This window comes from Aphelocoma coerulescens, chromosome 19 (assembly GCF_041296385.1).
Source record: "Aphelocoma coerulescens isolate FSJ_1873_10779 chromosome 19, UR_Acoe_1.0, whole genome shotgun sequence".
Classification (NCBI taxonomy): Eukaryota; Metazoa; Chordata; class Aves; order Passeriformes; family Corvidae; genus Aphelocoma; species Aphelocoma coerulescens.
In genome coordinates, this window is record NC_091032.1 from 517476 (window position 1) to 656218 (window position 138743).

General features: G+C 56.4%; 6 protein-coding genes and 1 long non-coding RNA gene across 10 annotated transcripts; 3 read left to right on the forward strand and 4 right to left on the reverse strand.

Annotated features, from left to right (window-relative positions):
* Nucleotides 1-3236: 3236 nt before the first annotated feature.
* Nucleotides 3237-60299, reverse strand: MTMR4 (myotubularin related protein 4). Of its 3 annotated transcripts, none has more exons than XM_069033680.1 (19): nt 60234-60299; nt 39338-39411; nt 28939-29028; nt 26228-26344; nt 25496-25578; nt 25140-25306; nt 23249-23345; nt 17632-17745; nt 12180-12376; nt 11812-11940; nt 10688-10799; nt 10070-10265; nt 9435-9620; nt 8467-8637; nt 8204-8358; nt 6650-7856; nt 6202-6312; nt 5864-5952; nt 3237-5481 (listed from the first exon to the last, which is right to left on the reverse strand). In XM_069033680.1, the coding sequence occupies exons 2-19, from the start codon at nt 39338-39340 to the stop codon at nt 5304-5306; spliced, it is 3402 nt and encodes a 1133-aa protein (XP_068889781.1). In that variant the 5' UTR covers nt 39341-39411; nt 60234-60299; the 3' UTR covers nt 3237-5303. The 3 variants fall into 3 exon arrangements, with proteins under 3 accessions (XP_068889781.1, XP_068889780.1, XP_068889779.1); XM_069033679.1 differs by lacking the exon at nt 60234-60299 and adding an exon at nt 55359-55561; XM_069033678.1 differs by lacking the exons at nt 39338-39411; nt 60234-60299 and adding an exon at nt 31315-31737.
* Nucleotides 60300-62192: 1893 nt separating this feature from the next.
* On the forward strand, nt 62193-63851 carry LOC138120530 (uncharacterized). The gene is made up of 3 exons (XR_011155882.1): nt 62193-62287; nt 62969-63072; nt 63409-63851. It is a non-coding gene; the product is annotated as an uncharacterized lncRNA (long non-coding RNA).
* A 1203-nt stretch (nt 63852-65054) lies between these two features.
* ABHD11 (abhydrolase domain containing 11) lies at nt 65055-68092 on the reverse strand. 2 transcript variants are annotated; one of them, XM_069033585.1, is made up of 6 exons: nt 67998-68092; nt 67003-67138; nt 66731-66904; nt 66133-66303; nt 65846-66027; nt 65055-65557 (listed from the first exon to the last, which is right to left on the reverse strand). In XM_069033585.1, exons 1-6 carry the CDS (start codon nt 68090-68092, stop codon nt 65419-65421), a joined length of 897 nt encoding a protein of 298 aa, XP_068889686.1. In that variant the 3' UTR covers nt 65055-65418. The 2 variants fall into 2 exon arrangements, with proteins under 2 accessions (XP_068889686.1, XP_068889687.1); XM_069033586.1 differs by having other exon boundaries at nt 66731-66908; nt 67998-68052.
* A 782-nt stretch (nt 68093-68874) lies between these two features.
* CLDN3 (claudin 3) lies at nt 68875-70015 on the reverse strand. The gene has a single exon (XM_069033598.1). The coding sequence runs from the start codon at nt 69907-69909 to the stop codon at nt 69265-69267; it is 645 nt and encodes a 214-aa protein (XP_068889699.1). The 5' UTR covers nt 69910-70015; the 3' UTR covers nt 68875-69264.
* Nucleotides 70016-77759: 7744 nt separating this feature from the next.
* LOC138120562 (claudin-4-like) lies at nt 77760-78389 on the forward strand. Its single transcript, XM_069033341.1, has one exon. It carries the CDS (start codon nt 77760-77762, stop codon nt 78387-78389), a length of 630 nt encoding a protein of 209 aa, XP_068889442.1.
* Nucleotides 78390-81237: 2848 nt separating this feature from the next.
* LOC138120583 (claudin-3-like) lies at nt 81238-81882 on the forward strand. The gene has a single exon (XM_069033369.1). The coding sequence runs from the start codon at nt 81238-81240 to the stop codon at nt 81880-81882; it is 645 nt and encodes a 214-aa protein (XP_068889470.1).
* A 513-nt stretch (nt 81883-82395) lies between these two features.
* Nucleotides 82396-85048, reverse strand: METTL27 (methyltransferase like 27). The gene is made up of 5 exons (XM_069033361.1): nt 84885-85048; nt 84683-84811; nt 84467-84602; nt 84250-84342; nt 82396-83773 (listed from the first exon to the last, which is right to left on the reverse strand). Exons 1-5 carry the CDS (start codon nt 84990-84992, stop codon nt 83535-83537), a joined length of 705 nt encoding a protein of 234 aa, XP_068889462.1. The 5' UTR covers nt 84993-85048; the 3' UTR covers nt 82396-83534.
* Nucleotides 85049-138743: the final 53695 nt, after the last annotated feature.

The window sequence follows — 138743 nt, forward strand, 5'->3', positions numbered from 1 at the left end:
CCCTTTCCCTACACCGGGTGACCTGAGCAGCCACCAGGGCAGGTCACTCTCCTCCCTCAGCTCCCCCAGCCCTCACAGCCCCGCCATCCCCCTCAGGCCCCCAGTCCCCTCAGCCTCCCAGTGGCTCCCAATCCCCCCCAGCCCCACCATCCCCCTCACGCCATCGCTCCCATAGGATGTGTCCAGCTGAGGCCCGGGGGTGACGCCCTGAGGGAGGATCTGGGTAAAAAGGCGGGAAATGGGAGCTCAAGTCCGGTGAGGAGTGGCTGAGGGAGCTGGGAAAGGGGCTCAGGCTGGAGCAAAGGAGGCTCAGGGGGGACCTTGTGGCTCTGCACAAGTCCCTGACAGGAGGGGGCAGCCGGGGGGGTCGGGCTCTGCTGCCAGGGAACAGGGACAGGAGGAGAGGGAACGGCCTCAGGCTGGGCCAGGGGAGGCTCAGGGTGGGCAGCAGCAGCAGGAATTTCTTCACTGAAAGGGCTGCCCAGCCCTGGCACAGCTGCCCAGGGCAGGGCTGAGTCCCCATCCCTGGAGGGGTTTAACAGCCCTGTGGATGTGGCACGTGGGGACGTGGGGCAGTGGTGGCCTTGGCAGTGCTGGGGAATGGTTGAACTCGGTGATCTCAGAGGGTTTTTCCAGCCTTAATTATTCTGTGATTCTAAAGCTGCATTAGCAGCCTAAGCTCGGTGAGACTGAAGCAGTACACTGCTTTGGGCAACTTTTTTTTGTTTCAAATTATGTTAATTTTAAACATACCGGAGGCTGTGTGCAGCATCTTTCATCTATGGATAATTGTTTTCGTTTAGGAGACACAGAGATACCCAAGGTCCCATAAACAAATGGCAGCACCCCAAGTTCACTTTCACAGAAGCCCAAGAGCTTGGGAGAGAAACGTGTGAACTATAACTGAAAACGGACTGGGCAGACACTCACACACCTCAGAAAGCTCAGAAATCCTTCCTGCCTGTGTCTCTCACTTTGAACTGTCTCCTGCGCAGCACTCACAGGGTTCACAAGGCCACTCATCACCTTCCTCTTCCTCTTCTTCCTCCACATCCCCAGCCGTTTTAGCGTTATCCATTAACACACCTGAATAACCCAACCATTGCCAGCCTGACCTGGCTTCTCCCTTCTCCCGAAATGTGTGTTTATTTTGTTCAGTGGCTGCTGAGATAGCGTAGCACATCACACGAAGCCCCAGTTGTTAATTCACCAAGAATTCCTGGCAGTTGGTGCATGGATGGGGAAGGCTTTGATGTCCCTGTTTGTGCTGGGTTCAGACCCATTTCGGCAGATACCGATTACCTCAGGCTGAACACGTTGGCAACGGTGGCTTTATGTTCCTTTAGTGATAACATTTCCCTCCATGCTTAATAACCAGGAGTGTTCAGTGCCCCTCACTGGGGTGGCCAGGCTGATGTGACACTGGCCACAAGTGTCCCAGCAGCTTGTAATTCAATAAATTTTTTTTCTAAGTAATTATTTATCTTTTAACTGTGCATGGGGGAATTCTGCTGTGGTGTTTTCCCTGCTGGGGATAAGAAGCCAGCAGGTCACACCTGTGTCCCAGCAGTCAGCCTTCCTCTGCCTCTCTGACATTGGAACTGCTAAAGATGGAAGTTAATAATAAATGGTCTTTTCTTGTAAAAATGTTGTTCATGACTAACATTGAGCAGTGTTGCTGTGGCAGGGCACCCACCACAGCTGGGACCAGCCCCTCCAGCCAGGATCCTGCCACAGGCAGTCCCAATGTGACCAGCCTGTCACACTTGTGGTGGCTGTGGTGGGCAGCAGGTCAGACCCCGGCCAGCCACAGTTAATGTGACCGTTTGACCATGGATCAGACTGGACTGGGCTGGAGCCCTGCCAAGGGTCAGTGGAGTCTCATCCTCGGGTCAGCAGTCAGGGATTCTCTCTGAGGGTCAGCAGCTGAGGGTCAGGCCTGAGGGAATTCCTCAAAGCTGAGCTCTCACCTCACTGGGGCAGTGACTGCACATTCCACAGGGAGGGTACCCCTCTCCACTCTTCATAATTCTCATGTCAGTCATGTAGTACCAATTCCATTTTGCATCACAACTCTGTATTCAAGTGTTGGCAGGGCTATAATTTCACTGATTTATCTGGTTTCTAAAAAGAATCTCATTTAAATACCTTCTTTGTCTCAGTTTTACAATCTCCTGCAAATACAGCCTCCCAAGCGGACCTTGTGTGACTGTGAGGAACAATGGTTCATGTTCCAGTGTGACACTGTCCTGTTCCTAACATTTCTAATACGAGGCCTTTAGATATCACCTGTCTGACAGGAACACCTGAGCTGAACTGTGGGAGTAGTTACCAGGGATCTGCTCAATTTCAAGATCCCTGGATGTCTGAATCGAGGACAGGCTTTACAGGAGATTCTCTCTGGCTCCATCACAAACTGTAACTGACCTGCAGCACCATCCAGCTGACAAAGCACAACAGTCCCACCCACCATCCTGCACAGAGGAACCACCCACACACCTACCTGGAGCAGGTGCTAGGAAAACATCAGTGAGGAGTGAGGGGATCACAGCATCATGGAATGGTTTGGTTGGAAGGACCTTGAAGCCCACCCAGTGCCACCCCTGCCATGGGCAGGGACACCTCCCACTGTCCCAGGCTGCTCCCAGCCCCAATGTCCAGCCTGGCCTGGAACACTTCCAGGGATCCAGGGGCAGCTACAGCTGCTCTGGGCACCCTGTGCCAGGGCCTGCCCACCCTCCCAGGGAACAATTCCTGCCCAATATCCCATCCATCCCTGCCCTCTGGCAGTGGGAAGCCATTCCCTGTGTCCTGTCCCTCCAGCCCTTGTCCCAAGTCCCTCTCCAGCTCTCCTGTAGCTCCCTTAGGCACTGGGAGGGGCTCTAAGGTCTCCCTGGAGCCTTCTCTTCTCCAGGTGAACAATCCCAACTCTCTCAGCCTTTCCTCATAGCAGGGAATCCTGCCTAACAATTCTTCCTTAGAAAGAAAACAACTTCTCCTTAAGTCATTACAGGAGAGGCTGAAGGCCCTGGTTATCCTGGGAAGGACATCCTGCAGGTTTGTTTGGAAGAGGGCAGAGGTGTTCTGTGCCCTACCTGTGATTCTGATTGTGAGAAGGGATATTTTAAATCCCTAACACACCTTAATCAAGGGAAAAGGTAGTGAGTCAGCAGCCTGAAACCCTCTGGGCAAGCAGAAGAACTCCCCACAGAGGAAAGAAGGGGCCAAACCCAGCAGCACTAATATAGAGATTTTATTTCGACTGTATTGAGTTGTACAGCACATTTTGTTTGTCACAATGCCATCAAACTGATTGGAGAGTTTTTGGCCAGCACATTGTGACGCTGAAACTCACAAGAACTAAAAGCAGTTTGGACTAATGGCCTGAATGGAAGGGCCAGCAGTACCTGGTTTCTGGCTTCCTCATCACTTGCAGTCATTCCAACACGTGCAAAACAGGAGCAAATCCAGTCTCTTCTGCCAGGTCAATGGTCACTCTTCCATGTCCGGCAATGACTGCAAGGTACAAGGCAGGGGAGAATCTGAAGCAAGGTGCCTTCTCTTCCCAGAGCCGTGTTGGTTGTTCCCAGTATGGAAAAGAATCAGAGTCTAATTAAAGTACAGGGTCTTCAGAGGATGAGCTTCACTCACACATCAGGATTTACAAAACCAGAGGCTGGCAGTCAAAGTGCAGGAAAGGGTCCTTATTTCATTCCTTCCGACGGAGATGACAAACCATTACTACAAGATCTGGGATATCCCAACTGTGTCAAGTCCTTTGCCTTGTTAGCAGACCAATGTCCTCACAGGCCCTCCCTGCCACATACTGAGTCGCAGCACCTCATATTCTGAGGTGCAGAATATATTGGAAAGAAAACCTACATTTCTGCAAAGAAATGCCCCACTTTCAAACTCTTCTTCCTCACTAGTATCCGCACACGCCTTACAGAGGAGGCAGGATGGATGCTCCCGGAGGGATCTAGGGATTACAAGCCCACTGAAGCCCACTTTATAAACCTTTCTTTCTCTCTAAACCCAGTTCCTTGTCCTTAGGATGAGTTGGGATTCCTGCTCTCTAGTTTAAAGGAGAAGCAGAGAGGCAATTACAAGTTGGCAACTCTGAACTTTGACCGCTGTACAGGAGACAAAAAAAGTCAAATTCAAGAGGCAATTCAGGTAGCACTGGGGCAAGTCAGAGAGATTGTTTCCACCACTGAACAGATGCCACACGTCAGGGTTATCACTGCAGTGTGGCTGCACATCCTAAAGTGAAAAGCACAGACCGTAGTGTCTACGTCAGCCAGTGTCCTTCCCCACCCCCGTTTTGGTATCGATGCTTCATTCTCCCTTCTTCGGGTTACATTAAGTGCACAGAAATATATAGCAGCATTTGGACTGAAACCCTCACATACACCAGACAGCACATTCCAGGAGGTAAAACAACACATTATGGCCTATACCCTCAAGGTATCAAGTTTTCAGGATAAAGAGCAGTAGGAAGTGGAGAGCTGAGGGCAGAAAAGGGGAGGAGGAGCAACACAGGAACACGAGTTCTGTTTCCATGCCAGGAGAGGATCAGGGTGCCATTCCTGTGTTAGCACCAGGCTGTGACACGACCGCAGACAACGCAGACGGGCAGAGCAGAAGTGAAAAGCCAGTCTCCCATCTCCCCATGGTGCTGGGGGCAGGGACAAAGTCCAGTGCGACACCGATCCCAGCAGAGCCTGAAAATGGGCACGATCTGCTTGGCCCTTTTCAGCTGGAATGAATTTCTCTTCAGAGCCCGAGAGAAAATCAGTTAGTGATGGCTGAGTCTTGTTCACCAAGCTGATCACAAATCACACTCATGGAAAGAGAATCTACAGATCTGCTCCAGGCTGAGGCCCTTCCAACGCCTGCGGGACCATCGGGAGCTTGCCCTCTTCCTTCTCATACAGCAGCCTGCCTTTGGAGGGGGAGGTGGTTCTAAACATGCCTTTCTATTGCTTTGGGGGGACTTTGCACAGGCAAGAGTTGTGAAAACGTTGCTTTCCAGCCCACAAAAGGAAGAGGCTGTGATCCTCTCAGCCCTAGGTCGTCCGGGCTACAACACACAGGCCCACCGGCTCTGGGGTGGGGACACAGCGAACTCTCTGATCTGAGCTCCTCTGCTCCAGCCCAGCAGTGAGACTGCTGCAGACAGTGCATTCGAGCTTGGTGTTCAAGTGTTGCACCAAAGGCCTTCACAGTTACCCTGGAGACAGAGTCACCCTTCAAACCCACGAGAGAAAAGGCTGGGCTTAGACAGGTCCCTTGTCTGGCATTCAGCTGGAAGCTGTGGCAATGGGTTTCTTCATATGTTGGCTCATGAGCTCCCTGGCACGAGACACTTGGATATGGTCATAACAGGAGTTACAAACGAGGACAGGGTCATACAACTGTTGATCAGGGATGGGCAGCTTCAGATGGCAGCAGCTAGCACAGAACACATTCCCACAGTTCCTGTCAAGGAGCAAGAAAAACAGTGAGAAGAGAGCTGGGACCACCACAGCAGAACTTCAGAAAGCCCAAAGGGTCCAGGTCAGGGCAAAGCACCAGCCTGACTGAGGATTCTAGACGTGTTTCTTATACTGTGGTCTGCAGTGCAAGCGAACTGCTAGCGCTGACAGGGACTCATTGCTGTCCAGGAGAGGGATCAAAGGCCTTGGAAAAATAGAAACAAGAACAATGTAGAATGGAACTCTGCAGGGAACTGATGAGGCCTGGCATGTAGTGGAAAGACCTAAAACTTTCTCCTGGGAGCTGGAGAGAACAGACCTGGCAAAGGGGCATTTTGTGACACCAGGCTGAGGAGAAGAAGGGCCCAGAGTGCTGACATTTTTACCTGCAATGGTGCCTCCGTTTGGCCAGCCAGAACTCACAGTCGCAGCTGAAGCAGTGTGAGGCCATGTGGTCTGGGACCCACCGCGTGACCTAGGGCAGACACCAGTCAGCTCCCATCTGTAACCCCCAGTGACAGCTCTGGGCAGGCTGGGGTGGCTTTGGGCCACGCCTCACAGTGAGCCTACCCCACCCGAGCCAGCAGCAGCAGAGGATGTGTCAAGGACATGGGAGGCTGCTCACTGCCTCACTTCCAGACCACTTCTGCTGCTGTGCCCACCCAGGTCAGATGCAAAAAACATTCCCTCCCACTGCATCCCAGCTCCATGATGGGACACGCACCTCAGTCTCCTTCTTATCCACAGGCTCCCAGCTTGCTTCCGACAAACAGTCCTCACTGCGGTCAGAACAGAAATCCTCCGTGTCGCTGCCATCCGATTCCTTCAGACACGTCTGCAAAGCGAGACCAGGTCACCAATCCCCTCTGCTGCTGGGCACACACTCCAGGGCACTCCCTGCTCTGCACACTCCATGCTGGTGAGGGGCACCCGGGTGGTTCCCGAGCACCCAGAGAGGGGGCAAAGCATCCATGGGTGTCTAGGAGTTTGGCCCTCGAGCAGCAGAGATACCTCTGGGTGGATGAGGACATGGCCAGGATGGGGACACAGCTGAGGAAACAGAGGAACAATCTTGCTCACCCCCTCCCAAAGGGATGGAGAGCTGTGGGTTGGAGAAGGTGTGTGAGGGGGTGCAGGGACCTGGTGTGGGGTGTGGAGCGGCCTGTACTCACAAAGTCATCCTCGTAGTCCATGGGGGGCTCGGCCGGAGGGGCGCAGAAGTGGCGAATGTCCAGGCGCAGCTGCAGCTCCCGCACCTGCCGGCGTAGCTGCTCCACCTCCTGCTTGTAGCTGGCCTCGATCTGCCGCAGCCGGTGCTGGATCACGTCCGTGGGGAAGGGGAGTCCGTCGTCATCCAGGTAGAGAGGAGGCACAGGAGAAGGACATTTTGGTGGCATGTGCTTGGGACCAGAGGCTTGTTTCAGGTGGCAGGGCAGCCACAAACGGCTGGGCTTCCCAAAATGCGTGCCTGCATGGCCAGCACAGGCCAGGGGCTTCCCACCTTCCCTGCCGGACCATGGGCCACTGAGGCACAGGCCTGGGGCCCGGAGGGGTTTGCTGCTCAGCCTCTTGCTGCAGCAGCCATAGGAGAGGAGGTGTCTGGGTGTGGGCTCCCCATTGGGGAGCGATGTCACCATGCCTTGAAAACTGTCCCAGTTGGACCCCAGGAAGGAGAACTCGCTGCTCTGGCTCTGGGAAATGGGTTTGCGCCATTGCTCCAGCAGGACCCTCCCCGGCCGGCCAGGCTCCTCGAAGGGCATGCTACAGCCAGCATCACCTCTGCCCTTGTCTGCATCCGGGCATGGGATACCCAGGGCAGGGCCTGGGATGTCCTGAGAAGGGGTGCCTGGTGCCAGGGACTCCTGGCTGGGAATGTCTTGGTGGGTGGTGATTCTCTTGGGGCAGCCTCCTCCATTGGACACTGTGCCAGCAGCCTTCAAAGGTTCCTGGGGACAGGTTTCCAAATGCTTTCCAGAACTGGTGGAAACCTTGTCACCATTGTCCTGTCCGGAAGGATTTGGAGCTGGACCTGTGCCATCCACTTCCTCCGTGTGTGTTCCATTTCCCTTTTCTGCCTCCACAGGGACACTGCTGGCTGGCACAGCAGCCTGGCTGCCCAGCTGCCTGCTCAGCCCTTCGTGCTCAGCACGGCTGCTGCCTTGCAGGGGAGGGTTCTCCTCCTTCTCCTCTGTGGGCCATGCCTCTCCTGTGGCCACTGCAGCACCTTCAGCCCCCTCAGTGCTGGCATGCCGGGCTTCCAAGCCCACCCGCACCTCCTGACAGTGGTTGTTCAGGTTGGGGTCACTGGATGTGCGGGTCAGAGGGCTGCTGGAGTCACAGGCTGAGAGCAGGTCATCCATAGATCTTGTCTTTGGTAATCTAGAACCCAAAAGCAAAGCAAATCTCACAATAAACCCCCAAAACTTCCCTGGTTTCAGTCAAAACTGAGATGAGGGCAGGGAAATACTCCCCATTACAGCTCTGGGGGTGGGTGGAGAGGGGCAGTGCAGCTGCAGGAGCTGAAATGCACAACACCACAGTGTGGCCTCCTGCCTTTGAGGCGCAGCAGGGACCTCAACTCCTTCTCCAAGTGGCTGTGACACTACTATGGAGCTCTTGCTCCCACAAGGAAGATGAGAACAGCAGGGAAACTACAAGAAACTACAGGAAGGGCAGGAAGATCTGTGGGTAGGCAACACCCTAAGCCTGAAGCTCTAAGCTCCTACCTGTCCAAACACCTGCCACTGAAGTCCTGGCTCTGAGATCCGGGGGGCATATAGATGTCCATGTCCTCCTGTCCCAGAGGATGTGGCGAGGAGGCTGGGAGGTACACGGCTGTCCAGAGGTGCAGGGCGCGCACGTGGCACACAGGATGCAGCACCTGTGACACCGCCCGCGTCAGAGCCGAACGCCAAGGGAACCCCTCCAGCCCCTCCCCAGTGCTTGCCAGGGGCAAAGCCTGGAAAGCTGGGCCAGGAGCTCTACTGACCTGCTCGGATCCGGGCATATAGAGCAGGTTGTGGAAGTTCTTGTTGCCAGCCCGCAGCAGGGACCACACAGAGCACGTGCGCTTGTAGATGTTGTGCATCTCCCGCTCGCAGGGGCTGTTCCCCAGGAAGGTCCCATAGAGGCAGGAATACGTGTGCTGCACCAGCTTCACCTGTGGCAGGAGGGGGAGCAATGCTCAGAGCCACGGGCAAAAGGGGGCTCCTGCCTACGGGGGACATGTCTCCCTCTCCTCTGGGAGGGCTCATGCACTGCCTGCCCTGGGTGACCTCACTGCTTCCACACTGGGCAGGACAGGGATCACTTAAATTGAAGGGAAAGCAACACTCAGCTGATACCAAACCCATCCCTCTAGAACCAAATGACCCTCTAGAACCCTCTCCTGCATTTTGTGGTAAGACAGAGATTAACTTTTTTTTTCCTATTTTATTTTTTTTTCAAATGTTTCAGACCCATACACCTCTGAGATTTGATGCAAATCAAACCAGTGCTGCTGCTGGCATCTGAATTCCCTGGGCTGGACAGGGACTGGAGAAGGGATGCAGAAAAACCACAGTATATAACCCCTTCACCACCCCCTCATGGGACAAGAGTTTTAAACTAAAAGAAAACAGATTTAGATGAGATGTTAGGGAGAAATTGTTCCCTGTGAGGGTGCTGAGGCCCTGGCACAGGTTGCCCAGAGAAGCTGTGGCTGTCCCATCCCTGGAAGTGTCCAAGGCCAGGTTGGATGGAGCAATCTGGGGTAATGGAAGGTGTCCCTGCCCATGGCAGGGGATGGATGGAACAAGATGGTTTTAAGTTCCCTTCCAACCCAAACCATTCTGGGATTCTGTGATCACATCACAATCTCCCAGGTTCTTTCAACTCCAGTACTGTAAAACATCACACCCTTCCCTCTGTCTCTGCTCACATCTGGCATAAAGGCATGTTTGCACATGTATTTCTTACCAGAAAAGCTTCATTAAATTCAAAGAGGCAGGGAAATTGCTTCAGAAGCTGATGAACAGCATCCAGCCACTGAAGAAAAACTGGGCACTGCTCGTTCTGATCTTCCACCTTTTCCTGGTGTCCACAGCGATCCCCAAACTTGTGACCAAAATCCAGCCAGTCTGATTCAACGAGCACCTGGAAGCCCTGGGAATAAAAGAAAAAACAATTGCAGAGACTTTGCTGAGGACATGTGGCAGGACAAAGCAAGCCCCATCCACCAGGAAGGGCTGGGAAGGAGGCTGCTGCGGTGCCTGGTTTGGGAGCAAAGCTCACCAGGGTTGGAGGTTTCCAGACACAAACTAACAGTTGTTGTGTCTATGCAGTAACCAGCTCGGAGAATTCAGAGTAGGGAAGCAGCTGAACTTTAAGCACAAGCTGGTATTTCCCAAGGCACTTCCCCAGGCTGGGTAGAGGAGTGAGGAACAGTTCACCCAAAGCAGGCAGGAAGAGAACAAGGAAAACTCAACACCCACCACAGCAGCTCAGAAACACCACTAAGCTTATTTCCGAATGCAATCCTGCCCTTTCCACAGGGATTCCGAGACAAAAGCTGCCTTTGAACAGATGTGAATCACAGCAGAGCGCACTCCTACCTCCATGGTCCTGTAGTAAGGATCCAGGAGAATCTTTGCCAGTGCCACAATCTGTGGAGTCCTGTCCCAGCCGTCGGAGCAGTGAACCAGCACTGGACGTCCTTCTCTGTCGACCGCACTGGAGACCAGCACCGCTGCCTTCAGCATGACTGACAGGTGCTGCAGCCACTTGGTGCTCTCCAGGGCTGAAAGCCAGCTGGAACAAAAAAGCAAGAAAATGGTTGCTTAGCTCTCCACTAAAGCAAAAAAGGTACATTTTAACTTCTGTTTTCTTGGAGTCCTCAGTGAAAATCAGTCTTTTCTAAAACATGTCCCCCCAGAGGAGCCAGGCAGCCTGGAAAGAAGGGCAAAGAATCCAACCCCGAGTTTAGTTTTTCTCAAATACAGCCACATTTTAGAAACCCCCAGAGGACACACACAACCAAGTGACACTGAGACAGTGCCACAATCCCTTCTGGATTAAGAGATCAAAACTAGCAGCATTCAAGCACTGTGAGCACTTTCCTATCCCTCCGTTTTCTCAGGTAGAAACCTGGGATAAAAAAAGGAAAACAGAGGGAAACCCCCCCAGGTAACTGACAGATACGGCATCAAACTCAGCTAGAGAAGGCCACTTACTTGCTGGGGTCTGGCACCTGACTGCAGACAGCACGCAGATACTGGAAGCTGTTCCGGATGGAATGGATGTTGGCCATGCCCATGAACACGACTTCACAGTTGGGGTAATACTCTGACACGAGAGACAGAACACTCAGAGAGAGCTACAGGAGCTACAGAACATTCTGACCTGGAAGGGACCCACAAGCGTCATCGAATGCAACTCTGCTGCTACTGCAGCAACCTCCTCCATCCCCCAGGGCAGCCGCCCCGCACACACCACTCCTGGTGTCCGTGGAGTCACTACGGTTGGGAAAAACCTCCAGGGTCACTGAGTCCAACCATTTCCCAGCACTGCCAAGGCCACATCCACACGTCTGTTAAAGCCCTCCAGGGATGGGGACTCTAGCACTGTCCTGGGCAGCTGTGCCAGGCCTGACCACCCTTTCATGAAGAAATTTTCACAATATCTAACCTGACCCTCCCTTGGCACAGCTTGAGGCCATTTCCACTCATCCTGTGCCTTGTTCCCTGTGAGCAAACCCCAACCCCCACCTGGCTCCACCCTCCTGTCAGGGAGTTGTGCAGAGCCACAAGGTCCCCCCTGAGCCTCCTTTTCTCCAGGCTGAGCTCCCCCAGCTCCCTCAGCCACTTCTGGTGCTCCAGACCCTTCCCCAGCTCCATTCTCTTCTCATGCTGAGGGCCACAAAACTGACCCCAGGACTGGAGGTGCCTCAGCAGTGGCCAGATAAGGGGGACGGTCACTGCCCTGTGACCACACTATTGCTGGTACAGCTCAGGTGTCATTGACCTCTTGCTCACCTGGGCACACCCAGGCCCATGTTCAGCTGCTGCCAACCAGCACCTCCAGGTCCTTTTCCACTGGGCAGCTTTCCAGCCACTCTGCCCCAGCCTGGAGCATTCCAATGGGGCTGTTGTGACCCAAAAGCAGGACCCAGCACTTGGCCTTACTGAACCTCAGCCAACTGACCTTGGCCTGCTGATCCAGCCCATCCAGATCCCTGTGTAGGGACATGCTCCCACAGACCAAGTACCAAAATGCTGACCTGACCCCCAGCTGTGCCCTAGGACCCACTGCCAGGCCCAAGAGGAAGATGCTCTGGGATGTTCTTGGCCCTTGGTACCTTCGCATTCGCAGCCGCCTCCCTTGGCCCTGTTGGCCACAGCTGCCGTATAGGACCTGGCATCGAGGATCAGCAGCTTCTGAGGGGTTCCCGCGTTCTCCACGCCTGAACACGCCGTCAGGGACGAGTCTGCAGGGACACACGGGGACTGAGCTCCTGGCACCTCCCTCCCTGCCACCACCACAGTGCCACCGTGAGCGAGCCCAGAGAGCCACCCACCCACCACAGTCATGGCACAATGGGGCCCAGGTTCTCCAGCTGGACACTGGGGTAGAATCCTGCCCTGGGACAGCCCTGGCAGCCACTCTGTGGCGTTGGGAGCACCGAGGAGCTCGCTCATATTGGAGGGCTGGCGGGAGCCGTCTCACCGAAGTCGGCGTCGCAGGGCTCGCTGCCGTCGCTGCTCCCGGCGTGCGGCGCGGCGCCCGACGGCCTCGCTCCGGGGTTCAAGGCACAGGCTTTGGCAATGGACGTCACCAGGTACTCGTCGTCGGCGTTCCGCCAGCCCCACCAGCTGATCTCGGGCTGGCTGCAGCGCGCGATCACCGCCCCGTTGCGCACGTGTCTGCGGGGACAGAGCCTCGTGGAGCCCCTGCAGAGCGCGGGCTGGCCCAGGAGCCGCTCCCTGCGCACAGCCAGCACCTGAGCTACTCCCGGCTGCACTGCTCTGTCTGCTGGAGCATTGCTTTATCTACAGCACTGACTCTCTCATCAAAAAGGGAAAGAGAGCAGGGAATCTCAAATAACCATTTTTCACCACTACAGCAGTGACACAGAGGCTAAACCAGCCTCATATTCTTATTTACAATAATATAGAATCACTTGGGTTGGAAAAGAGCTTCAAGATCCCCAAGTCCAACCTCTGACTTCTATTTATATATATAAATATATCCTGTAACCCATAGATATATAATAAATAAAATAGATGATATTGTATATAGATAGGTCAATATTTATATTTATATAAACCAGAGAGAAGAACTTTAAATCATTATGGTCGTATTTTGGGAAAGTAACAGTTATTTCATAGAATCATGGCACGGTTTGGGTTGGAAGGGATGTTGAAGATCATCTTGTTCCACCCCCCTGCCATGGGCAGGGACACCTCCCACTTGATTTTAATGCTGTTCTGTTTTCTCCTTCTCTTTCTTTTTTTCCTCCCTTAAATTACAGATCCGTTGTTAAACCATTTCACTTATCACCTGTAAGTTGGGAAGATGAGCTCACTCGGCATCAGACCAGGGAGTTTCTGGGTGGAGGCCTGAGCTGGTGTTTATCAACAACCCCTAAATGTGAACCCTACCCTGGCTGTGCTCACTGACACCTGGCAGGAGGCCTGAAGCAGGAATCAGTGCATTTCTCACACGAACACACAGTCATTCCCAATTGGCCTGGAGAGGGAAGGGACTGTGAGGTGACAAAGCTGCTGGTGATAGAGAATGACCCAGAGAGTGTGACATTTAGTACTAATAAGTGAAGAGTATTTACAGATGATCAGAACATAACCCCAGCTGTGATATGGAGCCGTTTTGGTGCAGATCAGCAGCCACATCCCAAAGGCTCTGAAGTCACTGGGGAGCTTTCAAAAGCCTCAGCTCTGTGCTCAAGAGAAGCACGAAGGTTAAGGACGTGCTAACAGTTATTGGGAAAGGAGTAAGACAGAAAATATTACGGCTTCACATCTTAGCCACCCTAAAATGACACAAACTCCCCAACAATCCATCTCAAAAATTATCATGTTGTAGTCAAACCAGGCTTCAGAGATGGGTGACACAGATACAAGCAAGCACTGGAATGGTCATGCCATATGTTTCAGAAGCACAAGTGTTTCTTCAACAACAAGCAAAACAAAGAGTGGACTCACTGCCACGGTGCAATGTGGAACCACTAACTGGTTCCAAAGCTCTCAGTGGCAGGTTCACCAAGTGACTATGAGACACAGTCACCCATTCCCCCAGATGGGGGTGGGGGATGGGTGTAGGAAACGTAAGATAGCAGATGTTCCAAAGATGCACCAGGAAAGAGCATCTGCATCCCCATCCCATTTGTTACATTTCCCTGAGGTGCTGCTCCTGGTGCCTGGTCCTTCTTGGAGATGGGAAAAGGAACTGGATAGCCCTGAACCAGACTCACACACCAACCATGCTGAACCAGCCCACCACTCCTCTTGCAGCATTTCTCTGCAGATCACAGAGTCGAGGAATGGTTTGGGTCAGAAGGGACCTTAAAGCCCCTCTCCTTCCAGCCCCTGCCATGGGCAGGGACACCTCCCACTGTCCCAGGCTGCTCCCAGCCCCAATGTCCAACTTGGCCAGGGATCCAGGGGCAGCCACAGCTTCTCTGGGCACACTGTGCCAGGGTCTCCCACCCTCACAAAGAACAATTCCTTCCCAATATCCCATCTAACCCTGCCTTCTGGCTGTTTATGTAGTGTCCTTAATGACATCTCACAGATAGTAACAACGAAGACTTTAAACTGAAGCCTTCCAAAGAAATAATGTTCATGTTTGGCCAAGTCAAAACACCGTAGGGACCCTTTACTTTCAGTGCTGCTCTGTTTTGCAAGGTGACTTGCAAAGCAGTCACTCCCAGGAGATCCGTTCCTACCTTCAGGATCACTCAAGGATGGATAACAGAGAGCAGCAAAGGCTTTGTTTATAGTAGTAAATGAAACAGAGCCAAGGTGTGGACTTAAGCACCAGCCTGTGATCATCCAAGCCTGTTTGTGAGCCACCCACAGCTCCTGGCCTGTGCCAAGCAGCACTTTCCCAGACAGCGCCTGAGCACGTTTTTGGGAAAGGCAGGTGCTGTGCCAGGGACTGCTCCCAGCAGGCAGCTTGGGGGGCACGGCAGCCACTCCGTGTCGCCAGGGTCGTGCTGAACTCACAAAACTCTTGATAACACAAAACTCTGAGCACTGAACAACTGCTGGGAACCTTCAAGGGACACGCTGACCTGCCAGTGAACGAGGAAACGTGGCAGCACCAATGAGTGTGAAGCCACCAGCAAGCAGAACGTACAGCAGGTGCCAGCAGAGGAACCAAAACCACAGCTGAGCTTGCCAGGAGCTTCCCAGGGCAGGGGAGCACCAGAGACTCACTTTGCCTTCCCTGCCCATCCCCAGCACGAGCACAGGAACTATTTAAGACCTTTTCTTACCTGGAAGTTTTGGGGAGGTTTTCCTCAAAGGAAAAAGTTGCATTCTTGAGACTGGAATGGCAGAAAGTGCCAGAGTGTTTTAACTTACGTGGAGCAAATTATTCTTTAGGGATCCTCAGTTTAGTTTCAATGACTCAAGACCCTTTCATGATCCAAAGCTGCAATATGAGGTGCCTCTGTAGTTCATCAGTTGAGTTTTTCCTCACAGATTCCTTCTGAGCACAAGGCTAGAGCACATCTGATACTGTCAGCACATGCCATTTAACCCCCAACAATCCTCCACAATGGATTAATTAATATCTGGTTTAGTGGAAGGTAGCAGGGGGGTTGGAAGTAGATGATTCTCAAGGTCCCTTTCAACCCAAACCATTCCGTGACTCTGTGATCTCCCAGGTCTCCTCTCTTGTTATTTCCTGGACATGGATGAGCACTCGGAAGTCAAGGAGCTTGGCTTAAAGCACAAGAAAGAGCTTGGAGAGGGTTTACTGAGCAGAGCCCAAAGGTTCCCAACTGAGATGTGTGAGTGTGTAAGTGCCTCCATTTCCCAAATGTTTGGGATAAACTCCAGTCTCACTGCGGCACGACGTGAGAGCCCCAGAGCGAGCGCTCAGCTGTGGGGCTGGAGCAGTGCCCACTGTCCCCCGCTGCTCCCCTGGCAGGTGATGGAGGAGCATTCCTGCTGCCACAGCCCCAAGGTCTCCTCAAGGTGGCTGAGCAGACAGAGCCAGAACTGCCAGGCCGTGCCCATCTGCCTCTGTACTCAGCTAAATAATTGATTGCATCCTTTGCCTTGTTTTAGAAGTGCCTGGATTGTGCCTGGAGGCTCCTGCATCTCTCCCGTGCATCTCCACCAAGAACTGAGATGGAGACCTGAATTTCTGCTTTGCTTAACAGCTAAATTATACTTTTTTAAAGAAATCTGATAATGTGGTACTTATGGTGTCATGTTTTACAGCTCTGACTGTGACCCAGTGAGATCAGCCTTATCCAAAAGCTCTGAGGTCTATCAAACAGAGTCCCTGGGATGCAGGCACGCATCCACTCTCTCCTGAACTCCGAGTGAGGAGGAGGAGCTGAGTGTGAGGCTTTTCAGTTCCACACAGCACGAGGCACTGCACAAGCAGCCATGACCCTCAAGGACCCTCTTGCCCCAAAGACTTCAATCTTGAGGACAAAGGCTAAAAAAAGTGCATAAAAATCAGAGACACACGGGCAAACACTTACCCCACCCTGTAACATCACTTGTCAGCGTCTTCTAATCTGATCCCAGGCTGCAAAGGGTTGCACTCAGCTCATAAATTACTGGGTACCATTACAGAGATATAAAGCAAGGAACAAAATAATTGCTGGAGTAGGAAAGACATGGCTTTGCCCTCAGGTGGGGAGGCACAGTAGGACAGGCTCCAGCACCAGGCCATTTTTAGCAAAAGGAATCACAAATACAATTAACTTCTTAGCTGAGCTGGCTACAGGGAGAGAAAGGCTCCATCCGATAAGCTGTGCTCATTCCCACTCTGCTGCAGAACTGAGTTCTAGCAGGAACAGTGTTTTGCCACACCCAACAGCAAGCTGTGAAATGTGAAGATGCAGAATAAGGTACCTGTAAATTCACTGGTGTTGCTTCCTGACTTTTGTATTTTCCAATACAGCTCTGATATTTTAAGGTTTTTTATATTTGGATTTGGTAACTGCTAACACAGAGTCTAAGGCTACAAACCATGATGTACATTTTACAACAGCACAGCTGCCTGGGTGCCCCTTTCCATCAGCCTCCTGTTGGTTTCAAACATGTCAGTCTCCCAGGAGACACATTTAATGAGGAACCAGCCCCTACCCTGCAGAGCCCTGCTCCACTGGCTGCCTGGCCTCCTGCATCCCCCTCTAGATTATTCCTGGAAGGCTGGTCAGGGAATATTTCATAGAATTATAGATTATCCTAAATTGGAAGGGACCCCCAGGGATCACCCAGCCCAGCCTCTGGCCCTGCACAGACACCCCAACAACCCCACCCTGGGCATCCCTGGCAGCGCTGTCCCAACGCTCCTGCAGCTCTGGCAGCCTCGGGGCTGTGCCCATTCCCTGGGGAGCCTGGGCAGTGCCCAGCACCCTCTGGGGGAAGAACCTTTTCCTAAAATCCAACCTAAACCTCCCTGACACAGCTCCAGCTGTTCCCTCAGGTCCTGTTCCTGGTCACAGAGAGCAGAGATCAGAGCTGCCCCTCCACTGCCCCTTGTGAGAAGCTGCAGGTTTGGGCATTCCCAGGTCTGTCCAGGCCTGCACACCCTGCTGAGCACAGGGCACCCAGCAGGCTCCTCTTGGCTCAGATTTCTTTTCGAAGTAGCAGCCAGACAAGGACCAATGTGTGGAAAGATTTGGAAACTATGAGAGAACTTTAATTTGACCTTATTTTGCAACATCTCCCATAGGAAGAAAGTCACCCACACCTTCCAATCCAACTGGAAGCAGGAAAGGACAGCTCTGGAGCACTGCTCTCTCTTCTGGAAAACACCCTGCTGCAGACAGTGCTGGGAGAAGGAGCCCTGGGAGCACCATGTTTGCAGGCAGGAGGCAAAAGGATGAACAGCTCTCCTGCCATCCCTGTCCCACAGCCCCTGCAGGACTGTCACGGGTTTGGGGGAGGGAATTTGGGTTTACATTTACCTGTACACCACCACAGGGATCCTCTTCCATGACCTGAACGAAGCCACATTCTCCAGCTCCTTGTCAGTGATCCAGACAGGGACCAGCAGCTTCTGGGGATAACTGGAACAAAGCCTGGCAAAGAGAAAGCATGAAAGGCAAGATGAGGACTGAGCAATCAAAAATCTGCCTCAGAGCAGCTCACATTTCCCCAAACTCAATATGCAGGACTTTGGCTCTTCCTCCTCATATCTGTCTCAGTGCAGCCTCAACAAGTGACCCAAAAAGTGCTGTCAGGAACGAGCTGAGAGAAGACAACCTCCTTTCACCTCAGGCCTCACCTCTGGGCTCATACTAAGTATCCTAGTACTTCCCAGGATGCCTTTGGAACAGCCTCTGGATTTAAGAATTCATGAGGGTTTAGGGGAACATAATTTACGTGGAGTTTTTGTTTTCTTGTAGCAGGACACAGAGTTTCTGGTAAAGAATGGCCTGCTCCTGTCTGCCCTGCAGAACATGGGTACCACTGCTCAACTCCACACATAGTTCAGTGAGGAAGACACAAATCTGCCCAGAAATTTAGCAGTGGGGACTGGGGGTATGCAAATAAAGTGACAGGAGTGAGATCTAAATCGTATCTTGTTTGGTGGGGTGTTGGAAATCAAATTCTTATAGATATCTGAACATGTACCAGCAGTGAGAGGAGAACACTGAGAGCAGAGAGCACTGCCAGAGGGCAGGGTTAGATAGGATATGGGGAAGGAATCCTCCCCTGTGATGGTGGGGAGGCCCTGGCCCAGAGCAGCTGAGGGTGCCCCATCCCTGGCAGTGCCCAAGGCCAGGCTGGACATTGGGGCTTGGAGCAGCCTGGGACAGTGGAAGGTGTCCCTGCCCATGGCAGGGGCTGGAATGGGATGGGCTTTAAGGTCCCTTCAACCCAAACCATATTGGGATGGCATGAAGCACACACAAAATTCCAGGAGTGCAGGGGGGGTTTCTGGCTCCTGCAGCTCCTCCCCTGCCCCTGCTGCTCCCAGCACAGGCCGAGGGCAGGCTCAGGCACAGCAGTGCTGGGAGCTGGACCAGCTGAGCCCCCACAGCCCAGGTAGGCACAGGTGGGTACGTGGCAGGGAACATCAAAGAGCAGCTCTGGCCCAAGGCTATCCCACATCATTTAGCAGGAATGTTTCAGGGCAGATAGGGAGCTAAGTGAGGGGGGTGAAAGGATGCAGACAGTAAGCTCCAGAGGGTGGTCTGGTGTTCCTGAGCCCAAGCTATTCCAGCTGATGGCAACAGGCACAATCCAGTATTAGTTTATGGTGCTAGTGAAGAACTGCCAGCCACGTTGGAAAATGGCACTTCAGTGTCTAGACAGCTCCACCGAAAGCCCCAGGCAGAAAGCAAGGGTGGCTAAGGGATAAAAACAACTGGGTGAGGATGAGGAATTCAGGAAGCAAAATTAAAGCTGTCAGTTAAGAAGGTGAAGACCAGGTTGTCTGTGGTAGGATGTCTGGGCTTGGACACCTCTGAAATGCCTCAGATTCCATGAGTAAAGGTGGTCAGGAAATTAGAGAAGCAGTGAAGTGTGACTGAGGATGCAGGAATGTGGGAGAGGGTTAGCACCTGTTCAGGTCTGGAGGAACTTCTGGAATAGCTGAGTCTATACATGAACAGGCTTCCCTGAAGTGCAAAGAGTTCCCTGGCACCTCAGATGAAACATGGGTGATGTCTTAAAGTACAAAATGGGGAGAGGTAGTCCAGGAGAGGCTCAGGATTGTATCTTCCAAGAGTTAAATCACTAAAACTCTGTAGCCTTAGGAAAACAGTAAGATAGAAATCAATGAAATTCAGGTAGGAAATGGGACATCTTTAAGAAGTTAAGCCAAATTCAAGCAGGGTGCATAGACACAGGCAATGAGGTCAAGACAAAGAGACATGTCTTTCTATGCTAGAATTCCAGAGGAATACGGTAGAGGAAATGAAAACCCAGGATGAGGAACTCTGTTGGCCTAACAGTATCTTATAAACTGATACAAGGAAAAATATCTGTGGCACCCTAAATTTCAGGGCACAAGCTTTGTAAGAAGGCTGAAATAGGCCAAGCTTGTGAACAAAGTGTGGGCAACTTCCAGGGGAAGGTGGAGGTAAAAGTGTGATGCTCAGAGTGACCAGCATCCACCAGAATGAGCAGGGATCAAATCCCAGGCCTAAAGAGAAACAGGACAGCGTTGAGGCTACACTACCAAGCCCTGGAGTGACAGGAATGACATCCACAGCCACTGGAAGAGATGCAGAAAGGCTGCGAGGGCAGAAATTCCCATGGGAGACTTGTGTTGCTTCCACACAGAACGCACCAGTGTCTGAACCAAAGGTGACATTTTCAGACACATCCAGGTGTTTCTTGGTGCTACCAGCAAAACTATACAGAAGACCCTGACTCTTCCTTTGGGCATAAGCTGCTCCAAAGTAGAGTAACTGAAAAATCCCTTTGTTACAGCATTCATCACTCAGCAGATTCAACAATGTTTCCAGAGGGGATAAGGCTCCCACAAGAGTAACAACAAAAAAAGGCTACGTTCAGTTCACTTGGGAAGAGTGAACATGGCTTTTGGGAGGGAGGTCACCCTCATGTGTGAGAGCTACCTGAAACATCAGTGAACGAGCAGATAGGGCAGACTCGAATTTTCAGAAGGGGGTTACATTTTTGAAATTTTTTTTGTGTGCCTGTGTTTTTTTAGCAGGTGTCTCCCCACAGAGTTGAAGGATGCTTCTCTTAGGAAACAGCTGTTCTTGAGAAGACAAGAAATAGTTCAGAACCTCAACGATCATTTTTCACCACAACGAGAGCTCTAAAGGGAACCACCTGCAGTGGGGTGGCCTGGAAAGCCCTGGGACTAGGCTGAGCCAGACCACCAAGGGAACAGCCTTGAACTGTGAGGTCTGATGGCAGGAAAGGGTGGCTGGAACAACACAGACACAGGAATGAGCACCTGTGAACAAGGATCGATGGACAAGCTTCTTCCCACAAAGCTAACAGTGAGAGAGATTGTGGAATCAGGGAATATCCTGACTTGGAAGGGACCCAAGAGGATTGAGTCCACCTCCTGGCCCCGCACAGGACACCCCAACAATCCCATCCTGTCCCCAGGAGCCTTGTCCAAGCTCCTCCTGCACAGAAGGCAAACACATGTACCACTAACAGTCCTCACAGACTTATTGTCCACATGTTCCTGTGGCAAATCCAAGCAAGGAGACTAATTATCACTTCCCAATGGTATGGATAGTATTAAAATTTATAGAGAAGTGTAAAAAAGACAAAATGTGAATTAAGAGCAGTCCCAGAAACCAGTAGGAAACACCATCTGGCTAAAGCAGTAACAGAACTCCAACCAACTTTTTCCTCATAAACTCAAAGTTAAATAAAACCACAACTATAAAAAGATGAAACCTGAAAATGAGCATCAACACTGGAGGAAAAGTGGTTTTTTTTTCCTTTATTTGAAGGAACTACACGTGTACCAAACCCACCAGCACCAAGGCTGATATGAAACAACTCCCACCTCGGATGGCCTGTGTGCACCAGATGGGAAATGCTGGCGTGATCCCATTTCCCTGGGTATAAGATCCCTGAAGATGTGAGAGCCAGGGAGAGACCATGTAATAATTTTATTATCACTGTATACTTTTATCAAGACTCAAGGAGTGGTTATTATAAGCTTGTATTGCTCTCATTTTATGATGGCTGTCGCCAGAAAGAAGATAATAGTTCCCAGATAAGGACATCTCGGAACAGACTTGAAAGACAAGCAACAAAGCCATTACCTTGGAGTATCCTGTCTTTAACAACACTGTTTTGCAAATGCAGGGAAATAAAAGATAAAAGGACTATAAACAGTTAAAAAGTAACCTGATCCCTGTGAATAGAGGCAGGTGGTTATGATCAAAAGCCAAGGCAGGATTTAAAGCCACACTCCCCCAGCAGCAAGAGAGAACTGGTTTGAGTTGCACAAGGCAATTACACCACCCCTGAGATCCCAGGATGTCTGCAGGAAGCTGGGACCTGCAAGGAACCCCAGGGAGGAACTCGGCAGGTGGAGGGAAGCAAAGCCAGGCCCACACCCAGCTGGCTGAGGTTTGTTTTAAGTCCTTTCTTCCCTGGTTTGGTTGGAAATCAAACACCTGTCTTCAGAGAAGGTGGCTAATGGCTGTGGATTACTGGCCAGGAAGCAAAGCACAGATGGTCAATGGAAGCTGAACTTCCTGAAATAGTCAGAGGGAACCACACCCCAAGATCCAGCAGGGAAGAAAGCCCGACATGCTGAGGGCAGGGACCCACAGGCTGTGCACTCCAAAACTGAGCAGTTCAGAACAACTTCTATTTGGGATCCTTGGAGAAACTGTGCAAATGCCAGAAAAGTCACGTGAACAGTTCCAAAGCAACAACATGGTCAGTAGGGCAGAGGGAAAATGGAAACCACCCCCCAAATTTAGTGCTTGTGGCCTGGATTCTTCAGGAAGAGAGAACAGGCAGCAAGCTCCCAAACTGGGATTTCCCCAGTCCAGTGTGTCCAAGGTTTCTTGTAGTCTCCACAGGAAACCAGTGACCTGGAACTGTCCAATCCATAGGTGATGGGGATGCCTGGACTGGCTGGGACAGAGAGGAAAGGCTAAGGGATACTAGTAGTTTCCAGAACAGGATTATAGGGAATGCACAAATGAGTATGTCCACCAAACCCCAGTGACTTAATGCCACCTGCTGCAGCACAGTGCAGCTGCCCTTCTCCGAGAATCCTGTGCTCCTGCAGGAATAGAGAACAGGCTGGAAACACTGACTGGTGCAAAAAGGTCTCTTCCACTGTGATAGTGGCAAAACCTTGTGGAGATCTCCACTCCAATGCCCTGCTCACAGGGACCACCTCCAACACTGGCTCACCTGAAATGTGACACCACAAAGATGGAGAATCCCCCCCCGCTGGGGATGTGCCCAGCACACCACCACGTTCCCAGGGAACGCTCTTTTCCCTTCCATACTGTGAACCTCCCAAGCTGCACTTTGGGGCCTTGTTCTGTCACATGCCACTGCCAGGAGTTTTACTCCATCCCTTTGTGAATGCCCTGCCAGCAGCTGGAGGCAGATCACCCTTTAGCTTCTCCTGCTCTAACTGAATGAGCCTCACGAATTCCCAGGCTCCTGAACATCCTCACAGCTCTCCACTGGCTCACCCCCAGCTCCTCACAGAGCTGAACAGCTGCCTGAGTGTATGAAAACTGTGGTTGTTATGTCAAACGGAGCATTTTATGGAGAAGGACTGACCAGAAAGACAAACCCACAACGGATGGACCTCCAGACTTCCAAATGTCTTCCATGAGGAATTAGAGCCACCACATTATAAACTACCTGAGTCAGCATTTACAATTCCTGCTAGCTCTGATGTTTGGGCTGTATTCCCTCTCCAATTCCACGATGTGAAAAGCGGGAAGAAAAGGGATCTGGCTCATCTTCTGATCTGCCTGGGGGCTGTCAAGGCCAGGAAGGAGGATTAGCTGGAGTCTGACTCACCCACTGCTCTGCATGCGGATTACCAAGGGAAAGGCAAGGCAAGAGGAGAGTGGGGAGAGCCCGGCGATGAACACTCACTTGTAGTTGTTGTTGATGTCAGAGACGCGCCAGACGTTCTGCAGGTCGAAGCCCATCCTCACCAGCTCCATCTCAAACCGGAACCTCACGTGGTCCCCTGAGGAGCAGAGCACAGGGAGTTACTGACAGCACTGAGGAAACCTGAACATGTTTGTGGAGCTCCACAGCAACTGACACAGGCTGGAGAGAGTCACAAAACCACAGAAACCTTTGGGTCAGAAGGGGCCTTAGAGGTCATCCCGTTCCACCCTCTGCCACGGGCAGGGAAACCTCCCACTGTCCCAGGCTGCTCCAAGCCCCAGTGTCCAACCTGGCCTTGGGCACTGCCAGGGATCCAGGGGCAGCCACAGCTGCTCTGGGCACCCTGTGCCAGGGCCTCTCCATCCTCATTAAAGAAACATCCCATCAAACCCTGCCCTCTGTCACTTTAACACTGTTCCCCCTTGTCCTGTCACTATCCACCCCCACAAAAAATCTCTCCCTCTTTTTTATAAGCTCCTTTAGACACTGGAAGGGGCTCTAAGGTCTCTCCCTGGAGCCTTCTCTTCTCCAGGTGAACACCCCCAGCTCTCTCAGCCTGGCTCCAGAGCAGAGGGGCTCCAGCCCTCGGAGCATCTTTTTGGCAAAGGAGAAACTCCTGGGCAGCTGGGTGGCACCAGGGATTGTGCTTCAGGAGCTAGAAAGACTTGTCCCTCACAGGGGTTCCTCTGCTTGTTTTGTCAAGTCAGAACTCATCTCAGGGCACAGAAACAGCCTCTCCATGTCAAGGGGGGTGTGGGGGTTAATTTAATCCACTTCTGCCCTTCTGGCAGAGACAGCTTCCAAAGTGGATGTCAGGAACCCCATGGCAAGGAGCACTGAGCACCCACCCCAGGCAGTTCCTTCCTCCAGACTGCTCTCAGACGCTGACTCAGGGTTTCCTCTCTCATGGTTTAGCCTTGCCTCACAAATTCTGGAGGCTTTTGTTGCTCCAGTGTCAAATCTTGTTAATAAATAAATACTGCAAAGCTCTTCGCCTCAGTCCCATCCTGCGGCAACAACTTGCACAGGTGAGTTTATTTATACTAGAGAATAATACTTTCCCTAAAGGAAACACAGCAAATATCTCTGACTGCTGGGGTTTGGGGCATGGTAAGGACACAGAGCTTACCTTTCCCCTATCAGCTTCTCCTGGGATAGCTGTACTGTTGAACCCCATCCCTCCACTCAGCCTGTCTTTGGACATTCCATTCAGGCTACTGCTGCTCTCCTCTAGGCTCAGCATATTTTTCATTCCAAAGCCAGGTTTCTCACTCATTTTAATTCCTTTTTTAAACAGCTTCATCATGGATAAGACAAAGCAACTGCAAGCAAACTTTGTGTTCCCAGGGAAGGGAAACTCCCAGTCCACACGAGGGCACCAGCACAGCTCTGGTTTTCTCTTCATGGACCCAAAGGTTTGATTTGTGCCTGTGTAAGGATGAGCCAGAGCTCTCCACAGACCTGATCCTGGGAGTGTCACAGCATTTTTGGGTGTTGGAGAAGAGATGCAGATGGGCTCATATTAATTAGGCTGCCTCAAAACTGATGCTGTTTGCCACTCCAGGACAGGACTGCCTGGGGTCTCCATCACCTTGATAAGGGAACTTAAGTATGGGATGTTTTCTCATGAGGAGAAAGGGAAAAGCTGCTTCTGTGCTGCTGGCTCTGAAAGTTTCTTGTTGTGTTTATAACTAATTCCTTTCACTGTGCTTCTTATCCAGCACCATCTGGCCATCAGCTGGATCTCTAGGCCAGGCTCAGGATGACCCAGCAAGGCGAATTTGAAACCAGACAGGGTTTACGAACAAGAGCTCAATTGCACTGCAGTGCTGCTGGCCAGAGGAGCAGAAGGGCCAGGCCAGGAGCTCACCGGGACGGCAGAGATGTGCATGTTGATCCTCCTCATCCACACACACCCCCAGGCACCAGGCGTGGTAGGCGAACGCAAAGAGGTCCTCGGGCTTGGCGGGGCGGGCGATGGCTCGAGTCAGCCTCTTCAGCCACTCCTGGCACTGCTTGAAGGTGGAGAAATGGCACCTGCAAACCCAAAGGCAAGCCACCCTCAGTGGGGACACTCATCCAGCCAGGACTGAGCCAGGAAAAGGAACACGGCCCCAGGCCTTAGAACCCTGACCACGGACAGCTCAGTTCCAACGGCAGCACAGAGGGAGCCACCAGAGCTGGTCACAGCCTGCAGCAGCTGCAGCACAGCAATAAACCAGATACCTGATCACTTTGGAGTCCTTGCAGACAATGTGAAGCTGGAACATATCCCGACACTCCACACTTTCCATCATCCTCAAAGGCACCTGCGAGGGAGGGACAGATGTAGGGCATGACAAGGCACACCACAGGCCAGAGCAGCCCCAGCAGCCGTGCCCGCAGGCTCCTCATGCTCCAGCACAGCTCCACCAGTCACGAGCTGCTTCTGTGAACTACAAACCCACTCCCAGGGTTAGGGAGCTCCGTGAGTCAGCACAGAGCTCCTTCCATGATTACTATTCTGATTTCTGTCCTCTCCCTTGGTAATCTCCCACTTGGGGCCAGTTCCTGTCTCAGTCACATCCAGCCAAGCACAGGTAACTGAGCCAAGCAACAGCTGCAGGAAGAGATGGCAAGTCAAGGCAGTGAGGGAAAGCCTCAGGCTCCCACTGCCTGACTCTGTGTTGGTGAGAAATCTCATTAAAACTGGTCTGCAAGAGACCTCAACAGCCTTAAAACCACCCAAGGGTAATGGCTGAATTTAAAGAAAACAGCAAAGGAAAAACCTAATTACTGTCCAAAGGAAAACGCCATCCTCACACCTAAATACAGCAGCAAAACAGCAACTGCACGCCCAGGCCTGGCATCCTCCAAGAGGCACCTTCCTGTGCCACAGCCCCCAGGAACGGGGTATTCCCACTCCTCCCTGCTCCGAGACCCTGCGAGAGCTGATGGTGCAGGCAGGGCCAGACTCACATTGATCACAGAGTCCTTGAATTTGATATGCAGGCGGTAGTTAGAGATGGCGATCACGGCGTCGTTGGCATGGCCCAGGTACTCCACTCCCTCGCCCTGCAACACAGTGAATGGCACCTGGAAGGGAGACAGCACCAGGTCAGGTCACACAGCCACTTTGTGCACTGGAACTCCCAGAGCCACTCTCCCATTGCCTCCGCAGTGCATCTTCCAAGGAACCGTTCCTAGCAACGCGCTCCTTGTGCCCCGAGAGCAGCACAGACAGCACCCACTGCCCAGCCCCACACACTGAGCTCTTCCCAAGGATGCCTCCGGAGCCAGCGAGCACCTCCTGCAGGATCACGTGTGTGCCATGCACACCTGGCAGCGAGGGCTGGCCTGGGGACAGAGGGGCTGACAGGCCCTGCTCTTTGGACAGGGGAAACCAGCCCTGGCACAAGAGGCATGGAGAGGGACGTGACTGCAGGACAGCTCAGAGAGAGGATGGGGAGTGCTCGGCACAGCTCCTGAAAGAGCCCAACACCATGGGGAAGCACTGGAAGGGGCTGCTCAGGGAGGTGGTGGTGTCACCATCCCTGCAGGTGTCCAAGGAACAACTGGATGGAGCACTCAGTGCTCTGGGCTGGGTGACAAGGTGGGGATCAGGCACAGGTTGGGGTCAATGGTCTCGGGGGTCTTTTCCAACCTCAGTGATTCTGGGATTCTGGGACTGATCAGAAGCCTCTGCCCCAGGGCAGTGTCACCTACGTGATCCTGCTGTGCTATTTAAACACGGGGAGCCCTCAGCAGCACTGTGAGACTCAGCAGTACCATCCAGGTAAGCAAATGAACTGAAGATGTGCCCAGTTTCTGCTAACAAAGCTCTCAGGGATTCTCTGTGTACAGTGATTTATATGACTGAGGAAGCTTGTCCTGATTAAACTGCAAGAAAGCTTCATTAAAGTTACCTGTATTCCATTTTTTTAAATATCTAGATAATCAAGTGTCTGTTTTTCCCCATCAGTCTGGACACACCATAGTTATTTTTAAAACAGGGAATCCTGGCAGACAGTCAAGTTTGACTTTTCTTATATTAAAAAAAAGAAGGCAGAACAGCCTAAAATTCACCAGGCCCCTTTGTCCTTAGCTAATCAGGCTCCTCCTGTTCTCTGAATGCCACCTACACCAGGTGATGTCGGTAACCCATTATGCAAAAAGTGTCACGACACAGCTGAAACCTGCCAGACAGGGCAGCTGATGACACAATTCATTACACTGTAATTAGTACAAGTCAGACCACCTTCTCTTTATTTCGAAGTTGTTTCTATGGGTTGGGTATAAAAACCTGAATTTCCTGGATTTCAAGTGACAACTGTACTAACAACTTCTCCTTTCTTTGTACAAAAATAACCAGCTTAGACTGGCATATGTCTGAACACTCTTGAAAAATATTAATTATTTGCCTAAGAGAATATCCTCTTTTTATTTCTGCAGTTGATTTCTGCACGCTTGCCAGAGCTGTTTTTATCTGGCATGTGTTTCTCCTGCTTACGTGGCTCTTTCACACAGCAACAGAAGGGAGACAGAACAGGAAGGGGCTGGTAAGGCTGCAAGAATGGACAGAGGGAAATCCTGGAATAAACCAGCAGGTGCCTGAATACAGCTTGTTAGCAACTGATGGCAGCCTTCTAGAGTCACAGGATCCTGGAATGGTTTGGGCTAGGAGTGATATCCCAACCCAAGCTCATCCAGTTCCACCCCTGCCATCAGCAGACACCTTCCACTAGGCCAGGTTGCTCCAAGCCCCATCCAACCTGGCCTTGAACACTCCGCTTTACAATGAATTAACGATTTACTGAAGGCAAATTACCCTTGGGAGGGTTGAACTTTACTTCTCCACGCAGCAAACTAAGGCAGAGTCTGCTCTTCTCCAGGAGCCTCGGCTCAGAGTCACCTCAGCAGCTGCACCCCCCAAAGCCACAGCCCTGCAGCCCTGACCCTGCACAAGTCCCCAGCCTGTGGCTGTTCCTTCAAGCCAACAGCTCCCAGCCCTTGCTTTCCCCAGCACCATTTGCCAAGGCAGTGACAGCCTGAGAACAAACTCAGACACTGCAGCAGCAGCAAGAACAAGGTGAGCCTGGCTCCAGCCCCAGAGGAGGATGATGAGCACTGGATGATGTTAAAGGAAGCACCAATCCCCAGGAAGGAATGCTGCCCTTGCTGCACAGCAGCAACAGCACGCGGGGCTCTTCCCAGGGCTTTCTGCAGCAGGAGGCTGGCACCATATGGAGGCTCCTTCTTCCAGCCACCGTGCAGCAGGAAACGGCAGGAGCAACGTGTCCAGGGGGAGAGCGGGCAGAGCAGCCGCACGCTGTGGCTGCGGAGCACGGCCCCGCGCTCCCGGCCCGGGGAGGCTCCCTGCTGCAGGCTGCCGGGCTGGGCAGGCAGCGGCACATTCCGACAGGGAATGCTCGGGCTGGCCGTGCACTGCATCAACTCCGACTGCGCTGGCAGCAGCTGGCGATGCCGGACACATGCTGCCAGGGCTGGGCAGGCGGGGACAGGGCTGTGGGAACAGCCGGCCTGGCCCCCAGGCACAAGGACCTGCTGCTCCGACTGTGCCCCTGGCACCGGCCAGCCCATGGCCTCCAGGACATGCTGGGCTGGAGAGCTGCTCTGCAGAGCCCAGCCTGACACATCCCAGAGCTGTTTGGGTGTTTTTACTTCCTTACCTGCAGTGACTCCTCCTCCTTTATGAGCTCCTTCGGGGGGAACAAGTCCTTGGCCTGGATGTACTCCAAACTGGGAGGGCCTTCCTCACCCTGCATTGCAAACAGAGCACACAGTCAGACAGCCTCAGCCAGCACGTGCTGTGAAAGCCAAAAATTGAAGCTGATGGATACTCTTGGCACCCCAGGAGCTTGGGGATACCTGTGCATGGAAATGCCTGTTCTGCCTGCATACCCCAGCAGTTCCTCTGGCTGTTGCAGAATGCCCACAGCACAGTGAAATGCTGAAGCCTCCAAGTCCCGCCTCTTCCAGCTGAGTGGTGTTTGGAAAGCCCAGCAGACACACCTTGGCCATAGGGGACTGATGTGACAGTAACTTGTCACGTCAGCTGTTCCCGTTACCTGCTCCATGGCACCAGGGCAGACACACTGTGACACAGAGGGTTTCCATCTACAGTCCAATGTCAGCCTACTCTTCCTCCTCTTAAGGACCGCTTTCTTTTGGGAGTTTTTGTTTTCACTCTCAGACCAAAGAAATCTGGGAAGATCCTGAATCTTTTGGAGGAGAAGATACAACTGTGAAACATAACCCTACAACAACTGCACCCCAGTGCACCCAATTCACAATAGGCACTACTGACTGGTGTCAGCACCGAGCCCAGGGCAGCTGGACATGTCCAGCCTGCTCAGGTGGACATCCCAGAAAACCCAGAGGCCTAAGGATGGTCTGAGAGGTCACATGGAACCTGCACATGCCATCCTTGACAAGTGGAGTGTATGCCTCAGTTTGGAACACGGGAATCTTCATTCACGCATACAATCAGAGTATCCTGAGCTGGAAGGGATAAGGATCATAAAGTCCCACTCCTGGCCCTGCACAGAACACCCCAAATCCCACCATGTGTCTCAGTGTATTGTCCCAATGCCCCTTGAGCTCTGGCATGAACTCTTGGTGCCAATTTTCACCAGCCCTCACCCAGGCCCTGTCACATCACTGAGCTGCTGACCGAAGGAGTGGCACCTGGACACTAAGCTGCAGATGCTCACTGCTGGGAGTCCAGGATGGTGCTAATTCCACATATATTTGGTGTGGGAATGTTTTCTTCAGAATGCTGCTTGCTCTCTAGCACTAGGCTCTAGCATTTACCAGGAAACACTGTGTTCTGTAAGCACTGAATAATATTTTAAAATGACATATCTTTCTGGATACGTCACCCAAGCCAGAATCCCAATTTCAACCTGAAGAAAGGAGATTCCAATCCTTCTGGCTCAGGAATATTTAAAATGCTGCTGAATCCTCTTGTGTTACTGACGGGAGCTGAAGCCTCAGCACCCACGGGAACAGGCTGGCCTGAGGTGATCCCTGGACCTCAGACAGGGGCAGCCAGACCCCTCCCACCCCATATCCAAGGAACCTGCACGCATATAACATGCTGTTAGAGCCTTCATAAAACTCAGCATCAGCCCCAGCTGGAGGCAAAGGCACTGGCCCTGTCACCATGCTGTGAGGGACACAAGGCACAGCACCTGCTCCAGCAGCAGCCAATGCTGACTGCAGACCACGGGGGGCCTGGGGCCCCTCCTGCCAGTGGCTCACTCTGAGTGAGGCACCAGCCCAGGGGAGCACAATGGGAAGGTGTGTGCCCGCCAGCCGGTGTAGCAGCTAGGGAGCAGAGATCCTCTCCCATCGTCACTTTGCAGTTCACAGAGAAATCCCAGGGAGCAGCACGAACTGGAACGAGGCAGCCTAAGCTCTCCATCAGCCTGGGTGTCCTTGAGTCCCGCCTCGCCTGCAGCACAGGGCGGGCAGAGGCTGAGCATCCCCTCCTGCCACAGCCCCATCATGTGTACCGGCAGGGCGGGGGTCAGCACCCTGCTCTCTTCACAAGTCTCCTGAAGCCCTCGGAGCCCATTCGGCCAGGAGTGCCCTGGGGGGGCCGAGGGTGTGTCTGCAGGAAACCCCCTCTCCCTGAAGGTATAGAAGGCGAGGAGCGCTGGACCCCCTCTCAGCGCAGCAGCAGAGGGTCCTGCCCACCCGCAGCCAGGGAGGGGTGTGCAGCTCCCCGGGGGTCGGCTGCTCTCGCACGGTAATTTTCCAGCTCCGAGCAAGGCGCGGAGCCTGCGGGGCCCAGCACAGTGACCCGGGCCTGCCGGGCTCGGCCCGCGGCGCCGGGCATTGCTGTGCCCTTGGGCCCGGCCCGGGGAGCAGGGACGGGCCGCGGTGTCCTCCGGCGGCATGTGGGAGCGAGGAGAAAGGGATCCCCCTTCTCCCTGGGCAGATCCAGAGGATGCCTCCACCGGCATGTGAGCTAGAGAGCGCAGCTGGCGTACGGCCCCGCTTCCATGGAGGAGAGAAGGGGAATAAAAAGCAGCACTTACAAAGCAGTTGAGCATGGAGCAGGAGACGCGGCCTGGCAGACTCATGTTCATTTCCCGAGGCGGCAGCAGGGCCGGGCAGGCACAAGCAGCATTTCTTCCCTCCGGCTGCGAGCTGCGGCAGCGGCCCCGGCACTGCGGCAGCGTCCCCGCTCCGCCGGGAAGGGCAGGAGCATCCCGGCCGCCGGCGGCCCGAGCAGGTGCCGCCGCCGCCGCTGCCGCTGACAATGGAGGGAGGGCGGGCGGAGGACGGGCAGACTCCACCTCCCTCCCAGGGCCGCCGAGCGCGGCTCTGCCATCTGAGCGTCTCCGTGACGGGCGAGACAGAAAATGGAGCGGGCGGCGGGATCGCGGGGCCGCGGCCACGGCCCCTTCCTCGGCCGGGAGCGGCATTCCCGGCCCATGGCGCTGCTGGCACCGGCCTCGTGCCGCACGGATGGCGGCAGTGGGAGCGCCGGGAACAATAGCGGGAAGGTGGCTTCGTGCCCCGGCACCGAGCCCTCTGCCCCGAGCCCTGCGCCCCGGCACCGAGCCCTCTGCTCCGAGCCCCTCACCGACCCCTCCACCCCGGCACGGAGCCTTCTGCCACGAGCCCATTGACCCTACACCAACGCCTCCGCACCAGCAGCGAGCCCTCTGCTCCAAGACCCCTGCCCCAGCTCCATGCCCTCTGCTCCAAGCCCTCCACCCTGGCATTGTGCCCTGTCCCTGAGCTCTTCCACCCTGTGCCGACCCCTCCACCCCAGCATCAAGCCCTTTGCCCCGAGGCCTCTGCACCAGCACTGGCCCCTCTGTCCCCAGCCCTCCACTCCAATGCCGAGCCCCCAGCCCTGCTCCCAGCAGCTCAGCCTGGCAGCTCAGATCTGCCACTGCACCCCTGAGGCCGCTATCCTCCCGCAGTCCTCTGTGCCTGGCCAGGGAGATGAGGATAAAGGGACTGCCCTGCTGCATCTCTCCACTCGACACTCCCGAGACTTCAAGCCCTCCTTCCCAGGAGCTTCATGTGTGCAGGGAGTAGCTGGATGTCCCTGGCTCCCACCAGCACCTGTGTGCTGAAGCCTGGGCCCTGGAGAGGACAAGGCTCCTCTCGCTGACTGCTTGGACACTTAGCTCCTGTGGGAAGTTTCCCCAGCTCCTGTTGGCAATGCTCACAGACACAGGGTAAGGCCATGGGTGCAGGAAATGCTGTGGTTGAGCACCCACCTCCCCACCCCAGCCCCCTATGAGCTCACCTTTACAACCTGCTGTTCATCAAGCCCAGGAGCAAACAGCTCCCAGGTCACAGCCTATCCCGGGAACCACAGGAGCAGCTTCCTGGGCAAAGCCATCTCCATTTCCACCATCAGCAGCTGCTCTGCCCCACCACTGAGCCAGAGGGAGAATCTCTTTGTTAAAATGCAAAATTAAAACCTGACCCTTCATCAATCCTCAAAGGCCCCCCTATTTTGCTCAAACCACACCAGCTTTTTGCTCCCGAAACACAAACCCAAACAGAGCACAGCCTGTAGCCATTGAGCTCCTCTTAGATGTGGCTGCCCCGAAGACACCACAGACAGCTCTCCCCAGCAATACCAACGGGATCTCAAAGGGTTTTTCTCGAGTCAGATAAAATACTTTGGCATTTCTCTGCAAAATTGTTCAGGGTTAGATTATTCAGAGCTGCCTCAGCTAAAGGGACAGCTTTGTGACACCCAGACATGCTGCCCCCACTGTCACTGCAGGGCAAAATTCAGTTCCATGAGCTCCCCTGCTGACAAAACAATCCCACAGACTCCCATAGTTACACCAGCTTCACCACTTAGGAAAGAAGACTTAGAAGAACACACAGCCACACCTGGTGATAAGCCATGAAATCCCATTTCACCCCTGCTCTGTCCCACTCCACCATTTACATGGTGAACAGTGGGTGAATGTCAGGCATTGCCCTTCCTTGGGGCAACTGACTCCAGCTGGCACCCACAAACCAAAACACAAGGAGAACAGAGGGTTATGGACACAAACAGAGAATTACAGATAAGGACAGGGTTATGGATGAGGTGACTGATTTGTCTTGGCCAAAAGTGAGCGGCAGGAGAGGTGCTCTGCTTGCTGCAGGTTCCCCTCTGGAGGGAATGCTGAGAAACCAGAGCAGCTAAAGCTGAAGGAACCTTTTATACTGGAGAGAGAGTGTGGCTATAAACACTGTAAAGCCAATATTTATTCTTTTTCCTGACATGTGTCAGGGGAAAAGCAACACAGCACGTCCGGGGAACAGCTGAAGGCCGGGAGTCTCTTGGGCAGGGTGTGAGCACACACTGCTGTTAAGTGCACACAGCGCAAGACCGGAGTTTATAACACACAAAACCACAGACAAGGTAGGTAAGAGGTTTGCTCCAACCCACAGTGAGGTTTTTAGGGCCAAGGCTCAGTTCAGGGCCTGGCACAGGGATTGTTTGCAGAAGGACCTTTGTAACCCCCCTAAGCTGCAGCTGTGCAGAGTTAAAGGGCTGCTCGTCAGATCAGTACTTTGAATTTCCAACCTAAGCTGACCTGAACATCCACAAATAGAACTTCTTCTGCTTTCACTGAAATATTTTTGCACTTTTGGTATCGTAAAAAGACTCATACATGACTTAGAAACTTCTGCCCAAACACTGAGCCTGGTGCAGAGCAGAAACCTTCCTCTGAAGTTCAGTGGCTTCACAGACTTTCAAGAGGAACTTGATTCAGACTCTGCTTTCACTTCCTTCAAGAGTTCCCAAAATACCTGCCCTCCTTTCCCTCCAGTGACCCAGGCAAGGGCAGGAGTGGTGTGGGCAGTCCAGCATAGGACTGCAGAGTGCTCCACACTCCTTAGCTGGCTTAGCCAGAGGGATCTCCCCACTGCCACCTCAGATGCCTCCCCAGCTGGGGTCTGCTCCACTGTGACAAACCACTGAGGAAGAGAAGGTTATTTCACAGAACTGGGCTTCTGAGCATTCTCAGTGTGCATGTTCATGTGGGCAGAGAGAGAAATCTTCCTCATCATCTCCCAACCAAAATCCAAAGTGTCCCAATTCTGAGGAAGAGGAGCTGAATATAACATGGGCAGCATGTTCTTAAGGGCAGCCGGCAGTGATCAGCCCCTTTTCCCTCCCACTAGCACTGCCCACTGTTCTGTGCTGCTCCTCCCACCCCTCCAGACATCCCTGGGTCCACACTGCAGGCAAACACCTTGCAGCCTTCTCCTGAAGGTCCCAAAAAGGATTTGGAGGCTTGGAGATAACACAGTGCTTGGCAAAGATAGGACTGGCACTCAAGGGGCCATCCTGCAGCCTCCAAAGGAGATGATGCTCCCTGTGGAGACACACCTGCATGCACCAGGAGCCCAGCCTGCAGCACAGGCTTCCCAGGGAACATCTGGTCCCACTTGCCCAAGGAATCTGCATTGGGAGCACAGGACAGGCATCAGGATGCTGAAAGCTCTCTCACAGTCTGGAGCCAGTCAGTCTCTTGAAATGAACCATTTTGCCAGTGGCTGGTCCAGCATTCTGCAAGTTTGGGAAAGTGTGGGCCAGGGAGCAGCTAATTCCCACCTGGCCAGGTCCCTTCCAACCCAAACCATTCCATGATTCCAAGAGAAAAACTGGTCCCATTCACTGCAGGGAACTGCCAGCACACCTGACTCAGACGCGTTCACCCTTCCCAACCCTGACATAGCTTTATCCTCTATTTCTCTTTGGCACCACAAATAAAATTATGCTCTCCTGAGGCAGAAGGCACCACACCCATCCCTTCTATAGATTAAGGGTGAGCTTTTCATCACCCCCACAGGGCATCACCCCACAGATGGAGGGGAGGGAAGGCAAGGGCTGGCAGAAATCCGAATGTGCAGCCCTGTCCCTGGTAGCACATCCACTGCACAGACTGCCCTGATCCGCCTCCAGCTGGAGAAAACCAACAGAAAAATTGGCAGGAGGAGGTGATTGCCCTGGGAAGGGAATTCCAGGACATGAGAAGCAAGTCAGCAGGAGCCAGGGCAGCTCTGTCTGACAGCCAGGGGCTCCAGCAGCAGAGGGGCCATCAGGATACTCTACTTTAGATCCTTCCAGGTCTGAATATTACTTCTCAGTGAATATCAAGCTAGGAACTGGTTATCTAGATTTTTTTTTCCAGGTAAGGAGGGGAAGGGAGAAACTTGTATCATTTATCTCATTCTAAAAGTTAAAATTTATTCTCCTTCTGCCTGGCAGATGCCTACATTGGGTGAGATGAGCTGCACTCAGACATATATTTCTCTCTCTCTCTCTCCATAAGCTGATGCTGGGATTGACGAGCTGTGGCCAAAGGCACTTCTTGTTCTGCCTCCCCTACTTCTGTTGCACAAAGGGAGTCTTTGTTTCAGGTCCCCCTACATAAATAGTTCATTTCCTCAAAGCCTAGGGATGTTTGTGGGTGAACTGGCAGGCTGCTGAGCCTGAGGTGGAAATAAAACCCTAAACCTGTGCGAAGAGAAGTTACTGCTTATATACCCTGTAAGTCAGGACTGGGATGGTGAGTGTCATCTTTTAATCGGGATAGGATGATAGAAGAGCTTACAGATCTGTAATAGTGCATTTGGTGTTTGTTCAGAAAGGTGCCCAGAGGTGAGCATGGAACTGAATATGCAGCAAGAAACCTTTGAGGACAGGGACAAAAGGGCCCAAGTCACGGGCTGTCAACTCCATGCCCCAACAGGAGGGGACGAGGGCTGGCTGCAAATCCCCACCTGGGAGAAATCATGGCCCACTGGGATAAGAACCAGATGCCTACAGAGCCAGCATCCCAGCAGTCAGGAGAGGGAAGGCTGCTGTGGGAGCTGAGCACTGAGCTGCCAGCACAGCACCTGCACCACCCCACCTGCCAGTTTTAAGTAATGTATTAAGGTACCAAGGTGCTCGTTAGGGCTCCATTAGTTAAGGATTAAACCAGCACTAGTGCTGTTTTCAAGGTCATTCCCATCAGCAGCTGTTTTGGGGAAAAATGGGAAGAGCAGTGCAATCCAAGCTGTTGACACTTGACCAAGCACCTGGAGCAGCAGGAAGGGGAGAGCAGCTGGTGAGGCACATCTGGGGTGCTGCTGAGTAGAGGCAAAGCTTTTGGGGGAGCCCTTGCTAACCAGAGGGCACGGGGGCTGTGGCCTCAGCCTGCAGGGAGCGCAGGGTGTTAAGAAAGCACTCAGCATACCTGCAGGGAACAGGGATTCCAGCCAGCCCTGAGGCAGCCCTTAACCCACAGCCCACCTCCAGCCCTCCCTGTGTCTAACTCGGGAGCCACAGCCCTCCAGAGAGGTCACAGAAGGACTCCAAGGAGGCTACAGGAGCTTCCAGAAGCCCTCTGCCTTCAGCTGCTGACAGAAGCTCAAGTAAGGAGGTAGAAGTAAGTGTTTATTTCTACAGCTTGCAATTACAAGTCACTTTCTCTCCCTTGTCATGGGAGACAAAAAGCCCACAGTCTCTTCCCAAAATAGTGGGTGAAATTGGGGGGGAGGGCACTTTTGTTGGTTGCTTTATTTTTTCCAAAATGAAAAAATAATTTTCAAAAAATCACAGGAGCATTTTAATAAAATATAAAACAACCTTTTCAGAAGGTCCTTTGAAACAGTAAAAGTAATCTTTGGGTACTCATAAGGAGCAGGAAACCCTCTCATGTAGAAGAAACCAAACAATGATTACACCTAAGGGTGGGCAGGGCCATGGCAGGGTAAGGTCTGTCCAGACACAGGAAAGGAGTACAGGGAAAAGCTTCTATGTTTTAGTAAATCAAAAATTCCAGTCTGTGCACTCAAAAAAACCCCAAAACAGGTCCAGGGAGGGGCGATGAGAACTAAAGGTGGCTTCGCTGCAGAGAATTTAAAAGACTAGAGCTCTTCAGATGTCCAAGGGGAATGTGTGGAGATCTACAAAGTCCTGAAGGACAGGAGATGCTCACAGGCAGCACCACACCTTATTGTTATTCCCAATACAAGAACCACCCAAAACAACACTGGGCTGGTTCCAAAACAAAGCAAGAGGTGCTCAGCAGCACAGCTCTGACACAACTGCCAATCTTCACCTGGTTTTTGAAAGCCTGAGGAATTCATGGAAGGAAAACCTAACAAGGGCGCATAAAACATCAGTAAATAGTTTCTGCAATACCAAGTCCCTGAGCTGCAGGTCCTGCCAGGTGAGGGCACACACTTGAGCCACGCTCCCCTGCAGCATTCACTGGGCCCTGTCATTTCAATGTCTGACCAGCCTTGTCCTCAGGGGGCCCAGCCTGGCCTTCTCCGTGTTTCCTGCAGGGATTTTTGATGCATTTTCCATGCGTTTGTTCCCTTTTTTTTCATTCATATCTGGGTACATCTGCATCCCTCTCAACTCAGTCCCACCCAGAGAAGCTGTTGGGTTTTACACCTCCAATGCGGCACCAGGGCAGCTCCAAGCTGAAGTGTGAGATCCTTTATCAGGTTATGACAGGTGAGGACGTTCACGTCTCCACCCCAGAGCAAGTTCTTCACCCTTCACGTGGGGATCAGCTCTTCCAGCGGGAAGCACAGGAGATCTTGAGGCAGCGCCAGGAGCACAAGGACAGGGACTACAGCAAAAATGCTGTGTGTGTAACTACTTGAGCTGAGAGTTCAGCTAATGCAGAGAGCACGTTTCCTTTCCTATTCCAGTTGTTAACAAAACACATCGGGGACAATCCCTCAGGAGACGTCACCATTTCCTCGAGCACTCTGCCAGATTTTTATCTTTTTTTTTTTTTAACATGTTTAACCTAAATTTTCATGTCCTCGATCTGAATTTCCAGCCCTTTGTGTGTCTCTGCTGTTCTCCTCAGCACTCTGTCCCCCACAACAACACGGAGCTGGTGCTGATCCATGTCACTGCAGCAAGTTCAGGCTCTGCCCACCCACAGCCCACATGCAGATCACCCCTCTTCAAACTACCCCCCTCAGGACACTCTCAGCATATCTTTCAACATTCCCAGTCTCCAGCTTTTTTCCTCCCAGCAGATCCCTTGTATTTTGGGTTATTTCTTGCCGGAGGCATTAGAGGCCCTTTATCCGAGTTTATCAGCAATCTGGCTGCTTTGGCTGTGGTTCAGATTCTTTTCTACCACATTTTTCTGTGACTAATTCTTGTGAAATTTCTGCTCCTTTGGTGGCACCAGAGCTGTTATTAACATGGTGTGAAATCCTTCACTGAGAGGCGACAGAGGAACACAATGAGAAACCCCAGCAGTAAGATTTAAAGAAAAAGTAAATCAGTAAGCCACAAAAACTGGATGACTATGTCAGTAGTCCAGAGAGACAGAAGGAGGTTCCAGTCTTATTTACTTTTTCCCCCAATATATTCCAATAAGAGGTTTAGGGGTAAACGTATCCTATTAACAGCATCTTGATGACAGTGATAAATCCTCTCTGTTACATTATTGCATATAATACACAATACTGTTCCACCCTTCTTGCTCATTCTTGTATTTCTTCTACGTTTAGCTGCAGTACAAAATTTGGACACACAAAGAACAAGACCACCCACAGAGGACAGAGGCAGACCAGAATCATGGAATCATTTGGGTTGGAAAAGCTCTCTGAGATCGCTGAGTCCAACCATGCCCAAAGCACTGCCAAGGCCACCACTGCCCCACGTCCCCAAGTGCCACATCCACAGGGCTGTTAAACCCCTCCAGGGATGGGGACTTCACCCCTGCCCTGGGCAGCCCTTGCCAAGTCCTGAGCACCCTTTCCATGGGGAAATTCCTGCTGCTGCCCACCCTGAGCCTCCCCTGGCCCAGCCTGAGGCCGTTCCCTCTCCTCCTGTCCCTATTCCCTGGCAGCAGAGCCCGACCCCCCCGGCTGCCCCCTCCTGTCAGGGACTTGTGCAGAGCCACAAGGTCCCCCCTGAGCCTCCTTTGCTCCAGGCTGAGCCCCTTTCCCAGCTCCCTCAGCTGCTCCTGGGGCTCCAGGCCCTTCCCAGCTCCGTTCCCTTCCCTGGACACGCTCCAGCCCCTCAGGGTCCATCCTGTAGAGAGGACATGGACTCACCATCCTCAGACACCGTCCAAAGCCTTCTGGTTCAATCACAGCTCAGTCTCTTCTTGTTCCTCCACAAGTCTCACCTGCAGCGAAGAGGAGACAACCCAGAGCAGAAGTTTAGCCTACAGGAACTTAGTTTAGAAGTTTAATTTACAGGAATGGTACTCCAGTGTGAACATAGAGGGGAAAAAAATCAAGAGCCCTGAGGCCAATGCCCTGTCTGTACCTATCCCTGCCAACCTCTGCTTCGTGCCCTTTCCAGGAGCTGCTGGAAATCAGATTCAGCATCATGGGGAGACACCAAATCCTTTCAGTCACTCACTAACACAGCACCCAGGACTTGTCACATAAGCACACAGCAGCCGGTGCCCCACAGGTACAAAGCCCACAGGAGGGAGCTGAAGGAAGACAGACTTGGTCATTGTGGTTCAAGGACCTGTGGAAGATGCTTCACAGGGAACTTGAGTGTTTGGAGAAAATTGCTGTGGTCGTGGGAGGAAAACACCTCTAAAATCCAATCTGGTCATGCCTGGGAGGTGGGGCAGGATGCAAACACTCCAAGTACCAGGAAAAACCAGCAGTTCCCCACTCGAGGGAGGTCACAGGAGGTATTTGTAGGAAGGGAAAAGCCAAGCAGCAAGACTTGAACAAGGTCCTGCTCCAAGAAGATCTTTCCCAATAGGACCAGATGGTCCCACAGGTGATCCTGGGAGCTCCATGGAGGAAGAGACCCTTCCTCAAGGTTTTCCGGTGTCTCCAATACAAAATCAGTGGATCACCAACATCTTTCTCATCTGCCCACATTTTGCCTCTGCTTTGCTCTTCCAGCCCCACACAGGGGATGGAATTATCCACAATTAAACACTGGGACCAGGGATGGGCTGAGCCCTGGGCACTCCTGTCCTGGTACCACTGACCTGCCTGAGCAGCCTCTCACTGGCCTGGCAGTGCCCAAGGCCAGGCTGGACAGGGCTTGGAGCAGCCTGGGACAGTGGAAGGTGTCCCTGCCCATGGCAGGGTGGCACTGGATGGCCTTTAAGGGCCCTTCTGACCCAAACCATTCTGGGATTCTGTGAAGCAGCACAGAAATCTGCACATGTGTGTCCCAATGTTTTTTAAATACAGTGATATTTTAAGCAGGGATCTTCAGTATTTTGGTGTAGCTCAAGGATGGCTCAGAGCTCACCAACCAAGCCTGATTTCTGCCAGTCCCCTGTAGCACATCAGAGCTCTGGGAATGCTCAAGGTCTTCCATAAATTTTGCCACCATTAATTTTAACCTTTTTCCTCCTCAGTTGAAATACAAATGCCAACAAACGTGCAACTGAAGATTATCTAAACATCTCACACAACACACCCCAGCTGGGAATCCCCCTCCTTCCGCCACTCGGGAATTTTGTTGGCTACAGAAGAGCTTTGAATACCTGCCCAAGGCTTTCCTTCGCTCAGGGATTTCCTTCCCAGCCCAGAATTAAGTCAGGTTTGACACCCACATGTCAGAAGGCCAAGCTGAATGCCAGCACTGAGGAGTCATTGTTGAGATGTGATTCCCACCATGACACATCTGCTCCCACCCTGCTGCTGCCGTGCCCAGGTTGGAATCCTTATCCGTGGCCTTTCAGTTCATCTCTCACATCCCACCATGCACTCAATAGGAAAGGACAGGAGAAAGGAATGGGAGGTCAGAAAGGACTCCAGACTTGTGCAATATATCTCTGTATTTAATTCTTATCTTTATGGGGCCATGGAGCTGCTCCCAGGGCTGGAGCGCCTCTTCTCTGGAGCCAGGCTGGGAGAGCTGGGGAGGCTCACCTGGAGAGGAGAAGGCTCCAGGGAGAGCTCAGAGCCCCTTGCAGGGCCTAAAGGGGCTCCAGGAGAGCTGGAGGGGGACTGGGGCAAGGAATGGAGGGACAGGACACAGGGAATGGCTTCCCAGTGCCAGAGGGCAGGGCTGGATGGGATATTGGGAAGGAATTGTTCCCTGCGAGGGTGGGCAGGCCCTGGCACAGGGTGCCCAGAGCAGCTGGGGCTGCCCCTGGATCCCTGGCAGTGCCCAAGGCCAGGGTGGACATTGGGGCTTGGAGTAGCCTGGGACAGTGGAAGGTGTCCCTGCCCTGGCAGAGGGGCTGGAATGAGACAGGCTGGAAGGTCCCTTCCAACCCAAACCGTTCTGTCATATTTAAAAGCAGACCACCAAGTTCCAGGAAACTATGAAAAAAACCCCCACACTGGGAATCAAATTTTCTATGAAAACAGAAGAAGCCAAATACTGCACTATCACCCTTCAAACCCAGATCAGTCTGGCCCTTTTGAACTGTAAAAGCCTTTTTCCCACTGCTTAGCAAAAGATCTCACATATCAGCCTTCACAGAGGAGAGCCTCCAGCAGGAGCCACCAGGAGAGTCACTGCTAACCAGTGACTTGCAAGTGACACGAGAAGCACAATTAGTTTGTGGGGAAGAAGAATGTTAAATATGCTTTTTTCACTGAATCTGAAGATACTTGAGTTATTGACAACACTGAACAACAGGAGTACAGTTCCTGCAGTGTGCTTTGTGCCAATGCATCCAATCACTGCTACTGGCCAGTGCAGCTCCTCAGTTCCTTCCTTGTACAAGTCAGTAATGACCAGAAACTGAAACTCTGTGGCTTTGTCATGGGTGAGGAGGTTCTTCCTCGCTCCCATCCCCCAGCTCCTCTGGACAGCCAGTTGCCCGAGAGGAAGGCAAGGGGCTCTGGCCCCATGAGCTCAGCCTGCTGGAATGCTGCTGCTCCTGTGTCCCCAGGGCCTTCCTCCTCCTGTGGGAGCAGGGGCAAAGCTGAAGGGGTTCCTGAGGATTTATGGGGTGAGAAAAAGCCAGGAGATACCACAAAACCCCAAGTGTTGCTTGTACCTCTGAGGACCTGCAGCCTTACCCCAAGGAGGCAGCCTCGCTCGAGCACTAGTGCAGTTCCACGTGCTCCTGTGCTGGCACCTCAAATGCATCCCCCTGTTTCAGGGCTGGCCATGGCCCTCCTCTTTGCAAAGGCTGCCAAGTCCTGCTGGCTGCTGGCTCTGCCCCTGTGGCTTCCAGCCCAGGGTCTCTAGCCCTTGGGAAAGAGGTGGCAGCTGCCCACAGCAATGCTGTCCAGCACCTCTCTGGGCTGGACCCAACAACTTCTCCTGTGGAAGTCAGGTTTGGCAGCTGCTCAAGGAGCTGCTTCCCATGCAGGAGGCTGGATTACCCCAAAATCCAGGTCAGAAGCTCCCCTTAAAATCTTGGTCACAGGGGATGGGCTGGGGTTGGCCACCTGCTATGCCAAGGTGGAGGCTGATGCTACAGAATTAAATGAAGAGGGGACCAGGGACAGAGAATGCGAAGACAAAAAGGATGGCACTGGAAAGAAGATAAAAGAGAACAATTGCCTTTCACACACAGATGGAATCACTGAATCACAAAATGCTTTGGGTTACAAGGGACTTTAAAGCTCATCTTGTTCCAGCCCCTACCATGGGCAAGACCAGGTTGCTCCAAGTCCAGCCTGGCCCTGGACACTTGCAGGGATCCAGGGGCAGGCACAGCTTCTCTGGGCACCCTGTGCCAGGGCCTCCTCACCCTCACAGAGAAGAATTCCTTCCCAATATATCCAACCTAATTTTCCTCTCTCAGTTTGACCCCATTCCCCCTTGTCCCGTCACTGGTTTCTGGGTGCCAGTGCACACTGACAGCTCATGTTGAGTTTTCTCAGCCCCAAGTCACCCCAAAGCCCAGAGCTTCAGGCTGTTCTGCTGCTGTGCAGTCATGGCCAGAGCATGGGGCCAGCAGCTTCCTGCCCTCCCCATCGCTCGCTGGAGGGACACAGGACAGCATTGGTGCTGCTGGTGGGGCTGGTGAGGTGATGCCACCTGACACACCTGGGCTGGGGGAAGTACAGAAAATAACTCACTCCTCTTGAGCATTTTTATAGCTTGTAACCTCCTCTGGAACTCTCGATCTGGGAGCCAAGCCTGCAGATAATAAAGCTGTGTCAGAGTTGAGAACACTCATAAAACACTTCATTTGCTCTCCCATAGCCTCCTGCTCATGTGACTCACACCACACTTCCTTATGCAACCACGATACTGCCTGCAGGGATCTTTGCCCCTCCTGGTGTGGAACAGTGGCAGGGACTGGAGCAGTGTCTGCAAACCCCTGTCCCCGTTTCCTGCAGATGGCAGAAGAGGCTGCTGGAACAACCTGGCCAGGACCAAGCTCTGCCTGCATCCTCCAGGATGCTCAGCCTTGGCCCCAGCCAGACTGTCACAAACACCACGAAAGGACTGTTCCTTTTCCAAACTGCAGCTCTGGACTGCAACACCCAGGTCCCCTCTCAGCTGCAATTGCAGCCAGGATGCGACAGGAACTGGGAATCCCAGCAATCCACACAAACAACCGGGCTCTCAAAACCCAGGAGAATCACTTCCTCTCCCTCCGCCTCCCCAGCTCTCATGGAGGTGCCATGAAAGCACAGGGCTGCGGATTTACGGGAACCTCTGAAAAAAGCTGGGAGTCCTGCCTCCAGCACAGTGGGATTAACAACAGTGAGCTGGGCACAGGGAACACAGAATAACGAGGAATGGTGAGCCGAGCGCAGGGAACACGGAATAATGAGGAACAGCACCCGCTCCTCCCAGCACAACACAGAGCAGAGATCCTGTGGGAAGGAGGGAGGATGCCCATCGGGGCACATACACACATGGAGCTTTGGAAAGCTGGGAAAGGGAGCAAGAGCTGGCTAAGGCTTCCCGGCTGCAGGGATGTTGTGGGTGCCCCAGGCGAGGTGGGTGGCCCCTGGCACCTCCTCGCTCCCTGCTAGGAGACTCGATTTTAATTGCTCATAAAACTCCAGCAATTGTTTGCAGTTGGAGCGGAGTTCTCTGCGCTCAGCATCTGCCCCAGGCAGAGATTTTTGCTTTAACTTCAGCTAAAATTGTGGAGTTGGTCCTGGTGCACTTAAAGGGGAAGAACAAGTCCAATATTATACAGGAGATGTTAGAAGGAAAAAAACAGGAAACCTATTAGCCTTACTGTGATCCCAAACGAAACAGAAACAGCCATCTCAAGCCTCCCGACTAATTAGAGGCTAAAAATATAATTGTCAGACCCCACAGTTACATGCAAAGCAAATTGTATGGGCCGGCCTTTGTTATTTTAAACAAAATTACAGCTCAGAGGGCTGTTTCTAATGAAGGCCACGACCAGCTGCTCTTCAACAACAAAACTCCTTTGCTGCTGAATAACTATTAAAAAGAAAAGATCAGGCTACCAGAGCCCAGGAATGTCACAGCAATACCAGATGATGGTGATGAGTTGCCAAAGTATTCAGATTGCTCTGCAGCATGAAGGGATCATAATTTATGGTCTAACCAGGGGGAAGGGCTGAATTCCAAGATGCAGAATTACCCACGGATGAAGGGCTGCTGAAAGTGCAGCTTAGAGGATCTCACAGGCACCTCCACATGAGCTGTTCAACAGAGACTGGCAAAAGTCTACTGCAAAAATATCTAACAGCAGTGATGGCAGAGGTGACAGATTGGTGGCACTTCTGTCCCCAGCACTGCTGGGACCATGGCTACAACTGCCAGAGCTCAGCCAGCACACCTGGAGCAGGAAGACCAATCCCACGTACTGATCCAAATCAAAACCAGCTCACCTATGCAGCTTAAAAATCCGAAGATAATAAAAGAATTCTTCAACATACTGCACTATTTATGCAAAGTATCAGTCCCTGACAAGGACAGATCTCAAACCAATTACTGGTAGATGAAGTTTCAGAATGGAATAAATTCCATCAAGCTTATGGGAAAAGTTGTCCTTTTTGTTGCTTGGAGCATTTTAAACTTCATTAAATGGTTGTTTTCAGTCCAGGTCTGAATACATGAATCTCCGCAGGCTCTGGGTAAGCAGAGCTGCCCTCGGTGCCCTCGGCACACCCCAACCTCCAGTTGCTCTTCTCAGGATCAGGGACTCAGGGTCACAGACTGAGTCTCATGTTCAAAGTTATCCTACCTGGGAGATGTGGGGAGGGCAAGAGGAATTACCCCAGGGGAGGGGGCCACCTGCCATCGCACCGCACGGCCCATCCTGAGTCCCAGGGGACGGTCCCAGGCCAACACAGAGCAAGGCACGGCCATGGCCTCACTCAGCCCATGACAGAGAACCACATCCCACCCCGCCTCACCCACAGCCACCAGGAGAAGGTCACAGCTTGCAAACCCTTCCTGGTTGTCCAACTGACGAGTCAGGTCATGATTAAAGTATCTTGAAAGCATTTCATATTTAAAAGCAATCGTGACCTCTTTGAAGGCTGATGAGGCTCCAGTTGCATTCCAGGTGGGAACAGCTAGGTTTCAAATGTGGGATTGTTCCCAAGAGCTCAGGCCAGGACACATCAATCAGCTCTTTGCAGGACTGCAGGGTTTAGGGAAAGCTGCCATAGCCAGGAATGCTCCTGACTGCACCATTCTACAGGAGAAAAGCCCTCAAAAACACACCCACATGTGGCCAGTGCTGGGCTGGTCCTCGTGCCCATTCCCAGGGCAAGCCCATACAGCTGTACCGGGGGGATGCTGGAGGCCGGGATCAGCCACGGAGGGACACAGGGAACACAGGGACAGATTATCCAGGCCTGTGACTGACAGCCAGGCACAGGGGGAGAGGGACAGAATATGCCTGTGCCAGCTGCAAAGGAGAGCAGGGGATGCATGTGAGGATAAGGTTACACAGAGCAACAGGACAGAAACCAGAGCCCTGCTGGGACAGCAAATCCCCAAGGAAATGCAGGAGGAGCAGCAGAGCAAAGGAGAGAATGGGCAGAGCGAGTTCAGGGTTTCAGGAGCACAACTGCCACGGAGTCAAACCTTCCAAATGGTGAAGGAGGGGAGAATAACGTGGAGATTTTGCCAAGCTCAGGGTTTTTGCAGCAGCAGTTCCAGGCTGAGGAGATGAGGGACTTCACTTTGACTGGGCTGTGTCCAAGGGACTTACCCTGGAAGTGGGGAAAAAAAATTAGGCACAGGAGGTGAGTAGGAGCAGAGGTGAGCTTTGCTTTTAACGGGGCAGAAAGTACATGGCATGGGGAAAGACTGAGAGGCAGGTGAGAAACTGAGCAAGGGGGAAGAGGAATAGTGCAATAGGGAGGAACAGACAGCACAGAGGCAGAGAGGAGAGGACAAACTGGAGGAGAACTTGTGCCTGGTACAGGGAAAGGAGCAGAGTGCCAGAAGGAATGCAGAGAGGCAGGTGGGGATGCTGACACCGTATTTTGTCCTTTCCCCTCTAAAGAAACAAGGTCCTCTGCAGTAAAAAAGAAGAGGAAAGAAGGCTGGAGAAATCAGAGGTGTGCCTGGAGCAGCCACAGGCTTAATACCCAATACAAGCAAAGCCCTGGTTTGGCAAAGTCCAGAGTAGCGCTGCCACAAGCCCTGAGCCCGCACGGCTGTGGGCAGGCCCAGATCCCAGAGCTGCCCTGGATGCACCACTGCCAAAAGGGAGAGCAAACAGGAGAAATTTTGGAAAAGGAAGTATGTGAGAGGAGAGATGGGCTGGGGATCACAGAGCTTGGGAAGAGCAGTGCAGACCTGGGGCAGAGCTGCTGGTGGGAACAGGGGCCACTGAGCTGAGCAGGGGTCACCGGGGCAGGAGCAGCACTGGGGTACAGGCAGTTTGGGGGTTCGTGCTGCTGAACAGTGTAGAAATGAGGCCTGCTGTGGGTGGAAGGAACAGTGGAAGCCATGGACGGAAGGATGCAGGAATGTAGAATAGGGTGTGGAGAGAGCTGGGGGGGGAAACAGGCAAACAAGACCAGAGCTTGGGGGAGGAAAACACCACCAGAATTCAAAAAATGCTGAACTTGATAGGCTGGGCCAGGGATGCACCTGGAGCCAAGACCTGCCAGCCACCTCTATGTCGGGCTCAGGGGACAGCTTAGCCTGGGGACTAAAAAAGCAGTCTAATGACAACTTGTTTTGCAGAAGAGTGAAGAAACAGGGAAGGGGGAGATCCTTATGGTGCATCCAAGCTGCAGGACCATGTCCCCAGCAGCATTTTGTCTGTCCCATCCTTTCCTCTGCCACATCTTGCTCAGCCAGGAGTCAGGAGATAGATCCAGAGGAGCCAGAAAACAGCTTATATCACTTGCAAGATGGAACAAAATGATCTTTAAGGTCTCTTTCAACCCAGGCATTCTGTGATTCTGTGAGATAGGGGTACACAGGCAGATTCTGACAGACCCCAGCTGGAGGGTCCAGCAGTGTCACCCAGATGCCATCAAGGTGTACGGGATAATGAGGGAAGAGAGCAGAGCTCTGCGCTTTGCCAGACCCCTAACGAGCACTACTATCCATCTCTGCAATGATTTTAAGCATAATTAATTTCAGCAGCCTGCCTGCCTGCCAGCTGACTCTGCTCTTTACATTAATGACAGTGAAATCGGAGTTTCAAGGGGAACACAGTGACGGTGAAGGAAGCAGAACTAGGACCAGGCAGGAGTTTCCCAGCTCATCCCCCCTCTCCTCCCAGGGCTGTGGCTTTGCCGGTGCTGCAGCCCCGGGGCTGGGGCAGCCGGTGGCACCAGGTGGCAGCAGCACCCCGGGGATAGTCCCCTGCCAGGTCAGCGTCTGCCTCTTCTCCTCCTCCATGTTCCGAAGCCGCCGGCAGGAGCGGGGACAGGAGTGGGGACAGGAGCGGGGCCTGGCGGAGGCGCTGCCATCATTCCCCATCCCTGCCAGCCCGAGGCAGCCGCAGAGAGGGACATGGAGGATCCACGGACCGAGAGAGCCCTGCTACCCCCGTGCTATGCCCACCCTCCAGGCCTTTCATCCCAAGCTGGCAGAGAAGGAATTCAAAGCGAGGCTCCAAGCTGAACTCCATAACCATCGGACTGACACAGACAGGAAGCACAGCTTTGGCAAACATTTCCAAAGTTCCCAGTAACTCCAGCCTGTTGTTCTCCAGCTTTGTTTGCTTTTCTTTAAAAAGGCAGTTGGGACATTTCAAGTCACAATTAAGCCTTTATTCAAGTACACACAATTGCCTGGTCCCTACCCAAAGCAGTGCAGATGGACCCATCCCAGCTGCAGTCCAGGCTCCTGCCGGCTCCTGGGGGCCCTGCAGCTCCGGAGGGAGGGATGTGTGGGCACTGGGCTCCCTCTCATGCTGCCCTGGCAGCCCTGGTGCCTCCCTCCACACCGTGCACTGACTTCAACTCAGTCTCAGGAAGGCGGCAGCTTCAAGGAAACAGTGCTTGCACTGCTGAGGTCACATCCCAAGTCTCCAGGCCGGAGAAGTGCTGTCTAAACTGGTCTCTGTGCAAACACTCCATTCTCATTATGCACCAGGAGAACTCACCTTTAACTCCCATCAAGTCGGGGAGTCTCTGACGCCAGTTTTTTCTGAAAGACAATCTTTGTGACTGCAGAAAAAACCTGAGAGATGTGACCCAAATGCACCAGAAGGCCCTGAAATCCAAAGATAAAGTCCTGCCACTTCCCCTCTCCACCCCACTACAGCTTTTCCCAGCCAAGCTCAGGGCTTTCCCAAGCACCCATGTCCTGGCACTCAACATGTGGGTATTTTAAAATAATTTCAACCAAACAGCAGCAACACAACTTCAGCCCTGTTGTTATTATAAATATAACTATTATTCTTTTACACAGGTGCATAAACATACCGATTTGGTATTACTTTAGGAGTCCTAAGGTTTCTGAGGCATGTTCCTGTAGCCAGAGGACAGGGTGGATGGGGAGAACTATAGTCCTTGGTAAAGGGCAGCCAGGACACCTTGGGCATCTAAAGTGGTGCCTGCCTGCAAGGATCTGGAATCTCTCCTGGGGCAGACAGTCAATAGAAACAGTGTCTGAAAGCAAAAAATACAGCTGTTATTCCAGGTGATCACATGCCCTGTAACTGTCCTGTAACACTACTGGGGTTCACAGCCCTGCGACAGCCACACTTCCAGCTCTGGCTGAGGCTCCTCACCTCTGGAACCATGTGCTGCTGGCTGGAGGCAGACCCCAGGCCAGAGCTCAAGTGCCACTGTTCACCACTGGCAAAATTTCTAGGAGAGCCTGTTTTCTCCAAGGGTAGTTTTCTTCCATGGGAATAAAATGAAGCCTCTTTTAGTAACCCACATAAACGCATGTATGTGAGAAAGCTACGACTGAAACCACCAGCAGGTTTGAGAGGACAAGGAAGCACCAGGATTTATTCTCTTGACTCACCCAAACCAAGCCCAGTTTCCCCAGCAGCCTCCTCACAAGCAACGAGGAGGATCTCGTGCCAGGCCCTGCAGCACTGACCCTTGAAACGTGGCTGGGAACACACGGCTCTGCTGAACGCTCCTCCCCGCTCCTGGGGGAAAGCCAGGTCCTCTCCAAAACTTGCAATAATTGTGCCATCATCACATTAAGTTCCCAGCTCCCCCCTTCACAGGAAGAACCCCTAAAACAGAGCAATGAACATTTGCTCAGGGCTTTTACCATCAAGCTACAGAAGACCACAAGAGCAGATGAAAACCCTTGAGAGCTGTAATTAATAAGTTAAGAGTTCCCTTTCGATTGCATGTCCAACCTGAGCGTGGTCAGAGCTCTTGGCTCCCATGGAAACCCTGAGTTTGCAGGCACTGTCCTGGAGGTTTGTTATGTTGACTGCCTTGACATCCTCCTTCCCAAGGAACCCTCTCAGGGATTTGTGTTGCCACTCTGTTCTTCACAACCAGGGAGCGAACGCAGAAACTTGCCCTTCATGAAACTTTTCTGAAGGTGGTATCCCTCCTAAAACCAAGCAATACCTCACCTAGTGTTTAACAAACCCCCTTTCCCACCCCAAGCCCCCAAAGCTTAAGGAGGTTAAACCAGAGCCTTTGGTCTTTAATTTCCAGATATCTGGAGCCTTCAAAACTGGTTTGCACTTCAGCAATGGAAAATCCCATGAAGGTACTGCCTCGCACACTGACCTGCTTTCATTAATAACCTCACCTCAAAGGATGTGGGCAGGTCAGCAAGTTCAGCTGAGCTTAAGTGCTCCCATCTCGTGCTCTCTCTAAGCACGAGCTTAACTGCTTCTAAAAACAGCGCTGGCCATGCCGGCTGCTCCAAAGGCACTCTTAGAAAGGGAAATCCCCAGCCAATCGATACAAGGGAAGAGAAGGCAACTTGATATATATAGCAAGTCCCCAGCTTATCTAGCAGAAAGAGCTGCTCAAATTCACACACACTGTCCCTTCCCTGCTGGCAGCTTCCAACAGGATGAGGGATGAAGGTGGCCACATGCTGAGCTCAGTACCAAGAGGAGCCGGAGGATTTATTCTCATCTGCTGCAATTCGCACAGGGAACACAGCCTGGGATTTCTTCCGCTTAATAACTGACCATAATAAAACTCATTAAGGATCGAATTCCTACCTCTACAAGTTTTAGGACAAGACTGCAAGACATCAGACTTACTCTATCTAACACAAAGACAAATCTCAGGAAGCACTGGGATTTTTATCATCTTTGCCCAAACACGAGGCAGTTCCCTTCCTCCCGACAGTGCATCACTGACATGCACAGATAGAACCCCACAGTCACTGAAACCAGTGGCAGCTCTATCAGCAATTCCAGCTGACTCCAGGTTTTCCCCAGCACTGTGTTTTCACTCCAGCCCACGCTGCCACGTAGGCCAGCATCCTGGGCTCCAGCCCCACAGCTCTGGAGAACAGGCAGAATGGAAAGCTGGAGTCGCAGCACTCAGTGAGACATCCCACTTCCCAGCTTCTATCGCTCCAGTATCAGCCCTTTGCTGTGGGATTTTGGGGAGTGGGAGGAAGCAGGAGCGGCAGCACAAGGGCAGTGGGATCCCACCTGCTGGGCTGCTGCTCCCCAGGGAATTCCAACAGAGGAACCGGCCGCTCATTCCAGCTTCACTTTTGAGTACTTCATCATTAGTAAAACATGCTGAAAATGTGACTTCCTGTGCCATGAGACCTATTGAACCTTTTCACAGAACTCTAAGGAACTTCCTCTTGTGTCTCAATAAAAGACAAGCTTACAGGAAGAACAGTTCCTCTCATACTTCTGGGAATTCCTCTAGTAAAAACACCTATTGAGGGAAGAACGATGCAGTGGAACAAAGAGAGGGAGGTGGGGGATTCGCTTGTCACTAAGTCTGTGGTTTATTATAAAACAAAACTATGAATCCACTTTACAGAACAGAACCACTTTTACTTCCTCTTTTGCCTCATTTAGCAATGGCAACAAAAGCTCTGCAGAGTTTCCTAATGAGCCAGATCTGCACAGAACCTCTGCACTCAAGAGTTTCACATTAAAAAATAATCTCAATTTGCTCTCCTTGCTGAACAAGACAGGCTCTGTCTAGGATCATCTTATCCAGCATCCAAAGGTGCTTAGCTACCCACTTTCATTTGGAAATGCAGACGTGAGGCAGCAGAGAGGGATCCATTTGCTCACTGGCATACTGGGAAGAGTGGCACTCCCTGGAGAGTCCCCATAGATTAACTTTCCAATTCCAGAAAGGGGAAAGAGCAAAGAACAGGGTAAGGAAGACAAGACCTCGTGCCAGCCCAAGGAAGTGCAAAGGACAGCAGGGAGGGGTATGAGTTGCTCGCTGGCACATCCCAGCCCTGGCATGCACTCCCCATGGATCTGCATCCAGCCTGTGCTGGCTGCCTGCCGGTAACGTGGCATTCCCTCGGGCAGCTGCCTGCAATATGTCTCCAGGCTGCCCTATAACGAGCACAGTACCTTGGATGCTGGGAGCTACCGGCTCCCTGAGGAACGCTCAGTGGTATGAGTCAGCTACAGGCACCAGAAAGGACGTGACCAATTCTTCAAGCCAAAGCAGGCCCGTTCATTCAGTTCTTCTGATCACGTATTGTCTCAAAGTCCTGCAGAGGTTTTTCTGCAGGCCCTGCTCCTCCTTACATCCATCAAATCTCAGCCTGAGGCAGCTCCACTAATTACCCCTTCCTGCACCTTCAGCAAGCAGCAAAGCTCCTCTCCAGCACGGTTCTTCGTGCTCCCAGCCAGCTGTGGGACACAAACAAAGCATCTGCTCTCCAGGGCGATAATCCCCAGTATCACCACATCACACAGAAACAGCCAGCATCCCTGTGAGTGTTTATGGCAAAGAACTGTGCCCAGGTCACCCCTCCGAAAGATGCTGCCCCCAAACTCCCCCCCGCTGTTCTCACCAGGCACAGCAAACACCCACTCCAAGGATCCCAAGCGCCAGGAGAAGCAGAAGTGGAGCTGTCACAAAGCAAAGCTGCTGTAGCAACAGCTTTGCTCAAGGGACCATTTCCCCTGCGGGCAGGAGCCGTTGACACGGCCCTGAGGGATGGTGCAATCCAGCAAAGCTGCAGGGAACGTCTGGGACTTGCTCTTGCGTCTGCTTGGGGATTTCTGCACTCACCTCCAGTGCAGGGGAATCTCCCACCACGGCCCCTTCCCTCACCACAGCACTTCTAAAGAAAAGATCCTCTATTCTTGCCATTATGTGCCCTTTAGGATGCACCACAGGTTCAACGCCCCCCAGAAAACAGGGACTTCACAGCACAAACAAGCAGTTCTCCTTGGAAATCAAGGGACTTTCTCTTCCCGTAGGCAGCTATATCCAAACATGAAAGCTCAGGGCACAGCGATAACAAACATTCAGAGGCCAGTGCAATTTCACCCGAGATTCGCCTGAGTTAACAGGCAGCAAGGCCCCGAGCAGGGCAGCAGTGTGGGAGCTGGAGTGGGAGCAGGAAGGATGTGGTTATCCTGGGTATGATAAAACTCCCCCAATGTAGTAACAAAATTACTTTATAAAGGCACTGCACCCTTTGAGCTGTAGCATCAACCAAGGCTGGCAGTGTCAGAGCTGGCATCAGTATTACCAAAATTCCCAATCAGCTGGTTACCAACCAGCTCAGCTAGGCTACAACTTCTTTGGGAAGAGCCACTGCTGACCTCAGTTCTTGTCCCTCTCCCTGGACAGGGTGTTATCCCTCTTTCTGCAGAAGGGAAAGGGGCAGCAGGCAGAGCCCCTGGCACTTCATGGAAACCAGGTCTAGAAGAGACGTTTCCTTGCTGCAAGCAAGATGAGAATTCTCGTTGCCCAGACTCCCTCTCCCTCGACTTCCCCTGGCTAGGTTTGCACACACATCCATGGTCTCGAGATATCACCTGGCTGTCAGAGGAGGTGTGTAGACACAGGGAACTTTCTTTTCCTAGAAAAATTACCTCTTGTGAGGGGTGAATGTGAAAAGCACAAGCCAGGATTTCCTGACAGCGAAATATTAAGCATTGGCACTTTCCAAGAGCAGCAGATCTCCCCTCCACAGCAAGCAGACAATGAAGAGCCCTGTGCAGGTGAGACAGACATTTGCAGAGGGCTGGAAACGAGAGAACCAGGCACATTGTTTAGGAGCACAAAGGATCCAAATACACAGAAGGAAAAGCTGATACCCCACAAAGAGGTGCCAGAGTGAATCCATCTGCAGGGCTCCCAGCCATCCCACTGTCCACTGGGACTGGAGGGAAGTGGCTGCCCCAGAGCACAGCAGACACACACTCCTCACACCAGAAGTTAGCAGCAGTTCCCCAAGTCACAAGGGCCACATCTTTTAAAAACTAAAGCAGCACTGAACTACAGCATCAAAGGAAATAAATCCCACATACAGAGGACATAAAAGTCTCAGGCTGTGACAAACCCTGGAGTCATCCTGGAGGAGCACTGGAGAGGGAATGTGTGGCTGACAAGGGTCCAGACCTACCCAAGGGCACAGGAAAGCTGACAAGAGGACACAAACCATGAACTGTACTTCAGCACAGCCAGAGGAAAGTTTAACACCCAGGTCACTGGGAATGTACTGCAGACACAGCCTCCTCAGTGGTACGTAAAGCAGCTTGAAAAAAATCTCTGGTGTTTCCAGAGGAGCTCACCGACTCCCACTTTGCTGTGTTTCTTCCCACCAACCCCCCAAATACCTCACAGCTGTTCTTTCCTCATCCAAACACAGGCTCTGTCCTGGCACACACAGGCTGCTCTGTCCCACATCCAACTTCAGCCTCCCCAGGCCTCGTGCCTGAAGAGACTCATTTCCACTGCCCCAAGCTTGACCTCCAGGGCAGCACAGGCTTTTTGGCCTGTGCCCAGATGCCATGGGCTTGCTCTGAAGTTTTCAGCAAGAACAGAACATTTTAGTCTTTGGGAAGTTCAGTCTGCCATTTGGGAAGGAAGGCAGAAGTGCCTCTGGCACGGGGGCAGCTGCAGCCTTGACCTGGGGGAGGCAGGAAGGGGGTGCTGTCTGGAAAGCAGAAGTGAGTATAAGCCCAAACGATGCTGACTGGGATGAGAAGCAACAACTCCAGGGCTCCTCACATCCTCCTAAAGCTCCTTCTGAGCACCTTGGGTCACAAGGAGCCCGCAGGGTGATGAAGCTGCCAGGTGGTGCTGGCAGCCAAGCTGAGCTGTAGGAAGCATGGGCATGACCCGGGCTCTGGGCTGGCAGCCAGCCAGGCTCTCCCAGGGTACCCTCGATGAGACATTCTCCAAACTGGGTGCAGGTGCCTCATAAACGAGTTACGAAACAGGACAACGGCTGCTCTCATTCCCATTAGAACAGTGAAACAGATCCCACCTGGCTCTGTCACACTGGTGGCCCTGAGTGCTACATGCCAGTCATGCTCCTGCAATAAGGAGACTTCCGCCGAGTCCTTTGAAAGATTAAAAAAAAAATTTATTATGAATCCAGGCAGCACAGTTGAAACAACAGAGACAACTGAATAGATTCATGCTGGATTGCCACAAGGCACTCATCCACTCAGGGGAAGTTGTCTACTTCAACAAGTTTCTACAATAAAACAAACCAACAAAACCCTCTGAAGCTTCCAGAAGGAACAATGCAAACTGCAGCCCTCGCTCGCTCAGAGCAGTCCTCGGCTTCAGCAGGGACCATCAGAGAAAGGCTGGCAGAGCCTAAGCAATTGAACTGACCGTAGAGCAGAAATGCTTTGAGAGTCCTTACCATAAAGCTGTCACTCACAGGCAGTGCCATGTCCAAGCACGTTCTGAGAACAATTCCACAATTTCATTTTTCAGCGAAGAACTGGTCAGGTTGGAAAAAGAACAAGGACTCTGCTTCCCAGCCAATGCTGTTCAGACAGCATGAAACGGCAGAAAGCTGAGCTCCAGAGAATACCCCACTGCAATTCTGGGCTTAAGTTCAGCTACAAGACTTTGCCCCCGAGCAGATAAATTGTGAGCCGTGTCTACCTCTGTCCCTGCTGCCAGCACAGGCTCCTCCAAAGTGGGGAGGAGCTGACAGTGGTCAGCAACCTCAGCAAGAGTCACCATACAGACTGAGGAACCTAATATGTCACCTGTACTTGGCTATCAGAACATTCCTACCTATCTTATTTCTAGCAAACCCTGTTCCAAAGGCTTAGGAAAACTTCAGTCCTAACTACCATCCTTCCTGTGAGCACTGTGCGCATCTCTGCAGTGGGATCACACCCACACCCTTGCAAGAGACACCGCAGTGTTTCTGTCCCCCCAGAAAATAATTGTTGGCAAAAGCAAAACTCCATCGTGCGTGGCTGGGCCAGCCGACCTTCCTGGGTGTGCAGGGCCTGAGATCAGCTGTAGCACACATGCTGCTGAGCAAACACTCCACCTAGAAGTTAAGCAATAGGATCCACGAGAGAAGGCAGATCAGGAATGCTCTCCATCAGAGACTAAAGGGAATAAAGCGCCTACAAATGCTCACAACATAAAAGGAAACCTCTGAGGCCAGAAACCTGATACATGTTGAAACAGAATATACTGACATATAACTCTCCTCTCTTGGGATAGGCCCTGGGCAGGCTTCTCCCTCTTGAAGAAGAAATTTGAGGGTATCTCTCAAATGAGAAAGAGCAACACAGACAAAATAGTAAGTAACAACAAAGGCCTTACCACTGTTATGAGTGGGAACTGTCAGTTTAGTTCTGCTGATGCTCTGTCCCACTAAAGTTACCTCTGTCTGGAAAGGCCAACGCTGCTCCCAGACCCACCACACAGAGATCACTGCACAACGATGCTGCAAAACAAATCCCATGAAAACTATCCCCACAATTCGATTCCCACCGTGCTGGGAAGGGGCTCCTCCAGCTCCGAGGCAAACCCAGGTATGTCAGAGCGACCTGAGGCTGCACATCAAACCTCAGCACGAGGAAGGCCAAGTATGAACTAAGCTCTCTTGAGAGAGCTGTGGGGAAGCTGTGTTGGAAGGAGTCCTGACAAACCCTAAACCTTGATGTGTGTCAGACTCTCTCAGCAGCCCAGGACCGACCAAAATAGAGAGAAAGGAAGGAAGGCTGGAAGGAAATAGGTAAGGGGGAATGTGTGCAACTCAAAGAGGACTCCAAGAGCTCAGGCTTTGAGACAAGGGTGCCCCACTACCAGCACAGGCTTCCTGGCAGGAACACAGGCTCATTTCAAACACGATTCAGCCACTGAACATGTTTCAGTTCCATTTCAGCTCACATTCCCAGAGAAAAGAGCCGGTTTCCCTGTGCCGTGCCAGCACATCTAGCAGCACAGTGCACTGCTGCTGCCGGAGCCTCCCAGCCAATCCCCCCCTCTGAGGCTCTGGCTGCAAATCCAAAGCACCTCGCACCAGGGCAGTTTCCTTCCACGCAGAAATTCGCCATCTCAAGGGAAAGCATCCCCCTTTCCTTGGATTCAGCTCTGGGCCACAAGGTGCAGATGCAGTTGTACGCATTGCTTCGAACAGGACAGGGACCAAACCACCCTGGAAAGTAGGCCTGAGCAGGCATTTGCTATTTATAAGCTAATCATCTGATCCCTCTGGAGGGAAATCCTATCCTTTGGGGCTGTTGGGAGTGCATGGAACTGCGGGAGCACCGGGGAGGAACAGACGGGAAGCGATTACATCGGCCAGGAGCATGCTCTAAGTGACCAGACAAAATTCCTCCCTGCTCCATCACAGCCCCAGCATCCTCCTGGAGAACAGGCCAGGGATTACGAGCAGGGATTAATCTGTTATGCTAATTTGCTAAGAGCAAAGTAATTTTTTAAATAGCTCTCATCTCCATTCATCATTATCTAAAAAGGGCCCTGATCTAGTTCTGCACAGAGCGACAAGTCTCATGGTAAGAGCCCACTTGATATCCAAAAACACATGGGAAATTGGTTGGCTGGAGCTGCCTTGGAAGGGGGAAGAGAAAGGTATGAGCTTTCATAACTGTTTGATAATTATTAATTCCTTGGGGGAGCATACCTGTCCTGGGAAGCTGAGTGTGATGTGCAAGTATGCAACACTGACTTTTTTCCTTCTGTTCACATTTCTCTCTGATAAAAATAACCTGGGTTAGATGACACTGCTGGATTTTCCTGTGAAACAATGCTCAGTCATTTCCAACGCCACTGCACACACTCATTGCAACCTCACATCCCCCAAAACAATCTCAGTTCTCTCTACCCTCCTTTTTCTTCACTTACCAAAGTATTACTGAGAACAACCCTCTCCCTCCACTGACAGCAGCCTCTAAAACAAACTTGAGGACAGAGAAGAGGAATGGAAGTAGCTCTGACTCAAGCAGCACAGACTAAAACCACATCTCTTGGAGGAGAAGGCCCAATTCCCAGAGCAATCCTCACAAACAGGGCAGACTAGAGTCATCCAGGCCTGGCACCTGCCTCCAGGTGAGCAAAGCCCAGCCAGACACAGGCACCAGGCCGAGGAAAGGCTGCTCACATCATCCCTGCACTCCCCCAGCGCTGGGACAAGGGAGACTTTGAGAAGCCCCACATAAACAAAAAACAAAAGCAGGCCAGTGCATATTTGGCAGATTGAGATCACAATAAAAGCTGGCACAGCAGCATTCTCCAAAGCCTCTGTGGCAAGATCTGCCCCTAAAGCTTCCCTTGATTTGGGTTTTGGGTTTGGATTTTTTTTCTTTCAGCTTGTTACAACTAAATCTGACAGGTAAGTGACACTGTTGTTGAGACACATGGGCTGGAAGGATCCTGCCACAAAACCCACAGCAATGACACCTCTGAGGAAATGTCCCACTAAAGGCTCTCTCAGAAAAATTAAATAACCATCACAGCCAGATAAAAAGATTCCTGAGAACACAGCAAAGGAAAGGGGAACCCAGATGTTCCTAGAAATTTATAAGTGAAACTTTTACATTTATTTCCCAGTTTACTTAGATGTCCATCTTCCAGCAAACTCCCTGAAAGTCATCACAGCCACCTCACAGACCCCCAAGCAGAGCAGACCCCCAAACTCCTGGGGCTGTGAGCCCAGCTGCTTTTATTAAAAAAAAGAAAAATATGGAGCCTCCATGTAAAAGCTGGCAACCAATACAAAGTCATCACTGACTGAGGGAAGTTTCTTCTCATGCTCGCATCTCTATCACCTAAAGATACAGGTTTTGGTTTCCATGTACGCATACCCTCACCAGCTAGACTGAATTCCCAGTGTCCAACCTCTGTTCTCCACAAGCAGACGCAGACTGGCCAGATCTTCTCTCAAGTTCTTGCTGGAGGAAGCAGATGGAGTTCTCTCGGCACCACATGGCAGCTTTTTTTACCTTTAATCCCACCTCATACATCTCCAAACTCTGCCCAGCTTTCCACCAGCCTTGAACCACACACAGGCACCAAACCTGGGCACAGCAGCTTTTGCACCAGTGTGGGAGCTGAGTTAACACTCCCTCTCCTCCTCCTCCTCCTCCTCCTCAGTGAGGCACCAAAGACCACCTCCAGCCTGGCTGTGCTCAACATATTCATGAACCCAGGCAAAAATTCCTGCTTCCCAGGACAGAACCCACTTCTCCCTCCCCTGTTTCTCTGTTCCCATTATGGACTCTTCCTGCAGTTTGTCTTCTCTGGTAAAACATGTGTGGTTTCCCCAAAGTCCAACGCCAAACTAGCCAGGCCACAGTGTCAGATTCTCGTTTCCCATTTTCTAATCAGCACTCTTGAGTTGCCCACGCAGTTCCTCACCTTTTAGCTGTCACCTTCCTTCAAGTCATTGCCAAAATCACCATCAGGATCCTTACGAGACAGTTAACATAACGTGGCCAATAATGTTCTAGGGACCCACAATTTAACACGGATTATTTGGAGTTCATCCCGCTTCAGTTAATTCAGCAGGAAAACCAAAGGCATCAGAGCAACTGCTTTAGGGAAGCCAGTGTTTACAACAGTTAGCTGAGGGGGTTCTAAATAAATGTCAAACCTCCAACAACACCATCTCCACACCAAACTTCAGCCACCCGCCGTTCCAAACCAGCACAGAACCAGCTCCTACCCAACACGGAGGGGAGGCACCTGCTCCAAACACAGCCGTGTGTGGCCTTCGCGGGGCACCGGGCAAACCCCATCGAGTGCGAAGAAGAACCAGCTCCGTGCCGCTACCCCGGCTCTCTGCGGCACAAGAATCTCCCACCCGCCAGGCGCTTCTAGACGAGATCTGCACGGCCCCAGCGCGGGGGGACGGCAGAGGGAGGGAGGCGAGCCGCGCCCGCAGCCTCGGCCGGGGGAAGGGCTCAGGCCCCGCGGCAGGGCCGGAGCGGGCAGGGCCGGCCCCAGCGGGAGCCCCGCGCCCCCCTCCTCGGTCTGACTGCGACCCCGCCTCCGCCCGCCGGTGACACCGCGGAACCTCCGGTGCAGCCCGGCCCGAGCCCGGCCCGCAGGGCCACCGCCGCCTCAGCACTGCCGCCACCGGGCGGTGCCGCCCCTCACGGACAGGCCCCGGGGAGGCCGCGCTCTTCGGGTGGCGGAGAGAAGGAGCGGGGCTGCGGCGGGCGGCGGCCCGAGGAGCGGCGCTGGGTGCCAGGGTGGCGGGAGGGCAGCGGGGGCGGGGGGTCCCGGGCAGCCCCGGTCTCACCTGTCCCGGCGGGTCCCGCCCGGCTCCGGCCGCGCCACTCCCGCCTCTGCCGCGTGCGGCTCCCGCCCGGCCTCCCCCGCCGGCCCGCGCGCCCCGGCCAATCAGCGCCCGGCACCGCCGGAGCCACCGACCAATCAGCGGAAGGAACGCGTCCCCGCCCAGCGCCACCGGCCGCCGGGCCACGCCCACCCGCGCTCCCGCCAGGCCTATCCCGTGACGCGTGAGGGGGCGGCGCCCGGCGCCCGACGGCCAATGAGAAATCACAGCGCGTCCCGCCGCAGCCAATCGGCGCCCGCGCAGCGCCTCCCCTCCGGAAAGGGCGGGGGGGGGCACGGTGGGCTGTCCCGTCACGTGACCGCCCGGTGACAGGGACCCCTCAGCGCCGCGGGGCCGGGAGCGCCCGGCGGGTCCCGGAGCTGAGGGACGGCTGTCCCAGGCAGCGCCCAGGGATGAGCCCGCGGCCATCGGGGGGCTGGGGTCGCTTCCGGTGCCCCAGCCGGGGCAGGGTGGCGCGGGGTCGCCGCCTCCGCGGCCTGCGGGGCCACCGGAATGGTAGAGAGATCGTGAGGCCTCCCCGTTCCACCACCCCTCTCAGCCTCGGGCAGCTGCTGCTTCTCTCTGCCTGGATGTGCCTCCCCCGGGGCTGGATGGCCTCTGCCCCCCGCCTCGTCCCTGCGTTTCCCGGTCCGTGGCGTTACTTCTGCTCCTGCCATCCTCCGCCTGCCCTGCGGCACAGCCCCGCTAGTGTAGCGAGTTAGGGGGTAATCCCAGGCTTTCTCACAGCTCAGGTTTTTACATTCTGCATCACAGAATAGTTGAAGCTGGAAGGTACCTGTGGGGATCACCCAGTCCAACTCCCCTGCCAAGACAGGGTGACCCAGAGCAGGTGACAGGAACGCGTCCAGGTGGGTTCGGAATGTGCCCGGAGCGGGAGACTCCACTCCTCCCTGGGCAGCTGTTCCAGTGCTCCCAGCTGCCAGGATGAGATGCTGCTGCCCGAGGCGGTGTCTCCCTGCATCCCCTGGAAAGGATGAGCTGAGCCCAGCCCCAGACAGGTCTGGAGGGTTTGGGGGTGTGGACAAAGGGATGTTGGTCCTCGACAGAGGACAACCATCCCAGCCTGGTGCCAGCTGCCAGTGGAGCTGTCCCGGGCCTGGCTCTGAGAGGTGCAGGAAGGAGCTTCCTCCTCGTCCCGCGGATGCTGAATCTTTGCAATTGCATTGCTTCGGCCGATTTCTCTGGGAAAAATGTGTGGGAAATGGGGAGGTGGGTGATGGAAAGCCACTGGGCTGGAAAATGAAGGAGGGGGCAACACCCTGGGTTGGCAGTAGGGCAGGGGGAGCAGGTAGAGAGGTGGTGGGGAGGAGGGAGCACCTGGAGGGAGTGGTGGGGCTGCTGGAGCTATGGCATGGGGCAGATGGTGCCATCCTGAAGAGGAGCTGCTCCAGAATGTGCAGAAAGAGTTTGTGGAGCATGTGAACAACCCTCTGATCTCTGGGATGCTGGACAGCCTGCTGACCCACTGGGTTCTCAGCCTCAGTGAGGTGGAAGAGGTGCAGGATCAATGCAGAATGCACGTGGATAAGCCTTGACTCCTCATAAACATTGTGCTCCAGAAGGGCACCAAGGCCAGCCAGATCTCCACTGACAGCCTCAGGATGGTGGAGCAGCTGGGTCTGAGCTGACTCAGTTGAGAGATGAAGGGCCGTGGTCTGCTCCTGGCCAGAGCCTCCACTGGGATGCTGGAGCAGGGTCCAGCCCTGGGGAGCGTCCAGGACTCAAAGGCAAGGAGCAGTTGAGTATCACTGCTCTGAGACCCCCTTGCCACCCTGTGATGACAGAGCTTTTGGGGGTGGCTGTCCCCTGTGGGGCTGAACAGGGGCCCCCAAGGGCCCTGCAACAGCCCCTCTTGCTGCAAGTGCTTCCCAGTGTAACTGAGGGGCTTTCTGCTTGCAGGGTCGTCTGCTGTGCCACTGGCCTTTCCTGACGCTGAGGTACCCCCATGGCCCTCGTTGGTATCCAGGGCCAGCAGTGGATCCGGCAGTGCTCCCTGAGTGAGTACTTCGGCAGCAGGGACAGAGAGGGAGCCCACGTGCTGTGGCAGAGTAGACGAGAGGAGGGCAGGAGCACAGCCCAGCCACCCTGATGGAGCAGGCAGGGGCGTGCTGAGGGGAGCCAGGGGCTTGCCGACCAAGGAGCAGGGCAGGAGGTCACAGAATCACAGAACCAATTAGATTGGAACAGACCTTTGAAATCATTGAGTCCAACCGTAACTGCAGGGAACCCCACCGCCAGGGTACACGGCTGTTCAGGACACCTGCAGATCCTTCTAAGCAGCACCAGGGCCAGAGCTTTGTCACCGCCTTCCCTGGAGCCTCTCTGGAGGCGGGGCTCCCGCCCTCCCTAGCTCTGCCTGCACTCCTTCTCCTGCCAATTTTACCTTCCCCGCTAACCACCGCGGTGGAAATTGCCTTCTCCTGCTGGGTCTCAGATGGCTCCAGGCCATGCCAGCGTGGCAGCTGGGAGAACAGGAGAGCAGAGACTTGAAGAAAATATTCGTATCACTTGTGTCTTCCCTGGGATGCCCTGTCCTTTTTCCACGCTGTTGGTCAGATGGGCCAAATAGAATGATCTTGGAGAAGGTGCCCCAGTCTCCAGGCCTGGCACCCAGCATTAATCACTGCTGCAGTGAGGGACACCAGTGAAGTCACACTTGACATCTTCTGTCTCCTCAGATACCACGTCCTGCAGGTCATCAACAGGCTCCATTTCTACCCAATGCCTGACAGAGCAGTTTTGAAACCACGCCTGCAACAGCCACATAGAGGTCTTCCTAAAGGTGGGGTTTGTGGTTAACTGCAGCTGTGCCAAGGGTCAGAAATCCTGCTTGGAGCAGAGCTCAGGTGGGGGAGGTCATTTTTTGACAGGCCCCTTGGGAGGGAGCAGGTTTTCAGAAAGGAGTCTGGTTTTGCCTGGGGCATCAGCTGGATCTCTGGAGGCATCAGCACCCTGACACGACGGGCACAGAGCCCAGCGTGTTGGTGCAGCTCATGGCATCCCTCGTGCCACCAGACACATGCCTGGATGTGCCCCTGGGATGTCTCTTGATTCCCTGCACCCTTCCCATGCAGGAAACAGAGCTGCACTCATTTCTCCCTGCTATCTCTCACCCTAGGTCCGACAGTGCTTACCTATGTTCCCTCAGCAGATGCCATCACAAGAATGGACTACAACGTTCTGGAAGCTCTACCTCTTCTCAGGCCACTGATGTCCTGCCATGGTGACACTCTTCACCTCGCATCTCATAGCAGCCTTTTGTCTGTGCCCCAAACCTGGTACCCGGCCAGCAGGAAGGAGTGGGGAGAAATCCCCCGCTGATCCTGGGCTCCAGAGCTTGTGGCTTGGTCCAAAGGTCTTGTGTGCTGATAGCTGGGGCCAGACCCCACCCCCAGCTGGCTAGTGGCACCTAAGGAACTCATTTCAGTAGCCAGTGACTCTGGAGCTTATTGGTCTGATGTTTTCCATATGAAACAAATAATACACAGAGAGCAAAAGTGTGTGAATTTGAGGGTGATATAGCAGAAAGCTCAAGGCCAATGCAGCCCAGCTCCTGAGAGATGCACTGTGAAAGGAGGGGAGGGGAAGGGAAGGGGAAGGGGAAGGGAAGGGAAGGGAAGGGAAGGGAAGGGAAGGGAAGGGAAGGGAAGGGAAGGGAAGGGAAGGGAAGGGAAGGGAAGGGAAGGGAAGGGAAGGGAAGGGAAGGGAAGGGAAGGGAAGGGAAGGGAAGGGAAGGGAAGGGAAGGGGAGGGAAGGGGAGGGAAGGGGAGGGAAGGGGAGGGAGGGGGAGGGGGAGGGAGGGGGAGGGAAGGGAAGGGAAGGGAAGGGAAGGTGGGGAAAGGGGAAAGGGGAAAGGGGAAAGGGGAAAGGGGAAAGGGGAAAGGGGAAAGGGGAAAGGGGAAAGGGGAAAGGGGAAAGGGGAAAGGGGAAAGGAAAGGAAAGGAAAGGAAAGGAAAGGAAAGGAAAGGAAAGGAAAGGAAAGGAAAGGAAAGGAAAGGAAAGGAAAGGAAAGGAAAGGAAAGGAAAGGAAAGGAAAGGAAAGGAAAGGAAAGGAAAGGAAAGGAAAGGTCTGCAGAAACACAACAAATCTCCAAAGCAGTCCCTGGTGCCCACTCTGCCAGGCAACTACAGCCAGACCTAGAATAAAATATCCTGAGTCTCCTGCCCTCCCTCCCTTTTGGGGCCTCTAAACAATCCCAAATTAAGCAAACTCATCCCAGGGAGCAGCAGAAGCAGAGATGGTTAGTGTCTCTATTGTCCCCACACAAAGCGTGTCCCCAGCTGTGACAGAGATGATCTGTCACCCCCCTAGTTGCTTCTGCCCTGTCCCCGGATTTCCCAGTTGTCCAATAAAGGGATTTTTGCAGCAGACACCCTGCTCCTCTGCCTCCAACCCATGGTGTGTGGGTGTTATGCTGCCTTGGGAGGATGCAAAGCAGGTGGGAGGGGAGAAATTGTCAGGAGCTCAGGGACAAAGGGACACCTGTCTTTGGGACAGGCTGGGCAGACACACGCCTTGCTCAGGAGGCAGATTCCCCCACACCTCAATCCTTACACTGCCTGAGGCATAGAGTAAGGATGCAATTCCCCTTGGGAGCCAAGAAAGATCCTCAAACCTGTGTCTCACGTGCACTGCTTCCACAGCTTGTCACCTTAGGGCCCAGTCCAGCTGTCACCTCCCACCAGCAGCCCTGCTGGCAGGTGAGAACCCCTTCCTGTGCCCCCCGCACATGCCCTGCCCTCCATGGCCATGTCCAGTTCCTGTTCTGCCTTTGCATGGATTCAGCTTTATTGCACATTCTGCAGATCCATGGAAGGGTCTGGCAGCAGGAAAACAAGAGGGCTCTCCTGCCCCCTCCGTGTGCCTGACTCTTCTGTGCAGGTAGGACAGTGCCCTGAGCCAGTGCCACCCCGTGTCCCTGCGAGGTGGCAGGTCTCAGCAGGATGCAGGTGCGTCTCTGCTCTGGCTGCAGGAGAACCAGGATGGGAGAAGGTCTTGCAGGCAGAATCAGACTGCAGTGAGGGCAACCAGTCCCAGCTGAGCCCATCCTCAGAGCCTGAGCCCCGCGTCACTGCCCAGAGCTCCTCAGGACCCATACGGTCCTTGCAGAAACCCTGGTCCTCAGTGCTACAGCTGTGGCAGGAAATTGAGGACAGCAGTGATGAATTCTTCAAATTTATCCTGATGGACTATGTGGCCTGCACCTTTAATGTACTGGATCTCTGCCTTGGGGAAGAGGCGTTGGATCTCTGGGTAGTCTCCGGAGCTGCAGGACAAGGGAACGTGCCATGATCAGAGGTCCCTCCTGGTGTCTTCCCTCACTTCCCCAAGCAGAGGGTGATCCCAGGTATGGCTCCTTCCCTGCTAGGAAAGCCCAGGGGGGTCCCCAGGTTCCCCCTCGCTCCAGTGTGTTGGTGTCACCGGCGGCTGGAGGCACAGCCCTCGCTCAGGACCCTCCCCATCCCAGGGGGGGAATTCCCCTCCCACCCTTGGCAGCTGCAAAGAGTACAAGAGGTCAAACCACAGACCTGGAACCACTTCTCTCCAGTCTCACCTGATATAGGGTGAGTCGGACCCTCCCAAGAAGAGTGCAGGACCAGGATATGGCTTGTGGAAAACAGGGAAGTTCATGATGTCTGCCAGGTGCCGGGAAATAGCCTCCAGGTTCACCCGCCACACGTAGCGGCCCTCCACCTCCACCAGGTTGGTGAGGAGGAACTGTCTCAGCTGTGGGAGCTGTCACGGAAGGGGATCGTGCGCTCTTCAGTAAGAGCAACAAAGCAGGATGCCCTGGCACCCTCCATCTTCCCCTGTACCCCCATCTCCCACAGGATTTCCTACCTTGACCACGGGCTGCAGCTGGTCGTCAGCCAGCTGGCGTGCTGCCGAGCGGGACAGCCCCACTGGGACTTTCACCTCCTTCATGGCCGAGATGTAGGCGGAGAATTCGGACACAGGGGCGGTTGAGCCAGGACTGATGTCTACGGAGATGAGGCGCTCCACCAGGTCTGGCTGGAGACACAAGCAGGGCAGATCAGATGCCAGGACCTCCCAAGATCTCCCCAGTGGGAGTGGGCACAGGGCTCCGCTCCCAGTCTGATTCCCTGGAGGCTCTTAGCTCCATCCTGCCTCAGCAGAGACCTCCACATGCCCTTCCCAGAGTCCTTGTGCTTGGCAGAGATCTCCAAGCTCCCCTGCAATTGGTGCTGGAGGGACAGGGCAAGAGCATGGGCTGGTGGACACAGATTTACTCCTGCTCCCACAGCCTGGCTTACAGCTCTGTGTGGGACAGCACCCACCCTGATACAAACAAGTCCCTGTGGAGCTGGGGGCAAGGTTGGCACCGGTGAACAGCCTCTGAAGGTGCCACCCCCTCCCTAAAGCCCCCCCTGGAACTTCCTGAGCCTGTGACCACACTCCCATCCCCGTGCCTGCCGACCCGCTGCAAGGCCAGCGTCATGGCCGTCTTGCCCCCCATGCTGTGTCCCACGAGGATGCACTTGTTGATGCCCAGGCGGCTCAGGAGGTGCTGCACGTCCAGGCTCATTGCTTCATACGTCATCACAGGGCTGTGGGGGCTGCTGCCATGGTTCCGGGCATCCACTGTCAGCACCTGCCTGGGCAGGGGCACCGTGTCACCCCAGGCACTGCCCACCATGACCCTGCACTGCTCCCTGGGTGCTGCTCCTCCCCACACCCCCTGGGTCTCACCTTGCCGCTACCACGGCGTACCAGTGTCTTGGCCACCGTCTGGAAGTTGCCATGGCTGCCAAAGAGCCCGTGGAGCAGGACAAGGGGTGGCCGGTCCCTGCGACCCTCCACCTCCACATGGGCCAGGGGCACTGCACTGCAGGGAGAGAGGGGCACGGGGTATGGCCAGAGGGGTGGGGGGGAAGTGAGCCCTGCCCCTCTGTCCAGCCCTGGTGAGGCACATTTGGAGTGTTGTGTGCAGTCCTGGGCTCCTCAGGAAAAGGGAGATATGGAGCTCCTGGAGCGGGGCCAGTGGAGGCTGTGAGGATGAGGAGAGCCTGGAGCATCTCCGTGCCCAGGACAGGCTGAGGGAGCTGGGGCTGCTCAGGCTCGAGAGGAGCCCCAGCTGAGAGGGGCCCTCAGCCCTGGGTGTCCCTGGCTGCAGGGAGGGCTCAGGGCAGGGCCCAGGCTCTGCTCCGGGGCCCGGCAGTGGCACCAGAGCACCGGGCAGGGCCTGAGCCCAGCAATTGCCCTGCACAGGAGGCAGAACTGCTGCCCTGGGCAGGGCCCAGCCCTGAACAGGCTGCCCAGGGAGGGGCTGGAGTCTCCCTCAGCGGGGATATTGCAGAGCCCTCTGGGCACAATCCTGTGCCCTGTGCTCTGGGATGGCCCTGCCTGAGCAGGGAGGTGGCACCAGGGACCCTCTGGGGTCCCCTCCAGCCTGGCCCAGCCTGGGATTCCGAGGGAGCGCGGCCACGGCCGAGCCAAGGGCACGGCGGGGAACGGGGGGGGGGCGTGGTCACAGCCGGAGAAGGGCGTGGTCACAGGGGGCGTGGTCACAACCGCCCCGCCGCCCGCACGAGGCTGCGCGATCGGGAGGCGCGGCTTTCGGGAGGCGTGGCCAGCCTCGTGGGACGGCCACTCCCCTTCTCGCAGTATCCCCCCCGGGACCCTTCCCGGTACCGGTACCGCTCCCGCCGCGCCCGCCCCCGCCCCGCGCAAGGCCGGGCCCTTACGTGCCCACGGAGCGGGCGGCGGCGGCGGCGGGCGGCGGGCGGGAGCGCGGGCGGGGCGGCGGGGCGGGGGCGCGGGGCAGCCGGCGGAGCATCATGGCGGCAGTGGCGGCGGCGCGCGGGCCGTGACGCGACGTGCGCAGGGGCCCCGCCCCTGCCCCGCCCCGCCCCGCCGGGCGCCCCCCCGCGGCAGCAGGGCGGCAGCGCGCGCACCGGGAAGGTCACGGCGGGGCCGGTGCCGGCGCTTCCCCCGCGGGCAGTGGAGCGGGCGGCGGGACACGGGGGTGGGGGCCCGGGGAACGTGAGCCGGGCGGGGCGGCTCCCTGCCGGCGGGGGTTCCGCAGGGCCCTGCCGCCCGCTGCCGCCCGCAGGCACAGCGGGACCGGGCAGCGCAGTGCCGCACTCGCCGCCCCCGGCCGCGCTTCCCCCAGGACCGGCCCCGCGCTCCTGCGGCCGCTCCTGCCCCTTTGTCCCTGCCCGCTGGAGCGTGGCGGCGGGCGGCAGGGAGCGGCCGAGCAGGGCGGCCTCGCCCCAGCGCGGCTCCCGGGCGGGGGAAGCGCCCCGCGGACCCCCCGGGGGCCCCAGACTTTGGACTGCGGGCAGGGAGTGTCCCTGCGGCATCCAGCGGCTCCTCCGCTGCTTCCCGCCCCGACCGATCCCGGAGAGCTGCCCCTGGAATGCAAGGGGACAACGGGTCCGCACCCCGAGCAGGGCCCCCCGGGGCGGGAGGGAGAGGGGCTGCGTCTGAGCCCTCTGTCCTCAGCCCGGTGCCACTCGGGAGCTGCCGTATCAGGGTGACTTGGGTGACTTGGGGGGCTGTACCCCACTGTCCCCTCCCGTGCCCACCTGGATCGTGCCCCACATCCCAACGACACTCGGGTACCAAAACAGGACACGTTTATTGACAAATGTAACCGGTACAGACCACGCGTAACAGGAACAGACGGTGCCGGGCCAGCAGCGATGGGGGCTACAGCAGGGAGGCACCATCCCCATCCCGTCCCCATCCCGTCCTCATCCTGCCCCGTCGGCGTGGCAGGACCTCGCCAGGTGCCGCTTCTCCCGCCGACCCGAAACTGCCTCGTGTTTAACCGAAACTGTCTCTATTTACACAGCCCGGCCCTGACCCCGCGGCCGTCCCCATCCCTTCCTTCGCGCCCCCCCCCGCCCCGGCGCTGCCGTCCCCGGGCCCCACGGAGGGCAATGAGAGTCCCAGGGTGGGTCGGTGGGGTGGGGGATGTCGGGGGGTGCCCGGGGGACCCTGGGGGGCTCAGACATAGTTCCTCTTGTCGTAGCTGGTGATGGCGGAGCGTGGGGCGGAGTAGGCCACCTTTCCCGTGGGGTACCTGTCGTCTTTGGGGGGGCAGGAACAGCAAAGCAGGGCCCCCCCGAGCATCAGGAGTGCGGAAGCCGCCCAGCCCACGTAGAGCGAGGTGCCCAGCTCCCGCTTCTGCGCTTCAATCACCAGCGGGTTGTAGAAATCCCGGATGATGGTGTTGGCTGACCAGCAGACAGGGATGAGGGTCATGACACCAGACAGGAGGAAGATGACGCCAGAGACGATGGTGATCTTGGCTTTGGTGCTCTCGTCCTCCATGCAGCGGGTGCACTGGGCTCCCACGATGGCCACCATTAAGCCTATGACGGCCAAGATGATGGCCACCACCAGCAGGGCACGGGCGGCTTGCAGGTCCTGCGGCAATGCCAACATGGAGTCGTAGACCTTGCACTGCATCTGCCCCGTGCTCTGCACCACACAGTTCATCCACAGCCCTTCCCAGATGATCTGGGCCGTCACAATGTTGTTCCCGATGAAGGCCGACACCCTCCACGTGGGTAACGCGCAGCAGATGACGCTGCACAACCAACCCATCACAGACAAGGCCACACCGCCGAGCTCCAGCCCCATCGACATGGTGGTGGACGGTTCAGTGACGTGCTCCAGGTGATGGCGGAGAAGAACCCACGGACCGAGACCGTCGCCGTCACCCGCCGCCGCTCGCAGCCGGGGGATCGGCTTACACCTGTGCGCAGCGCTATTTATGCAGGCTGGCCCTGGGGTGGGGTTTCAGTGCTGGCTGCTGGACGCTCCTCTCTGCTCCTTCGTCACCATCACCTGCGTCTCACACCCTCCCCTTTGTTTGCAGAGATGGAGCCAGGTAACCAGAGAAGGGCGGGAGGAGGAGAAACGCCACCTGCCACAGCCGGTCCCTGGTTTCGGCCGATGGGTATCGGGAAGCACTACCACCGTGCTCATTCCCACCAAACCCCTTCTGTGGACCTGGAAATGGCAAGGGTTCACTTTTCCCCCACAGAGGTGCTAGCAGGTCAGAGTTTGGTTGATTTCTGGAGCATGGTATCGGTGCTCACGTTTAACTGGGGTTCGGTGAGCGTTGGGCACCTTTGCATCACCGTGCAAAGTGCAACCCCTTCGCTGTGCCATGAGGTTTGTGTCACCATTCCAGGGGACCTGCGGGTGCTCCTGGCCCAGCAGGAACCCCTCTAGCCTGGCCCCTCCTGTTCCCACCCTGCTGGGCCAGGAGCATTATCAGAGATCCTCTGACTGGCTGATAAATATCTTTACTCATCCTGCACAAGTCTTGTGGCCTTGAAGGAAGCAGATAATGCACCTAACCACCCCGGCAGTGTCACCCTGACAACCTGAGCTGGCACCTGACAAAGGGAAAAATATCCCAAGGCATGAGCAATCCCTTCAGGCTGGGCAGCAAGAGTCCCATGGCTGTGGGGTGCATGTTTCCCCCCCCCTTGCATGCTGGGGGTAGTGCCAGTGCTTCCAGTCCCCCTCCCCCAGGAATGTGGTTGCTGGACACAGGCTTGCTCCTACCTGTTCCCTGCCTGCTCCAAAAATCTCCTCTACAACTCATTAACTACTCAAGAGCGCGGTGGGATGCTGGCAGCTGGTGCCGTGCAGCTGGGATGGGGGGGAGCCGTGCAACTGCCTGGCTGTGCCCCATGGTACCCTGACACCCCACAGCCAGAGGGGTCAGAGTTGGGTGCTCCCATATTATCCCGACAGCCAACAGCCAGCGGGGTTGGATTTGGGTGCCCCAGAGTATCCCAACACCCCATAGCCAGGGGGGTTGTATTTGGGTGCCCCACAGTGCCCTGATACCTGGTGTCTGGTGAGCCACCTTCTATTGCCCAGCAGCAGTCTGAACCCCCATAACCAGTGGGGTCACCCCACAGCACCCTGATACCCCATGTATGGCTGGGTCAGCTGTTGTCACCCCATGTCACCGCAGCACCCCATATCCACCCAGCCTGACCTCCAGCTCCTGCAGCACCCCATGTCTGACCTCCACCATGCGGTGATGCCCTGATAACCCTGTATCCATCCTCTGCCAACCCACAGCATCCCCAAAATACCCTGTACTTGGCTGGGTGAGCTTCTGCCACCCCACTGTAACATGATCACCCCCCGAGGACACCCAAAATCCCCACAGCCAGCCGGGGGGGGTGCGAGGCTGACCCTGTCTGTGCTGCTGGAGGGAGCCCGTGCAAGCAGCCCCCAGGGTCCTGTGCCCTTGTTGCTGGGGGTCCTGGGGGTCCCGGCCCTCGGGGGCACCTGGGGGTGGGTGTCCATGGTCCAGTGCTGTCACAGTGATGGTGGGCACAGAGCCAGGCTCGCTGGGCTGCCAGCAGCAAACAGGGGGGTCGGGCTGCCGAGGGCCCCCACGTGTGCAGGGAGAGGAGTGCCCGCAGCCCCAGAGTGCAGAGTGCACAGGCACACAGGTGAACACACACACCATACAGACACACACCACACACACACCCCCCATACAGACACACACCACAAACACACACACACCATGAACACACACACACAGACACAGACACACAGACACACAGACACACAGACACACAGACAGACACACACACACACAGACACACACACACACAGACACACACACACAGACACACACACACAGACACAGACACACACACACACAGACACACAGACACACACACACAGACACACACAGACACACAGACAGACACAGACAGACACAGACACACACACAGACACACAGACACACACACACAGACACACAGACACACACAGACACACACACACACACACAGACACACACACACAGACACACAGACACACACAGACACACACACACACACACAGACACACACACACAGACACACACACACAGACACACACACACCATACAGACACACACACAGACACAGACACACACACACACAGACACAGACACACACACAGACAGACACAGACACACACAGACACACACACAGACACACAGACACACACACACAGACACACAGACACACAGACACACACACACAGACACAGACACACACACACAGACACACACACACACACACACACACACACACACAGACACACACACACAGACAGACACACACACACAGACAGACACAGACACACACAGACACACACAGACACACAGACACACACAGACACACAGACACAGACACACACACACACTCCCTCTGCCGGCAATGACGCCCTGGCATGCAGCCTCACACACAGACACACAGACTCATAGTCACATGGACAGACACACAGACACCAACAGACTCACGGACACACCGACACATGGACAGACACACAGACACACAGATAGTAATGCAGCCAGACGCACAGACACACAAAGACACAGGGACAGACAGTGACACATGGACACACAGCTGCACACACAGACACACGGATGGACAGACATGCAGCCAGACACACAGACACACACACAGACGTGGACTGACGGACACACAGACACACACAGCCATACGGACAGTCAGACACACAGCCAGACACACAGACTCACAGACACACAGAGACTCACAGACAGATTCCCAGACACACGGACACATACAGACTCATGGACACAGACAGACAGAGTGACAGACAGACTTATGGATGCACACACAGACTCAGACACACACACAGAAGCTGGCACAGCGGCAGAGGGGAGCAGGCACGCTCTGCTGGTGCAGGTGCGCACCCGCACCCGGTGCACACGTGGCTGTGGGGCTGCGGGCAGGGGTTACCCTGGCGGGGCTCTGGGGCAGGGGGGACCCCAGGCAGGGCTGTGGGGTGTGAGGGTGCCCCAAGCAGAGCTTTGGGGTAGGTTTATACCTCAAACAGGGCTCTGGGGAAGAGGGGGTGGCACAGACACCCCACAGACAGGGCTGTGGGGCACAGGGGTAGGGGCAGGGTTATACCCCAGGTCTGTGGGACAATGGGAATACTCAATACCAGGGCATGGGGCAGGAGAGATAACCCACGTAGGAGTGGGGGGTAGAAGGGAGGGATACCTCTGTGTAGGAATATGGGACAGGGGGGATACCCCAAGTAGGGCTGTGGGGCAGGGGAAGAGTGAGATACTCGAGGCAGGTGTATGGGGTAGGAGCTACTGGGGCAGAGCTGGGGTGGGACAGGGCAGCGAAACACCGCAGCCCCCGACCCTGCAATCAGAGCTCCACACGCGGCGTCCCCACTTCATCATCCCAAATTGCCCAAAGTACAGGCTGTGTCCAGTGTCGTGCCGGCCTGGGGCAGCTGCTGCCGCCTGACTCACGATGGAGGAAGGGGCAAATCACCAGGGTTTCGGGGTGCTGGCCACCCCCGGCAGGACACATTCTTGTGGTGAGCAAACCAGTCACTGGTGTTTACTGAGGAGCTGAGCAGGGCCGGCGTCCCTGGGGGATTCCTGGGAGCACCCCCATCCCAGCTGCTGCATCTCCCTCCCTGGTGCGGTCCCTCTGCACTCCCGCACAGCTGGGGAGGGATGAAGAGTATCCGAGTCCCTCGGGATGGGGACAAAGTGTGGTGGCTGCAGGAACTCAGTGGTGACACGGGGACAGGTTTGCTCCACTGTGATGCAGAGACCCCAAATGTCCGACCCAAAGGTCACAGGAGCATCCCCGCTTTGGAGGCCCCAAAGGAAGGACACCTGCGCTGACACGGGGGACACCCAGTGCAGCATCCCCCATCCTTGCATCCAGCACCCGGCAGCACCCCGGGGGTGAGCAGGAGGTGACGGCAGAAACCGCCCCGGGCGCCGCGGGGCCGCGTCCCACTCGCGTGCGCGGCGGGGCTGGGGTGTTCCCCGCCGGGGCTGGGGTGTTCCCCGCCGCTGCGGTCGGGAGTTCCGGCGCGTTCCCCCCCGGGGGAGCGGGGCCGGGCCGGTAAATGCCGCCTCGGCTGCTTATATTTCAGGCGCGGGGCTGCTGGCTCTGCCCCGGCCAGGGCACACAGGCAGCCCATTGTTGGAGCCCCTTCGGCGCGGCGGGAGCAGGTGAGGCGGCTCCGAGCATCAATGGCAGCTCTGTCTGCCGGCGGGGCGGGGAGGGAGCTGCGGCACACGGGGGCTGGGGGCGGCGGGGGACATGGACCAGCGGGATGTGGCAGGGGGCTGGTGGCTCGCTGGGGGATGCTGGGCCATGCCTGGGGCATCCCCACCCCGACAGCTCTGATCGGCTTCCCCACGGCTTTGCCGTGGCATCCTGCTTCCTCCGAGCATCGCCCCTGGGAGACCCCCATTGCACCGCCCGTGACCCCCTCCCTGATTCATCATCTCCCCCGTCCCTTCGCCAACCACCTTGGCAGCACTTGGGGCTGTTGTCCCTGTTGGGAGCCACTTGTTGCTCAGAAATTGGACAGAGTTTTGACTTTCAGAGCGACTTCAGGCCGAAGGTCCCGTCTCTCCCCGCAGGGACCCCGCAGGTCCCGGCGCTCGGCCCCCCTCCCGATAAGACTTTGCTTTCCCATAGTGAGAAACAACCTGACTGTGCATCTTTGAGTCGGTCGGAGGGGTTTATGTTGGGCAAGGATGTTTTTTGGGAACATTCAGTCTCTGGGCTGCCGGTAACTAATCCTCGGCCCTGGTGGGGAGAGGCTGCCCCGCTCCTCACAGGCTGAGTGGGAGGGCTGTTGGCCGTGCCTCGCCTGGCAGATGTGAAGCCAGAGATCCCGGTGGAACATCGTTTGCTGGCAAGTCTCACCTGCCTTTTTGGGACCTTGAGGTAGCCGGGTTGGTGGGTCCATGTGTGGGTCCTGGGGGATGAGGGGCTCTCGGCTCAGTGACATGGGGTGTGTGAGGTGGGACTGTCACACGTGTCCTGGGCGGGGATGTCCCCAAACCCTTTTTCGCAGGAGGTTCATGCCCCAAGCCCTCTCTCTCTGCAGGGTGTCCTCTACCCTGAGCAAGGTCAGGGTGACATAGCCTCTGCTGTGCACCCAGCAGTGCCTGGCATTGTGGTGACACTGGGTTTAGTGTCACCTCCCTGCCTGGGAATGGCCTCACTGCCCAGCTGAGGGGCTGCAGTGTGTCCCCATGCTGGTGAACATGGGGACACACAAGTGTCTGAAGGTGTTTCCTGATGGATATGCCAGGATGGGAGCTCTGCCCTCATCAATCCTTGTAGTGCAGTGGAACAGGGATGGGAACCCAGGCTCTCACATGTCCTTCAAATCCCACTGGATTTGGGGCCGGGAATCCACGCCTGTCTGGGTGCTGGGGCAGGTGCTGGGGGGTGAAGGCTTGGGATGGGTTGAGTGTGTTGAGTACCCCGTTTTGGGGTGGAGGAGCTCCCTGCTGAGCAAGTGGGCTGTGGTCCCACCAGGACATGTGCCTGTGCCATGGCTCCTTGCAGGTCACACTGGGGCAAAGCTGGGACTGGGGTCCTGCAGGATGGACTGGGAATGAGCACTGGGACGGGGCTGTGGGGCTGGTGTCCATGTGGGGCTGGTGTCCATGAGTGGTTGCCCTGGATGGCATGTCCTGAGGTGCTCGGTGGCCCCACCTGTGCTGCAGCACCATCCTCGGGCTCCAAGGGCACTGGGGTTGGCTGATGCTCCTCCACTCCGTGCCGAGCCAGTGCCTGTTGGTCTTGCTGGCTGGCAGTGCTGGGCACATGGGGCTGGTGTGCTGTCCAGGCAGGTGTGTCACTGGGGAAGGGCACAGGGGCTGCCCCTGTGTGGCAGCTGCCAGTTGGAATATCTGTCACGTTCCAGCATTAATTACAGTAATTGGCTGTCAGAGGCCGTGCTGGCGCCTGCTCTGCCTCCGAGGGGGAGTATGATCAGCTCAAGCTTTGATGCTCTGTGCGCGGGGGAGTCCCTGTCCCCACCTTGCCATTTGTCCCCAGCCCAGAGACATGTCCCCACGTGTCTGCAGGGACACGGCCTATGCGAGCCACACACACGTGGGCGTGTGCTTCTCTCCAACCCCAAATAATGTGGTGGTTACAGCAGCTGGCTGGGAGGTGAAAGCCTCAGGCAGAGTCTGGCCCCGGCAGGGATGCTCTGGAGCCTTGTAGATTAAAGGGAGCCCTTGACCACAAGGCTCTGGCCGCAGGGTGGACACTCTGGTATGTGAGCAATGCGGGCGTTCCAGCAGGACAGAGCACAAGTCAGACAGGCAGGACCCTGACCATCCCCTTAGGCTGGGGTCTGCTGTGAGACAGGGGTGTCCCCAGGCATCCTCCTGGCACTGCAGTGCACGGGCCACCAGGCTTGTCCCAGCACACTGGGACGTGATGCCCAGGGACATCCTGGCACCAGCAGCAGCAGCTCCAGAGTCCCTCATACCAAGCAGACCACAAGTGGTTGGATCATGGTGGTAATGCCAGTGTTTGGGAAAACTAAGATTATCTCAGTGCCTCTTATCTTTTCAGAGGCCCAGGATTAAGCTGGGGTGATGAAACAGTGCAATGTCCGTCTGTGCAGTCTGTCTGGTGTTGTGCTGTGCCTGTGCAGGTGCTGCAGGGGCTCGGAGGGAGCAGGGAGGGGACCTGTGTGGGAGTCATGGATTAAAGGTGAACAGGTCAGCTTCAGTATGGCATCAGTGCTGGCACTGGACTGGCCTCGGCACTGGGATCAGTGGGTACGGCACTGGGACACCGCGAGGCCAGATCTGCCCCTCACAGCCCCAACCCACCCAACCCCACCAGGCAGGCAGTGGGACATGGGCAGAGCTGTGGCTGAGGGTGGCTGTGTGAACCCTGGCTCAGCACTGGAGCACCGGTGGGCTGGGTTTGGGGTCTGCCCCCCCCATTGCCCCAGGCAGTGCTGTCGCTCCTTCGTGGGGAACCGGCAGCTGCTCCAACCGGTTTGTGGATCTGGGCGGTGACACCTCCTGCCCCAGGCCTAATGGAGGGCAGGGAAGTGCTGGTACGGACGCCAAGGAGCAAACAAGGGCTGCTTGTGTCCTGCCGGGCACAGAGCCCAGCAGCCAGGGAGGACAACGTGCTGCTCCCCCGGCACAGGGCCATGGCGGGCTGGGCTGATGTTGGAGCAGTCATCATGAGCTGGAGGGAAACTGAGGCATGAAGGCGTGAAGGCACCCCATGCAAGTGATGGAGCAGAAGGTGCTGGCAGTGATGGCAGAGATATCCTGGTGCCTGGACACCGGCTCTTCCCCTTTAGCATCACGGGCTGAGCCCCAGCGCTGCCCTGGGCATGTCCTGCCTGCCCACAGCAATGGGATGCACTCCTGCACCTGGGTGGCCTGATCCCGGTCCCCTGCATCCTCCTCTGTGGGAGCAACCGGGATATTAAGTGTCATCGCTGCAGGGAGAAATACAAGTGGAAGAATCCCGGGAAACTGGTTCTACCCCTCCGTCCGGTGCTGGCGGCAGGCCGGCGGCTGCGGCGGCGCTCCTCCCTCGGCAAAGGCATATAATGCCTGCCATGGTCCCGGCAGCCGGCACTGCACGGCGGGAGGCGGGCAGGGGAGCGGGCAGCGAGCGATGGCCTCCATGGGGATGCAGGTGCTGGGCATCGCCCTCTCCGTCATCGGCTGGTTGGCCTCCATTCTCTGCTGCGCGCTGCCCATGTGGCGGGAGACGGCCTTTGTCGGGAACAACATCGTGGTGGCCCAGATAATCTGGGAAGGGCTGTGGATGAGCTGCGTGGTGCAGAGCACGGGGCAGATGCAGTGCAAGGTGTACGACTCGCTGCTGGCCCTGCCGCAGGACCTGCAAGCCGCCCGTGCCATGGTGGTGGTGGCCATCGTCCTGGCCATCCTGGGCACCCTGCTGGCCGTTGCCGGCGGCAAGTGCACCAACTGCGTGGAGGACGACACCGCCAAAGCCAAGGTCATGATCCTCTCTGGCATCATCTTCATCATCGCCGGTATCCTCATCCTCATCCCCATCTCTTGGTCAGCCAACAGCATCATCCAGGACTTCTACAACCCGCTGGTCTCCGACTCGCAGAAGCGGGACCTGGGCTCGTCCCTCTACGTGGGCTGGGCGGCCTCGGCGCTGCTGCTGCTGGGGGGGGGGATCCTGTGCTGCACCTGCCCCCCCCGCGGAGAGAAGCCCTACTCCGCCAAGTTCACGGCTGCTCGCTCGCTGCCAGCCAGCAACTACGTGTAGGAGCCGCCGCGCCTGCCTGGACGCCCCGGCCGCTCCGGGGAGCGGGAACCTCCCGAGACACTCAACCTCCCCGGCTGGGACTGGCCGGGCGCCGGCGCAGTGCGAGGGAGGGCAGACAGAGCCGCCTTTGTTCCACCGGGATTCAAGCCGGTTCTTTAGTCTCGGCTGAGACAGGGAACAAGGAGATCCTGTCCTGGCTGCCCGCGGAGGGAGTCCTGCTCCCCCCGGAGCATCCAGCTGAGGCATCTTCTCCGAGACACCACCTGATCCCCTCCTCGAGCATTTCCTGGGTCCCGGTATCGGGGTTCGCCATGCGATGACACAGCTCGCGGGAGCCCGTCCCGCGGGTGGCACAGGGCTCTGTCGCCCCGCGTGGAACTCCCCGGGACGTGTCTGTCCCTCGGGGTGGGTGGCGGTGTCGGTGCTGGCAGGGACAGCGAACCTGTCCCACGTGGTCACGGGGACGTGGTGGCTCTGCAGACCCCGGCAGGGTCTTGAGGGGTGACAGGGGCTCTCACCTGCCTGTTCCCTAAATTTTGACTTTGACCTACTTTCGGGGCTCGGAGCGGCCGTACCGAGTGTGATTTCTCGCGGCAGCTCCCCAGGGCGGGGGCATCATTATCCTGGGAGTGGGAAGGCAGCGGCCGGGCTGGGAGAACCGGTCGGGGAGGCGGGACCGGAGCGGGGCTGTGCCCCCGCATGGAGGGGGCGACTCCCGGACCCGACTCCATCGCCGCAGAGTGGGGTGCCCGGGGCCGGGAGTGGGGTCTCACAGTACCCCTGTCTGTGCTGCCGTCCGTCCGCGTGTCCAGCCTTCCCGCATTAAACGGCAGCTGCTCAGACCCTGCTGTGCCTCGTGTTCTTTGCCCTCTCCAACACCCGCCTGGATGGTGGGACAGCCCGGTGCTCTATGCCCTGGGCTCCCGCCCCCCTGAGAGATCACCCAAATCCGCTCCTCGGAGCCTCGTGAGATCCCCGCCGCCTGTTCCAACCCTGGCATCACTCTCTGTTCCTCGGAGCCTCGTGAGATCCCCGCCGCCTGTTCCAACCCTGGCATCACTCGCCGCTCCCCTCCCGAGCGGCCCCGGAGGTGACAGCGGCTGCTTGCACGGCACAAAGCCTGTTCCACGCCTGTCCCACGCCTGACCCGCCGCGATCTTCCCACCCGAGCAGGAAGAACGTGGCGGGCGCCGACCGGGGCGGGTCGGGGCGCGCTGGCCCCGGGGCCACCCCACAACCCCAGCTGGGAGCGCCCCGGGGCCGGCGTGGGCAGCGCCGGGTGTTTTGCCTAACTCGCTTCGGGCACGGCAAGTGCTCCTCTGGCTTGGGAACATCCTTCCTTCCCACCTCGGGGCTCGTGGGGACGAGGGGCGACTCTGCCTGGCTCTGGGTGTCCCATCTGGATCTGAGGGCTTGAGGGCTCCCAGCTCCCCAGTCCCTTCGTGGGGCACGGGAATGGTGGAAAATGTGCCTGTAGCCCTGTGGTGCCAGCGGCCAGGTGGGAATGTGAGCACAATGCTCTCTCGAGGACCCCTGGGGAACCATGGAGCCACCACCTGTCCCCCTGCAGGCGGTCACACACCCTGGTTTGGGTGTCTCCTGTGGCCCAGGTCCCGCTGGCTGGGGAAGGGTGCCCGGGATGGGTCCCATCATCCCGACCCCTGCCTGCCTGGAGCGCGGGGAGAGGGACTGTGATTTTAGCCCAAAGGGTCTTTCACAGCCCAGGGGATGCAAAGTGCCAGTGCTGGGTGTCCATCAGGCTGCTGAGGGATGAAAGGTGCTGGGGAAGGAGTTGGGATACAGCGGGAGAGGAGAGGCTGAAGTAACTGAAACCAGGACAGGGGAAATGATGGTGAAACCTCTGGCAAGAGCTGCAGAGTGTGCCAGGCACAACCGATACCCACTGAGCTCAGGGCCATAAAAACCTGGCTGGTCCCAGCCACCAAGCGCAGCACAGGCACCCATGGGTGAACTCTGCTCCGCGAGGGGCTGAGCTGGGTTTGGGCTGAGCCAGGGCCACAGCGGTCACATGTGACCATGATGGAGCTGCTGGTGTGTCCAACATGTGTCCCTGTACCAGGGACACCACTTGTGGTGACCCCATAGCCCCTCACCAGGGTTTGCCCTCTCGGGGCTGCTCCGGGGTGGTATCGCAGAAGGTGCTGAGACCCAGAGCCGGGATCAGAGCAGACATGAGCTCTGACCTGTTTCCATTTCCTCCTGGAGAGGAGATCCCGGGTCCAAAGGTCGCTGCAGCATGGCTGTGAAGGCAAAGCCAAACGGGGAGCAGGCACTGCTGAGGGGGATGGGGGGCTGCCTTCTCTGCCTGTGTCCCTGTCATGAGGCTTGGGGCCAGGGAGGCTGAGCACCAGTGGTGGAGTGGGACACGGGGTGGGCACTGGGGGTTGGCCAGTGACATGGGGTGAGTGTGGGGTGGGGGTTTTGCCCTCTGGAGCACTGGGGGATGGGCACAGCAAGCCCCCTATCCTACTCCCCAAAACCCATCCCTTCCCTGACACTTGCCATGCCCTGGGAAGGGGCAATGGCAGAGGCTGCGCTGTGCTATGGGGACAGTGTGGGGGCCAGTGTGACACACAGGGGCTCCTGCACCTTGGCCTGCTCGGGGCCTGGGTCCTCAGAGCCACACGTGTCCCCATCCCGTCCCGCAGCACCGCCCCATGGCATTCATGCCCCCATGTCCCTTGAGTCCCCATGTCACTCATGTCCCCATGCTGTCCTGCAGCCATTCCCACCCCGGTGGGGAGCAGGACATACAAACAAAGCCCATGCTGTCGCTGGCTGGGGGCTGTGCCTGTGACACCTGTGCCCTGTCCCACAGGAGCTGCCGATGGCGATGATGACCATGCAGATGGGAGGGCTGATGATGGCCGCACTGGGCTGGCTGGGATCCATCCTCACCTGTGCCCTGCCCATGTGGAAGGTGACTGCCTTCATCGGCTCCAACATCGTGGTGGCCCAGGTGTTCTGGGAGGGGCTGTGGATGAACTGCGTCTACGAGAGCACGGGGCAGATGCAGTGCAAGGCCTACGACTCCCTGCTGGAGCTCACCTCCGACCTGCAGGCTGCTCGTGCCCTGGTGGTCACCTCCATCTTCGTGGCCTTCCTTGCCTTCCTCATGGCCCTCTCAGGAGCTGACTGCACCCGCTGCGTGGATGACAACGGCACCAAGACCAGGATCTCTGCAGTGTCAGGTGTCATCTTCATCATGGCCAGCATCATGCTGCTCATCCCCGTCTCCTGGTCTGCCAACAGCATCGTCAGCAACTTCTACAACCCCATGGTGCCTGAGGCCCTCAAGAGAGAGCTGGGGGCTGCCCTCTACATTGGCTGGGCCTCCAGTGCCCTGCAGCTCTTCGGTGGTGGTGTCCTGTGCTGCTCGGGATCCCAGTCCCAGCAGGACCACTACCCCAAGAAGTACCGGGCAGTGAAAACCTGTGGCCCGATGGGCTATGCCATGAAGGACTATGTGTGAGCCACTGTGCCCAAGTGCCAGCCCAAGGCAGAGCACCACTGTCCCTGTCCCGCGTCCCCGTGCCACCCCTGCCCATGCACTGCCTCCTCCTGCCCATCCCCACGCTGGCTGACCCCCAGCACGGTCCCCATGTGTGCCCTTCCCCAGGGCAGGGACTATAAACATCCTGGTGCCACCAAGGCTGCCTGGGCTCATTTTGAACAGCGCGGTGTGGGGAGGATGGTGACGCGTCCTGGGGGTGCTGTGCCCTGCCAGCTGCTGTGTTTCAGCACCTGGAACATCCCATGTTCCCGTGGGGATCAGCTCCTGGTGTTCCCTGCAGCAGGAAACTGAGGCAGGGAGAAGATGCTGAGAGCTGAGAGAGGCACAGAGGGACACCAGGGGCTCTCAGCCCCCGTGGACTGGGAGGGGACCCCAGAGAAAGGCTTGAACCCCCCCTCCCGGGCTCCTGGCCACCCACCCTGGAGGGTCCACATTCCCCCTGCTCTGGGAACAGCACACAGGAGGCAGACAGCAGGGACAGGGTTTATTGAACAGGCAAGTGCAGGGCTGGGGACAGCCACAACTCCTGGCTGCCCAGGGGACGAATGGGGAGGGAGAAGTAGGGCAGCTACGGATGGGCACAGGGACCCCAAAACATGGGGGACAAAGCACAAGGGTGACAAGAGCCATGGGGAGGGTGAGTGTGGAAGATGTGGGATGCCCTGGGTGAGGGACAGAGACAGACACAGCCACTACCTCACATTGGGGAAGAGCTCCTGAGGGGAAGGAGGCAACCTGTTGCCAGGAACATGGGAACAGGATGAGCAGGAACAGGTCTGAGGGAAGGGAAAAATGAAAAAAGCCCAAGTATTCTAGCAAGAAATTTGGGTAAAAAGCTTCCCAAGGGAGCAGTGGAGGAGGAATTGTGGAGGCAGCCCAGCAAGGGGTTGGGGGAACAGGCTGGGCAGGCAGCGCTGGGTGGGGAGCAGCCACCAGTTCCCCAAATCCCTTCCAAACTCATTTTCCACCCAGACCATTAACTACAAAGCTGTGGGAAAATGAGAGATTCCAGCAGCTGTTGTGAGATGAAAGGTGGATGTGGCACTTGAAAAGCCTTTCCAGCTGGGAGCCACCTTGGCATTGCTGCTCCAGCTCTGGATGTGGAGGCTCCTGCATCTCAGGGCTGGGTTCAGCCCTGGGAAGGATGAGGATGGGAGGCCACAGCACACAGTGATGGGGACACACCCCTAACAGTCCCCAGGTAAAGACTCTGGGGGTGGGAGATGAAGGAGGATCCAGATTTTGACCATGAGTGCTGAGGTGGGTGAGGTGGGGACAAGACATCCTGGACTGGACATGCCTTGGAAAGCAGCCATGTGGGTCTGTGAGATGTCATGGTGAGTGCTGAGGTGCTGGGAACAATGCCTGAATGTCAGAGCTAAAGGTGGTGCCCAGGTGACCCTGGCGAATCCAGGAGACCCTCCCCATGCCGAGGAGAAGACAATGGCCCCAAGCCCAGACTTGGGGGAGAAGGAACCAAGAAAGGGAATGGGGAAACTCCCCCAAAATGTTGTCACCCCTCAGCAGCTGCCCTGCTCCAGGAGGGGGTCACTGGGCTCAGTTTTATAAGGGGCCCAGTGCTCACCCCCCCTCCAGAGCCATGCTGGCTCTCAGCCTTCCTCCAGGTGCGGCACAGGGCACTTCTGGTAGATGTAGACCACCCCGGAGATGTAGCCGGTGCCCTGGGTGCTCTCCTCCTTGGTGGTGGCTCTCTCCCAGTATTCCACCTCCTGGGCCAGCAGCTTCTGCCAGGCTCCGCTCCGCTCCAGCTGCCCCATCGCCGCCTCCAGCTCCTCCTTGTACCGCAGGTTCGAGGGGTTGCTCCTTGTCGTCAGGCACAGGAAACCGCCTGCAGGACAGGAGACAGGTAACACTGACACAGCGTGTCCCTCTCTGGGGATGGCACCCCCTGGCAAGGGTGGCGACATGGAGAGGCACTGAGAGCCTGCCAGGAGTCAGCGCGCAGGGGACAGGCAGGGCAGGGGCACAGACAGGGCATGGACAAGGCAGTGGGCAGGGCACAGACAGGACAGCAGGCAGAGATGGGCAGGACAGGGGGCCAGTGGGCAGCGGATGGGCGGGATGTCACGCCTGAGCACGGGCTGTCACACACCAGCACTGCTACTGCCACCTCCTACCTTGTCCCGCTGCCCGGACCTGGCAGTGGGCAAGGTCAGGGACCCGTGACATCGCCTGTCCTTTGGCAGCAGGGACAAGGCCACGGGTCCAGCGTCCAGCGGGATGGGGACCCACATCCACCGGAGCCCGGTGTCCTCATCCCACCACCCCGGGGGTCGCGGCGGGGAGGGTACACGGGCCCCTTACCCGGCTTGGTGACCCGCAGCAGCTCCGGCAGCACCGTGCTCGACACCTGCCCCTCGCCCAGGGCCCCCACCACCGTCACGGCGTCGTAGTGCTCTGCGAGGACACGGGGCGTCACCGGGGGCCCTCCGGGGCTCCCCCCGCCCGGTGCCGGCCCGTCACCTGCGGGACACGCGGGTGTCACCGAGGGGTCCCTCCGGGGTCCGGCCCCTCCCGTTACCTGCGGGCGCGGGCAGCGGCTCCGTGCCCAGGACGCAGAGCCGCAGCTCCTGGTAGAGCCCGGTGCTCCGCGCCAGCTCCAGCATCCCTGCGCTGCCGTCCACGCCGTGCAGGCAGCGGAACCCACGCCGGTGGAGCTGCGGGGACAGACGCACCGTCACCCCCGCCCCGTCCCGTTATCTCCAGCCCGCCCCGTCCCGTCCCGTCCCGCCGGTACCTCCCGCGCTACGAGCCCGGTGCCGCAGGCCACGTCCAGCAGCCGCGCCTCGGCGCGCGGCGCGGGGAAAGCGAAGGAGAGCGAGGCGGCGGCGAGATGCGGTGCCCGGTACTCCAGAGTCGCCACATCCTGAGGGGACACGGCGGTCAGCGGGAACAGCCGCGGCCCCCCGGCGCTCCCGTCCCCGCGGGGTCCCCGGTACCTGCTCGTAGCGGGCGGCCCAGCCGTCGTAGAGCCGCAGCCGCTCGGGCAGCGCCGAGCCCCGGTGCACCGCGGCCACCTGGTCCCGGAGCGCCGCCGGCAGCCCCATCCCGGTACCGGCCGGGCCCCCGCGCCCACCGGCGGGGCTCCGCTCGGGACACGCCCCCCGCAGCCCATTGGCTCCTCCCCCGCTCGCGACACGCCCCCAGCGCCTCATTGGCTTCTCCGCCCGCCCAGGGCACGCCCCCAAGTGCGTTTTGTCAATGACCCCGCCCAGGACACGCCCCCACAGAACACGCCATCCCCGTCATGGCCGCGCCCCCTCGCCCTCCATTGGCTCAGAGCGCCCGCCCCGGCCACGCTCCCCGCGCTCCATTGGGCGCCGGAGCCGCCCCTCGAGCGGGATCGGGGCGTTGGGAGCGACCAAGTGCGCAGGGCAAAGCCGGGGAAGGGCCAGGTGTCCTGGGATTCGGCCAAGTGTCTGAGTGGTGACCAAGGGCCCCAGGACGGTGTCAAGTGCCCTGGGGGGATGACCAACTCCAGGAATGATGACATCAAATGCCCTGGGGGCATGGCACCGAATTCCCACTGCGGGTGGCCCCAGGAGCCCCAGGGCTACCACTTTCTCCCAGCAGTGTCCACTGTTTCTGCTGCTCTGTCACTTAGAGGGGTCAGTTCCCATTGCGTCACTCATGTCCCAGGCTCGGGGACAGTGCCCTGGACAGGTCACCTTCACCCAGCCCCACGCGGCCCCATCCTGCATCCGCATCTTCTTCCCCCACTCTGACCGTCACCCAGCTCGGCCAGCACCCGAGCCCGCCGTGTCCCACCGTGTGCGGCAGGGAGAGCCCGGGACTGCCCCGGGGAGGGGCCACCCACCGCCGGGACAGGTCCTCCTTGTCCTGACCTGCCCATCCCGCTCCCGCGGGGCGGGGGTCATTCTGCGCTGCCCCTCGGGGACAGGGGACAGGAGCGGGCAGTGTCTGGGAAGGAGGAGGCACATTCTGGCTCCTGCGAGGAGCGGGGAGTTGGAACTGATGATCCCTGCTGGGTCCCTTCCAGCCCGAGGTGTGCCATGATGTATAATCTACGTGGAGTTTGGGTTTTGCTCAGAGAAAGAAACACCCCCGAGAAGCAGCACGATGCACGGGGGGGTGGGATGTCCCCTCCGGATCACAATTCTCTGGAATGCCCGATCCACGTTCCGCATCCAGCTGCCTTATCTCCCGAAGGGGCTGGCCCTGGCAGGTCACTGCCGGAGTCCCCTGTCAAACCAACCTTTGGTGTCGCAGCGAGGACGAGGGACCAGCTCTGGGACAAGCCACAGCTGTGCCCATCGCCTCTGGCTGTTTCCAGCAGCGAAACAGACGGATCCAGCCGCTAATTAGTGACGGATTCAGCTGCTAATTAATGACGGGAAGAAAATGCGGTCCCCTGATGGAGCCGGTGGCTGCCCCGAGGCCGCGTTGGTGGCTTCGTCACCTCCTCTGCGGTCCCCGTGTCCTCCTGCTTCTCTGCCCTTCCGTGGCTGGGGACCTGCCCGCGGTCGCACGGGGGGACAGCCCAGCCCCGCGGCGGGCAGTGCTGGCCGGGGCCCTCGAGAGGGAGCCCTGCGCCCGCGGGACCGACCCCGCGCCCCGCCGGGCTCCGGTGTCACGCCCGGGGACGGCCTCGGAGAATTCCTGGCGGAGCGACAGAGGACAGTGCGGGGCTGGGGGGCGGCAAGGCCTCGGCCCCGTGACAGCGGGGACCGTCCCCCCACACCTGAGGACACCGGGATGGCTCCCAGGCGGCGTCCAGGGGGCTGCAGCCCTGTGGCAGCTCCTGCCACTGTTCATGAGCATTTTGTCCCCTCTGCTGCCACCAGCGTGGGCCCAATCCTGTCCCTCGTGTCTGGCATCCCCGGGAGAGCTGTGGCCTCCAACAACGGCTCTCACAGCTCGTCGTGGTTCCCACCACTAATTGAACCTTCCTTTACAAACGCCGCCCCTGTCTCTGCTGGCCCCAGCGGCCACTGGGCCTTGCCGTCCACAGCCTTGACCCGCACGGACCCAGCCCCGAATTAGCCGGTGCTTTCCCAGGCATCCCCTTCCGGGGCTGGCTGGCCCTGTCACAGCACAGCTGTGCACACATCTGCACCCTGCACCACCACCACGGCTCTGGGCTGGCTGCCACCCAGCTGGAGCCAGCCGGGGTCTGCACCGGACCTGCTGCCAGTGCTGGATACCCTGGGCTGTCCCCGCTGACCGCAGGGGACAGAGGTGGCAGCAGGCTGTGGCGGGTTGAAGCGTCCCACGGCCAGTGCTGGTGTGAGGCTGGACTTTGTCCTAACACGTGGCCTGGTGCTGGCGGGCTCCCTTTGGGTCACAGAACGTCCTGTTCCTGTGGCGCAGCTCCCTGGGGCGCTGTCCTTGTCCGCTGCCTGGGGACAGGGCTCTGTCTGTGCCCTAATGGGATGCTGGGACCCTGGAGCCCAGTTCAGCTGCCCTGCTGGAGTGTCCCCACCACCCCTCAAAGGGAGCTGTGGGGACATGTGTCCCCCAGGCAGGGGCTGAGCCCCCCGAGCCCACAGACCTCTGGTGGGACCTCGCCTGCCTTCCCTCCCCAGGGAGCTGGTGCAGGGGTGGAAGGGTAGCTTAAGTGGGTCCCTCGCCTTCAAATCTGCCACTAAACTGGGACAGGAGTTGGGGGAGCCCAGGTCTGTGCTGGGTTTGGGCCAGGCATCTCCAGGGTGGGCAATCTCCCCTGGCACCAAACCTGCCTGCAGGTCCCCCTTCTGAGCCTTCCTGGGCCCCCAGGTGAAGAGTGTGGTGGCACTGGTACCCTGGGCAGGTGGGCTTGCATGGCTCAGGGCCTGTGCAGGGCATCCCTGGCATGTCCTTGGCCCTTGGGGTGGGACTGATGCTGTCCCCTGGACATCCCAATGATGTTGGAATGTCCCTAAGCTTCTTCATCAGGCTGGAGTGACAGAATGCTCGGTCTCACGGCCTTGTGTGCCTCAGAAACTTTCTGGGTGGCCCACACAGCCCCTGGGTCCAGCTGTGGGGTGGATGTGTTCCCTGCGGCAAAGGGACAGATGCTTAGAGGGGGACAACTGCTGACTTGGCAGCTTCTGGCTCAGAGGACTTTGGGGACAGTCATGGTGCTGTCACTGCAGGCTGTCAGGGTCATGGGCTGCATCTCTGTGTCCCTGCTGCAGCTTCTTGGTGGTGCAGGAGCACACCAGCACCAGGGAATGTCCTCAGGGCACCCCAAGACATTCACAGCTCTGGGAAAGGGCCCTTCATGGTCCCCTGAGCTCTCTGCTGCATTTCCTGAGCTGGGAGAGCACAGACAACCATCCCATGGGGCACAATGCTTTGCTGGGTGCAGAACTGGGCAGAGCAAGGAAGGAAAACCCTGTGGGGTGACAGCCAGGTGGGATCTGGAGAGCCCTCGTGGGAGACAGAGGCAGGAGGCAGGTTCAGGTTGGACATTAGGAAAAATTTCTTTACAGAAAGGGTGGTCAGGCCCTGGCACAGCTGCCCAGGGCAGTGCTGGAGTCCCCATCTCCGGAGGGGTTTAACAGCCCTGTGGCTGTGGCACTTGGGGACGTGGGGCAGTGGTGGCCGTGGCAGTGCTGGGGGAGTGGCTGGATTCAATGATCTAGAAGGGCTTTTCCGACCTGTGATCTTTCAATGGCCGAGGAGGTGACAGACAGCAGGACAAGGCAGGGGTGGCTGGTGGGGTTTCATACACCCTGGCTGGGATTGCTCTGCACTCACATCCTTACAGGACAGAGCATTTTCCTTTCCCAGCATCCAAACGTGACTGGAATTTGTCCACTTCTCCCCCAACCCCCATCTCTCTGGTGTCCAAGGACTGTGGATTTTGCCCCCTGAACCCCACTCAGCCGCAGGAGCTCGCCTGGGTCGCTGGGCTCCTGCCCTACTTCTGAGTCTGTCAATCTTGGTGTTTTGTCGCTGATGGTGCCCGGGGCTGCTGTCACCAAACCTCCTGCTCGGGTCCCCACCGCCCGCAGGGCCCGGACCGGGTGACAAGGAGGGGCTGAGCTGTAAATCAGCGCTGCAGGCGCGGAGCTGGGCGGAGATCGGGGCGGCGGGAGCAGCTCACGGGGCTGACTCAGGAGCCTCACACGGCCGGGAAGGGCTGTGCTGCCTCCAGCGGGCCACGCTGCCCATGTTCCACGAGCCCCCCGGCACCTGGGTTGCTCCCTGACTGTGGCTGTCACCCCGCAGGGCACCGGCCATGGCTGGTGCCCGGGGCCAGGAGCAGCGAGGCGTCCCTGCCATGCTGAGAATATTCCCTGGCCTCCGTGCTCCTGCATCAGTCCCAGCCTGTGCACGTGTCACCCGCATCTCACCTTACCTGCAGCCCCAGTGTGCGGTGCTCCCCTCCCTCCCGCACCCCCAGGGCGTGCTGCTTCCATCCCTCTTGCATCCCCAACCCTCGGTGCTCCTTTTCCCTGAACCTCCCGTGCATGGGCTCCAACCCCCCTTTGTGCTCCTGGAGCACAGAGCCCCTGCATCCCCCCTGCCCCCCAGGACACAGCAGTCCCATGCCAGCACATCACAGGGGCTCCCACACTGGTGAGATTCCCATTTCTCCCTATCCCCATCCCAGATGCCAGTGGCTCCATTCACAGGGTGTGCTCTGGCTGCAGTTCTCATCTGAGCTCAGCCTCTTCCTCACCTCTGAGCAGCCCCACAAACCATCCACACCCCCAGCTTATGGATCTCACTCCTTGTCCCCATTCCCCCTTGTTCCCTCTTGTCCCCATTGTCACCTGCTCCTTTCCCCTGTCTGGGGACTTCCCACCCTGACCATGTCTAACACGCTTCCCAGTGTGAGAGCTCAGGTCCCACCCACACCCACACGTCCCCCGTTGCTCGGTCACACCCCATCACCTCCCGGACCCATTCCCTGTCCCTCACAGCCCTTCCCACAGCGAACTGAGTTCCCCCGATGCTGTGCCCCGTTCCCATTCCCACAGGCAGTGCCATGACATCACTGACACCTTGGCACACCTCAGCCCTGTGATTCAGTGTCCCTCCTGGGACAGCACCTCTGAACCCATCATCCTTCATGGAACAGCACCCTCGGGACTCAGTGTCCTCAGGTCCACCCCTGTTCCCACCCTGGGACACAATGTCACTCCCCGGCCACATCCCTGCCACTCCTGGCATTCCAGGTGTGGCTGCCCCACAACCCCTCGGCTCCGTGCAAACCCACCTGCCCACGGCCCCAAATCCCCCCGAGCACCTGCCCTGCCACCTGGCTGCCCAGATCACTCTTGTGAGACTCAGCCCAGCTCCAGATCTCCTCCCTGGGATTCTCCTGTTCCGTCCCTGCATCTTGGGAAGTGACTGCCACCTCCTGGGAAGAGCAAGGCACAGTCTGGGTGAGATCCAGGAGGTGGAAGTTGAAGTCAATAAAGCTCAGCTCAGTGATAAGGTGCAAACTTTCACTGGAGCAGGAATAAATGAGTAGATTCGTGGCTGTAAATAAACAAAGGATTTCTTGTGACTTGTAAAATATGACTCAGTGCTTCTGGGAAGGCTGTCTGCTCTCCAAGCGATCCTGGTGATGCCAGGGCAGTCTGGACCTTACCTGCTGAGGTTCATCCTGATGATCCTAAAGCACTTCTGGACACGTGGTGAGGTCAAGCCACCTCAACGCTGTCTGCACAAGGGCTGAGGTGGTATTTGGGTATCTGAATCCTAAAAAGCAGTTTGTAACTTCCTCCACCAACTCCCAACTCTATGGATATTCAAGAAGGAGGATGGGCTGCTGTGTCCAATTGCTGTTATTTATTTTATCCTCAGGCTCTTGCAGTATTTCCTGGAGCCCAGTCCTTCCTTTCTGCGAGACATCCCTGAACCCAGCTCTGCTGTGAGCCCAACAGATTGCCATTGGCAGGAGGGATGGAGAATCCCTGTGCTGCTTCATCCCCTACTCGTCCTGCCCAAATGAGGATTTGGGGGGTCCCTGTGGGAGTGGAGGCAAAAAAGGTCAAACCATTATCACTTTCTTGAACTGAGCTGAACCTGAGCTGAGCTTTGCCAGTTCCAACTGGAACCGAATCACCAGACTTAGACCATGCCACACGTCCAGGGAAAGCAAGCAGAGAAGTTGCACAAGTGGTTTGGAGTGAGAGCAGTGGAGTGGGAAGGTGTCAGCGGGTTGGGTGACGATGACCATGGGCTGAGAGTTCCTAGAATCCTAGAAAAGTTTGGGTTGGAAGGGACCTTAAAGACCAACTCGTTCCACACCCCTGAGTTCATCCATCCTAGAGCTCGATGACATCTTCGCTTGTTGTTGAAATGATGTCAACCCATCACTCCTGGCTGTTGAGTCTTGCCCTCCCTTTGCTGAGGATTGCATCTTTGGATTTCCTGGCGGAGCCGCTCCTCTGAATGCTCTCCAGCCTGCGCTGATCCAGATGACCTGGTTAGGCAGGCAGTGGTGGGTCTCTCCAAACTCACAGTCGCAGCTGGAAGAGGGTGTGCAATCAGTCTTGGAAAAGGGAGGGAGAGCAGCAAAGCGAAGGCTGCAGGCTGGGAGCTGCTCCGTCACAGCTCCCGGGAAGCACGTGTGAGGGAGGATCCCGCGGGGAGCCGCCCGCTCCTCCAGAAACAGATCTAAGGGAGTAAGTTCAGGGAGAGGCCAGGAATCTGGCAAAATGGAAATCTTGGGAATTATCTCAAGAACAAGGAGGAGGAGTCCAGACAGCGGAAACAACTTTAAATCATTCGAGACAGGGTAACAGGAGTGCAGGGGCAGAGGCAGCGCAGCCTGCTGGGGGTGGCTGATGGATTTCCCAGGGTCCAAAGGGAAGGTGAAGGTGACCCCTGGTGGTTCTGGTGACCCGTGGTGGCCCCTGTGGTTCTGGGGAGGTGTGACCATGGCTGGGTCTGGCTTGCCTGCTTGGTTACCTTCCTTTTCTACATGGAGTGGGGAGTACAGGTAAAGTCCTCCCACAGGGCTGAGCTCAGCCTAGGCTGAGCTGGAGGCACAGGGAGCTTGGATAAATCCCGTATTCCCAAAAGCCTGATGATGGGCTTTTGTCTTACAGCACTTTGAACACTGGCTGAAGAAATCTCATCTGTGGATTATCTCAAGTAATAATTAAACTGGGAGCTCACGTGTGTTCAAAGGGTGGGTTCAGCTCGAGTTCACGGAAGAAAAATCCACCAGGGATTATCACAGCCAAAGGCTCAGCTCTGGCTCAGGAGGTCCATGAAAAGTGCTGTAAACTGAGAAGGAATTTGAGGCTGTGTCACCCTGTGTGGGTGCTGTGTTTCTGCTGTTGGGGTGAGGTGCAGGGGAGCCTTGGGCAGTGCCCCCCCTCAGCACAGGGCAAGGCAGGGAACCTCCTCCTCCAGCCCTGGGAAAGGCAGCTGGGAAGGACACATCTCCAAGCCGTGACTGCAGGAAGGGGTTTGAGGCTGTTTCACAGGACTAGGACTTTCTTGGACTGTTATAACATGTGTGCAGGTGTGGTTCCCAAAACCCTCAACACCCTGGAATCCACAGACTCCACAGCCACTCCACAGCCACCTGAGAAGCCTTGAGGGACCAGCTCAAAGTGAGCCTGACTTGTTGAAGAAATGATCTTCTAAAAAAGACACCCCACAACCCACCTCAGTAAGGGAGACGCCATTAGAGGAAACTTTAAGGCTGACCCTGGTGGAGAGCAGGGCCTGGAGGAGCCCTACAGAGGCTGGAGAGCAGGATCAGGATCAAGATGAGGATCAGGATGAGGAGAAACTGGGTCTGATCAGTCTCAGCAAGGGAAGGACAATTGCTCTGCTGGTAGGACAAGGATTTGGGATCAAGGTGGCACAAAGTACCAGTGTCAGAGAAGATTTCTATGCCAGGACAAGGGGGAATGGCTTCCCAGTGCCCAAGGGCAGGGCTGGATGGGATATTGGGAAGGAATTGTTCCCTGAGAGGGCGGGCAGGCCCTGGCACAGGGTGCCCAGAGCAGCTCTGGCTGCCCCTGGATCCCTGGCAGTGCCCAAGGCCAGGCTGGACATTGGGGCTTGGAGCAGCCTGGGACAGTGGGAGGTGTCCCTGCCCATGGCTCATGGATGAGCTCTGAGGTCTCTTCCAACCCAGCCCATTCCATGATTCTGTGCTTCTAAGCCACCCAGGTCATACTGGTCACTCTCCACCAGTTCCTGAAGCCTTGGCCAGTGTGGGGGCCCTTGCTGTGACCTCCCACTCCCTGGTCAGGTGTGCAGCCCCCAGCCCCGGGTGCCTGCAGGCTCTGTGTGCAGCACAGATGCTCTGGGCCGTGCCAGACCCTCTGTGTTTCTTGGCCCCCGGCTCCTCGGCCATATCGCCAGGTATGTAACTATCCCAGCTATTTCCTGCTGTACTGCAAGAAAAAATGAAAAAATTAAATCATCCAACCTTTGGCCCTGTTTGATACAAATCCAGGCTGCAGCATTGCAGACAGATTGCGTGTGATGGCAGCGCTGCCAGCACCCCGTGCCCTGCCTGTTCCCTTTGGCAAGGGGAGCACGAGGGCCTGCCACGGACGTGGCCTGGAGCCAGCTCCCATCGCAGCCCGAATGATTTATGGCCTGTGTTCTGCTCCTGACAGGCACATCCTGGGATGCTGTGCTCCTGCTCTGCCTGCAGAGAGGGACTGGGGTGTCTGGGGCTGCCGCTGTCCCCTGGAGCTGCCCTGGCCCTGGCAGAGAGGAGCAGCTCCCACCAGTGCTGCCGGCGGAGTCCGGGGCGAGGAGGGACCCCCCTCATTTCCCAGGGACTCCTTCATGTTTTCAGTCTTGTGATGAGTGCCGGGGGTCCAACATCCCAGGATTACACTCCGTAATCTCAAACTGGCAGCCCTTGCTGCCCTGTTCCCAGGCGGGTGTGAGGGGTACTGGCTCGTACAGGGGGTGCTAGGCTGTGCCAGGCTGGCCATTGCTTGGCACCTTTGCTGCCTGGGGCCAGGCTGGAGCTGCTGGGCTTGGCTGCAGGGCCCAGAGCGTGTCCTGAGAGCCTAAACCCCGCCTAAGCCCCCTGGGATGTGCAGCTTAGGGCAGCACAGCCCAGCAGGAGCTCTGCTCCTCCTCTGGGACCAGGGTCACTGAGGGGATATGCCATCCCTGGGCTTGTCCCCAGCTGCCCTCAGCGAGCGTGGCTGATAATGGTGGGGAATGGACACGGCAGTGGGGGCAAGGGCAAGCACTGGGGACTTGATGGCCACTGGCATTGCTGTATTTTGAGCTGGTGGGAGCAGTGGTTTCCTCGTGCCCAGCCAGACATCCCATGGGAAGGCCAGGACAGGCTGGAGGCAGGACTGTGTGTCTGAGTGCTCCAAGGCTGAGGCTGGGATGTGGGACAGGGTGTTTCTCCATGTGCCTCCAGATCCCATCCTGCTAGCCCCTGGTGACAGGGCTTGGTGTCCTGTTCCCTCCTGGCTGGGCCTTCAGCCTCCTGCTCATCCAGGGATTTCTGCACTTATGGGATGCACCCCAAGAGAGGGAATTGCCTCAGGTCAACTCTCGTGACCAGGGATGCATCTTGCCAGGGCTCCATGACTGCAATAAAATCCCATCCCAAGCTGTTGTGGGACATGCTGGGATGTGTGGGATCTCAGACCCCTGTTTCCCCAGTCTGTGCGATCCCCCCCAGACTGGCAGTGCTCTGCAGAGGTTGGGTGCCATAAGGACCCTACAAAAGCACCCTGAGTGCCAGCAGCCCCATCCAATTGTAGGCATGATCCTGTGCCCCTGGATCCTGCCACGGCCCAGCTCTCCAGGGCTGTGTCCAGAAGGCAGGAGCCGGTGCCTGTGGAGGTATTTTGTTATTTTTTCAGCTTTTTTCCCCAGCAGAGCAGGCAAGCTACAGTCTGGATTCCAGTTTGGCTGTAATTGTGCTGTTATCTCTCCCCCAGGGTCTGGTTTCACTCATGCCTGGGGTCTCTGTGAGTGAATGGATGGCTCCCCTAGGGCTGTTCCAAAGCTTTCCCTGCCTCTGCCCTCTCCCCCTTCCTGTGCTGCCCTCGCTGCCCTCTGCACTTCCCTCGGCCCTGAGCCCCAGGCCCTGCAGGGCGAAGGCTCCTGGGAAGCACCTGCAGCCCTGAGCCTGAGCACCCTGGCAGCCCTTGTCCCTCAGCAGGCACAAGGACGACGGAGCAGGACAGGGGCTGAGGAGGAGCCCAGCAGGGAAGGGCCCCTGGAGGCTGCTCCGATTCACCGGCACTTGCCGGGGTGCCGCAGGTTCCGAGGTGACAGCTGTGGCCTGCAACACGGGGAATGCCCCAATTTGTCCCGATGGAACTTTTTCCCCTGGGGTGGTCACAAAACATGGGAGCGGAGCGGTGGGTGGGGCTTTGCTCTTGGACATCTTCAGACCTTGACTGGTCCCAAGCAGCATCACCACCTCGGACCTGCTGCGCTGGGGGAAGGGGGCTGGGCCGGACACCTCCACGAGGCCTCTCCCACCTCAGGTACTCTGGAATGTTCTGGTTGTGCACAGCAATGGCTGTGACAGTCCCTGAGGGGCTGAAGGCTCCGAGAGATGGCACCAAGCAGGGCTGTTGAATAAGGTCCAAATCATGAAGGAGGTTTGCAGAAAAGGAGGGGAGAAGATGCAGAATGGGTCTGCCCTGGGACCTTGACCTCCCTGCTGAGCTCTGAGCTTTTCACTGCAGGCTCTGGTCAAAGCTCGGACATTTCCCTGGCATGTGACCCTTGTCTGGCTCCAGCACCTGACCTGGCACCAGGCTGGTCCTGGCTCCCGGAGCTGATGGAGCTGCACAGCCTCTCCCAGGTGCCAGAGCAGGCTGTGACAGGCTGATCCCAGACATGGTGCCTGCTGCCCCATCGTGGTGAAGGCTTCTCTTCCCTCGCTGTTCTCTCCTGATCTCAGGGTCAATCCTCTCAGTTTGGTTTCTCAGACCCTTCAGAGGACGTTCCCCAGGGACCACCCTTGGGATCCCAGGATTCAAGGGCTTCACTTTGCTGCTCTCACATCTCCCTATTCAACAGCAGCCCAGCCCCTCTGGTCCCAGCATCCCCAGGGCTTGGGAATGGCCCCTGACCCCCTCCTCGGATGGCTGGTGGTCACATAAAGCAGGACACATCCCTGTGTCCCCGGCAGTTCCCAGGCACTGCTCCACACACTGGGCCAGGGCTGGTGTGACGCTGCTCGGGACACTGAGATGCGTGTGGGTGCTAATCTTTGGGGCCATCAGGCCAGGCGCTGAACCAAAATCCAGCTCTAATTGGCCTCTTCCAGTAATTCTTCCTGACAAAACAATTAAGCTTCTCAGGCAAGAGATGTTCTTTGCAAATGGTCTGTGCCAGATGCATTTGCTTTTTTTATCTGTGGTATTTAAGGATCTTTTCCTAATACTCACTCATTATTTTATGAGGCACAGACTGGTTCTTCCTGCCCTTTTGAAGCTCCATATCACACTCATGTTTGTTTGTTGTCTCAGGGCTTCCCTAACTGTATGTGAGGGGGTTTTTTGTTTCATTAAAAAAAAAAAGAATCAAATAAACATTCTTGATTTGCAAAGGGCTGGGCCCTGTGAGACAGGGCAGGGAATGGGATGGGCTCCAACCCTCCCAAGCCTGCAGAGGCTGCATGTTCTGCAGTGGGACTGAGGTCAAAGCTGGAAAAACTTGCAAGGCAGGATCACAGAGCAGGGCCCCTGCCAGACGTGGAAAACATGGGCTGGGGGTGGCTGCAGTGGGGGCATGGGCTGGCACTGCCCACAGTGTCCCCTTCATCCCTGCCCACCCATGAAATCCTAAGGCTGCTGGGGGGCTCACTGTCCTTTGTCCCATCACCTGGGAGCTTTGTGACTCCACCTTGCTGCCACCCACTTTTAGTGGCTCCAATTCCTCCTTCAGGGGAGCCCAGCCCTTCTTCCCCAGCCTGGGCCCGCTGAAGCTGCACGAGCTGTGCTGGGATTCTGAGGAGCTGCTCACCCATGTGCTGCCCACACCTGCCCTTCCCAGGGCCCTGCTCCCAGCGGTGTTTGCCCCATCCCCACACCCCTGCCACCTGCACCAGTCTCAGGGCAGATGTTCCTGCTCCCAGGAAAGGCAGCGGCCCTGGGAAATGGTTCACCACTGGTTCTGTTGGGAGCAGCACCCCAGGGTGGCTGGCAGCTCTTGGTAGTGGAGTATTGGAGGAACAGGAGAGCATCTGGATGGGGTGTGGTGTAGGTGACACCAGTTGGGTTTTGGGGTGCCTCTGTGCTCTCTGTGGGGCGACTGGGCACAGTGCTGGATATGCCCTAGTCCTCATGGTCTCTGACATCTCGCCTAGTGACTCCAGCACTGCTGGCTGCTCTTACAGAAGATCTGGGCTGGGTGTTTGATCAGTGAGACCCCAAGTGTTACCTTGTCCAGCCTTTCTGGAGTCAGGAGGGTGTTTGGGGATGCTGGGGAGGGCAGGGTGGGGTTCTGGGAGAGAACGTCAAGGGGGCGCACAGCTGGGGTGCAAGGTGTGGACTCGACATGAGTGGCCCCACAGCAGGTCCCAGCCCTCCTGTGCCACCAGTGCATCCCCACGGGGAGGGGACAAACAGCTCTGGAGAGGGGGTGGTGACTCCCTCCTTGTGTGTGTCCATCACTCAGCCCGGGGGCTGTGCTGGACGGAAGGAAAGCCCAGGTGTCCGAGGCTGTGGCAGGTGCTCCCGTGGCTCGGTGTGACCTCTCCCAGTGGGCTCCGGCCCAGCGATTCGGTCACTCCATAAATCTCCCTCTGCTGTGCTCACCACGGCGAGGCAGCCCTGACTCAGGGCTGGGAGTGTCCAGCTGCGGCCGCTATCTCCGCGGAGGAGCTGTGTGTGGGGGTGCCAGCATTTCCAGGCGAGAGACAATCAGGCTTTATTTCTCTGCCACATAGGAAAAATAATAAACATTCCTCGGGTTTGTTTTCAGGCTGCTTTGCGGAATAAATCTCAGACTGTTGTTGTCTCCCCGGGCTCCCCAGTCCTGCAGAACTGCCTGTTCTCACTCTGTGAGTCACTGACTGGCGGCACCTCCGAAATCCCGTGCAGTGCCCGGAGCTGCTCCGTGCCGGATGTGCCGTGGACACCTGGAACAGAGCTGCTCCACATCCATGGGGAGCTCAGCTTGGCACCGGTGTCCGTCGGGATCCACAAGCCCCCCGGACACCTCTGCAGCCTGGACAGCCCTGGTCACCTTGTCCTCTGGACCTGGGTCTTCCTCCAAGGGTCTGAATTGGAGAGCATCTCCAAGGGGAAGCGGCTGTCCCATGGGACAAGGGCTCTCCAGGAGGAGGCCATCTGGAGCCAGTGGCCATTCCCATCCCCCCTGCCTTGGTGGGAAGGAGATCCAAGGGATGCCATGGCCTTTGTCCTTCCACTTGTGGGAACATCTCTCAGCAACGCCCATTTGGAGTGGTGGGATCTGGTGCCCTCCCACACGGTGCAGGAAGCTTGGCCTGATGTAGACCCTCGTTCTGGACATGTGGTTCCATGGGGAGGAGGTGCTTACACCCCTGCCCTGGCTGATCCCCATGGAGTCATCCCATTGCTGTGGGAGCTGTGTTGAGAGGGAATGGTCTGTGGAACCTGCTGGGAGCCAAGTTCACACCACTGCTGATGCACCAGCTGGGTACCTGGGGTGGGAGACAGCCAAAGTTGGACTGGCACCTCCTGGAGCAGCAGATCTTGGTGTGACCAACAAGCAGGGATGATCCACATCACCTCAAAAGTGTGCCCAGTGCCAGTGTGGCACCCAAACCTTGTCGAGGTTCCTCCTGCAAATGATCCCAGTATGGGAGACCATGGAGGCCCCAGAGCATGGTGTGGGCAGAGGCCTGACCCCGGGCTGGGTGGTGCCTGCTGTGAGTGACCTCTGCTGATGAGCTGAGCCCCTTGGCACAGGTTTGGGGCACCTGAGTGTCCGAGCATGTCCCACGAGGCAGGATGGAGCAGGGGAGTGTCCAGGGTGTGCACGTGGTGGGATGGTGACCTCAGCCGCAGCAGTGCCACGCACGAGTCCCAAAAATAGCTGGGTTTAGAAACACAAAGTCTGCTTGTGCTGCTGCCCAACACTCCTTGCAAATGTAGTGGCAGCTCAATCCGGTGAAACATGGCCAGAAACAGCGCGAGTTTCGGCAAACAAACGGGCTCCAGGAATGAAGGCGGCTGAGAGGGATTCAAGGCTGCCAAAAATGTGGCGAAGGATTCCGAGGTGAACAATGAATTAAAAAACCCCCAGCCTCAAAGGTAAAGTTTTTAAGTACCTCACAAGGAGGGAAAATGGGATGAGGAATGAATGAAATGCTGTTGCCAGGAGGGGCTGTTCAAGCCCTGCAACAGCTGGGTGAGCACTGTGACCCCAGGCAACAGCGGCTCGGGGAGATGTGCTGGCTCAGTCCAGGGGCAGGACAGGAGCTGACACCTCGCTGATGGCCCTGGATTCCAAAGGCAGCCCTGCAGGCAGCCGGGCTTCTCTCATTAGACAGGGTCGTTCAGGTGAAAGGTGACTGCAGCTTTCGGGAAGGGCTCTGGGAGGGAAAATCATTCCCTGGAGGTTCTGGGTAGAGGCTTAAGAGCTCTGCTGTGCAGTCAGCAGCACAACTTCTCCAGAGTTTCTAAAAATCAGACAAGAACTGGTCTGTGCACAGAGCTCTGGAGACTGTCAGGGTAAGGAGTGAGGGGGCTCTGCTGGTGACAGGTGAATTCCTGGGTTTGGGACGGGGGATCCGCAGGCACCGGAGAGCAGCACGGCTGTGCTCGCCTTGGCCATCAATGAACAGAGTGTTTATTTGGACATCTGAAAGGTCAGTTTGCTAAAATTCGAAACAATTGCTGGCGTGGCCGACTGGGACTGTAAATTTAGAGTGGGAGGTGTTAGCAAAAACTGGGACTCGTTCAAGGACATCTCAACAGTGCCCCAAAAGCCATGATTTCATAGCCCAAAATAATTCTCCCAGGGAAGAAGCTGTCAGAGGCGGTTTGGACGTGTAAGTGTGGTGGCCTGCAGCTGCAGGGGGAGGACCACGCTGCCCAAGTGCTGCAGCAGGTGGGAACCAGGCGGGGGCCTGGCCGGCATCTGGGGCAGAGGCAAGGAACTGAACGAAGGCCAAGGTGTTGACTTTGTTTTGCTGCCTTGGAGAGGGCAGTGTGCCTTCCCCTCTTCCTCATCCTTCTGCCTCAGCCATGGTTTCTGGAGGGGTGACTCACGCTGACAGGCCGTGTCACATGGTGGGGAGGCTGGTGTGTGGAGCTGAACGGCCATCGGATAGGAAAAGAGACCTTGGTGGCACATCCTGGGACAGAGGGATGATGGCAGCTGGTGAAGACCTTGGGAGGGATCTGCCTTAGACCCAGCAGAGCACCCAGGTCCTGGCTGGGCTGCTCCATCCACCTGGGAGCGGTTCCAAACAGAGACAGGAGACGGCTGTAGGAGTGGTGGTGGAACACCCAGGGTTGGCAATTCAAGCAGAGTCCATCTGGCCCATGGGACACTCCCATCTGTCCTGGGGGAGACAACTCCAACAGAGAGAAGGTTTCTGCTGAGAGCCTGGTATGTGTCAAAACCAACGCTTGGGCTGGAGAAGGAGGAGCATCCCAGGGAGGATGAGGAACAGGGAGGCCTCCAGCGATGTACAGAACTGTTGGTGGTAGGAGGGGGAGCCAAAGAAATCAGTGAGCTGTCACTGGCTGATGGCAGCGAGAAGCCTTGGAGAACATACATTTAGGACAACCAAGGGAAGCCAACCCCAAATCCCAGCCCTACGTAAAACAAATGGGGCCTAATCCTAACAAGAAAATCCATCAGTGTTCAACAAACAACTCCACCCTGTGCTGGGTCAAAGCAGAGAGACACGTTCGATCCTGGCAGGGTAAAGTAATTAAATCTGCAATGAGGGAGACTAGGGTAAAGCAATTACATCTGTAACGAGGGAGGCTGTGCAACCGCAGACCAGGCCCGGCTCACTGATACCCTGGAGCTGGGAATGAGCTGCTGGAAGAGTCCCTGAAATGCTGACACTGACATTGAACAAGCCTTGGAAAGACTGGACAATGCCGAGGTCTTGGATACCTGCCATGAGCCAGGGCTTGATGGCCCAGGAGGGGGCCGTGCAGCCAGACACAGTTGTCCACTCATCATGGACCCTGGTCCCAGGGGCTGGGAATGAACTGCAGGATGCAGGGCGTGGTTTGTCCCACTTGCTCGGAGGAGCCTGGGCGGTGATGTCACCATTTTTATAGGTACTTGCACATGAAGATATTTCCTGATGGGGGACGCTTTGGCCAGTGTTGACAAATGCATGCCACGGTCCACTGGCTGCAAATCTAATTTAGACAAGCTCAGCCTTGAAACAAGCTGCAGTTTCCCACTCTTCGGGGGTCACCAGGCACTGGAGGAGATTCTGGATCCTTGGAGGATTCACCATTGCCTGGAGCTCTGCTGCACAAGGTTTTTCTGTGAGTCAGGCTCTGGGCCAGAGTGCAGGGGAAATTCTTCAGGTAAGCTTTGCTGGCAAGGACCAAATCAAGATGTTCATCCCATTCCTTTGTGGCCCTGGTGGGAACCAGCTGGTGTGTACAGCTCCTTAGAATCTCAGAATCACTGAATCCTTGAGGTTGGGAAAGCCCTCTGAGACCATCGAGTCCAGCTGTTCCCCAAGCACTGCCAAGGCCACCATAACCCATGTCCCCAAGTGCCACATCCACACATCTGTCAAATCCCTTCAGGAGTGGTGACTCCACCACTGCCCTGGGCAATTCCAATGCCTGATCACCGTTTCTGTGAAAAAGTCTTCCCCAATATCCAGCCTGACCCTCCCCTGGCACAGTTTGAGGCCATTTCCTCTTGTCCTGTCCCTGTTCCCTGGGAGCAGAACCTGACCCTCACCCTCCAACTGCCCCCTCCTGTCGGGGCTTTGCCCTTTAGTAGGGGGCACCCAGCTAAGAAAGGAGCAGAATGCTCACAGGAAAGTGGGTCCAGTTCCATGTGCAGCACCAGAGAGCTGCTCATACCACAGGCCACCCATGGAGGACCATGAAACCAGGATGGTGGTGGACATTGGATATGATACAGGAGATGGACAAGACAGTGCAGAGGGATGGAGGCTGTTTGGGATAGAGGTCTCAGCCACCAAGGGTGGCGATGCACAGGCAGCAGACGATGCCGGGGACAAGGGTACAGCTGGTGGCACTGACACCACCCGTGTGTCTGCAGAAGGAGCTCACTTCGTGTGTGAGAAGTTCTCCCACCTGCCCAGAACGACCCAGGAGATGGCACGAGCAGGATCAGGATCTTTTCCAGGACACCCAGGATAAAGTTGGATGCTTCTGCCTGGGAACACCCTTGTGGTCCCACCACTGCCCACTCCCTCCTCCTCTGCTCCATCGTCCCCAAACCCAAGGGAGAATGTGCTGATTCTGTACAGCCTTGTGTCTGGGCACGTTCCTCCTCCACCTTGTGGGTGCCCCTTCCTGCAGGAGCTCTGGGGAAGAGGAGGGCTCTGAAGAGGCCATTTCCATGCCAGAATAATGCCGGGCATTTTGCCTGGTGCCATTTGCACAGCTTGTGCTTTGGCCGGTCCCCAGAGCCATCCAGAGCTTTGTTTCCATGGCATTCATTCAACGGGCGGGACGGAGGGAGGGATGAAAATAGACCCTGAGAGGAGAGCAGATGAGAAACCACGTCCTGGAGGGGAGGGGATATATCAGAGCAGCACACCTGAGCCCCAGGGCACACTTCATGGGAAGCATTGGATCACAGGCATTGGATCCACAGCGTTGGATCGTGGGCTGGCACTGAATCACCCCAGCAGTGGGGTCATGGATGCACTCCCTACTCCCCTATTCCCTATTCCCTATTCCCTATTCCCTATATCCCTTGCGGATGGGACCAGACTGCCAGGAGATGATACCAGCTGCTTTGAAGCTCTGCCCAGCTCTGGGAAGATGTCCTGGTGGCATGGGAAGGGACTGTGTGTCTGGAGAGTTCCATACTGGGTGGTGGCCCCAGGGGACAAGTGCTGGGGAAGATTCCTTTCCTCCCAGCACTTGCCAGGTTTGTGAAAGGGTTCCTGGGGTGCTGGGCTGGTGGTGGCATCCGTGCTGGCTCACCCGTGTGGAGGCAGCTTCCCACCATGCCCGTGTCCCTGGATGAGGGAGCTGTGCTTGGGACGGGACCTGGGGTGGACTCGCTGGCACCCGCTGAGGCTGATCTCCCCAGGGTTCGGGCTGCAGCACTGGGCCCTCAGTCGGGGCTCTCACCTCCATGCCCTGCACCTCCCCGGGGAGCTGCTCCACAGCTCCCATCCATCCCCTTCCAGCCTCAGGAGAGGTGTCCACTGCCCACTCTATCTCACTGTCTGGGAATTTCTCCCGAGACTTTGTCTGCGTTTCACTGTCCTTATTTGCACCTCTTTAGGCTCATTTATACCCTTACATCGTCTCCTCTTCCGCTTGGTGCATCCCCTTCCCTCTTCCAGCTGTACTCAAGGCCCTTCCTGGACCTCTCTTGGTGGCCCTGGGGCCATTGTCCAGCATGGGTGAGAAGGGCCATCCACCACCTGTCCCCTCTCCTTGCTGATCCCCACCCCCAGAGCTGATCTCTGACCCCACCTCCACCCCCAGCCAGTTCCTCCCTGCCCTGCTCCATGCTGGCCACCAGGTCCCCCACCCTGTGGGCTTGTCCCTGACGTGTCCCCAACTGCAGCCCTTGGTTTTGAGCTTGTTTTTGTCTTTTCATCTGTTCCTGAGCCAGGGCCAGGGCCAGCTGGGTACCTGCACTCCCAAAGTAGGTGCAGCCTCTGTGTGGTTGCCTGTTTCTCACCCCTCCCTGCAGCTCTGGGGTAACATCTGGATTCCTTGCATCCAGTCCCCATCTGATGTGCCACATCTGGATTCCTTGCATACAATTGCTGTCTAACAGGCTGTGTCTGGCTTCCCAGCATGTGATTCCTAGATAACAAGTCACTCCTGGATTTCCTACATGTGATTCTTGGATAACATGGCATATCTGGATTCCTTACATTCAATTCCTGGACAATATGGCACATATGCTCTCTGGCCAAGGCTGGGACTGGAACAAGACTTTCTCTTTACAGTTTAAAGGATTTTTTTTTTTTTTTTTTTTTTTTTTTTTTTGGAGAAAATGAAGCTTTGACCTGAATTCCTGGCTGCCTCACAAAATCTCTCTTCTACCTCGGCTTTGGCTGCTCTTGGCTGGGAGCCTGACTGGAAAACAAAGATCCTATCTCCCCCCCCACCCCCTGGGCTTTGGGACTGCTGGCGGTGGACACGCCGCCCCTCGCCAATCAGTGCTTACAATAATATTTTTCTCTAGGATTGAGCTTGGAATAACTTTGTTTTGACATAATCTGAACTAATGTCTCCCCGGCAATGACAGTAAACACTCGACAATAAGTGTCAGCGCAGCCCTGGAGCTCTGCACAAGGGGCTCCAGCAGCTGGACATGAGGGAGAGGGAACAGGGCACAGCCTCAGGGAAGGGCCTGGTCATGGCAGGGTGGACCAAAGCCCCAGAGGTCCACTTCTCACCCTTCTCCCCCCCGGCCAAATCCCTCACTCACTCTGCAGAGGGTGATGGAAAATGCAGCCCGGGGCCATTGCTAATCAGTTCCTCGGGCACCAGGAGTTATTGTGTCTGCACTGGTGGCAGCTCCAATTTAAACACTGTCACTGCACTATTAATGGTCCTGGCACTCGCTGACTCCAGAGCTCAGCCTGGGACCCAGCAGCAAGAATGTCTGTGGAGCCCAGCAAGAGCCACTGAGCTTCGGTCCCTGTCCTGGGCCAGCCGTACCCTGATTCCTGCCGGGGCTGGTGTGCTCGGGGTGCCCTGTGCTGGCACAGCCCACCCAGGCACGATTCTTCCCCTCCCAGGAGAGGGCCCTGGTTGGTCTCACCTTCGTGAGGTCAAAGTAGCTGGACATGGGCATAGACCTGGACATGAGGAACTGGGCACGGACCTGGACATGAGCCTAGATCTGGACCAGGACCTGGCATTAGCCCTACCGTGGTACGTGGGCATCTGAGCTCTCCACATGTCCCAGAGCCTCTGGTGCTGCTCCCTTCCTGTTTTAATTCCTGCACTGTGCTGGTCCTGTGATTCCATCTGCCACAGGATCCCTGATCCCAAACAGACACTTCTCAGGCCCGTTGTGATTTGTTTCACGAGCCATCAAAGTCTGTCCAAAGGCTGAAGCCACTGGCAGGGTCTGTCTCTCTCCCTTGCCTGGAGAGCTCTGTTTCCCTGCTGGTTCCCATCCACCCCAACTGCACCTCCTTGTCTCATCACACCCAGTTCTGGTAGCTTCCTGCTGGTTCAGTCTTGGGGACCAAGGAGATCATCCTCCCTCATCCCTCTCTCCTGTGAGCCAGACATCCCTCTCTGCTGGCCTGATCCTCACAGCAGCAAACAGCAGTGACTTCAAACCCCAGGGACAGGGACACCCAAGGGCAGGTGACACCAATCCCTCCCTCAGCAGGGATTGTGCTCCCTGGAAAGGCAGAGCTGCAGCAGGAGATCCACCAGGGCAAGCAGGACTTCAGGCTGCCAAACACGGCTTTCCTGGGGATCTGCAGGCCCATCCCTGCTTCTTCCTGGGGACCATGGGGGTTCCCACAGCTCAGGAAGTGGGTGTCCTCCCTGCCCGGCCACTCAGCATTACAGCGTGGAGTGTGTACACCAGTTCTGAACATCTCCAAGGGATCTGAGCTGGTCTCAGCATCCTCTCCTCGGGTAGAGTGAGAGCTGCAGCTCCTCTGGCTATTCTGGAAGATCACAGGTTACCCACATTCTTTGTTTCTTTGATGGATGAAACCATGTGCTGGATATTGGGGCAGGGAAAAGGAGCCGAGGAACAGTATGTGGAAGACTTCTGAATGTCAGTGGCGTGAGCCCCAGAGGACTGGAAGATGGATGGATGTGCCTGATGTGATTGGTGCCAAGGACAGCAGGAAAAGCCTGCCCTGGGCTGTGTTTCATGCAAAGAAAGCAAAGGGGAATTGCTCAGGGTGGATGCCAAAGGGGCACATTTTATAACTGCAGATCCATGAGCTGCTCCAAGTGGTCAGGGCACAGGCTGGGAGTTAAGGAGACATGTCCATGATTTGCAGAAAGGAGCTCTTCACTGGGGATGCCTCTCGATCCCTGGCAGTGTCCAAGGCCAGGTTGGACAGGGCTTGGAGCAACCTGGGATAGTGGCAGGTGTCCCTGCCCATGGCAGGGGGTGAGATGACCTTCGTGGTCCTTCCACCAAAACCATTCCATGATTCTGTGAAGCTGCACCATGTGTCCTCTGAGTGCATGTTCCCAGCAGGAGGAACAAGGGGGACAGGCAGGCAGGGACAGTTTGAGCTGAGGTCCCTCTCATCAAGGGAATGGTGGGCTCCCAGAAAAGCCTGGGACCTGTCTGGGTGGCCTTATTCATCCCTGTCTCCTTTTCTTTCCTCTTTGTCATGTTCTAGGAATCCTTTTATCCATGTGTTTGTTTTTCTTTCCCTCTCCTTGCAGATGCTCAGTAATTCTTTGAACATATCAGATGGGTTTGTGTATCCCTGTTCTGTGGATTCCCCACAGAGGAAAACAGGCACCTCTGGAGCAAGTTGCACATTGGCCTGAGGTCATGTCTAAGGCAGCCTGGCAAAGTCCCTCTGGAATGCTTGCTCTGAGCGTGGGGCAGGCGAGGGAGGGTGATGCTGCACATGGGAGCAGTTTCCAAAGCCAGGAGGGACGGTGGGTGCTGACAGGAATAAACACTGCGGCACAGAAAGGATGAGGCAGCAGTGGCTTGGGAGTGCAAAAGCCTGGGGCCATGGTGGAGCTGTGGACAAGTCTGGCAGCTCCTTTGGAAAAGTGGATTTGGAGACCTTCCTCCTCTAGATACTTCATGGAGCATCAGACGGTGACTGTGGGGTGCGGGTTTTGCTGCAGGCCATCTCCCCTCTGAGGCCAGCCTGGTCCAGCAGCGTCAGAGCATTCTCTGCCAGGGTGAGTGTCACACACCAGGTCCTGAGGGTGCCTCCCACTTGGTGTCTTGCTCATCCAATGATACCCTTAAATGTCTGAATGAAGATGTGCCCCAAAGCCAGACTGATCCCTCAGAAAGCCACGGGCACACAGGCTCTCCAAACATTGTCCCCACCTTGTGGGTGCTGTGTCATGTCCCAAACCTGAGGGACAAGTTTGTGATGGATCAGGGAAGGATCCTTTCCAAGTGCCCAATCCTGGCCTGCTGGGGCAGAGGGAATCTCCTCTGGGACGTGGGCAGCCTCGCCGTGCTGCTCTGCGACCCAGTCCATCTCTCACACCCCGACCCTTCCTCCCTCCTTCCCAACATCCAATTTGTCTCCCTCCCAGGAGTCCCTTCCAGGGAGTTCCCTTCCATGCTGGTCCTGCATCACCCATCACCTGCTCAGGGCAGGGACCACTTGCCCTCTGTGGGTGGGGGACATGGTGGTCACTGTGACATAGGACAGTAACTCTGAGGTCCCTCCCAGGAGATTTTGGTGAAGCAGGGACGACTCGGGGCTGTGCTGGGGCTGGGGGGGATGTGAGAGCATCACTGTGTGTGGAGAGCCAGGAGAGTGAGTGTGGTCCCGGGAGACAACAGCAGCTGTGGTCACAGGATTCCTGAGGTGGCTTCAGGAGGGACCCGCGGATGGACCTGGAGAGACAAGTCTAGAGCTACAGTGGGGAAGCAAAAGGAACCTCACTGCAATCCTGGCACATGCTGGTGCCAGAGATGTTTTTGGATAAATATTTACTCTGAAGATTTCCATCTGTTCAAGGACTTCCATATTTTTGGTGGCAAAATACAGAGGTTCTCCTGCCAGTCATGCTGAGCACACTTTGCTGCGTGACAGGTGACCAAGAGGAGGAAAAGGACATAGCTGCCATCCCTGCCACCTCACCCAGGAATGGGACAGGCTTGGGGCTGGCCAGAGGCTTCCAGGAGCAGCTCTGTGGCCCCCTCCTTGCCACAGCCACGTGCCAGCACAGGCAGAGTCCCCAGCATGCTGGTGGCCCTGCTGCAGGGCCCTTCCCCTCCTGCCTCCCCGAGGGAACAGCGAGAGCAGCATCCAGGAGCTGCCTCTGCCCGAGTGCAAAGGAGGCCTGAGGACATGGATGGAGGGGGGGAGCAGAGGGAGGCAGCACAGAGGAACAATTGAAAAGAGGAAAAAGGAAATCCTCCTGGAGCTGTGGAAGTGTTTTCCCAGACTGTCTGGCCGCTCCAATGACCTCATTCTCCGAGGTGCTGTTAATTGGGCTGGAGAACAGGACGTCCAGCCCTGCCAGCCCCTCTGCCCGGTCACCTGCACAGCCCCTGCGCCCAGCAGCCCTCCCCAGCCCCACCCTGTCCCTGAGGGGGTTCCCAGTGCCCGGGCTCGTGCCAGGGCTCGTTAACCAGCGCTGACAAGCCCCAGATTTCCATGAGTTCATCTCAACTGTTCATCCTGGAAACCCCCTCTGCAAAAGCAGTGATGCATGCAGAGATCTGGAGTGGGGACTGGCACCAGAGTCCCGGGAAGGGAGAGAGCCTGGCCCTGAGTTCTGGGATCATCCCTGGGGTACAAGTGAATCCTGTGACCGAAAAGGCACAAGGGGCAGCGCATAAAGGAGCAGGAGCCAGCAGCTGCAGCTCGGGTGGCTGGGCTGGGTGGGAGAATTCGGATGGGGCATCCATCCATGGTGATAAGGAACTGACAGGGCTGTCCTGTTCCATGCACAAAGTTCCAAGGGGATGTCTCCTGCTGGGTCAGTATTTTAACTGAGATAATGGAGGTCTGAGTAATGGATCCCCTCCAGGATCATCTCTTCTATAAACCTGTGGGCACCAATGAAAGCTTTGTTCTCATCCTTCCCTGGAGAAATGGTATGGGTAGGAAGAGGAAACAGTAGGGTCTTTCCTGCCACACATTTGCCCAATTAAAAAAAAAAAAATTAAAATTACAGAATCACGGAATGGTTTGTGTTGGGAGGGACCTTAAAGATGAACTTGCTACAACCCCCTGCCATGGGCAGGGACACCTTCCACTAGCCCAGGTTGCTCCAAGCCCTGTCTGACCTGGCCCAAATCCTTAAAAGCTCCCTCATAAAGCCACTAGCTGTTGTTCAAATTCGCCTGCTTCACAAACCAGGAAGGGATGAGGTTCAGACACAAGATTGCATCAGCCTTGCAAAATCCAAACACCAAGTAAGTACTTGGGAGCCCTTTTATTTAGCAGAGAAATTAAAATAACGAGACCCAAAGGCTGGGAGTTAAAGCTAGACCTGCTCAAGTGTGGATTAGCACATATTTCAACACTGACCGTGACTGGAACTAATTGCAGAGAGCAGAGGTTGAATTCTGCTCTGTAGGAAGCCTGGCTGCCTTTCTAGCAGAGGGGCTTAAGCCAAGAGATCATTCCTGGTCTCAATGGTCACAGGACAATGCTCTCAGGCCCCTGATGTCCAAGCCATGTTTAGGTCTCGTGGCCTTGACTGTGGGGCATCTGAAAGACGCCAAGCACAGGTCAGTGCCCTGCAGCTGCCTGGTGCCTCCTGACCAGTGGTCACCTCCCATCTTCTGGGCTCTCCTTTCCTCCCCAGGCAAAGTGGGTTTTTTTAAAGTGGGAAAAGGTTTCTGTGGGTTTTATGTTCCTGTTAGAGAGGGCATTGTCAGAGCCAGGCCCCGGGGCAGGGGCTGGAGTGGGAGAACTGAAATGCAAAACATGACTGGAAGTACAAAGTGTCCGAACCAGGGGTTTTTTCACTTTTGTCTTTCAATAGCTAAAGGAGCTTCTATTTGCCGTCAGCATTGCTGATAAACACTCTCCAAAATGCTAAATGCCATGTACTTTCTTTAAAGCTAAGAGAGGGTTTCCCATGGCATTGGATACTCTGTTCCCACTCCCACTGGGAGCCTTTATCATGGTTTTAGTGCCGTATTTGTCTGTTCCAAACTCCAGAAGGTCTCGGTATCTTGGTACTTGGCGTGTCGCTCTGGGATCTCAAATGCCAGGGACTGATAATGGCATTTTTCTGTGGTGGAGTCTCACCACATTTTCCTCCAGGACAGACAACAGCACACAAAGCCAAGGAGGCCTCCTGGGAGATGTTCTGTCAGCCGTGAGCCGTGTCCTGACTGCAATTTTGGGTTGGAATTGCAGTTTTGGGTTAAAGCAAAGTGCAGCACCGCTGACAGCGCTCGCAGGCTGCTTGCATCCGTCGGGATAACCATGGAGTCATCCCTGTCACACCCGTGCAGAGCCATGCTCTCGATGGACACACAGCCTCATTTCCCTGTGTCCATTTTTATTTCTGGGTGTCACTTTGCAATCCCCTTGTACAACTTCCTGGAATGTTTTGCAATTAAATGCAAAACACTTGGGGTTTGCACACAAACGAGGGCAATGAGGACAAGATTTTCAGACAAATAACAAATGCCAGCTGGTCCCAGTGCCCCCGTACTTGGGTGTTTTTTGCAGGATTTCTTAACCTTTTCTGTGACAGTCTTTGTCCTTTATTTTTTGAGTATCTTCTTTTAATCATAAAATCATAGAGTTGCTAAGGTTGGAAAAGCCCTCTGAGATCACTGAGTCCAACCTTTCCCCAAGCACTTCCAAGGCCACCACTAACCACGTCCCCAGGGCCACACCCACGTGTTTTTGGAACATTTCCAGGGATGTAACTCCACTGCTTCTCCAGGGCTTTGTTGGTTGCTGTTCCCACTACACTGTTGTCATGCCCACATTGTTCTCTGGAGCTAGGTAATCTCTGCCAAACCTGGAAAGTTGAGCTCTGCTCCTGCTGACCTTCTGGATATCTTTTCCTTGGTTGGTAGTGAGAGTGGTTGCTCCACAGGACTCGATTTTGCTGCAAGAATTTTATTTTTTTGACATTTGTCTTGTCTCTACCTACTTTATTTCCTTCTAGTTTTGCTATTACTCCCCTTGGAAATGGCTTTAGATTCTTTTTTTCAGAGTACTGCTGGTTTTTCTTCTGCGACGGCTTTAGCTGATGAGTTACGACTTCATCTCCATTTTTCAAACTACTTGGGAAGCAGCTGATGTTAATTGTTGAGTCTTCGTGATGTCATGGGATTGTATTTGGAACAGAGCTTCCATTATGCTCTGTCTCAACTTGAACTGCAGATTCTAAGAGCGAAATCTTGTTGTTTTGCTCTCCAAATTTGTTTTAAAAGTCTCTTGCAATGCTGATGAGCCCATCTCTTCCTTAAGGATGTCACTGAAAGCATTGTTATTAGGAGAGTATTGACCTCTGCATCTGGTTTTGTGTTGTTTTGAGACATAACTTGAGATCCAGATTCTTTGCTAATAAAATCATCATCTCAGGCAGAATTTAGAGCTGGCATATTTTGTCCTAGTACTTATGTTTTAATTTTCTCTATTTCTGAATAAACAAACCAGACCCGAATATGGTATTTCTTCTCTTTCCTTTTTTTTTTCCCCTTTTCCCAGTTTATTTTTTGGTTTAGTTGAGCCAACAACTTTACATGGGTCCAGCCCACACTGTTACTCACCTCTCTTGCCTAATCTAGATCTGCACTAATTGGGAACAGCCTTGTTTTCCCCTGATGAGCTACTGATGCTTCATTAGTGATGTTTTAGACTCCAGCCCGGGACACCACTCCCCCTCTCCCCTTCCCTCAGCAGAGTGTTGGTGGGCAGTGGTGGTCACCCCTGGCTGGGGAGGGGCTGGTGCTCAGCAGATGCCCTGGAGACGCTCCAGCTGTGAGCAGCACAAACTCCAACATGTGCTCAGGCAGGAGCCTCCCAGGGCTGGAGCTGGATGGAAATTGCCCCAAGTGGCTTGGGGAAAGCACCTGGATGGAGAACCTCTGCTTGAAAGCAGACAGACATTCCTTGGAGAGAGAAATGCAGGGGCAGGGGAGGCGCTGGGTGTCACCTTGGGGTCTGTGCCCCGTTTCTGGTGCCTTAACCCCTCTGACACAGAAGTGCTGCTTGTGGCACTGGCAGCAGCTGCTGACAGGCCCTCCAGGCTCCAGGAGAGCATCTAGGTGTCACTTGCTCCGTCCCCTGATGGAGGCTGGTGTGGGAAGATCCTGCCTGGCTGGTGGTCTTGGCCAGGGGAAGGGGCAGGGTGCCTAAAGAGGAGTGGTGGAGAGAAGGGCTGTGCTGGGACTCTCTACCAGGCTGATGGTGGATTTGCTGGGCAGGAGTGGGGCTGGGTTTTCCTTCTGCTGGTGGCCCCACTCACCCACGTGCCACTCATCCTATGGCACCATCTCCAGGAGATGCTCCAAAGCCTGCCTGGGATCTTCCCGGCTTCTTGCTTGGGACTGCGCAGGAATCCCATGAGAAGTGCACCGGCTGCAGGCGGGGAGGATGCTGAGGTCCAGAGGGATGGCTGATACAAACATCCAGCTCCAGCAAGGGCTGGGCTGCTCAGGCTGACCCTTCCCAGCCACCTGTGCCCATGCCTTGCTTCCTCCCTGCTCAGTCTGCTTGTGTCCCTTGTTCCTGCCCACCGCTCCCACGTGCCCCTCCAGGAGACACCTGTGGGCAGTGAGGGGGTGCTGGCAGGCTGTTCCCCCTGTCCTGGGTGGCTGCCGTGGCATCCCTGCGGCACCCTGCCCTGGCTCTGCTGCTCAGCCAGTCTCTGCAGCCCTGGGGGTCTGGAGCAAGAGTCACAGAACCAAAGATTCACAGAATCCTGGAATATCTCGAATGGGAAGGGACCCCCAGGGATCACCCAGCCCAGCCTCTGGCCCTGCACAGACACCCCAACAACCCCACCCTGGGCATCCCTGGCAGCGCTGTCCCAACGCTCCTGGAGCTCTGGCAGCCTCGGGGCCGTGCCCATTCCCTGGGGAGCCTGGGCAGTGCCCAGCACCCTCGGGGGGCAGAACCTTTCCCTGATCTCCAGCCTGAGCCTCCCTGGCCCAGCTCCAGGCCCCTGGGTCCTGTCCCTGTCACAGGGAGCAGAGATCGGAGCTTCACCTTGGGAGGAGCTGCAGCACCCGGTGAGGTCTGACCTCAATCTCCTCTTCTCCAGCTGAACATTCCAAGCGACCTCAACCACTCCTCGTGTGGCTCCTCTCTGAGGGAGTGGGTGGGCACAGCAGCGTGTCCTGGGGTGGCTCTAGTGGGGTGCAGGGACACCCCCACTGCCCCCAGCCTGCCCTGCCCTGGCAGAGTGACAGCCCTGCCTCTGCTGCCCCGCGCTCCGTGGGCAGCTCCCGGACCCTCCTGAGCGCTTCCAGATGTGGCCGGTGAGCAGCTGTGCGCCGCTGCCGGGAGTCCTCGCACGGCTCAGCGTGGGGCTGGGGCACGGCCCTGGCACCCTGACCCCCAAGCGCTGCCTGGCCGGGGGGCGAGCCCCTCGGGTGCGGGATGGGCTGCGCCTCCCTCCAGATGTTCCCGTGGCCCCTGACCCCCTGTTCCCTCGCAGCAGGGCCTGTCTGGGTCACAGGAGGGGGCGGGCAGGCTCCGAAGCTGCGGCTGTGGCGGCTGCCGGAGCGGGTCGGAGGTGGTGCCGTGCAGCCCCGGACACGGCCCGGGGGCAGCGGGATCCAGGCAGCCGCTGTCCGGCACCGGGGCAGGGCATCCCTCCGGGATGTGCTGTGGGGAAACACCAGGGGCTGAGACACACCAGCCCATGGTCCGAGCAGGGATGGAGTGTGGAGAGCACAAGAGAGGGAGAGGGACTTCAACACAGGCAGAGAGAAACAGGACAAGGGGGACAAAGAGGAGATATTTGGATTGGATGTTAGGAAGAAATCCTTCCCTAGGAGGGCGGGCAGGCCCTGGCATGGGTTGCCCAGAGCAGCTGTGGCTGCCCCTGGATCCCTGGCAGTGTCCAAGGCCAGGCTGGACACTGGGGCTTGGAGCAGCCTGGGACAGTGGGAGGTGTTCCTGCCCCTGGCAGGGGTGGCACTGGATGAGCTTCTGTTTTAACCCAAACCATTCCATGATTCCACGATTCTCTGGTGCTAGTCCACTCGCTTGCCCATGAAGGGCTAAGCACTCCCAGCTGCTGTTGGGCTGCTTGGCCAACTATTGCCCATGGGCAGTGTGGCACCAGGGTGGGGACAATCTTGGAGGCACGCTCAGAGGGGCTCAGGAGGAAGCTCTGGTGTCTGAGACAGCTCAGGGACCATCAGACTCCAGTGAAAGCGCCTTGTAGCTCCAAACCATGGGGCCCTGTGAGCAGGAGGGCACAGAAACGTGCAGGTGGTGCCTGGGCAGAGCATGACCCCTCTGCTCTGGCTCTTTCACATCTCTTGGGCACAGGCTGCTTGCTGGGCACTGGTGCAGGTGCACCTGAGCCGGCCCAGGCTGCAGGGACACTTTCTCTGCTTGACCAGGGCACCGCGATTCCTCCCTGCCAGAGCCAGGCTTGTGCCTGTTCCCAACCTTCACCCCCCAGCCCAGCACCCCTTGGCTGCTGCCAGCCTGGGACCCTGATTTGAGCAGGGCTGTCCTCGGGCAGCCCGGAGCCAGCCCCGTGTCCCCACCCTCCACACCCTTATCGAGTTCCTGCAGCCTTCCCCCCCTGCCTGCCCGGGCCCGCTGCCAGCTGGGGCCGGGATGGAGGCGCTGGCAGGTTCCACACCGGGGGCACCATTGCACCAGGGCTGGTCCTGCAGACCTCTGACAAGCAGGACCGGGACCTCGACCCCCCAGCAAGCTTCTGGTACTTTTGGGACAGCAGGGTTGGGACACAGGGTGAGGAGGCTGCTACCTGCATGAGGGGACCTTGGGGCCCCGCAGCCTTGGAAACACAACTGCCTGGAAGAGGACAGGTCTTTCCACACTTTCCAGCTTCCCATGGCCCCTGGCTGGCTCTGCAGGGAGCTCTCCCTGCCCAGGAGTCACCCTGACTATCAGGAGCTGTTTGTGGATGAGAAACTGTCCAGCAGTGGATGGGACAGGATGGGCAGTGTTCAGAGGAAGTGAAGATGGGATGGGATGGGATGGGATGGGATGGGATGGGATGGGATGGGATGGGATGGGATGGGATGCCCAAATTGTGCCAGAAGGACCAAGCACTGCTGGGCCACCTCCAGCCCCCTAAGAAGCTTCTGGCACTCCGTAGTGGTTGGGCTGAGACAAGAGCAGGTGCTAAACACACATTGCTGATGAAGAGGGAGGCGGCAAGATGGGAATGCCAGAAAATACTTGGTGAAGGCACTGTGGGGTGTGTCTGGTCCCAGCTCTCTGGAGATGGGGCAGCACTGGGTTTGGATCCCAGAGTTTGGTTCCCTCAAAATCAGTCACAGAACCATTTAGTTTGGTAAAGCCCTCTGAGCCCATGGAGTCCAACCATCCCCAGTGCTGCCAAGGCCAACATTGACCCACGTCCCCAAGTGCCACACCCACAGGGCTGTTAATCCCCTCCAGGGGTGGTGACTCCACCCCTGCCCTGGGCAGCTGTGCCAGGGCTGGGCAGCCCTTCGGGAAGCTGGAGAGTTGCTGCTGCCCTTCACAGAAAATCCCAGTGGGAGACCCAGAGTGACTTCTACCATAACCTTGTCCCGTGGAGCGAGTCACAGGCTGAGGACACAGGTGCTCAGTCATAACAAGTCATGCAAAACAAGCAGTTTTCAATGAAATAGTTTTCAGTAACTTTTTTTTTTCCCAACTGCTGATCAAAATCCAAAGTAACCTCAGAACATGCACAAGACGTGGTGAGAAAACAAACCTGGAGCCCACAGGTCACTTTTTCCATGAGTTGTGCCTCTGAACACGGGGGATGTGGTCTCTGCTGGCTGGACTCCCTGCACCTGGGCTGTGCGTGCGCCTCCCATCCTCCCATGGATGGAGAGGACTCAGCCCGTCCAGTGCCTTCTCCCTGCTCCAAACCCCCTTGGTGCTGGGGGCTGCCCTACAGCCTTGCACACGGTGTCCTCGCTCCCCCTGGGATGGGGTGGTGGCTCCTGCCAGGGGCTGAGGTCCAGGCAGCCTCATGGCACGAGATCCTCCCATCCAGCTGCCCAAATACCAGACTTCTCCAGGTCACTTCTACGAGGAGGTGGGACAGGTGCCCAACCCCTGGGCTCTGTGCCACAAGCTGGGAAGCAGAGACCAGCAGGACCAGGGCAGTGCCTGTCCCTCTGTGCTGGCACTGCTGGGGCATCTCCAGTCCTGGGGACAGTTTTGGGCCCCCCACTAAAGAAAGGACCCTGAGGGGCTGGAGCATGTCCAGGGCAGGGAATGGAGCTGGGAAGGGGCTGGAGCCCCAGGAGAGGCTGAGGGAGCTGGGAAAGGGGCTCAGGCTGGAGCAAAGGAGGCTCAGGGGGGACCTTGTGGCTCTGCACAAGTCCCTGACAGGAGGGGGCAGCCGGGGGGGTCGGACTTGGAACAAGAAATAAGAGGAAAAAACCTCAAGTTGTGCTAAGGGAGGTTTAGGGTGGATATTAGAGAAAATTTCTTCCTGGAAAGGGTGGTCAGGCCCTGGCACAGCTGCCCAGGACAGCGGTGCAGTCACCATCCCCGGAGCGATTTAACAGCCGTGTGGAGGTGGCACCTGGGCCTTGGTGTAGTGGTGGGCTTGGCAGGGCCAGATAATGGTTGGATTTAATGATCCTAAAGGGCTTTTCCAACCTCAGTGATTCTGTGATTCCATGAATGGCTTCTCCCTGCTTCTCAGCTCCACCATCTTGTGCCACCCTAACCCTGCTGTGCAGCCCTATAGGCCACTGTCCCTTTATGTTCAACAGCACCAGGGCACAGCCAGGATCTTCTGTGGCCCTGACCTCCCTGTAAGGACAAGGTGTTCCTTTGGAAGGTGCAGGTCTGAACTCTCCCGTGTGCCATGGCAGCCTTGGCTTTGCTATTTTTTTGTGTCTGGGCCCCTTATCTCTCTGCCCCACCTCGCTCGGTGCTGGCTCTGGTGTCCCCGGTGCCAAGGCTGCCCCGTGCCCAGCCCAGCGCCTCGGGAACAATTGGAGGAAGCCGTGTCCCACAGCAAACACTGAGACTTCTGCTGGAAGTGACAGCTGCTGGGAGGGCTGGCAGGGGATGAGGCCACGCGTGGGGACTGGTGGGTCTGTGTCCTCCCTGCCCCAAACCCAGCCCTGCAGCTGCCAGAGGGCTCAGGTGCGGTGGGGAGCTGGCTGTGCACACTACAGGGTGCAGGTGACCCTGGCCAGCGTCCCACATGAGAGTGACCAGCTTCCTGTGGCCATGGCAGAGCCCCATGAGGGAGGGGGACAGCACATCCCTGCTCATACACCTGCCCAGCACTGGCCACCACTGCAGCACCCGCAGACAGAGGCACATGGAGCTGTGTTAGTGCAGCCACGAGTGCTGCCCTGCCTCAGGACACACACACACCCCGGGGCTGGGCACGGCAGCACCCAGACACGCACCAGAGGCACCATGTCCACCCACGTGGGCAGAGGAGAAGGTGGTCACACGCACCCATGGGTGCCCTCCTGCTCTGAGCCCCAGCCCAGCGGTCCTGAGGCTCCACGGTGCTCCAAGTGCCACCTCGAGGCACCTCGACTCCTCTCCGTGTGCTCAGGACTGGAAACCCTCAAATCCCTGCCCGAACTCTTCCCCTCTGCTCCCTCTGATGCCCAGGTGCCAGAGGCTCACCCTGCCTGTGCCAGCAGTGCCAGCGGTGCCAGCAGAGTAGGCAGCCCCTGCCTGTGCTCTGCTGGAGCGCTGCCGGCCGTGCCCGCGCCACCCAGGGTGCTCGGGGAAGGCAGAGGGAGTTCAGCTGGGGAGGACAAACTCCTTAAAAGGCTGGGCATGCAGGCAGCCGAGGCTTTCCCAGGCAGCCAGGAGTTCCTGGAAGTTGGCTCCTGGTGCCAGAGAACAAGTCCTGGAGAGCTGCACGGGTGAACCTTCCTGAAAGGAGCCGCCCCGTGCCAGCTCTTGCCCTGCCATGGGCTGTCCTGGGGTGGCTGCTGTCCCTGCATGTCCCCCGCTTGCTCCCACGATCCCTGCCATGAGCTCAGCTCCCAGAGGAGACCCAGCTCTCGCCCAGGCTTTGCTATTGCAGATGTGGGGCCCAGAGCTCCTTACCACTGTCCCAGTGCCTCTCTGGCCCCATTCCCTGCCTGGGAGCCCGTCCCAGGCACAGGCTCGGGTACCTGCCAGCCAGGATGTCCTGTGGCTGATAATGTCACATAGCTTGGAGCCCTGTAGCTCCTCCTCGTGCCTCTGGGGCTCCCAGCAGCAAGGTGGGATCTCACACCCTTCCTTCCCAGTGGGATAAAAGTAGGTGTCTCCTGTTTCAGCCTCCCCATGACCAGGTAGCAGTCCAGCTTGTCTCAGCCCTGCCACATGCTTGGGATGCCCAGTGTGAATCCTCCAGGAACCCATCCCATGGGCCAGAGACACCTGAAGTCCCACAGGGGCACTTAAAAGGCACCTACTCCCCACCTGAGACCTCCCATGGCAGTAGCCAAGGTCTTGTTCCTTTGGAAACTGTGATGACTCCCCAGCCACCAGCTCCCTCCAGTGACCTGAGACCATGTAGAACTTCTGTCCCCTCCTCTGAGTACTCCAGATCTTCCACCCAACATCAGCTGCCACTCCAGCACACAGCTGGACAGAAGATGAGACAGTGGGCAGCCTCCAGGACCTCCAGGGCCTTGGACTGTGCTTCCCAGGAGAGGGAGAGGACAAAGGCATGTGGTGGACTGGCAGCAGCACAGAGGCAGCGAATCCCATCCCTCAGGATCCCAGGAGCCCAGCCTCGGTCCCCCCAGCGTCCTCTTGACCCTTTGACACAGCCGTGTCTCATTGCTGGCTTGGGGGTGACACCAGCCTGCCTTTGCCTTGGGGGCTTCTACCAAACAAAGTTCCCTCCTCCTGCACAGCCCCATGGACCTCTTGAAATGCAAAACCTTCTTGCAGCATCGCACTGTGCCCAATTCCTGACTCCAGCTCTCCGTGTCACCTGTGCCTGGCTCTCCTGAAGCCTCTTGAGCACTGTATTCCTTGTTGTGCTTCTTGTTCAGGGATGCCGATGACCTGGCTCCACAGCGTACTGCAGGGAGCTCTGCTGGCTGCTCTGCTGGCCCTCCAGCACCCCTGTCCTGTCCCGTCCCTTACAGCCCAAATGGTCCCACATCACCTCCTTCTCCTTCAGCCTTCCTCGCAGTCGCCTTGTCCAAAAAAACCCCACCTACCCCCAAAAATGAGCTTTGGTTTTTTTTTAGAGATGCCAAGTCCATCTGGTACAGTCTATCCCCGATAAACAGCCCTCCCTCGGGGCCTCTTGGGACCAGAAATAGCGCCGGGGCTGGACCTGCCCGAGCAAACATTCCTCCCTGCACACGCACATCTGCTTCCCGCTGGCAGCCCGGCCGTCCCCGGGGAGCCGGGGCCTCGGGGACGGTGCCACGACGGCTCCGTGCACGTCCTGGGGCGGGGGAACCTGCCCCTCCCAGGTAGCCGCGCATCCCTCCGGACGCTGCCCCCACCAGCCTTCCCCGGGGCGCGGCTCGGCCGAGCTCGCTGCTCCTGCAGGGAGGAATCCTGGTTTCTGACAGCGTGTCCCTGAGCCCCAATAATCCCCGAGGGCAGCCGGCAAAGCCTCGCTGATGCACGCCGGGCTGACCCGGCCGTCGCTCCGGGCTGGAATGTGCTGCTAATCCCCCCGGCCACCTCCCGGACCGGTCACCGCTGCCCTGGGGGGACCCGCCTTGGTCCCGCTCGCTCCCCGGGGAGGCGACGCCGGTGCTCGGATGTGTCCCTGCCGCGGGTGGCCGCCGCTCGCAGGGCTCTGTGCTCCGAGGGCAGCCGCAGGGCCCCTCCTGGAGCTCAGGGCCAGCCCAGCTGCCCTGGCACTGGCACCTCCGGGGATCGACCAGTGCGCCAGCGAGGAGCCCTTTGTTTCCAGCCCTTGCACCACTGCTGGGAGAAAAGCTGCTGCATTTCACACGACAGATGTTGCTCTCTGAATCCTTGTCCTGCTGGTCCTTCAAAGGATTTTCCATGGCCTCTTAACCCCTTTATCTCGTGGGGGGTTCCAGCACTGACATCTCACCACAATGGGCTGTCTCTTCCCGTATTCCTGCTGGGACACAGGTTCCTGTCCATCCTGCTGTACCCGTGACCTGCCCTGCTTGTCACTCCCCAGGGACCGAGTTTTTCCTCTGCTTCAAGAGGGGCTGCCCGGTGCAGCCGGTCCCTTAAAGGATTGCAAACACCCCTCTGCAAATAAAGGCATGGAACCCTCATGTACTGCCCATTAAAACACCTTTGTGGACACCACAAAGTGTCCCCCGTAGCTCCGTGGCTCCTGATGCTCTCTGCTTCCCTCTATAATCAGTTCTGTGGCTCTTCCCAGACCTTCCACCCAGCCCTCCCCCGTGATGGGTGGGAGCTGAGCCCGGCCCCCTGTGGGGGCACACCAGGACACTCACAGCCCTCCTGCTCCTGCCCCAGCCCCAGCTCCTCTGTGTCTCTGTTTTGGGGGCTGTGATCACCTGCCAGACCCTCAAGCTGCCTCCTGGCATGGAGTCCCAGCCTGTGAAAAAGGGAATCTTGACCCTCAGTCTGGGAATACTGGGCCAGAGCCCCTCGTCCGTACCCTGCTCCTGCCAAAGTGGCTTCACACATGGCTAGAAAAATGCTGCTGCTCCCAGGGCACAGTGGCTGCTCTCTCCCACTGCAGCCTGTGCCATCTGCAGCCAACATTAATCATATTTTTCAGCCATTAATCATTTCTAACATTAATCATGTTGTCTTCGTGTTGAACAGCGGAGGACTGGGACTGCGGGAACTCTCTCGCAAGTGATGGGCCTCAGCTCAGCTGCTTCTGAGAGCTGTCAGCCGGCCAGAGCTCCATTCCTCTCTGCGTGTGCCATGTGGCTTTTGCATTGTTTAGTCTCTGATCGAAATCTGGGGTCAGATTGAATTACCTGTCCCACAACAGCCCTGTGCACTGACACAGCCACTGCCTCTCCGGTGACATCACGGAGCCCTTGTGCTGGCTGGAGCCCATCCCGCGCTGGCATCGCACTCGGCCCTCAGACATCCACCCCTGTGCCACGGAACACCGTCCCTCTGGAAGGGAACACCGCTCCTTTGCCTGCTCTGGGGCTGCCCGTGACTGAAGTCAAGCTGGCAGGACTGGACCTGTGGAGAAGCAGATGCCTGAGACATGATCCTCTTCCTGCGTGCAGAGCACCTGCATCTCCTGGCAGAAAAGGTCCAGCTTTGAAGGCATCCCCTTGGATCTCCACAAGCCCCCAAGATTTGGCGGGAGGGGGCCCCTGGAGGGCTCCAGACCAGTCTGATTCCCAGCAGGGCTGTTGCCAGCACTCTGTCAGGGTGGATGTGGCTTTGTCTACCTGAGGTTTGAAAGCCTCCAAAACTGGAGCTGTCCCACCTCCCATGCTTGTCCCCACACTGGGGCCCTTCCAGAGTCAACAGCTCGCCTTGGAACAAACACCCCAAATCCTGGCCACAAGCTGCAGTCTCTGTTTTCCTACCAAGGGCAGGGGAAGCTTTCTCCTGTGCTGTGAAGCACTTTCAGAGGGGGATCCAGTCCCTGTTTCACTGCCACAGCCACATATGGACCTCTCCTTTCATGTCAGAAGGAAGAATTTCTGCACATAGTGATGCTTAGTGCAGCTTTTCCATACCTTTTACCCAAAGCTTGTCTGGGGAAGACTGTCATTCCTTTGCCTGGGGGACACGGGGACAGCTTTTTCCTGTCAGGTCCCTCCAGTTCTCCCTGAGGATAGAGCTGCTGGAGCTGCTGGAGTGGCTGGAGCCTGGTACCAACACAGCACTCGCAGCAGCTGGGTCAAGGCAGACCCTCTCAGGGTCTGGTGCACAAACCAAGTCTGTTTTCCCCAAAAAATCTGACCTTTGGAGCCTTGGTTTTGTTGGGACATAGAATGAACCCAATACACGGTTTGTCCTGTCCACAGATTTTTTTGGGAGGGTGGGAGCGCCTGGATCCGAAGCTGGCTGCCCTGACGCCCAGGTCCAGGGAATTCCTGGGAGCGCTGACTTCACGCTACTCCTCTTGCTTCTCTGTCCTCCAGCCAAAAGCCAGGCCAGCCATGGGAGCCGAGCTTCTCCTGGAGCGGTGAGCGGAGACCTGGGGCTCGCAGACTCCGCAGGCGCTTGGGTGGCTGCCCATGCCCCAGGCAGCTGCTCCGGAGGCGGAGCATTGCCAGGCAGCAGGTCTGGCAGTTTCTTGGCAGTGTTTGACAATCAAACCGTCTCCACAAAACATCTCGATGAGCCAGCACATTCCGATGGAGAAATGTCTTGTCTAAATGTTTCTGACCAACTCTCGTGCGGCGGCTTTCTCACTTTTCCTCCTGGCTGAGTTTCTGAAGGAAAAAACACTTCAAAGGCACAGTCTTGGCTTGGGATGCTGTAGGTGTGACTGTGCTGTCTCAGCCCAGGTCCAGACTCTTCCCCTAGGGTCTGAGGAGACAGAAGAACCCTTACCAGTGCTGGGTGCCCCGAGGGGCCCTAACTGGACACGAGAGAAGCATGGGGTGTCTGTCTGAGGAGTCAAACAGCTCCACCAGTCCTTCCCGCAGTGGGGTGAATCCTGAGGAGCCCTGAGGTTGGGCTCAGTGTGTGCACAAGGCCCAAGAGCTGAGGTAATGCTCAGCTGCAGGTGAGAGCCAGCCTTGAGGTGTGCTGGACGTGTGGAGGACAAGATGCCCTGTCCACAGCAGGACAAGTCCCAGCTCTCGGTGCCAGGGTCTGCTCTGGTGGGGGGTGTTTGTTCCCAGCCTCCCCCTGCAGCGACAGCTCCTCTGCATCCACATCAGAGGGACTTGGGGTTTCTTCCTCTGCTGAGAGCTCCTAATGGTCTTCAAACTCCTGCTGCTTCATCAGAGATGTCCCTCAGCCCTGTTGTCACTCCTGGCATGAGCAGCAGAGCAGGACAGGGTGTCTGGATGCCTGGGAGCTGTTGGAACAGGTGTCACTCACCTCGGGGAGGGGTCATCCTGCCCACACCAACCACACCAGGGAGCAGGAGACAGCCAGGACCCTCCAAGGGCATGTCCCAGCCCTTTGGCATTGCTAGTGGGGGGTGCCTGGACAGGAGGGGAGATGTCCCCACGTGGAGGGCAGGTCCCCCATCATCATGGGGCTGATCAGAGGGGCACATGGTCCTGCGTGGTGGCGAGGCTCACTGGGAACACAAGGCTCACTGGGAAGATGGCAAGGCTCAGCAGGAACATGGTGAGGCTCACTGGGAGCTCAGTGAGACTCACCAAGAGCATGAGGCTCACAGGGAGCACAGCAAGGCTCACTGGGCACATGAGGCTCACTGGGCACAAGAGGCTCACAGGGAACACGTCAAGGCTCACTGGGAACATGGAGAGGCTCACTGGGAGCTCAGTGAGGCTCCCCAGGCACTCGAGGCTCCTGGGAACACGGTGTGTGCTCTCCCGGCGCGTGGGGCCGCACGTGGCTGGCGGGGCGCAGGCGCAGGGCGTGCGCCGGCCAACATGTGGTTTTGTGTTTAGAGTGTGTGTCTGCTGGTGCTTTGTAAATGAGGTGCACTCGGCGCTGTGTGTGTTCACTCTGGCACGCCAGGGCCGGTGCTGCTGCGCTCCTTGGCCGGCCGTGGCTTTGTGTAACGGGGCCTGTGTTCAGCTCCGTGGGAGGCTCCTGCTCACGTGCTCACGTGCGTGTGCACTCTGTCGCATGGCCAGCCTGGAGCCCTGCTCCTTCTGGAGACTCGCTTGAGGCTGAGCACCCTCTTCCCCATGTGACTGCCACTCCTAGGACAGTGGTCCGTGCTCCCTCTCTCCATGAGCTGACCCTGACCGGGATGTGTGAAGGGAGAGGCGCTCTCCTGGTGCTCCCCACCATGCCACACTCCCTGAGGAGCTGATGAAGTGTGAGGGTTTGGGTGCTGGTGAGCAGCTGAGCCCAGCAGACAGTCTGGCCCTCCCCAGCACGAGACCTGAGCAAAAACACCTGGAGCCAATTCCCAACCTGGCAGAGCCTGCGGAAAAACAAGGCATCTAAGGCCTCGTGTGGTGGCTGAGATGGTCACTTTCCCTGGAAGGAAGGGTGGTCCCGTGGGATGGCTGGCTGGTCCAGGGATGCTTGGAGCTGGATGAAGTGCAGGGAGGTTGCACTGGGGCATCTCAGCACCACACCTGGGTCTTGGACAGAAAGGGCCAGGCTGGGAACTGAGCATCCAGCTCGTGGCTTTATAGCACTCTGTGGAGGCAGAAATGCCGTCTCCGTGGCGGTGAAGCCGCTTTCCAGCACTGGCGAAAGTTCAGCCATCCTGAGCCCAGGCTGAGGGGTGAGAGGGGAGAGAGCGGGAGAGGAGGCGGAGATGCACCGCAGTAACCCTGGAGAAAGGCCCCCAGCTCTGCTGCAGCTGCACAGAGAGGGCAGCTGGGCCAAACCCTCCCAGCTCCCTGGGCTTGGGGCATGGTAAGGCAGCCCTGAGGTATCAGCCAGTGATGTGGCACAGGGACCGCTGCTGCTCCAGGGCCAGGACAGGTGGACAGTGCGAGGACACAGCAGGTGCTGGCTCCTGGTGTACATCAGCAGGGGTGACCTGTCCGGAGAAGCAAACCCTGCTCTGGCAGGAGCAGTCAGGGCACCCACCAGCTCCTCATGCCTGGCTCAGGAGGGCAAATAGGGCTTTTGCACAGTGTGACATCTTCTGGGCTTCCCGGCCACGTGCGGGTGGCATGGAGGTGCTCTTGCCGTGACCCAGACAGCAGGCAGGCTGCCAGAGAGCAAACCTGGCAGAGCATGCACGACCCATCCCAGCACAGCGCAGTGAGACCAGGGACAGGCTCTGGAGGAGCACAGAGCATGCCCGAGGAGCCGACTGCTGCACTTGTGTAAAAACATGAGCAATGGTGAAAGCAGCAGGACGTGGGAGGGATGGTGGTGCAGAGCACTTCAGAAAGAGAAGGATGGAGAGAGTCTGGCAGTCAACGTCCGACTTTTATTCCTAGTTAAACAACAGAGCACGTTGGATGAGAGAAAGTCATTAAGTGTCAAGAGTCAGATTTCGAGGAGCTCAGTGCCAGGTTTCCCAGCACTCAGCACCACAGCCGGGGCCAGGCTTTGCAAAAAGCCAGATCCCATCCGGAGCTTGCAGCAGGGCTGGCTGGGGCTCCCCAGGGACGTGTCTGGACGCATTCGTGAAGGAGATGAGTGCCCGACCTTCGTGGCTCTTGTCTGGAGTTCCTGGTGGTGCCGGTCACCCAGGGGATGGTCCCTGCACTGACCCTGCAAGGTGCATGGTGTGGTCCTGCTGGGTGTCAGCAGTCCTGTCACCTGGAGGGCTGCAGTGGGTTCAGCCCCTCATGTGACAGGCTTTTCAAGCAGGAGACTGACAGATTGTGGATTTTCAGCTTCCTGTGGGAATTTCTAAGTGCATAATCACTGTGAACATCATGAAAAGCATTTTAATAGTCAGAGAATACCATCTGGATGTTCACAAACAAAGGCGATATAAATCCACAACTGACAGCACTGAACTCAGTGCTTTTATAAGTATTTCCAAATTGTTTCCCAAATTATTTAAGCAAGTCTTTCCTCTAATGAAACTCAGAAAAGATCCTAACACGGGCAAACAGTACAGACTGAGCACAACAGAGACTTTATACAGAGGGATTAGAGCTTGGGTCAGATGTAATCAAATGACATCCCCTGCATACGAATGCAGTCCGTGTTCAGAGATAGGAGGAATCCCAAACACTTCTGCAATGGGAGGAATAAATCTGGAAGTGCCAAAAGGGGATTGGGGGAGAGGAGGGAGTAACTCAAACCAGTTTTTGTGGATGTGGAGGCCTTGCATGATGGTGCTGAGCACTGTGGGGATTATTTGGGAGTGTACAAGAGGGATGTGCTGGGTCTGGTGGCAGCTGCTGCTGATGTCCTTGCAGTGGGGGACACTGGAGGGGCCATGGGAGGGATGCTGGGAGGGAAGATAGGAAAAGCAGAAGTCAGCCAGGCACAGGGCTGCTTTGCAGGGAGGAGAGAGGTGCTAACAGCCTGGCTGGCTGCTGGCTCCGGGGTGACGTGCCAGGAGGAGAAGCTGGCAGGGCTGGGCATGGGGTTGTCTCCAACAGCAGGGGTAGACCTCCCTTTCCACGGGCTCTGGGTCAGAGGTGCATAGACCAGCATGAGTTGGGCTGAATGGGGACTCCCAGGTTTTCCTGATGGGGACATTCACGGGGCTGCTGCTTTCCTGGACAAAACCCCTGGAAATCAGGCAGCAGTGCAGATCCTGACCTCGCAGGCCTGACGTCGTGGAGTGCACCTCTTGACAGCCCAAGGCAGTCATGGAGCCAAGGGCTTTGTTCAGCACGGGCCTCTGTGGAGAGGAACTGGGAATGGAAGCAGTGATCCAGAGCCAGTGGAGGCCACACTGACAGCAGAGCAACCCCAGACATGTTGGGGACAGTCCAAAGCAGATTGTGAGGTGGCCACCAGTGGGCAAGAGTGGCCACCAGAGAGGAGATTTCAACAGCAGCACCTGGAAAGCTGCAGCTGGCACGTGGCTGTACCCTGAGGACAACGATGCCTCTGTCACTCTCAGGCCCCTGGCCAGACTTTAGGTCCTGGCAGATGATCCAGAAACATCTGCTTTTGCTGGCTTTTCCTGATACAGCACTTGCAGCAATGGTTGAGGGCCCTCCAGCCAACTGAAATCTTTGGGGTGAGGGGTCCAAAACCAGACCATGGTATGTGCCTGGAGATGTGCTCTTGTAAACATGGCAAAAATCTGTCTTGCCCTCCATGCAGGAGGATCATCTCTCTGCTTGGAAAGTGGGCAGACCCCAACTCCACCTCCTCCACATGACCTCGGAGCAGAGGACACCCTGCTGTCCCCATTCCTGGATTTCATCTGAATTCACCTTGCCCTGTGGTGCTGGGCAGTCTTCTGAGTGAAAAAATGTCATGTTTATCTGTCACTGTGTCAGGCCAAGTTCTCAATGGAAATGGGTTTGGAAGCAAAGGAGTCGTTCTCAGAAGGAAACAGGAAACAAAATCTGATCTCTCCTCCGTGATGGGATGCCTGGTTGTGACAGGACACCTGCTGACAGCTGGATGCCTCTTCCACCAGGCCCTCTCTGCTGGGATGAGCCTTTCCTCCTTGTCCCCATTGCTCTGCCAGGACAGCACGGTTCAGGACAGGAGCACAGGGGGAGGACACGGCCTGGGGTCACTTGGTTGCGCGGCCTCTTGGCTCCTGTTCCTCCCCACCTCCCCACCTTGTGCCAGGGTTTGCTGCCTCCATGGGGCTTGGAGGCAGCTCCAGGAGCTTTGCAGTTTTCCAGTGCTGCGCCTCAAGTTTCTCCTTGGAATCACGAATAGGACGTGCCTTGTGCTCAGCCCATGGCTCCAGCGCCATCTCAGCATTGGACTGAGACCACGTTTGGTTTCTTTGGATGTATCAGAGAGATCCCAGACAAGGAACAAAGTGTTTGCCCAGACGTGCTGCTGAGGGCAGGCTGCCCCACACAGAACAGGCTGCCAGCCTGGGGGTGCCATGTCCTCGTGTGGCCCCTAAAGCATCACTTCTGTGGGTCCAGCAAAGAGCCCGACAGCCGGAGCTCTCCTGCCTGGATAAATGGGACGAGTGGTGGTGCTGCCAGCGATGGGGTATGGGAGAAGCTGCCCGTTTCCTTCCAGTCACTTTGTTAACATGCCCCTAAACCCTCTCACAGCCAGAAAAAGCATTAGTCACCCTTACAAAGTCAGGATGAGCCGACAGGAATAACAAGCGCCTTCGTCTAGAGCACGTCCATGCCAGGCAAAATATTGTGGCCGGGACTGCTCTGTGCTTGTTCTGGGGAAGGCACAGAGGAACCTGCTCAGCCTGTGCGGAGGGCAGTGGTTGTGTCTAAAACCCCAACACCTGGCCAGCTGTGGGAGCTGCTGGTGGTCACTGGAGCTGGCCCTGCCCAGGGCCTTCATGGGGCTGTAGACAGGGACTGACCTGGCAGAGGGGCTGGTGAAGGCATTCGGCTCCTGGGGTGCAGTGAGATGAAGGAGGACTTGAGGAGGCAGTGGTGTGACCTCCATGCTCATCAGGGGCTCTCCGGGTCAGATTATGGCCAACCATGAGCTGGTGGACATTTCAGAGGGGACCACAGCTTGGGACCTCTTCCATCCCACCTCAGCCCCATCCATGATACCAACAGCCTCTCCCAGGAGACAGAAGAGGCACCAGGCTGGCTACAGGGAACCAGGCAGCCCATGCCTCCGGGAGACTCCTGCCCCTTAACACGGCCCGTCCGCCCGCTTCAGCATCACCTCCAAGAACCAGAGAAGCAGGGCAAGCCAGGACCTGGATCCCGGCCGATGAGGGGAGAGATGAAGGGAGATGTGAAGCCGATGAGTGGAAAAGGAGAGCTGCGAGGATGTGGCCGGGCGCGGCTGACGGGGGTGGCTGCAGACGGTATCGCAGCAACGTGCTGGCACGGAGCGGGGGCCAGGCCGGAGTCAAACATTGGGAACATTTCTACCAGACGGGACAATTACACACTGGAGCTGCTTGCCAGTGAGGCCCCATCACGAGTGGAACAGATCCCATAAGATACTTCTAAGTTTAGAGTAAAGGAGCCCTCTCCAACAGGGGAGGATGTGAGACTGCGGAGCTCAGTCCCGCCCGTCGCCGCCAAACCGCACTCCCCGGAGGAGCACTCACGAACTGCTCTTGCAACACTTGAGCTATGGCTGAGACACACATTCCAGCCGAAACCCCTGTTTGCAGTTGTTTATACATTGCTCAGAAAATATCCTTTTGGATTGAATTTGTTCATGCTTGATCTCAGCCCAAAAAACCGAAGAATTATTTGGGGATGGTTTGAACAAAATCTGTTTGACTGTTTCTGTGTTATGTAAGCATCAGAATAAATATGTTTTCCTATTTTCAAACATTTTTCTCATCCTTACTAGCTGTCAGATAGCTCAAAATCAGCTTCACGATTTGGAGGAGTTGTACTTAGCCCATGCCTGGCTCTCAGTGAGGGACCAGCCTGTTCCTCAGCCAGACAAGCTCTCCTCAGGAGTGAGAAAACGAGGAGGGACTACAGCTCTTACATGTGATGCTTGACATCCTTAAAGGTGATCTCCAGGGGCATTGGATCACAGCCGGGCATTTTCCAAGAGTGTTTGACAAGAGGAGATTGGCCAGTGCCAAATGAGAGTTAAATAAACAGGTATTGAACGAGGCTGTGGAAAAGAGCCGTAAGGTTTTGTGTGAAGGGGAGGTCAGTGCTGTGCACAGCCCATGCAGCAAGAGGAGGGCTCAGCCTGGCCCCCCACCCACCTCCCAGCTCCAGGGGAGCTCACACTGCGCAGGTTGCGCTGGAGCTTCTCCCTGCCTGTTTTTGTGCTGTGCCCGTGCTGGTTGGTTTTGGTGGATCATGTTTTTGGAAGAGGAGAAATGAAGGAGGAGAGCTTGCAGCCTTGGAGACACTCTTTGACTCCAAGATTGTGCCCAGATACAGAGAGGTGACGGGTGATGGGCACTGCAGAAGGAAGGCCAGGCCCTGGTGAGGTGAATGAGTCAGATGTTGGGAAGACTTTGCGCCAGCATCATTGGGGTGGGGCAGAGCTGTTGGAGGTGAATACAGAAATATCCTTGAAATCCAGCTCCAAGGCTGGAGGAGATCATTGTCCAAGTTTCTGGAGCTCACACTAAGCCAGTGGAGAGGTGACCTTGGCCCAGGCTCTTAGGACTTCGTCTCTGGAGTAAAGGATGAAGATGGAACCCTCACCCCATGATGTGCCCCAAGGAATGAGGGTTTCCAAGGCATCTGGGTCTCGCTGCTTCCCAGTGAGGAGTTAAATACCTGAATGCCTGGCAGAGGCTGGGATGTCATTCCTTGCCCAGCACCTCCAGAAACCCAGGGAATTCTGTCCAAGTGCTGATTCTTAACTCAGGGCAGTTGTTCAAGGAATGACATTCAAGCAGCTACAGACACAGTGCTGCAGCAACGAGCCCTGAGTGCCAGGAACAGGCACTCCAATGTCCTGTCAGGGTTCTGTGGAGAAACCATGGGAAAAATGAGAAGGACCCTTGTGAGCTGGAGAAGGGAAATTTTAGAGAGGATCAGGAAGCTGATAAAAATGCCTGAAGCACAAAAGGAATTAAATTAGTCCTCCAGCTGAATGTAGATGCTGCTTCAACATCTGTACAAGTCACAAAGGGCTCACAAAATTTGAGTGAAGGAAGAGGGCAGGAACAGGAATCCCTGTCAGCAGGGAAAAGGTTTTGAAACCATAAGCAGGGAAAAAATTATATCAGGGGATTCCAGAAACATCTTGAATTTGACTGAAGTCCCCAACCTGGGTTCTGGAGAAGCAGGGAAAGGCATCCATAGGCAAGGGGAGATCTCAGTGCCTCCAAGGGAAGACCACGAGCATCCTGGAGCTACTATGAGCCTGAGATGGCTCCTTGGAGCAGTGGCACCACTTGGATCCACAAGATCCCCCAAAAACTTCCAGCACCTCTAGTTTGGCTTCCCTGGTGAGAAACCAGCATCTCCAGGGCCCTGGGGCGGGAGGAATGATTTAACTGGAGAGGGAGTGCTGAACACTGGCCTGCACTGAAAGGGAATCATAACCTCTGCCTCCTTCCTCATTCCATTGGAAGATCCTGTCAGCGGCTTCAGGGATAGAAAAGGATGTGTGAGCACCCCCAGATTTGCTTTAGGGCAGCACCTGGAAACCCAACTCTGTCCTTTTGACAGTTCAGCTTAACCAGGGTGAATTTGTGCTGAAGCAGAGAAGCAGTGCTTCCATGATCCATCCCACGAGCAGGCAGAAATCCGTCCTTAAGCCATCCCAGATGTTTGCAAAGCAGACGTGGGTCTCAGTCCTGAGGTAGCAGAAGGAAAAGCGCTGGAACAAAATGAGACGTTAGGAAAGAAACTGCCAGATCCACGTGGTGGAGCTGAGACAGCTCGGGGAGACCAGGAATGCAGCAGCTGCTCTGTCTGCTGGAGCAGACAATTTAACATGGAAGCTACTGCTTTCCAGAAGTCTGGAGTGAAGCAAATGTTGTACTGGTCTGCAAAAACAGCAGCAGCAATGATCCCGGGAATAGTCCGGCAGCGCTGGAAGGAGCAATCGTCCAGGTTCAGATTGAGCCACTCAAAGGGACCTTGAGGTCCCACAGTCTTTGACAAGCTCGATGGGTGGGACAGTGGGAAAGTCATGAGGGCCAACAGAGACAGAAAGGTACCAAGTCCTGAGTCTGGGATGGAGCAATCCACGTGCCAGCAGAGCCTGGAGAACAACCAACAGAGGTGCGTGAGCTCTGCAGCACAGAGCATGGAGACAGGGAAGGGAAGCTGACCATGAATCAGCAGTGAGCTTTTCCAGTGAGGAAAGCCAACCAGTGTGCTGTGGTAGCCAACTGGTGTGCTGTGGTAGCCAACTGGTGTGCTGTGGTAGCCGAAGCACGGCCAGCATCTGCAGGGAAGTTGTGTGTGAAGAGACAGAGAGTTGAGGTTGTTCCACCTGGAGGAGAGAGGTGGAAAGGGGGATCTGATTGTGTTTTCCTCTGACTAAAGGGAAGCTACAGAGGAGACAGAGCCAGACTTTCCTCAGGAGTGAAGAATAAGAGGAAAATGGGCAACAAGCAGGAGCTGGAGGTAAGGAAGGACACAACAACTGTTGTGCAGGCCTGGCAGAGGGACCAGTTCATGTTGCTCGTGGACAAAGCCTTGAGCCAATGGATTCAGCTTTAGAATTAGACCTGCTCTGAGCACGGCTGACTGGAGACTTGATGTTTCTGCAAAAATCAGTTATCCCAAGAAGGTCAAGGAAAATCACTTTTCTCAGCCTGTAACACAGCCTTGAGCAGGTTGGCAGAGCCACACATGGGGAAACACTGCAGTGAGTTCCCTCTGCTTTAGGCTGGGATTGTGCTGCCGCTGGAGAGCACCCAGAATTTCTCTCCAGCTCTGGAGAAACATCTCTGTTGGGTGAGGTGGGACAGCAAATGATCTGCTCCTCCTGATCGTGAGGAACAGCGTGCTGGGCTCCTGATCGTGAGGAACATCAGGGCCCCAGGCTCTGGGATGCCCACGGTGGTGCTGCTGTCTCACTGCTAATTCCCCAAAGCCTGCGGTCACAGGCAGAGTTTCGGGAGATGCTCCATCCTGGGAAGAAGAAGGAAGGATACGGTTCCCAGGCTTGCTCTGCTCAGTGTGCAGGCAGAGGCTCTGGGAGAGCTCTGGCAGAGCCCGAGGAGTGCTTGGCACCTCTGGGCAGCGCAGAACATCCTCTTCACTGAAGGACACCTCCAGACCTCTTTCCCATGCTCAAATTTCTCACTTATTGGACAAGTTTTCCACCCCATCACCTTTCCCTTGCAATCCTGGACAGCAGCAGATGTGTCCCTGGGCACCCAGCAGAGCACAGCACCCAGCTGCCCTGCACAGGTTGTTGGGGACATCCTCGCTCCCTTTCAGACACTGGGATGGCCCCAAATCCTCACAGACTTCTCACATGTTAACTGTTGCTGGCCTTATCTCCAGGATCAAGACCATATTTTTCTTCTCATTCCAGGAAGGACAAGTTTTAATAGTCCTGGAATTGGAAACAGCTCCCTTTGCTTTCCATGCTTCCCACCCGGTTTTCATGTGGGGAGTTGTTTACCACAGTTATGCAAGCGGAGGCAGAGGGCTGGGGTGACAGTCCTGGCCTGGGGACACAGAGGAGGAGCAGGGCTGGGGTGACAGTCCTGGCCTGGGGACACAGAGGAGGAGCAGGGCTGGGGTGACAGTCCTGGCCTGGGGACACAGTGGGGCTCCTGCTTCCCTGCACGGCCACCCTGGCTGTGCATCCATCCCACACATCCCGATGCTGCCGGGGATGAACAAGTGAGCAGAGGCAGAAGGAAATGTTCTGCTTCCCTGGCCGGAAAGGACAGCCCTTGGGACTGGAAAGGACTGAATCTCAGGGAAAAAGTGTGGGACACATTCTGGTCTCTGTGGAGGGGACACCCAGAGGTGGCTGAGTTCCCCAGTTCCTTGCCGTGGATCTGGTGGCAAGCCAGAGACAGTCACCATGGCAGGTCAGCACAATGTCCCTGTTCCCTGCCAGAGTCCCACAGGGACAGTCGTGATGGAGCAGGGAATGTGGAGAGAACATGACACCTGTCCTCTGCAGTGGCCAGGTGAGGGACTGGCTGTGGGTGCTGGAAATGGGTCAGGGACGTGGTGGCAGGAGTGGTGGCGCTTTGGGGATGTCCCCCCTTTGCACAGAGTCCCTTGTCCATGCTGGGGTGAAGGTGGGGCAGCAAGAGGCACAGGGAGGACCCTCAGTGCCACGTGGGAGCACAGCCTGGTCAAGGATGCCCAGAGCTGATGGTGTTGGGAGAGGCTGCTGGGCCAAGGCATGAAAAAGAGGCGATGGAGACAAACTGTGACAAAACCCAGCTGCTACTGGACTGAAGATGATGGTTCCCACCCTGAGAGTGATGCAGTAGGACAGGGACCCTGTGGCGTGGCAGCAGGTGGAGGAGACCGTGAAGTTCACGACAGCCACGGAAAACTGTCCTGGCTTTAGAGGGAGAGAAGTGTCCGTGGGTGAGAGCTGCCTGAGCACACAGGTGGGCTTGGCACAGGAAGCAATCAACGTTACCAGCTCATGGATAATGATGTGGAAAAGCAAGTCCAGAATTCCTTGATGTCATGGAGCTTTTCTTTAAGGAAATGTCCAGGCAAGAGGAGGTGGCATTTGTGGAAATGACCGAGTGGTGAAGTGGAGGGGGGCTCAGGACCAGCCTGGTCCCACGTGCCCATGAGCACAGGGCAGAACTGGATGTGATCAAGGGACACCCTGACCCCTGCCCCAACTGTAGAGTGGGCTCTGAAGCACCCACTGGTGACAAGGACAGCCTCTGCTGGTGTGCTGCCCAGCTGCTGCTTGTGCAGCCCAGCCTGTCTCACTCGCCAGAGGAGCCCAGTCCTGACCTCTGCTCATGGCACCAGCCTGGCCTGCCTAGTGCCATCTGCTCCATGGCTGTCTCTGCCCAGCCCTGCCCAGAGGGTGGCACAGTGTCCCAGCTTTTTTCAGACACGTTTTCCATCCATCTCTGGCCTTGAGGGGCTCCACAGGCAGAGCTCCCCGTGGTTCTTCCCTGATCGCTTCCCTTCGCACCCCCACTCCTGCTGTGCTTTGTGCAGCAGGGTCCAGCTCTCCCACCTGCCTCGTTCCCTCCTGCACCTGCCCATCCAGACTTGTTGCTGTGGCCACAGGCTGCATTCAGCCTTCCTGGAGTGGTGGGTCTTCACTTGGATGTGTTCCAAGTCCTGCTTCTGGAGGATCCCCAGTCCCTCCTGCCTTGGGCCAGGTTTCTCCCAAGGACAGTGGCCCACGTGTTGTGCCAGGGAAGGCCTTGTGGCACTATCCCAAGCTCCTGAACTGGATGCTGCTCGCCTGACACCCACCTGGAGCTGGCAGATGATCTGGGGTGGACATGCAGGGGAGGGACGGGCCAAGCCCCCCATGGGCTCTTTGCCTGTGATTTTGGCTTTCTGGGCTGCGTCCACAGCACTCACAGCAGCCTGGGCCAGGCTGACCCCGTGCTCCGAGTGGGCTGCTGGCCCCCTACGTGTGACAGCCATCCCCTGCATGACAGTCAGGGGCTGTGACATGGCTGCTCCCTCCTCCAGGGCACAGAGAGGGGCTGTGTTTGCAGCAGGAGCTGAACCCCGTGAGCACAGCCTGGGATCTGCGAGACTGTGTATGGCTGAGTCAGGATCTGGGAGCAGCCCCCCTATTTCACACACACACACACAGACACGCACATACAGGCACACACACAGACATCCTCCTTCCACCTGCAGTGCACCCAGGGCTTTGTACTTATCCTGAATTTGTCACAGTGACTCCCTGCCAGCCCCTCCGACCAGCTCTGCTCCAGTGAGGGCTCCTGCAGAGCCCCCGTGCCTTTGCAGAGGTGGAGAGAGGAGAGAGCAGCCTGTGCCAGGCACAGTCTCGTGGGGACCATCTCGGACCTGCCAAGCTCCCCCCTCACTCCTGCCCAGGCAGTGTTCCCAGCTCGGCGCTCAGGGCCACCAGCTCGGGAGGTTTTGGAGGCTCCAGGCTTGCTGAGGATCTGAAGAAGGCTGATGGAGATGGTGCTGGTGACGTGTCCTGCCACAGTAGGCTGGTGCTCATGGATCAGGTGAAGGACAGGGCAATGGGTTGATGATTCTGGCTGATGCTGGTGCATCCTGAACCCCATGACCTGCAGGGACCAGCAGACAGGGTGACCCCAACCAATGGCCTCATGTCCTCAGTCCTGGCCTGGGGAGGTGAGCACAGCTTGGAGGACACTGAGGAACAGCCAGAGCTCTTGGCAGCCCTTGTGCAGTCAGAACAATGGCTGACGTCATTTTTATTTAAGAGGGAGAAGGGAAAAAAATTGTGACCAGAGGACCGTAGCCCTGGGAGAGACAGAGTTTATTTTTCCTGCCTGCTGCTTTCTCTCGCGCTCCCCCCAGCCCTGGCCGTGGCACAGCACATTCCTTTGCTGTGATCTCCTCCCTCCCATGCAACAGCACATTCCTCCTGCGCTGGCTGCTCCCTTTGCTCCGGCCACCCTGGCCTGGCCGGTGTGGAGGGGACAGTGGCCACCTGTCCCCTGTGCCCGAGCACCGCTGGACGCTCTGCTTTCAGCTTTGCCAGAGCCCTGGCTCAGAGCTGTGTCCGTGTGCTGGCTGCTCATGTCCAGCTCCGTCCCGGGCACGGGTGTCTGTCCAGGTGCTGACCTCTCCATCCCAGGACCGTGTCCAGGAGGGATGCTGGAGCCTCACCCTCTGCTGCCTCTGTGGCAGGTGCACTGAACCCGTGGCATGGAACCTTCCAGGGTGGATACCCACACCCTGATGGGCTCAGGGAGCGTGGGGTGCCAGGTAGGGCTTGTCTTCCCTCACTGGGTGGAGAAAGACCAGCCTGGGCTTGGGGTCATCCCTTTGGATCCCAAACAGGGAGGAAGGAAGGTGTCTGCCAAGCCCTGTGAGCAGTGAGGAGATGAGCTGATGCCTCGCAGGGCTGAGTTCGTGGGGCTGGCACCACTCCCAGTGCTGGGGCCACCCTGGGCAGGGCAGGTCACCCCAGAGGGCTGGGCAGACGTGGGTGCTGCAGCCCTTCACCCCGGGGTCATTGTCCCCTCTGGCCAGCGCTGGTGTGGGGTGAGAAGGTCAGGCTGTGGGTGCTGCTGACCAGCACATCAGCACACCCGGCCCTTGTGCTCCTGCTGGTCTCACTGGGTTTTGTTGGAACTGTTGGGAGCCCAGGCCCGGGCCTAGTGCCTGTTTTGTAGCATTTTCCCAGTGCAATCAGATAAAACAAGACGTTGCCTTCTCTCAGGACATCCCCCTTCGCTCACCCCAACACCCCTCTCATGACTCTGTCCTATATCCAACCACAGAGGAGACCAGCAGCACCCCTGTGCCCCCACCAGGATCTCTGAGAGCTGGGAAAGCTCCTTCCTCCTGTTTTTTTACCCGTGCCAGCACTGCCTTGCTCCTTCTCAAGCTGGGGGCTGCAGAGGAGAGAGCTGGGGGCTCTGGTGAGGGCTCTGGGGGCATTGCAGGACTCTGGCTCTGGGCAGACCAAAGGGTTGAGTGTGCCCCATCTCCTGCCAGACTGGGCTAAACCAGGGTTAACCAGAGGGGCGGCTGGGAGCTGCCACATGCCAAGAATGTTTCCAGACTGGGGAAGGGCTGGACATGAATCACCCGGTGCCTGTGCCAGACGCTGTGTGCAGGCTGGGCTCCGCACCGTGCTGCCCTGCAGCGAATTTGGGGACTCTGTGCAGACCAGGGCTCTGCCAGCCCCACCAGCATCACCTGCTCCGGTGGCTGCAGCCTGGTTTTGTGGCTTCTGGGAGCCCCAGCTGGCTGTGGGACCAGCAGCCCCATGTGTGTGTCAGGCACTGCTGGCTTGGGAAGCCCACGTGCAGATGTTGCTGCAGCCATGGACACGCTCCTCCCACGCTGCTCCAGCCCTTTGTCTCGTCACTTGTGTGAGCCTGAATGTTCACAAGTTGTAACAGCCTCTGGAGACCTCCAGGTACCATGCAGACTCAGCAAGGTGCCATGGCTGGCTCCAGGACCCTGCTCAGCCCAGTGCTGGCTCTCTCACTGGGCACCTTGTCTCGCTGCCCACCCCAGCCAGTGCCCATCAGCGTGGGGCACACTCCTCCTCCTCCTCTGATGGGCACCAGCGTGGTCCTGCTGTGATCCCAGGGAAACCCAGCAGGCCAGGAGATGGGGACCTGCAGCCTTCCCACAGGCAGTGCTGGGGAAAGGTGTGGCAGCCTGGGGAGCTCCTGTCCACGCCCAGCATTGCCGGGCTCCTGCTCTGGCTGCCCTGGAATGTGGGTGGATGGTTCCACACTCAAAGGCACCCACACCCCTTAATGCATCGATATCCACACCAGGGCTGCAGCCTCGAAGACAGGCAGTCCCTGCTGCTGAAATCCAACAACAGCAGTGGGGCAGCCACAGCCCGCCCCCAACTTCTGGCCCTTGCAGATCCTTCAGAGCAACAGCAGGAGGGGATTAGGGCTAAGAATGAGGTAACCTTGGGCTTCTTGGCGGCCAGAAGTCCCCCAGCACTGTCCCTTGCAGCAGCTCCTGGTGCACAGATGTGTCTCATTCACCTGCTCACCATGTGCAGGGAAAGGGTCTGAGCGCCAGACTGGCCACAGGGACATCTGTGAGGCAGTGGCTGACTGGAGAGAGCAGGAGAAACACAGGGAAGAAGGGCAGCACCCCAAACTGCATAGGGCTAAAACCCTGATAACTCCTTTCATTCAGAACATCTCCATTTCCATCTGAAAATGGTTTCCTCATTCAGTTCCTTCTTGCTGGAGCTGGAAACACTGTCCCTGTGGATGGTGCTGGGCTGGGGGTCCCTGCCTGGGATGCAGGGATGCTTCCCTTTGGAAGCAGCATCATTCCCTGGCTGCACCATGAGCGAGCAGCACCGTTCTGCTGCAGCAGGCCACGTGTTCCAAGCCTTGTGCAAACACACCAGGCCTGACCTCTCTCCAAGCTTTCTGGTCAAGGATGTAATCTCTAGGGCAGTAATTTTCCCTTGCTTGCCCAACACTTTCCAAACGAGCACATCTGAAAGCCTTGACTCAAGGGTTTCAAGGAGCTGTGCTGAGCATGACACACGGCCAGGGACCGGCTCAGAGGCTCAAGAAATAAACAATAAAAGGAGCAGAACTCGGAACATCTGGCTGAAAGTAGGAGCATGTTCCACAGCCTGTGTGTCTGAAGGATAAATGGGGCTGGACCGAGTCACAGCTCCTTTCTTGTCCACATTGGGAGCAGGGCAAGCGTGATGTTTATGGGCTTCAGTGATGCTGTGACTGCAGCATCTTGGCACTTCTCCTTCACCGGCTTCGAGGGGAATGGGAACACATGTGTGAAAAACATGTGCTGGGGCACAACAGCCCAGGCCCAAATGGCAGCACACAGGGAGGGAGAAGCTCTGGGGACAAGCTCAGCTCTCACCCACAAATGGGGTGGGGTAGGGCCCACTGTGCTGGGGGATAATGAGAAGCCGTGAGCCTTGGAGGGCTGCAACCACCTGGAGAACACAGAAACCAGGCAACAGGAGCCTGGCAAGCAGGGCTTCCCTAGAGGTGGGCATGGAATACGTGGGCCTGACCACGGAAGCTGTACTGAGCTTCTCAGTGCTGTGCCATGGCTGGGTCCTGCACCTTCCTTGTTTTCATGGGTCTGGATGAAGCAAAAATTGGACAAAACCAAATCAAGTCCTCAAGGACCTGTATCCAAGGAGCAGGACATAGGATCTGGTGGGGACATCTGTGAGCCAGTGGCTGTGGTGATCCCCGCCTTGGAATTAAAGGCGTGAGCGGCCCCACTGGTTTCACTCAGGGAGGAGTGAGCACTTAAGTGCT

Excerpts from the sequence above, each read along its gene's own strand:
- LOC138120583 (XM_069033369.1), top strand. The coding sequence starts at position 81,238 with ATGGCGATGATGACCATGCAGATGGGAGGGCTGATGATGGCCGCACTG.
- LOC138120562 (XM_069033341.1), top strand. The coding sequence starts at position 77,760 with ATGGCCTCCATGGGGATGCAGGTGCTGGGCATCGCCCTCTCCGTCATC.
- ABHD11 (XM_069033585.1), bottom strand. The coding sequence starts at position 68,092 with ATGATGCTCCGCCGGCTGCCCCGCGCCCCCGCCCCGCCGCCCCGCCCG. Across the intron at positions 66,905-67,002 it reads TACGCCGTGGTAGCGGCAAG|GTGCTGACAGTGGATGCCCG; the intron begins GTGAGACCCAGG and ends CTGCCCAGGCAG. Across the intron at positions 66,028-66,132 it reads AGCTGCAGCCCGTGGTCAAG|CTCCCACAGCTGAGACAGTT; the intron begins GTAGGAAATCCT and ends CTTCCGTGACAG.
- CLDN3 (XM_069033598.1), bottom strand. The coding sequence starts at position 69,909 with ATGTCGATGGGGCTGGAGCTCGGCGGTGTGGCCTTGTCTGTGATGGGT.
- MTMR4 (XM_069033678.1), bottom strand. The coding sequence starts at position 31,704 with ATGCCGCTCCCGGCCGAGGAAGGGGCCGTGGCCGCGGCCCCGCGATCC. Across the intron at positions 11,941-12,179 it reads GCCCTGCGACGCCGACTTCG|ACTCGTCCCTGACGGCGTGT; the intron begins GTGAGACGGCTC and ends GTGTCCCTGCAG. Across the intron at positions 9,621-10,069 it reads CTTACTACAGGACCATGGAG|GGCTTCCAGGTGCTCGTTGA; the intron begins GTAGGAGTGCGC and ends TTTTATTCCCAG.
- METTL27 (XM_069033361.1), bottom strand. The coding sequence starts at position 84,992 with ATGGGGCTGCCGGCGGCGCTCCGGGACCAGGTGGCCGCGGTGCACCGG. Across the intron at positions 84,603-84,682 it reads CCGGGCTCGTAGCGCGGGAG|CTCCACCGGCGTGGGTTCCG; the intron begins GTACCGGCGGGA and ends CTGTCCCCGCAG. Across the intron at positions 84,343-84,466 it reads GCCGCTGCCCGCGCCCGCAG|AGCACTACGACGCCGTGACG; the intron begins GTAACGGGAGGG and ends GTGTCCTCGCAG.